The sequence below is a fragment of the Carcharhinus amblyrhynchos genome, chromosome 6 (genome assembly GCF_965287045.1).
Source record: "Carcharhinus amblyrhynchos chromosome 6, sCarAmb.v2.hapA, whole genome shotgun sequence".
Taxonomy (NCBI): domain Eukaryota; kingdom Metazoa; phylum Chordata; class Chondrichthyes; order Carcharhiniformes; family Carcharhinidae; genus Carcharhinus; species Carcharhinus amblyrhynchos.
Genome location: NC_137329.1, coordinates 91,549,952 through 91,694,130, shown reverse-complemented (window position 1 = coordinate 91,694,130; position 144,179 = coordinate 91,549,952). Strand labels below are relative to the sequence as shown.

The 144,179-nt window shown below is 40.3% G+C and overlaps 2 protein-coding genes across 2 annotated transcripts; both read left to right on the top strand.

The window, feature by feature from the left end:
- Positions 1 to 24,836: 24,836 nt before the first annotated feature.
- On the top strand, positions 24,837 to 102,559 carry mkrn1 (makorin, ring finger protein, 1). Its single transcript, XM_080190927.1, has 8 exons — positions 24,837 to 25,012; positions 42,485 to 42,613; positions 56,490 to 56,731; positions 73,622 to 73,848; positions 76,029 to 76,243; positions 97,580 to 97,690; positions 99,217 to 99,361; positions 100,470 to 102,559. Exons 1-8 carry the CDS (start codon positions 24,909 to 24,911, stop codon positions 100,677 to 100,679), a joined length of 1,383 nt encoding a protein of 460 aa, XP_080047053.1. The 5' UTR covers positions 24,837 to 24,908; the 3' UTR covers positions 100,680 to 102,559.
- Positions 102,560 to 133,865: 31,306 nt separating this feature from the next.
- Positions 133,866 to 136,412, top strand: tmem121b (transmembrane protein 121B). The gene has a single exon (XM_080191696.1). The coding sequence runs from the start codon at positions 133,967 to 133,969 to the stop codon at positions 135,131 to 135,133; it is 1,167 nt and encodes a 388-aa protein (XP_080047822.1). The 5' UTR covers positions 133,866 to 133,966; the 3' UTR covers positions 135,134 to 136,412.
- Positions 136,413 to 144,179: the final 7,767 nt, after the last annotated feature.

Genomic DNA, 144,179 nt, shown 5'->3' with positions numbered 1-144,179 from the left:
TTAAAGTGTTTTACTCTTAACTGCTATCTGAAATAGCATAGCAAACCATTTAGTTGAAGGCAATCAAAAATGAGGAACAAATGTTAGCCTTGCCAGTGCCACAGACATCCCTTGAAAGAATAAGGGGAAAGAATGCCACAAAAGTATCCAGCTAGTGCCCAGAATGACTGCAACGTTTAGAGGTTCAAGGCCACACCTTGGGAATGGCAGGCAATGCAATTTGAACTGATCATCCCAGTCAGTAATTCACAATGTGATGTTACAGTCTCTCTCAAGAGATGCAGGGCAGTTTCTTAAGCCTGTGTTTGCTATCATGGTTCTCGCCACTGAGAATGCTGGGGGTTGGGGTGAGGGGAACTGGGGTGGGGAGGGGGTTGCTACGTATTGGCATTGTAAAATTCAGCTCATTGAAGTCTCAGTTGCCAGCTTTAGCACTTGTTCGGTTATTTTACAGAGGAAAGACAGCTGTTGTTTGAGACATTGGGCCCAATTTTACCATTTTGATTCTAAGTGCTAAATCTGGGAGTGTTTCAGATTTGACTTTGAGACCCATTTTCTGACCCCTCACGTACACTCTGCCTGAAAAAAAGCAGTGATTCTGAATCGTGATACAGAAGCTTGTGGATGGGGCTTATCGTGCCCGAAATGCCGCTGCTTCAATTGGAGCCTTCAACTGCCATGTGCAGTTAAAAAAAATAGAAAAATGCTCTCCCGCCACATCGCTCCCAGGCCGGATAATGCCTCCCCCTGGCTCCTGCAGACATTGGCCCACCCCCACAACATAACTGACCCCTTATCCCCCCAACCCCCCGCTACCTAGACTGATTACGACAGTCATGCGCAGTAGCAGTAGACCCCCCTGCCTTCTCCCACAGACAGCCATCTAACTCACCTCCCAACTGTGAGAAGTAGTGTAATTTTTAAGGCTGCAAGAGCTAACAGTACAATCAGCAGTGATGGACGAGTTCAGCAGCATACAGAAAGGGGGAGGCACATGACAGACAGTTAACTAGGTTACACGAAACAGATAACCGCAGTGATGAGATTAAGCGCAAAATGGGAGTTGAGAGAGTGTTAATTGAAGGAATGACACAATACAAGCCATTTACAGTGTTTAAAGTTAACAAGGTTAACAGCCAAATAAGGGGGAATAACACAATACAAGCCATCACAATGTTTGAAAAACAGTATAAAATGTGCTGCAAATCTATGTAAGGTGTGCCTATTTTGACTAGACACCCGGTCTTGCAAGAACGACAAATAAAATCTTGCTCCTTCAGAACTTGACTTGACTAAATTGTTTAACTGTGAGCTGTGGTTCTCACAATTGGGGGCTCGTCCGGGATCCTAACATCCCTGGTAGGGAGGTTGCCGGTGACAACTGGGAAGACGCGTCCCGTTCCAAATTGAATGGTCCCAGGTGTTCATCGGTGGACTTCTCTGCCACTGACTGTTGAGAATCCTAGGAAAGTTGTTCTGAACGAGTAAGTGGGAAACGATAGGCACCGTCGTGTCGGGCAACGCTGCGGACCAAGGTAAGAAAAGTGACTTTTAAGTATTGCCTTGGCGACCGGGTCGTGGTAGGTAAACCATGGGAAGTGGGGGTAGTAGGACAAAGTCCCCCGGGAAAGGTGCTGGGAATCCGCGGAGAAAGGGTGGGGCCCCAGGGAACATCCCTCCAGAAAGTCCTTTGGGACAGATGTTGGAAGAAGGGTGGGGCCCCAGGGAACATCCCTCCAGAAAGTCCGTTGGGAAGGATGTTGGAAGGTTTGGGCACTAGTACTAGGGATAAAAACAAGATGACAATGATGAAATATTGTGTTTTGTTTGGGTGAAGGAACCAATCAGGAGTCCGTCCGTCTTCTGGCCAAAGTACGGTTCGGTTGAGGATTGGGTTTGTCAGATTCTTAATAAATATGTGAGACAGAAGCAGCCGGCGTCCCAGGAAGGAATTGATCATGCAAGTTGCTGGATAATGTTAATTTAGGGGCTGCGGGGGAGGTTATGTGATGAGGGAGCAGAGGAAAGTCGAATAAGGGAGGTGCCCCTAGAGGCACTGGAGTTTGTGGATGGGTCACGAAGTATATAGATGGATCAGCATGAATGGGATGGACCTACAATTGGTCTGAGCAGAAAGAGGTAGAGAGAAGTATGTCAGTGGAACTGGGAACCCTGACATGGGCTTTTACTGAGGTGCGGGGAGAACGCTAATAGTGGTTATGTATTTGGAATTGTGCATGACTATATGACTGTTTGAGAGAGAAAGGGATTTGTCACGACATGAGGCACCCGAATCAAAACATGGTCAAATTTATTAGAGGCCAGTGAGCTCCCATCAGTAAAGGGTTAAAAAGAGACAAGCAGGCTGACTCTGTATGGTACAGAGAGAGAGAGAGAGAGAGTGTAACTGTGTAATTGAGACCCTCATGTGATGTAATAGATATAGCCAATCAAAGTGAATTGCTTTAAGTTTTTAAGTTTACTAAATTATGTAGGGATCGGACAGAAATTTGAATTCTGCCAAGTGGGAAAGGTGGCATTATATTGCATCTTAAAGTTGTGAGGAGAGATAACCATTTAGGCACACAGTAGTTTTGATTTTGTACTTGCCTGTGTTGGTTACAAAGGCAGAGCTGTAGAAATAATTAAACATGTAGATTGCACATTAGAATGCTTTCAGTATTTCTTCGTGCATCTGTGCTCCAAGTGATGTTTTGTTTTATTGTACCAGAATTGTAAGAAGGTGCAAGGGTCTTGATTTAGTGAGGATATTTAATGGTGATAAAAATAAATCTTATTTTGGATTTTCTGAATCAGGCTTTAGTTAATTAAACTGCTGTACTTTGACTCACAATTAGTCTCAGAGGTATCTTTACCTACAAGGATTGGTGCCGAAACCTGGGATCTGTTTACGGGTCCGGTTGAATGGCCACAACTGGAGCTCCGGAACAGATTACCAAATTTAAGGGAGTGAATCAAAGTACAGTAGGTGCTCATCTGTGATGAAAAAGTGTGAGTGTGTGTGAGAGGTCTGAGCTGAGCACGTACAGACAAGGAGGCATCTGTCTTTACACCTAGCCCTAGACCAGTTGTTAAGAGGGGTAGCCCCCTACGCAAAGCTCAGGAGTTTGAAGTGGGTGTAAAGGCTAGAGAAGGATGCCTGGGATGTGGTGTTCAGACGTGAGTAAGAAAGAAAGCTGGCTTAATAGTGTGAGCTTAAAGGTGTAAGCTCACGAGTGTAAGCGGTGGTACGGAGGGGACTGATCACCCCTGATAGGTATCACCGGACTGTGATAAGAGCGACCTAGGGGTGGGATCCATTTCACCCACTAGATCAACAATGGAAATGATTGAAAAAAAAGGACAGAACTAAGAAAATTGGAATTCTCTTAGTTCGAATTAATTGAACAGGTTTAAACCAGATTAATTGAACACATCTCAGTCTTGGGTAAAAAAATATTGGGCTGACGACAAGGAGAAAATTAAAACGTCAGAATCACAGATTAGAGAGTTAGAAAAGAGAAACCAAACAAAGAAAATAGCAGTATTGTTAATACATCAGTTAGCTGGACTAATTGAACAAGTAGTCACTTCCACTAAGAAGTGGAGTGGGGATAAAAAAGATTAAGGAATTAGAATTCAGAGTAAGGGAACTGGAGAAACAAAACCAAGTGTTAGAAGACTACTGCAGAGGGACATCACCTCCCTACCCCGGCAGTATTAACAGACGGACAGGAACAGCAAATAGACCCGATAGTCTGGGCAGGGGAAGGAAACCGAGGGGGATTAGACGCTCCTCCTCTGCAAATAAATTTAAAAGAAGGAGAGACGGTGTGTGTTAAGCAATACCCTATACCTTTGCAAGGAAAAAAAAGGATTACAGCCAGTAATTGAAGGATTGGTTAGAGATGGACTGTTAGAACCCTGCATGTCCCCTTATAATACCCCTATATTGCCTGTAAAGAAGCCTGAGGGAACGTACCGCCTGGTACAGGACCTAAGGGCCCTGAACCAGATAGTGACGATGCGACACCCCGTTGACCCTAATCCTTATATTTTATTAAGCAAGATTCCTCCTGATCACGGATGGTTCAGTGTAGTGGACCTAAAAGATGCATTTTGGACATGCCCACTGGTGGAAGAAAGTCGAGACTTATTTGCTTTTGAGTGGGAAAATCCTATCACAGGACGGAAACAGCAGTTCAGGTGGACAGTGCTCCCACAGGGGTTCACAGAGTCCCCAAATCTTTTCGGTCAAGTCTTAGAGCAGGTGTTAGAAAGATTTAAAAAGCCTGATGAAATCACGTTACTACAATATGTAGATGACCTACTAGTAACAGGAGGAGGAAAGGAAAAGGTAATAGAAGCCACAAATAGCTTATTGAATTATCTGGGACAACAGGGATTCAGGGTGCCAAAGAAAAAGCTGCAGTACGTAGAGAAGGAAGTTAAATACCTTGGACACCTAATCAGTGAGGGAAGGAGAAGAATAGATCCAGAAAGAATACAAGGAATCCTAGATCTAAATATACTATGGACTAAAAAGGAACTTAGGAGGTTCTTGGGATTAGTAGGATACTGTAGATTGTGGATCAAAGGGTACGCACAGAAAACTAAACAACTATATTTGAAACTGTTAGAAGAAGAACCTAATGTTTTAAAGTGGACAGAGGATCTAAGCTGATAATAGAAACGAAACTCCCTTGGACTAAGTGCTTACCAAAAGCACTTTTGCGTATTTGTACAGCTCCTCGAAAGGATTTGGGTTTATCCCCCTATGAAATGCTATTTGGACTACCTTATATGGGAGCAGTCGGGGAGTTACCGGTTCCTGAAATGAATGATCAATTTGTAAAGAAATATATACTGGGCCTGTCCTCCTCGATATCTTCCCTTAGGAAACAAGGATTATTGTCGCAGACTCCAGCCCTCGACTTCACGGTACATACAATTCAACCAGGAGATTGGGTCCTGGTAAAGTCATGGAAAGAAACTAAGCTGCAACCGGAATGGGAGGAACCATGTCAAGCACTCCTAACAACTGAGACAGTAATCAGGACTGCTGAAAAGGGGTGGACACATCATACTATAATCAAGGGACTGGTAAAACCTCCAGATAATTCCAACACGTGGATGGTCAAACCGACTGAAGAACCTTTGAAGCTGAAATTTAAAAGACTCAAAATAATCAATTTTTAGTTGCGGCGTGAGCGCGGGAAAGGAACTGTTTTGAATTAAGTTCTCTCCTAAAAGGTAACGAGAAAGGGATAGAATGGAAGGGGTAACCTGGATAATGCCTTCCTTCCTCTTGTCCAAGAGAGTACTTACAAGTATGGGATATAATTCAGATAAGTTAGAAGAGGACAAAGGAAACACTATGAGCTCAGTTACGGTTCTGGATCTCACTACAACACAGGTAGTAGAGACAGACCTGTGTTCTTTGGTAATATGTGGGGATCTGGTGAGCCAGCAAAAATATTCGGTAGAATCCTTACAATTTTATGCCGACGGAAAGTATCCTTGGGGTAAACTCCCTTCCATAATATCCCTTCATCAGAAACATATGCAGCCAAGATCAGAATGCCTAGATAAGGAATACAATCTTATAGGGACCAAATGGACTGAAAAAAAAAATAAGCAGTCCAGTCTTAGATCCTAAGAACCTCTCCCGGTACTCCATAGCTGGTGGGCCCTTCTTTACAGGTAACTGGACCAGGGACCAACAATTGCACCAGGCAGTATTTGGAATTAGGGTAAAGGAGGGAGGAAAAGATAGCAAATTGAAATGTTGTTTCCAAATCTATGTAGATAAAAATTTGAAAACACCTGACTAGAATGATAAGGTTCCCCAAAACGACCCAAGGGCAGTAAGAGTGGTCGAAGTAAACAACCTAAAACAAATCCTTGAAATAGAGACTGGGTATGAGGAGACTAATGCCTGGGTAGAATGGGTCAAATACACTGTAAAAAGCTTAAATAAAAGCAATTGCTATGCCTGTGCGTCTGGGAAGCCAGTGGCCCAAATAGTACCCTTCCCTCTGGGATGGAAACGCGACAGAAGAGGTATGGAGTGCATGTTAGCCCTGTATCAAGAAAAGGAAGCATGGGGCAACCCGAACTGCACATCCCTATCCCTGATGTTCCCTCCTGTGGAAGCAAAGAACTTAAAAACTCCCCCTCAGTTTCTCACTGCCGTTGTGAATCACACTTCATGTGTGAACCGACAAAGGGCAGAGTTAACTCATAATATGGGGGAGTTAGAATCATGCTCAGAGGTCAGGAGCATTACAGAGAACGGAATGGGAGGGAACTATTCATCATTGAAAGTCCCCAGAGCAGATATATGGTGGTATTGTGGAGGAAGGGTACTGAGGCCAACTCTACCCCCTCAGTGGAAAGGTACATGTGCAATTGTCCAATTGGCTATACCATTTACCCTGGCATTTGAAAAATCAAAAGGATCAGGAAAAACAAGAGATCAGTGATAGGAATTTCTTTTGATGAAAAGATATATCTAGATCCCATAGGAGTGCCTCGGGGAGTTCCAGATGAATTTAAAGCTCGAAATCAGATTACAGCTGGGTTTGAATCCTTGTTTTGGTGGGTAACAATAAATAAGAACGTAGATTGGATAAATTATATAAGATTGGGACGAGCAAGTGAATAGTATGTTAGCCAAACTGGAACAACCTACTCACGCATATCTGGACTAAACCTGGAAAAAGGGATGCTAGTGAAAAATTACAGACAGTAAAAAGAAAAGGGGGGATTGTGAGAAGTAGTGTAATTTTTAAGGCTGCAAGAGCTAACAGTACAATCAGCAGTGATGGACGAGTTCAGCAGCATACAGAAAGGGGGAGGCACATGACAGACAGTTAACTAGGTTACACGAAACAGATAACCGCAGTGATGAGATTAAGCGCAAAATGGGAGTTGAGAGAGTGTTAATTGAAGGAATGACACAATACAAGCCATTTACAGTGTTTAAAGTTAACAAGGTTAACAGCCAAATAAGGGGGAATAACACAATACAAGCCATCACAATGTTTGAAAAACAGTATAAAATGTGCTGCAAATCTATGTAAGGTGTGCCTATTTTGACTAGACACCCGGTCTTGCAAGAACGACAAATAAAATCTTGCTCCTTCAGAACTTGACTTGACTAAATTGTTTAACTGTGAGCTGTGTTTCTCACACAACCCCCAACAGAGAGCTATCTGACCTGCCTCCCTCCTCCTCCTCCCCACAAGAGAGCTATCTGACCTGCCTCCCTCCTCCTCCTCCCCACAAGAGAGCCATCTGACCTGTCTCCCTACCCCCATCAGAGAACCATCTAATCTGCCTCCCTCCCCCTCACCACAGAGCCATTTGACCTGCCTCCACGCACCCCCCCCCACCACACCCCCACCCCTCACCATTGATTTGAGTCAGAGAGCTGCCAGAAGCTCTGAACTTACCTCCTCAGAAACTGAAACACCCGAATCGGACCTTTGTGGACCATGTCAGTTTCGTGCTGAATCTGGACAGGCGGACACGGTGAGAAAGGGGGAAATACTGGTAAGTTTGGGCGTCCAGTCCACTAAGTCGATTTAAATACGTACAAAGTTTACCAAATTTTGCGCCCGAAAACAGGCACAACTTGATGGTAAAATCGGGCCCATTGGAAACAAAGGGCAGGATTTTTCTCCCTCTCTCTAGCACGTTTAGCTACTCACTGGCAGTAGGATCCTATGGTCATGCATTGCCAACGAGATTTCTCATTGAACACACCGGGAAACCTGCAGCAGGGATGCACCATTGGTGGGCCCGCAAGATTCCACTGGAGTAAACAGCAGTAAGATTTTGTTACTGTTCTGTGTTGACAACCAGGTATGTTTAGGTTTTGTTAGGAAGAGAACAGAACAGGTGCTGCTCTTGGGAGTTTTACAGAATGACAAGTTACCAAGATTTACTTTTGTTGCTGATAACTCAAACCGGAAAACTTGGGCTTAATAAAATGATTACCAAAAAACACTTGGAAATTTTAACCTGACATGACAGGGAGAAATGAAAGAGCTGGGAGGGACTGGAAGCTGTGTTCCTATAATGCTACATATTTGCCAGAAGTGAGGAATTGTATAAAAGATTTTCCTAAGACGTATTTCAGTTGTGTTAGTTAATGTGAAAGTACAGTTTATTTATCTGATGTATTAGTTACCTATTAAGTAATGAGCTATCTCTATCAATTTTGTTTCATTAGTAAAAGTCTTAAAATGTGAAATCTTGTTGTTTGGTTCTTTCTGTTAGGCATTGGAAAATTAATTTCTCTTTTATAAAGTATTGCTCTCGATGGGACTCTTAACATATGAAATTTGTACTTATTAAGAGCCCCAAGTTGACCTTGTCTTGCCCTAAGATACTGAGGATACACCTGAGATAGGGTGGAAACTGTTCAGCCTTTTCTAGTGCCTAGTATATGTTACTGTGGAGCGCACAGGGACAAATACTTGGTAGGCTCGCAGTTTGGTGTTCTCAGTCAGTTTGCTGTTCTTCCACAGACTCTTACTCAGCTTGGACAGAACAGCTACAGCTTTTGCTACATGTATTGATTTCAGCATTAAGTGCAAATTGCTAGTGTTGGGATTTACACCCTGCATGAAACCCCAAAATAAGAAAATTTTTGTCAAGGAATAACCATAATGGGAAAAAGGACAATCACCAATTTAGAATGAAAATTAAGTAGGTTTATTGAACAATAAAGATTAATACTTAACATTCCACTAGTTGAGGCATGGCATGATACATAAGTTCAATACATTGGTCTATTTTTCCTTGGATCCCAGGACCTCTAGGGTCTTGGTTCCTTGAAATTGGTCCCTTGACTCATAATGTCCTTCAATATTTTAACCTAAATCAACTTAATTTTAACATTGTTGAGACACTGCGATAAAATGGGAAAAATTGGCTGGGCATGGGAGTCAATATCAGTGGGAAGGAGGAAGATGGAAGCAGGATTGGGCACTGGATGGTGAAACACAGGAGGGAAGGGGTAATGCAGAGGCAGGACTGGGGTGGTGCTAGAACACAGGAAGATAGGGGTAAGGCAGAGGAAAGGCAGGAGGGGGTGGTGAAACACAGGCAGGAAGAGGAAAGGCAGAGGCAGAGCTTGGGCAGGAGGGGGGATGTCAATGAATAGATTAGATTAGTGAACGGCAGTTCTGGGGCAAGAGTTATAAGATTGTCTAAGGAGTCAGAGACTCTCCTGAGGCTGAGGGCATGCTTTCAGGAGCATATTGAAGAGTCTGCCCCAGGCTAAGGCCATGCTGTTACAGCATATTGAATAGACAGTCCTACGGCTGAGACTACCCTGGTGAGGTTTATTGAGGGAGATTATTCTGGGACTGAGGACATGCTTCTGGGTGAATATTGAACAGACTGTAGGGCTTTGCATGGCATGCATGTCTTGGTTGCAGTCTAGGGCGGGGGAAAACCTCTCTGCCAATGATAGTTATGCACAGCATGGTGTGCAGAACATAGTCAGTCACTTAGTTACTGAAGGAATTTGGTCCTGGGGATTAAGCATGATATTTCAAACATTGAAGGGTTCAAGGGAGAGGACAGATATATCAACATAGTTAATTTTGGGTTCAAGGATAACAAGGAGAGGTTGGATGTGCTACAAGGAAGGGAATTAGGGAGGTGGTAAGGATTGAGGAACATGAGAGGGATTTGGTGGGTAATGGGGGAGGTTGGAAACTGGTCTCCCATTTCAAGCTCACCTTGCAATGAAGTAGTTTGAAAATCTTGGTCAGAAAAGGTGTGTGGAAGGAGTTCAGTACAGCAATTTCAGCCAACTGAAGGGGTACCCTACAATTGTCTTGCTCAATCTATGGAGAGCTTGGCACAGCTGAGTGTTGGACTCGAAGGTCTCATGCACAATAAAATAACTTGGCCTGTTTACTAATGGTGCATATTCAGGTGGGAATCTACCTTACACGGTGATGTCAGAATGGATATAGGGTCCAAGAATCAATGTTGTACTGAGGCACCATGGGCCCTCCATCATCCTACTGCATTCAAAACACCATACTTGCGGTCAGGACATAAGTGCAAGGTCTGGGTGTCCAAACTTGTTGTAAAGACCATTGAAAGACAACCAACACTAGATTGACTGTGGAGGTTCCTAGACTCTAATTAGGATCCTTGTTGTCAATGTGCATTCACAGCTTGAGGGGAAGGATCAGCCACCACTTCAGGATGCAGTGAGTGGCCTTGGTATGTGATGTACGGACTAAGGGCTGGAAAATTCTTAGCTGCCTTGTATATGGAGGAAGACAACCCAATGGAAACTACTATTGGTCGCTCAATTGTGTCTATTTACAGAAACAAGCACCAGTGCAGAATGCATGCAGTGATGCCTTATTGACAACTTGGCAGATTTTTTTCCCTAAAGTCCATTCGGGAACCAGATGGATTTTTACAACAATGGTTTTGTCATTGTTAGACTTTCAATTCCAGATTTAATTGCTGGTAGGATTCAAACCCAGGTCCCCAGAGCATTACTCTGGGTCTCTGGATTACTGGTCCAATGGCAGTACCACTAAGCCACTGCCTCCCCTTCTAACTTCTCAAAGACAAAGGGACCCCATAAAGACAAGGCTAATGATGCCCATTCGTCGTCCACAGAGTTCATCTGATGAAAGATATGGTGCACCACATTCAGCCACAAGGTTCCTAATAGAGACTTGGCTTCTTAAAGATATGCTTGAGATTTTTGAACTCAGGAGGGGCTCACCAATATTCACCACAGAGGATGTTCTGGATCACTGCTGTTTGTTGTGCCTGCACCATCTTGTGCTGCAAAGGGTGAATGTTTTGTCACAGTGTGACATGGAGGAGCTACATTTCTCCTCAAATGAATGTTGAAGAAATGAATCTAAAAAGGGCGAGGATTCAAACTAGTCACATGAGGAAGCCATTGTGTGGGCACGATACGGAAGATGTGGCAATGAAAATCTCATAGCTATAAGTTTCCAGGAGATATAAAGTGAAGGTAAATCGATACAAGAGCAATTCCCTTCATGCTTCGATGTAGGGGAGTCAACAATGCCTTCACTTATATCGACTAAATGTCACAAAAGGTCATCAATCATAATGATCATGGAAGAAGCAAAAGTCACCTTCAACCCTAAAGATAGGGTCATCCTTAGAAGGTACAGCAGCCAGGGGACTCTGTTGACTTGCTGACAACCTCTTCCCACATCCTCCTACTGGGTGGACCTTCTGCTCCCTTTCCTTGGGAAGAGGACTCCCTGCCTTTCTTGTATGGTCTGAAGGAGCAGCGCTCTGAAAGCTACCAAATAAACCTGTTGGACTTTAACCTGGTGTTGTAAGACTTCTTACTATGTAAGAAGTCCAACACCGGCGTCTCCACATGTGGAGGAGAATCCCCAGGGAAGCCTCACTGAATCATAGAGAAGAAAATTTGTTCACCTGCAGCATCGTAATGCATTCCTTCAGCTTACACCTGGCCTGCAGTGAGTTAATGTATACATGGATACTATCTAAATATGGCATCAGAACCTTCAACCCCATAAGGTAATGGTGGGGTGACAAATCACTGGCCATCCAGTCATGGGATTCAAAGAGCTCTTCACATGCATAATTAATTAACTGTAAAGTGGAAGATCTGGCGCAAAAATCCATCCTGCTGCACTTTAGGAATCAAGCCAACTTTCCAGCCCACCACAGTACTTAACTTGCAGAATGGAAAACTCAACCCATAGCCCAAAAATGTACTATCTGAGGAACAATAACAATTTTTATTACAAAGAGGAAGAGTCAGCATGGTATTAATAACACAGGCATTATTAGACATATATTCAGAAGGTAATGAGTAGTTTCACTAACTGCAATGAGATAAGCCATCGATTTTGCAAACTGAGTGTACAGATAAATATACATGAACTTGAGGGTACATTCAGGCAATTCTACTGCAAATCCTGTGTGAGAAACTCACAAAATGATCAATATAAGCATCAGGAACTTCTTCAATAGGGACTTAAAGAATTGGATGCTGCTTAAAATCCACTAATGGAAAAGGACACGTGACCATAGTTTTCATACATCAGCATTACAGGAAGAAGGGTAATGCTATCTGGGGTCACATCTAAATCCCAGTGAAGTAATTCTTGTGTTCATCTACTCAATCTGTGATGATACTGAACTGTCCCTGACTTCATCTAAAGTTTAATAAATTAATCTTCAATAAAGTTGAAGGAGTATGAAATGAATGGATGATAACCTTTTTTAAACCCATGGCATAAGTGAGGAAGCATACTGCTCAGTAGAAAGCTAACATGTGCTGTTCACAAATTTAAAAGGACTTCTCTGCCACCTGTAGGATGCAAGGGCGTAAGCTACTGTATGTCTCTGGCTTGCATAGCCCTGCCTCAATATTGCCATTATACTCTCCTTTGTGGAAGTTACATCCAAATGAAATGGATGTTCTAGATCAGGCGCTACTAAACTGGTAGCCTACATAACTGCAAGTTTCAACTTCTCCAATAATGGGCTCCATTATGAATGAAGACAACATTTGATCTTCCAAACTTCACTCCTGAAGAACACGCTTGAAGCTACTCTCAGACAATTCTTTCTCTCAAATGCCTTCACCAACAATCCACACTTCCCCTTTCTGCATTCCTCTGCCCTGAAACACCACATGCATTCAAGCTTCCATACAATCTCTCAGGTACCCAGCCACGTCAACTGAACACCACTGCTTCTCAGGCTGGCAAGGCTGGACAGCAGTCAGTTCTGTTATATAAGTAGACAATGTAGATGAATAGAAGGCATCTGACAATAGCAAGGCGAAGAATATGCTGAATACTGTTGACACCAAAACATAACCTTGTCTGATGCCATTACAGATCTCAAAGGGTTATGATGTGTCCCCATCATTTCTGACCTTATCCTTCATGTTGACATGGAAAGAGGTCACACTGAGTAGCTTCAGCATGCATCCGATTTCCTTCAGTAGCTTAAATATATTGCCTCTGCTCAGATGGTTCAATGCCTTGGTGAGATTGGTAAAGACAATTTATAGCCAGCTCCTTTACTCACAGCATTTCTCTTGTGGCTGCCACACCGAAAATGTCATTCGTGGATCCTCCGGTTTTAAAAGCACTCTAGGATTTGAGACTGATGCACTCATTCAGAATTTTAAAGTCAGTTACAATAAACTGAATAGGCCATTGTCAACTCAACAGGTGGCTCAAATCTTCCCACACTTGTTGAGAAATAAGAGGCAGTTTTGATTTCTAACACTGTTTAAAAAAGTGGACAAGACCAGATTTTTGATCAGTCCTCTTGGAGGACAACACATAGACAACAACTTGTCTGGAATGTGTAATTTGATCCTGTCTGCTGTAGAACAGTTCAGTCTTCCCTGCAGTGTGTAATTTGATCTACTGTCAGAAAAGCAAGGAGACTTCCAAGCTGATAGGGCTGCTGTGTCTGAACAACATGATTGAGGAAGTTGGGAATCATGTGAGAATGTTGAAATGCACAAAATGAAGCTATCGTTAGATTTCTGAAGATTTTGCTAATCTCCTACAAAAACAATAGGAAATAAAACATAAAAGCCGAAAGAAGTAACTAACCAACTAATTAAGAGGGCAAAGTCCTTTAATGCTCCAGTTCAGGACAATTGTAACATATTGAAAAAGATGAGGTAGCAGAAATCAAAACAGAAAATGCTAGAAATACTTAGTAGGTCACAGAGCATCTTGTGGAGAGAGACAGATGCAGATTGGGCCGAAGTTTAACTTACTCAGAATCCATACATTTGCACAAATAAGTCAGATCAATAACCTTTCAGAACTGTGTTTCTGAAGCAAGGTCATCAACCTGAAACCTTCTCTCTCCATGGATCCAATCTGACCTGCTGAGTATTTCCAGTATGTTGTGTTTTGATTTCTGCGATCTTATATTAGCAATTGTGATTATAGTTGTTCTTAGATGATGCAATAAAAGACTTTACACTCTAATTATTGAGTTAGATGCTTCTTTGGGTCTTGTTTTATTTTCTACTAGATGTAGTAATTCTTTAAGTCAGAATAAAAGGGCCAAAGCCAAAGCTACAATTTAAGACAGAAACAGTTGTTAAAATAGAAAATGGAAACAAGTGCAAATACTCAAACGCTTCTAGGTCTCAATGAATGTAGCAGGAAGCTTGTATAGATTTACCATTTAATAAACCCATTGTGAGTGTTTATAGAGTTATGGGGAAAAAGTTGAGGTGTGGGCCTAAATTTGGCCTAATTGTGTGGTGGCCTGATTGCCTCCAACTGTGCAGTTAGTTTTTATGACTCAGCATACATGTAGCTTCGCCAGGCTGGCACCTCATTCTCACATTTGTCTCTTGTGGCATGTAACATTTTCTTTGGTACTAAATGATAATGGTGAAGTGAGTGATGTCAAGCCATGAAATTCCAGATTGTGTTGGATCATGGTTCTGTTGCTGCGGAAGGCCCACAGCATTTCATGAATGCTCAGATTTTGAGCTGTTAAATCAATCCGATTTAGGATTATAATAGTGGCAGACAAAATGAGGAAGGGCATCCTCACTGTAAAGGTGGGACTTTTTATCAACAAGGATTGTGTGGTGCCTATTTCTACCATTATAGTATTATTATGGATAATTGCATCAGTGGGAGGTAGATTGATGAAGATATTATGTTCTGTACTATTGGTACTGCTACAAACAGTTTCATAGAATCCCTATGTTGCAGAAGGATTAGGCCCATCAACCCTCTGATAGAGCATCCCACCCAGGCCCTATCGCCGTAACTCAACGTATTTACTCCGCTAATCACCCTAACTTACACATCTTGAGATAGTAAGGGACAATTTAGCATGGCCAATCCACCTAACGTGCACATCTTTAGACTGTGGGAGGAAACCGGAGCACCCAGCGGAAACCACGCAGACATGGGGAGAATGTGTAAACTCCATTCAGACAGTCACCCAAGGCCAGAATTGAGCCTGGGTCTCTGGTGCTGTGAGGCAGCAGTGCTAACCACTGTGCCACCATGTATCTTAAACAGCACTAATTTCTCCTTAACACCTGTATGTAAACAGAAAAATGTTTTGAGTTACTTCCCTCTTTCTAAGCAGTGGCACATTTTCCCAAAGTTTTGGTTTTAGTGTGATCCAAGTTTCTAACCCCACAACAAACTTGAGATAGGACGACCTCAAAGTGTTAATTTAATTATTCATGCTCAAAACACAGGAAGGAGGGTTTGCAACATCACCTCCATATTCAGAAAGTAAGAAGATGGATAGAGAAAAGAAGGTTTTACAGTACAGAGACCAGAAAGAAAATAAATATTGTTTTTTGTGAGTTTCAGAACCAGAATCAAAGTTCAATAAAGTATTCCTTCACAGAGGTCTGCAGGTTGAAAACTGATGCCGTAGAATTAGCTTTGCCAGGTGTGTTGACTTTACAAGATGAGAAATGAATTAGCCTTTTAGGCAATGGCACAGAATTTCCAATAGAAACAGTGTAGATGAGGCCAGTAGAACTCCTTTTTGTGTGGTTGTGGGTCAGATATTAAACAGTAGACTGGACTATTCAGTTAATGAAGGCAATATTAGCTTGTTTAAAAAACCAAAGACCTAGGTAATATGATCTGCCAGGCCTTCAACAAAGGACATGTATCCATCATTTTGCATTTGTTTGGGTCTCAAAGATTGCTAATCATCCCAGCCATTATGAGTTGAAAGGTATATTTGAGGGGCTTTTAGTCTAGGCTCTGTTTCCTGCAGGAAAGCTTGTGTTATAAATGTAGACGGCCTTTGTAAACTTTGTTTGAAGTTGGTTGTGATTGCTAGTGGCTTGTCAGAGATAATGAGGTGCAAATTTTCCCAAAACAGCAAAGTGGCATCTTCTGTTTTAGGATCACAGATATAGGATCGGCCATTTTAAGGATTACATTCAGCTAAGGACCAATTTTAAAATGTAGAAATAGCAATGAATATATTGTAGAGATATTTTATTAATAAGTTCAGAGATCATAGTCCACACAGTACCTTCCATACTTTTTTCAAGCGGTGTATTGATTAATTTGCCAAGAGAGGATCATACATGGTAATCTGCAGGAAAATTATTTGCCTATGTTTGGCCAGACACCATGAGGTCTCACGGGTGACTCCTACAGAAATGAGTTATCTGCCGCTGTCCCTCCACAGTATACCAAAATGCTACCATTTCTAGTTGCAACAGCTTGCATTTGTATGGAACTTTTATTGTAATAGTCAGGATGCTTGAATGAATGTACATTGAGTCATCTCAATGAGATGAGAGTTTGACTGCTCTTGACATCAAGGCAGCATTTGACCAAGTGTGGCATCAATGAGAATTGGGGGAAAACTCCCTGCTGCTTGGAGTCATAACTAGAACAAAGGAAGATGCATATGGTTGTTGGAAGTCATTCAGTTAAGCTCCACGACTTTGCTATGTGAGTTTCTCAGGTAGTGTCCTAGGTCCAACCATCTTTAGCTGCTTCACCAATGATCTTCCTTCCATCACAAGGTCAAAAGTAGGGATATTTGCTGATAATTGAACAATATTCAGCACAATTCGTGACTTTTCAGATACTAAAGCATTCCATGTTGAAATGCAGCAATACCGAGACAATAATCAGACTTGGATTGAGAAAGGGAGTGACAAGTAACATTTGCGCCAAACAACTGCCAGGCAATGACCATCTCCAACAAGAGAGAATCTAACCACCGCCTTTGATATTCAATGGTATTACCATTGTTCTCCACCAAGTTACCCACCATCCTGAATCGGAAATATATTGCTGTTCCTTCACTGTCACTGGTTAAAATCTTCGAATTCTCTCCCTTACAGCACTGTGGGTGTACCATGATTTACAGCGGTTCAAGAAAACAGCACCACCACTTTCTGAAGGACAATAAGCGATGGGCAATAAATGCTGGCCTAGCCAGCAAAGCCTACATCTCTTGAATGAATAAAGGCATAATAGACAACAATGCCAATAAGATTTATAAGATTAATATGCACAAACGAACTAGACTCATTATGCTGTGGGAAGCTTGGATGATTTGCTAAAGTGCTGTTAATTACAGCTGATTGTGGATATGTCTTTTCAGCTGAAATTGGGCTTCATAATCTATTATTTCAGACTCACCTTCATTCCTTCTCTGTCAACAGTTGTGGCAGAACTTGCTCATTCTCTTGCTGAACTCAATGTGTGTGGAAATTGCACACTGTTCAATACACTACTCCAATTTTGAATGCTCTATCCAATCTTTTAGTTATTCTTCAGATGTGGGTGTTGTTGGCAAAGTGGTGGCTGTTGCCTTCCTGAACTGCTGCAGGACCTCTCTAATATCTATACATTAAAATTTCAAATTTTTAATGTTGATTTTTAAGTACTTTGGTATAAATATGTGTCATATTGAGTCTGCAGAGTTTGTGGCTGTGTTGAGGGATTAAACAAGTCTTTGGAAGACATCTTGCGTCCCTAAAAAGCCTATCGTCAAATCTCCGTCCTCTTTCAAATAAACATGGCGAGAAATGAAACCGATTTGGCAGCCCACATCCCCTCCCTATCCACCCAAAATGATCAAGCAGTATTTTGCATTATTTGATGTATGTGGTCAAAGACAACCCGTATATTAGTTGAATAAATCCTGTTTCTGGTCATGCATAGCACAGGGTTGACCGTGAGAGCCAATTGTATGCAATCTCTAATTCTGTGCTGCTTTGGAAAAATCTGTCACCCAGTACAAATGCTACACCCATTTGTGGTTCTGCCAAGTCTTTTACTATTCGACTGTCTTGCCACTGATTTCTTTGTCGCATCTGGATTCCTTATAATGGAGCATTAAAGGGATGGAAAAGACATGAGTCACAGCAGAGAGGAGAAAATGGTGATCAGAAGAGCAGCAAGTATGGGGCTGTCTGTGGCTTGGTTTGGGGGATGCGGGGTAAGTTGGCGAGGCTATGACAGGAATGTCAGCGAGCAAAGTGGAGGAGATGACATTGTGATTAGACGGTTAGGATGAGGGCGTAGGGTGGGGAATAGTAATTAAAAAGTTCCAGAGCTCCGTATTTACATGTTGAAATTTTGGGAACTCAAGAGATGGTTGCCCATATTAGCTTCCTCTGAGGGACTATCGGTGGACAGATTAAACTGTTTCACACTGATTTTTTTCAGAGCTTCAAAGTTTCAGGATTTGTCTGGAGGATTCTTCAAGCAATCCTAATGCACATTGCATAATTGTTAAAAGCTAAATCCACCATCAGGCTGCTCAAGCTGGTAACACCCAGTGAGAGACGGTAGCTCACAACATAAATTATAAGCATATTGTCATAACAATCTAGTTTCATGGTTTACATTAATATTTGAGAGGTAAGTTTTAGATTTGGGAAGATTGAAGTTGTAAGGGTAAGTAGTTAAAATGTTGGACTTTAAAAATTGTCAGAGTATCTCAAAAAATGGTAGTTCAAAAGTTTCCATGTCTACTTCTGAAGTCAGAGTTAGGAGGGTAAAAACCATTTAAAAAAACAGACAGCTTTCATTTAGCTGGGGAACTGCAGACAGAGGCAGTGCTTTCCTGTCCTGCCCGCAATGGGAATTGCAGCAGGCGGGACACGGGCCACCCTGCCACTGATCTCAGGCAGGACTTTCCAGTCTTGGGGCGAGTGTGGCTGGAAAATAACACAGTAAAAAGTCTGACAACACCAGGTTTAAGTCCAACCGAATTATCTGATAGTAAACTCAATAGCTTTTTACTGTGTTTATCCCAGTCCAACGCCGGCATATCCACATCATGAAAAATAACACCCAGTAAGTCTGATGAGAGTGATACAGACTGGAAACACTAGCTCTGTTCTCCATAGATACAGCAAGAAAGCTCACAACACCAGGTTAAAGCCCACAGGTTTATTTGGCAGCACAAGCTTTTGGAGTTTCGCTCCTTCATCAGGTCAGTGAGGACTTCTGATCACAAACAGGGCATATACAGACACAAGTCAATTTACAAGATAATCATTGGAATGCAAGTCTTTACAGGTAATCAAATCTTAAAGGTACAGACAATGTGAGTGGAGAGAGGGCCAAGCACAAGTTAAAGAGGTGTGTATTGTCTCCAGCCAGGACAGTTACTGAGATTTTGCGAGTCCAGGCAAGTTGTGGGGGTTACAGATAGTGTGACACAAACCCAAGATGCCAGTTGAGGCCATCCTTATGTGTACAGAATTTGGCTGTCAGCTTCTGCTCAGCGATTCTGCGTTGTCATCTGTCGTGAATGCCGCCTTGGAGAATACTTACCCGAAGATCAAAGGCTGAATGCCCGTGACTGCTGAAGTATTCTTACAATGTGTTACGTTTGTGAGTTTACTATCAAATAAATTGGTTGGACTTAAACCTGGTGTTGTCAGACTTCTTACTGAAGTATTCTTACCCCAGTCCATGCTGGCATCTCCACAGATACAGTCAGACCTGCTGAGATTTCCCAGCATTTTCTGTTTTTGTTTGAAATCCAACATCTGCAGTAATTTGCTTTTCTCTGGTAAGAATTGCCCTGGCTTCATTTGAAATTTAAATTAGTCAGGATCTTGATGAGAGCAGTTTGTTACACTAACATCACAGAATGAAAAGGTGTTATTTTGAAGCTAAAAGTTAATTAATCTAGAAATCTATCAGGCATTTTAACTAACTTCTGTTGCCATAGAGATGTGTAATTCAGTGTGGAGCCCTGGTTGGAATTCTGAGTAGTCTGTGGGGTTTTTGCAAGATAGTCTTTGGGGATGGAGCTGAAAGTACTGGGGTTAGTGGTCGTAAACCCCGAGTTCAGCAAGCTGAAATAATTTGATAAGAATTTGATAAGAGCTGAAAAGCAGCTGTAGACCCGAGGTAAAAGGGCAATCAGAAATCCAGGGTATTTTTGATGTAAAGGCACTAAGAAGTTAGTTTGGAGAATGTAGTGAAGCTGAGAAGTCCACAGTAGTGAGACTTTGAACAGAAATTGAAAAATCATTTACTCAAAAGCTGATGGAAGGATTCCCATTAAATGTCATATCTCAGAGAATAGCTCGAACATAGAAGAAATCAAAGTGAATTCCTGTGAGCTGTGGCACTTTGGTTTGGTCCCTCAGAGTGAAAGAACCATCAGCAGCCTGTTAAGTAGCCAAAGTCTTCCAGGGTAAAAACAAATTATTGTGGATGCTGGAATCTGAAACCAAAAGAAAAATTGCTGGAAAATCTCAGCACGTCTGGCAGCATTTGTTGGGAGAGAAAACAGCTGACATTTCGAGTCCAGATATCTTCATCATACCCTCAGACCTTCTTGTCTCTGAGGCTGAGCGTGCTGTTCTCAACAAAGGACTCAGCTTTATATCCTTACGTTCCCACCTCAATGAATTCTGGGCTCAACATGATGTTGAACTCTTCTTTCGTTGCCTTTGTCTCTGTGCCCGCTTCTTTGGGCAAGAGTCCTCCCCCCGTTCCACAGATCCTTTGACATGCCTCCAATATCCTGCCCCCAATTGGGCATCCGGCCGGGACAATTACTTGCTATCGATTTTTTCATTGGGATCTGTCGATTGGCCGTCTTAATTTTTCTGCACCCCTCACCCATTCCAACCTCTTTCCTTTCGAACCTTCCGCTCTTCGCTACCTCAGGTCCAACCCTGACATTGTTATCAAACCTGCCGACAAAGGGGATGCTGTCGTCATCTCACATACTGACCTCTACCTTACAGAGGCTGAGCACCAACTCTTAGATGAATGGGATGGATAGGATAGAGGTGGAGAGGCTCTTCCCGCTCAGAAAGGACAGTAGGACTAGAGGGCACTGCCTCAAGATAAAGGGGGGACAGTTTAGAACAGAGTTGAGGGGGAACTTCTTCACTCAAAGGGTGGTGAATCGCTGGAATTCTCTGCCCGTTGAAGTGGTGGAGGCTGCCTCGCTCAATATTTTTAAGACGCGGGTTGATAGGTTTTTGATAGGCAAGGGGATTAAGGGTTATGGGGAGAGGGTGGGTATGTGGAACTGAGCCACGACAGATCAGCCATGATCTTATTGAATGGAGGGGCAGGCTCGAGGGGCGAGATGGCCTACTCCTGCTCCTATTTCTTATGTTCTTATACTTCCTCCTATTTTTCCTTGGACCATGACCACACCACTGAACATCAAGCCATTATCTCCAACACTGTAACAGACCTCATTTCTTCCAGATGCCTTCCCCCACATTTCCCAACTCCAGACAGCCTGCTTCTACTTAATCCCCAAATCCACATAAAGGACCATACTGCTAGGCCCATTGTGTCAGCTCTTACCCCACTGAACTTATTTCCTCCTGACTCCATCCTCACTCATCTGGTCTATTCCCTCCCCACCTACATCCGGGATTCCTCTGACGCCCTGCATCATATTGACAGCTTTCAGGTCGCAGGCCCTAACTGCCTCCTATTCACCTTGGATGTGCAATCTCTCTACATCTCCATCCCATACCAGGATGGCCTGAGAGCTCTTCACTTCGTTCTTAAAAAGAAGCCTGAACAATTCCCATCCATGACCACTCTCCTCTACCTGGCTGAACTCGTTCTATCTTTCAACAACTTTTCCTTTAACTCATCCCACTTTCTCCAAATCAAAGGTGTAGCAATGGGTACCCGCATGGGTGTAGCTACGCTTGTCTTTTTATGGGGTGTGTGGAACATTCCTTGTTCCAAGCACACCCAGGTCTCCTCACACAACTCCTTTACTGGTATATCAATGACTATTTTGGTGCCACTATATGTTCTTGCTCAGACCTCGAAAAATTCATCAACTTCGCTTCCAGTTTCCACCACTCAAGTGCCTTCACCTAGTCCATCTCAGACACTTCCCTTCTCTTCCTTAACCTTTGTGTCTTTCCGGCAATAGACTATCTACCAATATCCATTACAAGCTCATTGATTCCTACAGCTCCAAGACTACAGCTCTTTGCACCATACATCCTGTAAGGACTCCATCCCTTTCTCTCAGCTTTTTCACCTCTGTCGCATTTGTTCCGATAATGCCACTTTCCAAAGTGATGCTTCTAATATGTGCACCTTTTTCCTCAACCGTGGATTTCCACCTACAGTTGTTGATAGGGCCCTCAACAACGCGCAGTCCATTTCCCATGTTACTACCCTCATCCCCTCCCCCCCTCTCAGAACAAAGATAGAGTCCCCCTTGTTCTCACATTTCACCCCACCAGCCTCCATATGCAAAACATAATCCTCCGCCATTTTCGCCAAGCCCAGCGTGATTCCACCACTACACACATCTTCCCTTCACGCCCTCTGTCAGCATTCCGCAGAGACCGTTCCCTCCTAGTTCACTGGTCCGCTATACCCAACACCTCTTCCATTGCTCATGGCACTGTCGATGCAATTGCAGAAGGTGTAATACCTGCTCCTTTATCTCTTCCATGCTTACTATCCAAAGTCCAAAACACTCATTCCAGGTTAAGCAGCATTTCACTTGCACCTCTTTCAATTTGGTCTATTGCATTTATTGCTCGCAATGTGATTTCCCCTATATTGGAGAGACCAACTGTAGACTAGGGGAATGCTTTGCTAAGCACCTTTGGTCTGTGCGCAATCCCCGACCTTCCCATTGCCTGCCATTTTAACACATGATCTTGCTCCCATGCACTCGTCTGTCCTTGACCAGCTGCAATGTTCCCAGTGAAGCTCAATGCGAACTGGAGGAACACCATCTCATCTGCCGGTTAGGAACAATTACAGCCTTCCGGTCTCATCATCGAATTCAACAACTCCAGATGATTAGCTCTACCCTACCTCGACCCCTTTGTTTTCATTTTAATTTTTTTACTGTTCTCTACTTTTTATTTCTTTATTGTCTTTCTTCATTTTTCTTTCTCCCCACTCTTTCCCTCTACTTCAGCCCCCTTTCCTTCCCCTGTCCCCCTTTTTCTAAATTTTACCTCTCCTCCACTCATTCACCTCCTTCCACATCTTCATCTGTTACAATTTACCCTCTGAGTTCAGCTTCTCTGTCGTTTAGTCATTCACACCCTTTATTCTCTCTATGAACTGCCATATGCAGCCTTTTCCCCTGGTTTTCTGGGCTATGACTCATTTTTCATTCCCTCACCCTGCAGTATAAATACCTCCCAATTTCCAGGTCTTTTAGCTTTGACAAAGGGTCATCTGGACTCGAAACGTCAGCTCTTTTCTCTCCCTACAGCTGCTGTCAGACTTGCTGAAAGCCTTCCAGATATTGGCTGTGCAAAGTCACAAGAGAAAAGAGGAGAATTTTCATCTAATGTGATTGTATTTTATTAGGCTTCTTGATAAAATATAAGTATTCACCTAAGACAAGTGCTTGGTGTTTTTGAAATCAGTATAATTGTCTGGATGGTGCTCTAAAAATCCAATGGGATTTTTCCAGTGAAATCAACAATAATACATCTGCCTATTAAAATAAATTATACTATCTGGATTGTTTAACAGTTGTGGTGGGATCATCTATAGACTGCGCACAAACTAACACAATATTACAACATGTCCTTAATATTAATGGCCTATGCTTTATATATATTGAATGATATTTGTAACCAGATGTCACCAGTCTCGGACCTTTCTACGATTCTTTGGTGAATTGATCAGTGAACCTTGAAAGGGGAAAACTGCATGATTGACGAGGTTTAACAACAGGGTGGGGAACAAGAGGGGGAAGCACCGTGTTCTCATGGTTTACTTTCCAGTTCTGAAGCCACACATAATACTTTTAAAATCCTTTGTGATGTTATTGAAACAAGTTGGCTTTCAGCAAAACCCTGAATTACACAGAATTGTTCCAGGGCAGGAGACTAGGGAAATTAAATATTGTTCTCTAATGTCCCCAGAATCCAGCAAGAGGTAAACAATCTACTAATAGTCACCAGAAGATGCTGACCTGAGATGATTATTTACTCATAGATCGCACCTTTGGTCCAGATTGAGAAACTTCTGGCGTGACAACAAACATGATGGGTTAAATAACGTTGGAATTTGGACTCGCCTAATGATTTTTATCCGTCTTTTTATTCAGTAAATATACTGGCGACGAGAAAACATATATCCCCTCATAGCCCCTTAATACAACTGCCATTATGTAGTGTGGGTTGTGATGATAAATGACATCGGATTTACGTTACTACCTGCGGCCTGGTGAAAGTGGGGAAATGATGTGACAGCTTCACTCCGCCACCCTCTGGCCGCTCCATCTCCAGCACTCTCACTCCCATGCGCATGCGCTCGTATGCTCCGGAAATTACCGAGGGCAGCGAGCCCCTCTTCTCCGGAAATTACCGAGGGCAGCGAGCCCCTCTTCTCCGGAAATTACCGAGGGCAGCGAGCCCCTCTTCTTCGGAAATTACCGAGGGCAGCGAGTCCCGCTTCTCCGGAAATTATCGAAAGCAGCGAGCCCCTCTTCTCCGGAAATTACCGATTCCCCTTTCGGGGCGAATCAAAGTCACGGTTGCCATAGAGATCTTGGATCCTCTATGATTTGTTCCCATTTTCATCCTGTATCTCTTCCTTGATTCATTCGGACGGACCTGACTTTAAAAGAAAATATATATATTATTTAACCTCTGTTACTGTTAACCGGGCCGGCAGGCGGGCAGTCACTGATCTGATCGGTATTCGGGAACGAAACGTGGCACTTATCCTTTCTTCTCCGAGATCAGTGTGCTCCAGAGACGGCGTGCGCGAGCGTGGGGTCGGCGTGCGCGGCCCCGGTGGCCTCCAGAGCGAGCTCGAGCTCGAGAACGAGTCCTTTCCCCGGAAGTGGTGGCGCAGGGGCCGGTGGAAGGCCCGGCTGTAGCCGCGCTGTGACAGGGCTGGATAATGGCGGAGGCAGCGGCATCCATGGGGACGACGGCGGCAGCGGCGGCGGCAGCAGCAGCAGGAGGCGGCGGCGGCGTTGGCTGGACTAAACAGGTTACTTGCAGGTAAACAACAAAGATAATGTGATACATGGCACACAGCTCTCGTATGCGCTCGCATGTAGTCAGGGACAGAACGGTAAAAGGCCTATTAGGGGCGATCTGTTTAGAGACAGCGACAATAACAGAGAATGCGATTTGAACAGTCCCCAGTTGGGCGAAAGCTCGCGCTGCCCCCATATGGGTTTGTAGGTAAGGTTTGTATCTGATGCAATTCTTTTCTACGACGTATCGGTTGAACTCCCTCTTGATTTCTGAATTTCTCAAATGTTCAGAGAACAGTTGATCTTCATAGGATCCTGAACATCTTACTGTAATTTACTTGTTTTTTGAAAGGGTGTTTTTGTTGACTGTGATGTAACTTTGAAAGTTGCTGAGAAACTTTTGGGTCATGTCGTCAATCAAACACTGCTATGAGTTGAAGTTTCCTCCATTTTTGTAATTTAAATGATTTAAAACTAAATGTGCCCTTGTTTTAAACTATGTATACTCATTGTTTGTGAACACGGTGTATAATTTTCAGTAAAGATCGGGTCGAGAGCTCATCGCTTCTGCTTAACTAGATTTCAGAGAGAAAACTGGTCTATAGAAAACTTTTTTTTCATGCACCTCCGCCCAGAAAGTGCAAGCCTCTTTTTTATAATTGCACGTGGTTTTGTAGATTGTAAACTTGTAGATTGATGCTGTAACTCGGCACTTGAAGCAACAGTGGGGAATGGTACACTGATCTAGCATTAATACTTTCGTTTTGGAGATGGAATGTGAACGTGATATAGATAAGAGTCACAACGCACGTTGCTACATTCTGAGGGGACAAAACTGGCAGATGGAGTTCAATGTAAGGAAGTATGAGGAAGTTATTTGAATCTAAGAAATGTCATTTTCTAAATGGCAAGAAGCTACCTACTGGATGAGGAGGGAGAATTATGAGTCTACCTACAGAAATAACTAAAAGTTAGTGGATTATGTAAAATATCATTTTAGAAAAGGCATAGGGAGTGTTGTCTTTTACTTTGGATAGGCTGGAATACAAAGTAGTGAAAGTTATGTCTTCCCTGATAGTGCTCTGGTTAGACTCCATCTAGAGTACTGCATTCTGTTCTGGCCTCTGCGTCTCAGGAGCATATCTTGATTTTTGAAGTGGGTGGTGTGCCGATTTTGCAAAATTATACTAGGGCCAAAATGGTTGAATTACTGATATCAGGGCAATTAGAGGACAGTGTATTCCTTTAAATATCAAAGGTTAAAGGGTGATCCGATGAGGTGTTTGCGATGATCGCAAAAGTTTATGGCCCCTCTCTCTATCCAATTTCGTCTGGAGGAGAAGTCCATAAACATAAATTTAAAATTAGAACTCAGCTGTCCAGCATGATGTCAGAAAACACTTCAAACACAATGGAAATTTGAAATTCTCTCCCTCCAAAAAAAAGTTGTTGAGGCTTGAATTGAAAATTTTCAGAACTTCAATGGATAAATTTTTCTGAGATAATTTTTGAGAAATTATTTATTCATGAGATGGAGCATCACTGGCAATGCCAGCATTATCACCCATTTCTAATTGCCTTTGATGGTGAGGTACTTTGGCTGGAGTCATCTTGTACTTTTGGGTATGGAGTTCTAGGATTGTGACCCAACAAAAGTGATGGAAAGGAGATATTTTTCCAAGTCAAGATTTTGTGTGACTTAGAAGAGAACTTGCAAATGGTGATGTTGCCATTCTTCTGCCTTTGTTCTTTACAGTGGTAGAGTTTGTGGGTTTGGAAGATATTGTTGAAGAAGCTTTGACAAATCGCAGTAGCAAGATGGTGCGCCTTGCAGTCACAATGTGCTGTTGGTGGGCAGAATGAATATTTAATATGGTGGAAGGATTACTGATCAAATAGCTGATTTGTCCTGGATGATGTTGAGCTTGTGTGTTGGAGCTGCATGCCTTTACGGAAGAACATTTCATCACACTTCCAACATGCCTTCTGGATAGCAGACAGACTTTGAAGAGCATAAGAAATAGGAGTGGACCACATGGCCCATTGAGTCTGGTCTGATTTCAATACAACTGTGGCTGATCTTTGGCTTTGTCTCCATTTTCTGCTCCCATATCCATTAATTCCCTGAAAGACCAAAGTCAGGAGATGCCACAGGATACCAGCCTCTGACCTGTTCTTGTCTGAGGTCACAATATTTAAATAACTGTAGTTGAATTCTTGTCAGTGGTAACCAGGATGTTGATGGCAAATGGTTTAGACATGGTAATGCCTTTGAATGCCATGGGGACCGGGAGTAGGTAAAATCTCTTTTTCTGGGGATGGTTACGCCTGGCACTTGTGTGGTCTTTGCCGATTATTTGTGCAAACTTGAATGTTGATCAGATTTTGCTGCAGGTGGATAAGGACCGAGTTGAGAATGGAGCAGAACACTGCAATCATCACAGACCCACTGTTGACAGTATGGTGAGAAGGTCATTGGTGCAGGTAATAAGGTTGGACCTCGAATACTGGCCGGAGAAATCCCATGCAGCAATGTCCTGAGGCTGAGATGATTGACCATCAACAAACACAATCATCTTCCTTTGTGCTCAGTACGTCTCAACCTGTGAACAGTTTTCCCATTGGCCCTCAGTTGACTTGAATTTTACTAGGGCTTTTTAATGCTACATTGTCAAATGCTGCCTTAATGTCAATCGGGCAGTCACAGTTGCTTCACTTTCTGAATTGAGCTCTTTTGTCCATGTTTGGACCAAGGCTACAATAAGCTCTTGAGCCTCGTGCTGTTGAGCAAGCTGTCCTGCTGGAATCCAAACTGAGCATCAGTGTGCAGGTTATTGTTGAGTAAGGCCACTGTCTGTGAACGAGCCATAATTGGCCAGATTGGATTTGTGCTATTTTTTGGGGACAGGACAATTTCCACATTGTTGAGTAAATGCCGAATGTTGAAACTGCGATGTAGCAAGCTCTTGTGCCCATTTTTGATGTTTATAGAACCAAGGTGGGTAGTTGGAGTATCGATCCAGATAAGCTATGATCTAACTGAATGCTGGATCAGTTTGGGCTGAATGACCTGTTCCTGTGTCGGAGTTAATAGAGTCATAGAAATGGAAGTACAAGAAAGAGAAAATTTATGCCGTGCAAGTTTATTTTTATATTCACTTTTTTAAAAACTTACTTTGTAAAGGTTCAGTCTTGAATAGCAAATTGGTTGTGAATATTAAAACAGTTCTCACCAGACCCAAATTTGTTTCTATTATAATAGTTTTATGTCAAGCCTGAGTTAAAATTCAATCATAAAATAAAAATATTTTTAGGAATAATAAATACTGCTTTATTGCTTTAGTAAATTGAATGTTTTAAACTTAATATTGTCTGTGCAAAATATTTTTCAAGAGGTGACTGCATTGTTTTGAAAATGTTATTGTTGGTGTGGAGAGTACCAGTAGGACCTGTCCAAAATTGGCATTAATATTATTTGTAGTTAAATTTTATGTTTTCACTAGCTGCGGAACACAGTTGAAACAGCCTGATTGTGATGCAAATTCAGTCATGCCCTTATCATTTGTGAGTTACCATCATTTACTTGTGTGAATTTGTCATCATATGTCATCTTGACGCTTTGTTACAGATGCAGAATGGTTTTTGAAATGGTCTACACCTCTGAGGTGAAATCTGAAACCGACAAGCACTTTCAAAATCACAAAATTCTATATCCAAGTGGCAATCTGAGTAATCTGAAGCTCTGTTTACTTAACAGTTTGTGTGGCCTTAATCTGTGTTACATTATAGAATTCCTATACTGCAGAAGGAGGCCACCTGGCCCATTGAATGTGCACCCTCCCACCTCCAAAACAGCATCCCACCTAGCCTCATCCCCGCAACCTTGCATGTGTACGATAGTTAATCCACATATTCTTGGATTAAAAGCGACAATTTAACATGGCCAGCCTACCTAATTTACACATCTTTGGGCTGTGGGAGGAAACAGAAACACCCAGAGGTAACCCACGCAGAGAACACGCAAACTTCAAGCCACAATCAATAACCCAATGCAGGAATTGAACCTGGCAAGCCATTCAGTTCGTCACTTTAAGACCTGAATGCCTTACTTGTGTGTCAGTAACTAGGACAATGTTATTACCATCACTGAATCCCAACTGTCAACATTCTGGGGATTATTACTGAATAGACACTGGACTTCATCAACCTATAAATATTGTGGTAACGAGAACAGATCAGACAATGGGAATTCCGCAGAGCATAATTCACCCCCTGATTCTTCAGAGCCTGTCCCACATCTACAAGGTACAAGCCATGAGTGTGATGGAATATTCTTCACTTGCTTGGATGCGTGCAGTTCCAGCAACATTCAAGAAGCTCAACATTACCCAGGATAAAGCAGCCTGCTAGATTGGCACTCCATCTACCACCATAAAAATTCACTCCCTCCGTCACTGCCTCATAGTAGCAACATTGTGTACCATCTACAAGATGCACTGCAACAATTCGCCAACAGGCCAATCAACCTAATCAGCACATCTTTGGACTGTGAAACTGGAGTACCTGAACGAAACCCGTGCAGACTCTAGAAAGGCAGTCACCTGAGGCCGGAATTGAACCTGGCTCCGTGGCACTGTGAGGCAGCATTGCTAACCACTGTGTCACCGTGTTGCCATGCGGGTGTTCCCACTACATGTGGACTGCAAGGGGACACCTCATCACCAACTTCTCAAGGGTAGTTAGGAGTGGGTAGACAATAAATGATGGCCTAGCCTGTGATGCTCACATCCCATGATCAGATTTTTAAAAAGTGGATCTTTTTCATTTTTATTCCTTGCTATTTTGCTTGCCAGTTATGGAGTACTTTTGTCACCCTTTTTTCTTCCTACAGGAAGGATTCCTATCTTTAAAACATTTTATGTAGCATACCATGAATGCCGTCATACAAATTTTCACATACTCTGGAAATTACTCTCTAGAAATGACACTGAAGCACTTTCAAATTGTAAAATTCATTGATCAAACAAAAATGTACCTTGAAATCTATTCATCCTGTGTTGGCTTAAGTTATACTTTATGCTTTTATAGAGACTTAATTCCATCAAAGCTGAGGAATAATTGTACTGCTTTTTATAGTATAACAACTGTTAATATATTACACCAATACACCCTTTTGATTTAGCGTAAACAGTGGTGTGAGTTGATCTTTCCATTTCAGCTTTGCTCATTTGATAGCAATGTTGATTCTGAATGAGAAAATGAATGATTTAAGCCCCACTCCAGAATTTATGTACGTAAATAGGCTTATATTTCAATGGAGTAAATAATAAGGACCTATTGCATTAACACATTAAACTGAGGCACTGTCTGCTTGTTCTGTTAATAAAGATTATCTTACACTATTGAAAGGAGAGTAGTTGGTTTCCTCGTGCTCTGATTAACATTACTGTCACAAAAATAAGACCAGATTATTTGGTCACTTATGCTATGAGCGAATTTCTGCAAAATGCCATCTGTGATTACCCATGAGCAATTACAAAGCCTTAATTCATTCTGGTTGAACTGCTTCATGGTATTTTGAAAGGTGAAATGTTGCACTTATTTTTGTTCACTTTCTTGTGTTTGATGTGGATTCATCAAATTCCAAGTGTTCCGGATGCAGAACATTATCTGACTTGGAGTCTGATGTTTGCAGTAAGTTTAATCTGTGATTGATCTGAGAAATTTACTATACAGGCAGCTTCTATTACCTAGATTCCTACACTGAGTACTCCAATAAAACACCAGGTTAGCTGCGAATTGTCAGAGTTGTTCTCCTGAAGTTCAAGTGGCTTGAGAATAACATTAAGCCAATTTACTAGTAGGTTATAAACCTATAAAACATTATTCCATGGTAAATCACTTATTCGGCTTGAATGTTTCTACTTATTCTCCCTCACTTTCAGTTGTGTGCAGTTATTAAAGGATAATAGGAATTTAATTTTTTTAAACTATTTATCTCCCTTGACATCACTCATAATAAGTCAAACTGTACTTTTTTAAAAGAGCAGGAATGTATTATTCTCCTGTAAGATTAAATAGTCTCCTTTTAAGGTCACAAAGTCAAATTTTATGTATATAAAGTGCTTGAGGTCATTCAGAGTTTAATTGTTTGATGAGGCAAATATGCAGATTGGAAATGCTTGCAATTTTAAAAATCCAAGTTAGAATCATCACTTTTTTCAGCTTATTTTTGTATCTGTAATTTTGATCCAAGTTTGAATAAAATTCAGATTGCAAAAGCACATAGCCTTCATTTTTGGTAAGCGAGAGGTGCAATGGCTGAAACTGTATTTGAATAATGTATAAGATATGAAGAAACAAAAATTGGAACTTCTGGAGACAATCAGCAGGCCAGGCAGCACCCATAGCGAGAGAAATAGCCCGAGGTCATGAAGCTTCATCAGAACTGGAAAAAAAAGCAGAAATGTCAGCGGTTCTAAGTAAGTACAGGGAAGTGAGGGATAAGAACAAACATGGAGGTCTGTGATAGTGTGGAAGGAATAAGAGATTTCCAACATCAGCGGTGTTTTGGTTTTAGCAAAATATAAGAACCTGTTCTGAATCCTTATATAGAATTATCGAATAATTAGTTGTCAATATACATATGGCATTTAAATTTGAATATGTTTGAAGAGTAATTTTATAGAACATTTAAGACAGGAACAAATTCCGATTATGTTCACTAGTACTGAAAATAATTTTGTTGTGGTTTTTCCTTTTTCAGTACTTTGTCATTATGTAAGTTCTCAAAATTTTTGTAAGTCGCCATAAAATCAATGGTAACAGTTCTGGGTGTAGAACAGGTGCATTTTAGAAATTGTACCAGTCTAGCTTGAGTTTCTTCAGCTAAAATTGATATCTGATCAGCTGTATGTCCCTGAGCTGCAGGCTGCTCCTTCAAATGTACACATTGTTATTGTTTAGATAAGTTTTAATCATTTTCTTAAATTAAAATCATTTAATTTTTTCTCTCAGCAAGAACTCAAAACAAAATCAAAGGTTTTTACAATTGGCTTTTACTTATTGATATTTATGAGCAACACTATATTTGTTACTGATTTGTAGTTCATTTAAACTTCATGATCAGTAATTTTCATTTGTGTTTGCTATTGATAATGCTATTTATTCAGTTCTTGACTCAATGGTATTAAACAGTTACACAAACCAGCTTCAGAAACGTTACTTACATTCCCAAAAGATACAACCTTGATAACAAGCGTTCCAGATTTACATAAATATAACAGATCTTTAGTGATATTCATCACTATGGGTCACTGTTGAGGCCTTACTTTGTAACCATGAATTTGGTTGTAGGTTTACAGATTTCATTTTGCCACCACGACAAGCACCTGTTGCAGGGTGATGTGAATGTTAACTTTAACTTCTTTCAGCGATGAGATGGAATCTGGCACTTTTACTACTGTACACCAGCAAATCCCAGGCAGTGTTGCTCACATTGAGCCAGAAAACAGATTTGCTGTTTTCTGACAAGGCTATTATGCCTTGTAGAGCATAATGCCAAGTTCACTGATTTGTAGCAGCTGAGGTCAGATGATTGATCTGGCATTTTCCAATTCGAATTCCTCCATAATCATTTGGTATTAGTGAAATGTTGATCGAAACGTGGATGCAAGTGCTGAATGTCAGTGGAGAGGTGAGTGTAGTTGCACTTGGCACCAAAGTGTAGTATTCAACAGTGGAGGCCAAATGAAAATTCTGTAGTAACTAGGGTCACATCTGACTAAAAGGCTTTGATCTTTCTGGTACTAAGCTACAGGAAATTGCAACTAATTCAACACTGAACATTTAACTACCAATCTGAGAGGAGACGCTTCACTCAAGTTTAGAAATGAGAATTCGCTAGAGATTGTGGAGGTGGTGTCATCAGCATAATGTGGCAGTGACTCCTTATCTGTGGATGATGTTATGGTGCAATACAAGAAAATGTCAAAGAGTAGAAGCTTGCAAAAATCTAGATGTCATGCTGATACTTTGGCTACACTGTCCTTGTTTGGTTCAAAATTTATTTAAGCTGGACATAAAATGGAGGTTTTAAGGTGAATGACTGGTTGACAATGTCAGAGGTTGCTGATGTCACGAAGATGTGCTTTCTGACAAATAATGATTTTTAATCCATTGGTTAAAACCTGAATCGAGCTTTTGAAAACACAGAGATTAAAGTAACTTGAAACTGCATCCCAAAATGCCTAACACAGCTTGCATTCCTATACATTCCACATGTTTTTAAAATAATTTGTGAGATCTGGCTAGGTCAGCAGTTATTGTCCTTCAGCCCTTGGAGTGAAGTCATGACTTGAGGCAAGTATGAAGGACTTGCAGCTCTGTCTCAATAGCAAGTTACCTATGACAATCGTCTGAGGTATTCAACTGTTGGAGACCAACATTTAAGACTAATTGCTTGGATGATGGGATCCTGATTAAGTTAACTACCAGACATAAGCTATCAAGTCACCTTTGGAGTACAAGGATATTGTCATTTTTTAAAATCTCCCTGGCAATTGGAGAAAGAAGGTCACGTGACAAGCCAATCCTTTATATGTTTTAAGCATATGTTTTCTCAGAAGAACTTTAGGGAAGCAGCTTAGGGAGAGGACTAAAGTGGGACCTCTTTTTCAATCCACCTGGTAAACCTTGAGCAATGTTTGCTGATTGTGATCATCCCTTTCTGCTATAGACAGAGATTTCTCAAAGAAGCTAACTCAGCAGTACCAGCTCCTGAAGAGTAACCAACTTATTTGTCTACATCTTTAAATCAGAAGCATCAAGACAATCAAATTCATCTGAAGCCAGCCAAGTCACCAAATGGCAAATTATACTCTTTTACTTTTTTTTGAACTCGAATTTGGACAACTTGTCCCCACTTTTTAAGCTACATTTGTGGATGTGATTTTCAAGTGTGTGTGCGCAATAAAGCTAACCTCTTTGTTGAACTCAGTTCTGTTTGTTCCTTCATAATCACAGCGTGTAAACAGTTAAGGATTCACTGACTCACAGTCCGCACTTTGGTGACTTGGCTGGCTTCAGACTGAGTTTGATTTTCTTGATGTTTCTGATTTAAAGTTGTGGTCAAATGAAGCGAGGGCAACAAGGGGATGCAGTCAACTCCTTACCTGGTTGTAACTCAGAGGACCGAAGAAATGACGAAGAAACTCCATTTTTGTCTCCACTTTTACCCCTCACACCACAGCTAAAACATGTTAATCAATGGCTTCTCTTTATACTCCACACTCTTATCTCTGCGAGGATCTATTCTTGGCATCTTGTACTGCATCTTGACACAGACATGAATTGATACTCCACGTAAAAGGACATTGGTGAGGAGGCGGGGGGATGAAACATCATGCTAGTAGGCAATGAGAATTTTAAATGAGGTGAGAGGGGGTGGAACAAAGCAAGGAGCTGAAAGCTTGGAGTTGATGCCATAAGATTTGTAATTATATAATTTGTTGTCATTTGTACTTTTCATTAAAAATGTTTTTTCAAACCTTGTTGCAGAAAGGATTTATACTATTTATTATGGAATAGTCAGCACCACCGTTTGTTATTGTAAAGAACAAATAGTCTTTGCTAGCAAACTGCATTTTAATCATACTAATGGTCGTTTTTTTCACCACTCTTCTCTCCTAAAGACATTTGTAGGGAAACCATTTTACATATGCCGTCAGGAGGACGTTTTCCACCGATGGTAGAGACTAGAGCTAGTGTGCACAATTTAAGAATAAGAGGTCTCACTTTTAGAGAGTAAATGAGAAGAAGTGTTGGGTGAAATCTCTCCAAAAAATTCTAAGCGTTGAATTTGTGCAAAAACTGGAGTAATTCGCGCTGGTTTTTTCAGTGGAAGTTCAGAGAAGAATGCCCCATACCGCAAAGGCCACCAGCGTGAATATTATTACATTTCAGGGGGCGGGACCTATTTCTGCTGGAGAGGCTGAAATTGGCATGCTGAGCGGGCCACATCTGCACTGATGGCCTCTTGATTGACGACCATCAACTACCACACGCCAGCCCTCCGCACACCCATTGCCCAGTCACTGGCCCCCGACTATTCCTGGGCCTAGCCTCGATTTCCCCCCCCCGCCCCCCCCCAGCCTCAAGCCCTTGGCCGTCCCCATATGCTCTGTCACCTTGGTGCTCCCTCATGCCTGGTAAGCAGTGCCCAGGTGCCTCTTGGGCAGTGGCACTTTTTCCTCAGGGTCAGGGGGCACTGCAGGGTGCTGATGCCTGGGTAGGGAGGGGAATGTTCCCCACCACCCGACCCTCGGGGGGGGGCAGCAATTGCTCTCTTTTCACTCCAGTAAGGTTGGGCTGCTAGCTCTTAGAAAGTGGGGAGCTACTGTAATTCCCAGTGGAGTGAACCACTTGGACGGTGACAGCAGCAGGGGGTGGGGAGAGCGGGGCAGGGGGGGACTCCACAAATAGTGGAGCAAACTCCACAAATCGCCCAATGTAACAGTCTCTCAGCCCTGGAAATCTTAAGTACAATACGTCCATAGGTTTCCCTTTTTCTGTGTTGCCTGTTGCTTCCTCAGTAGATTAATGAAACAGCATTTCCCCTTCACAAAACAATGTTGACTGCCTGCTTGCGTTGAGATTTTCGAAGTCCTCCCACCATAACCTCTGTGGTTAGCACTGCTGCCTCACAGCGCCAAGGATCAGGCTTTGATTCGTAGCTTGGATCGTTGTCTGTGTGGAGTTTGCACATTCTCCTCATGTTTACATGCATTTCCTCTCAATGCTCCGGTTTCCTCCCACAGTCCGAAAGACGTGTTGGTTAGGTGCATTGGCCATGCTAAATTCTCCCTCAGTGTACCTGAGCAGTTGCTGGAGTGTGGCGACTAGGGGATTTTCACAGTAACTTCACCAATATAGTACTCCACAGAATGACCATAAGCTCAGCAGGAGTTGCATGCTTCGGCTCTTGACTCAGCTTTGAGTGCTTTCAGGTAAACATAGACCTCTGTGAAGAAGTTACTATTTACAGTAAAGCAGTTTTGAAACTAATGTGGTATTTACTTCCCACTGATAATATCATTGAATAGCCCAGCAGGAAGAACGAATCGAGATGGCCTCCTTTGATCTCAGAAAATTGATGTTTTTGTTTATTAATTGCTCTAATGTTCAAAGAAAGTTGTCACTTAAATTTTGTGGTTGAACCAAAAGGATCTTTTGAATAAAAACAGGTTCACTTGTTCTTGCTGCCTCGGTCCAGTTGCTTTAATGTTTTCCAGTGTGTTTGTAATATTCTTTCTTCAGCCCCTGAGGTTTTTCCTGCCACAACCACCATTGACAAGTCTGCAATTACTCATACTTAACCTTATCGTTACACAGCTTAAAATAGAAGCCATGTTAGGAAAGACGATGTCTGTAATTGGATGTTTTCAATGTTCAAGTGGGATTGTTTGAAAAGTTCGTACCCCCTGTTGTGTATGATGGAAATCTGAGTGACTTGCCAAAATCTTGGATCATTCTCTTTCCTTTGCCTTAAGATACTTTTTTTATTGGAGCAACGATCTTCAGCTGCATCATGATATCACCTTCCTTCCATTATAAGGTTGGAAGTAGGAATATTTGCTGGGGTGTGATTGAACACCATGTTCAACACCACTCGCAACTCCTCAGGTACTGAAGTAGTTCATGTCCAAATGTACAAGACCTGGTCAATATCTGGGTTTAGATTGACAAGTGGCAAGTAAAGTTCACACCCACAAGTGCCAAGCAATGACCATCTTCAACAAGAGAGAATATCTAACCATCTCCCTTTGACATTCAACAGCATTACTATTGCTGAATCCCTCATTATCAACATTCTGGGGGTAACCATTGACCAGAAACTGGACTGCACTAGCTATATTTATAAGAGCAGGTTAGAGGCTAGGAATCCTGCAGTAAGCAACTTGCCACTTGATTCATAGAAACATAGAAGATAGGAGCAGGTGGAGACTATTTGGCCCTTCGAGCCTGCTCCAACATTTATTGCGATCGTGGCTGATCATCTAACTCAGTAGCCTAATCCAGCTTTCTCCCCATAACCTTTGATCCCATTTGTCCCAAGGGCTATATCCAGTAACCTCTTGAATACATTCAATGTTTTGGCAACAAATACTTCCTTTGGCAATGAATTCCACAGGCTCACTATTCTTTGGGTGAAGAAATGTCTCCTCACCTCCATCCTAAATGGACTACCCTGAATCGTCAGACTGTGACCCCTGGTTCTGAACTCTCCCATCATTGGGAATATCCTCCCTGCATCTACTCTGTCTGGTCCTGTTAGAATTTTATCAGTCTCTGAGATCCTCCCTCATTTGTCTGAACTCCAGCGAAAACAATCCTAACCTCATATGTCAGTCCTGCCATCCCCGGAATCAGCCTGGTAAACTTTCACTGCATTTCCTCGAGAGCAAGAACATCCTTCCTCAGAGAAGGAGACCAAAACTGCACACAAAACTCTACGTATGGCCTCACCAAGGTCCTGTATAATTCAACAACACATCCCTGCTCCTGTACTCAAAATCTTTCGCAATGAAGGCCAACATGCCATTTGCTTTCTTTATTGCATGCTACACCTGCGTGCTTGCCTTCAGTGACTAGATTCCCCAAAGCCTGTCCACCATCCATAAGATACAAGCCAGGAGTGAGATGTAAACTTGACTGGATGAGTGAAGCTCCAACAACACTCAAGCTTGACGTTGATGCCATCCTGCACAAAACAGCCCACTTGATTGACACTCCATTCACTATTTCCATTAATGTCGAACAGTGGTAGCAGTGTGTCCCATCTACAAGATGCAATGCAGAAGTTCTCCAATGTTCCTTAGGTAGCACGTTCCAAACCCACAACTTCTACCATCTAGAAGAACAAGGGCAGAGACACATGGACCACCTGGACGTTCACTTCCAAGCTACTCACCAACCTGACTTGGGAACATATTGCTGTTCCTTCAGTGTCGCTGGGTCAAAACCTGGAACTTCTTCCCTAACAGCACTGTGGATGTACCTGTGGTATAAGAAGGTAGCTCGTCACCAACTTCTCCAAGGCAATTAGGGAAGAGCAATAAATGCTGGCCTAGCAAACGATGCCCACACCCCATAGATGAATTATAAAAGAAAACTTCAGTACTGTCAGAATCTGTTCTTAGAGCTTACTTATAACTTGTGCAATCACATTTGGTGCTGTTTTCTGAAATTTTCTGTACACAATGCCCTTATTAGAATGTGGATTTTTCCCAATGCTACTTTAGTGCCCGATATCCGAGTCAGCTCCCATAGAAAAGCTTGCACATCCTGTTAGACCTCTGCTCAAAATAATTTGTTATACTCTGAAAAATAAGATCCACAGTCGACCTAGTTATTTCTAGTTATGGACTTTTCACTACATATCTATGTCACTTCAGATGAATTAACATCCAAGATGATAGACATTTTGCAACAGACAGATATTGTCACAAATTAGCGTAAAATGTCAGTTTGAATAATACAGGCAGTTCTTGACTTCACATTGTTTGAGTTGTAATGAATACCATTTATGTTTTGAAAAATTGCCACCCACTTTCAAGTTGCTGATGTTGATTTTGACTTTACGATGGATGCCATACCTACCCATCTTTTACATTTGATTTATAAATTTTATATGTTTTGAACAAGTGTGGGGAAGTTGAGAAACCACCCACAGAAACGCTGATCTCCTGTACTCTTCTTTCACTGGGTCATTGGATTGCTAAAAAGAACGGTTGCTGTGGCCTATCAGCAACATATTGCCTGACAGCGCTACACTCAGATACTGAAGGACTGTTTTGGGAAATAATGCTACAGTTTGTCGGAAAAACATAGTTTTCTCCCATTGAAGCTTTTTCATAAGTTCATAAGATATAGGAGACATTAGATATTAGGCCATTTAGCCCAGCAAGTCTGCTCCACCATTTGGTTATGGCTGATATGTTACTCATTCCCATTTTCCAGCCTTCTCCCCATAACCCTTCAACCCATTACCAATTAAAAGTCTAACTACTCGTTAAATTTACTCACTGTTGCAGCATCCACTTTGGGGTAGTGAATTCCACAGATTCACAATCCTTTGGGAGAAGTAGTTTCTCCTCAACTCTGTTTTAAATTTGCTATCCCTTGTCCTAAGACTATGACCTCTAGTCCTAGAATGCTCCACAACAGGAAACATCCACTCCACTTCTACTTTATCCATACCTTTTTATCATTTTATATACCTCAATTTGATCTCCCCTCATTCCTCTAAATTCCAGAGAGTATAGGCCTGTCAATCTCTCTAAATACCACAATCCCTCATCTCTGGAATCAATCTAGTGAACCTCCTCTGAACTGCCTCTAATGCCGCTAACGCTTTCCTCAAATAAAGGAACCAAAACTGTGCACAATACTCCAGGTGCGGTCTCACCAATGCTTTGTATAGTTGCAACATTACTTCCTTAGCTTTATATTCTATTTCTTTAGCTAGAAATGCTAACATTCCATTTGCTTTCTTTATTATCTGCTGTACCTGCATGCTGGTTTTCGGTGACTCATGAATGAACATACCCAGATCCCACTGCACTGGAGCACTTTGAAGTCTTGTCCCACTTAGGTAATAAGTCACCTTCCCATTTTTCCAACCAAAATGCATGACCTCACACATTAAACTCCATCTGCCGTCTTTTGACCCACTCTCCTGACCTATCAACATCCAGTGTAGAGTTCTTATTTCCTCATTGTAACTTGCCGTCCCGCCTGTTTGGCTCAGCCAAGCTGAAGACAACAGTTACTGTGGCCTGCTGGCAGAGGTCCGAATGCATCAGGATGGTTGCTGTTGCCTGCTGGCAGTGGTCTGAATGTATTGACACAGTCGCTTTTGCTCACTGGCAGGGGGTCTGAATATATTGGGAAGGTTGCTGTTGCCCACTGGCAGAGGTCTGAATGCATTTAGATGAATGTCTAAAACCTGCGGAAAATGACGCTACAATTTGTAGTGAAAGTGCTGCCTTGCCCCACTGATGGAACTGATCCATTGTTCCTTTGGGGAAATTGGTTCCAACTTGCAACACAGTTTCCAGGAACCAATTGTGTCTGTGGTCCGAGGACTGCCTGTACAAACAGCACTTTTGAGCCATTTGATCAAATTGCTGAATACACAAATAAGTAAGTTGTACTTTGTTTTTGAAGGACCTACAAGCTATATATAGACTGTGAAATCTGCTAGATAGATACACACTACTTTAGTACTCTTGCAGTCATTTCCATAGTATGTATGCAAAGACATATCGGCGACCGACTGGCTGTCGAGCCAATGCTGTCTCTGTTGTGACTATGCTAATGATACTAGCTGGGTGACACGCTAATTGTTTGGTTATCTTTCCAGACATGTAGTTTGTTATCAGCAAATCTGAGAAATAACGGCGCACAGTAATTTCTGAGGCATGTATATAGTTTTAAGGTTTGAAATGTTATGACTGTAATTTGTATAGAACTGTAAAAAGTTTTAATCCTGCACTGTTTGCAATTCAAAGACATGTAGATTTGCAGTGGTTTATTTGAGATTGTTATGAATAAAGTATATTTTTGGGGAAAAAGTTTTGTTTTGGCTCACTTTTTTCAGATATGCTTGAAGCACAATGGACAGAATAGATGATTCTAAGCATGCAGCAAATGAAGTCATTTCAAGGGTTGTATCTTCTTGAAATTTTTTTTAAGAAAGGTTACATGAAATAGAGAATTCATTCATTTCAGATAAGCTACACAGGACATCCTTTAGCCTGGGTATGCCATTGCACATCAGACATGAGGTCCTTGCCAGAGGATAACTCCAGTGGCAAGGGAGTCTCAACGGCTGGGTATCTGCCTACTACTGCAGACTTCATCCACCATCATAGTCGTTGATATTATACGAGTATTAAAAAAATACTCAGTGTAATACTCAGTGACAAATACTTGGTCAGTGCTTTTGAAAGGAATGTGAGAAAATTGCACAAGTCCGAATATTACTTAAAACAGCGATGGCTGCATAGTTAAATAAATTAACGTAACCTGATGCACTGAGTAGTCAAATTTTGATGACCAGTGGATCTTAATCATAGATGATACTGAAGAATTACAGAACTTGATCAGGGAGGATTGGAACTGAAATGTGAAGCATTTATTTTGCAGAGACGAGCCATACTTACCTTTTTGTTTTCTTTTTGTGTCTAATAATGCATGTCTGGTTTTCCGAATAATTATTGTGTGCATGGTTTGAATCCATTCAATGCTAAATTTATAAAATGACAGGAATTACAACACACTGATGCATTTTATCCAATTCCACTGTTCAGGTTTAACTCCAATCCTATTTCCCAGCATTTTCTCAGAATCCTTTTTAAATTATTCTTTGTGAAATACTTAGCAAATTTCTTTTTTAAATTATGCTGTTTTATTTCACTGCCGTTTGTTTTAATAACTTTCATTAGGGAAAATAAGTTCTTCTGACTTCTATTTTCAGTGATAATTATCCATTTGTGCAACTTGCCAATGATTCACCAATCAATGAAGACATTGGTTCACTCCTCTTCCTCTTGAAACTGTAGTTTAAAAAAATTTTTGTCCTTAACCATCTCACTTTCAGTGAAAAGTCCAATTATTTGAGCTTTTATTCAGAAATATAATGTTGCTTTTATAATGTAATTTCATTGACTATTATCATCTATATCACAACTAATGGGGGAGCACCTAGAACCTGAAATAATTCTACAATTGTGGCATGAACAATATATTATATAAACTCTGCATGCAAATATGTACAAAACATGAATTTTTTTAACGTTGTTGTTTCCAAGTGTACTCCACCTTTTAGAGACTGGGATATTTACAATTCTGAATCCAATTTTTCTTCCATTCAATTAAGAAAACCTCTCACTGCTCTCATTTATTTCTGAAATTTATAATAACCTTGTTCATTCAACACCTCTTGTTTAAGGTGACGTTCAGTGCTTACAAAATTTGAAGCTAGAAACTTTTGTAAAATTGGAATATTGGCTTAAACTACTAAAGATTAAAGTGTGGTTACTTTATTTCAGACTATTTACATGTTGTGACATTTTGTAGCTTTACTTGGAGATTCTTTAACTTTGAAAGCTTCTCAAAGAACATAAGAGGACTTCATCCTATCTATGATATCTACAATAGTGTCACTTTGATATATATTTATCATATTTTTATATTGAAAAGCAAAGAGTAATTCTTTCACTTTCAAGTGTACCATTATAACAAATGTTAAGTGAGGAGACTAAAATTTACAGGTGATACTAAAATACAAAATTTGATTTACTGAAGTAAATAATTTTTAATAAATGCAGAAAGTTCTGGCAGTATCTGTGGTGAGAGAACAGAATTAGACTTTCAGGTCTGTGACCTTTTATGTAATGCATTGACTAATACCAACTGTAAAACTCCATAGGTACTTCATGCATGGTGTTTGCAAAGAAGGAAACAACTGCCGTTATTCTCACGATCTTACAACTAGCAAACCTTCACTGATCTGCAAATACTTCCAGAAAGGATCCTGTTCCTATGGAGACCGCTGCAGGTAAGGACCACCTATTGTGGCAATGCTAATCCTTTTTAGTTCTGAACAAAATCTAAAGTTTTTCAGAAACCCCTAAAAGTGAAGTGTTTGTGGTAGTTCATGGTGAAATGTGATGGTGCTCCATACTATGTTGTGGAATGGCATAATGTCACATGTATCTCTTCTCATTTGTAAGTTATGTCTTATGCTTTTTACCATTTACTTAATTATTTCTCTTGTGCTCAGTGCCAAAGGCCACTTCCATAAGCAAATCCTTGCTATCTCCAAACCAGATTGTGCCAATAATATGCCAGAGTTGGGTCAGATGACATTGCTTATGACTGAACAGCAACTCTTTTTTATTGTAATAACGTTTTGAATTGATTCAAACAGCAAGCTGAAGAATAAATACTCATTGAAATCGTAATGTAGCTATAAACTATAAATCTCATTTGTTATAAATAATATTATGTTGGAAAATCTAATCTGCAGTTTTCAGTTGATTACAGAACATTTAACTTGCACCTCCTTGGCTGTATGTTATCCACAAAATTGCTGACAACGCGTAATGCAAAATCTTTCTTGGCATTTCACCTTAACAGCAATGAGATCTTTGTCTGTATTTTGACAAACCTAGAGAACTCTCAAGTTGACAGCACACTTTATGCCTCTTCAAACTATTAAATTTTAAAATAACATGGTTTCAATACAAGAACCAAGCTTATCTAATTAAAACATTTGATCTCCAATAAGAGATGATAGCCTGTTTCATTATCAAGCATTTGTCTTTAAGTTATTTATTTCAAGTTGAAGAAAACAGCTTGTGCTCTTTTTTTTGCCTTGCGCTGAATTAATTGCATTGAGAATTAGCGTTTAAAAGTAGTATTTTGAATACCATAGAATAATACATATTCTGTCTAACTACAAAAAGATAGATTGTAGTAGTCACAATTAAGGTGACCAAATACATATGATAATTAAATATTTTTAAAAAGTACTTGTACATGTAGGTTTCGATTTGAAATCTGACGGTGTTTGTTGTAATATTTTCTTACTAATGAATGCACTTTGGAATGTCTGGAATTATCTGTTAAGCCAACCATATTTAGAGGCTTAATATACAAAAATAATTATCAGTACGTTGTGTAGCATTTTCTTACCCTGACTCCCTTTTTTAATTTTCTTTGTCTGGGTACTTGATGTAGTTTGCGAATCTGGGGCCTTAGGTCAATTTTTAAAATTTCTGGTAACTGATTTATGGTAGAATTTGGGAGCAGTTGCTTCCTAAATCGCTTCAATTTATCTGTCAATGATCCTTGGGTTGCCCATCTGAAATGTTCATGTCTTTGTGGTATTACAAGTATAAATAATAAACTTCATAGATTTACTCTGGATTAAAAAATGTGCAAAATTTCAAAGTATGCAATCAAATAGAAAAGTTAATTGTTAATATATAATCACTTATAGGCACTGAGCATGTTGTGTTATGCCATATGTAGAATAAGAATAGCTGTTGATGGCTTTTCTCAAGTTGAATACTGGTGTAGATGCTTTATTGTATTTTATGTATGTTGATTATATGGACAATAATATTTGGCTACACCATAACTGATCATGGACAACCTGTGTTCTGTTCAATTTCAATTACATCTAATTTGTAAAATAATTTTGTCTGATTTATGGAGCTTGGCAAGCTGATTAGAATGACTGTTATGGTCATAAAAGACTTAATGGTTTAAGTTTCACAGTCATTTAAAAGCAACCAATCAAAAAAGGCATCTCAAACATGCACACTGGACATCAGTAGTTCTTGAATAATTTCATAAAAAGTGACCTTTTTAAAAGGAGGTCATTAGTAATGAGAAAGCCATCAGATGCAGTTTTCCATTTTAGAGCTGCCACAATGCATTCCCCAACCAGTCCTATTGCCTCTTATACCTTGCATATCCTAACTAGTGGCTTTTTCACTTTCAGCAGCTTAAGCTTTACATTTTGTTCCCCATCCTAGCTATTGACTTGTGTTACTTCAGAATGCTTTTGAAGCCACTCTGCATGAGTGTTCTTTGAACCATAAAGTTTGCAATGGAACAGCAGAAGCTTGTGTGGTATGTTGCATTGCCTTTTGATCCACAGCAAGGTGTTCAACATTTCCATTGATATGCTAAAGGTGAGTGAAATGATAAAATAAAGTGCAAAAAAAACTATGAGAAGTTGCAAATGAGAGCACACTGTTTAAGAAGGAAAACAGTAAATAGTAAGAGAAAATTCAGAATAAGTTTGGAGATTCTAAAATCATAGAATCCCTACAGTGCGGAAGAGACCGTTCTGCCCATCATGCCTGCACCGACGACAATCCCACCCGGGCCCTATCCTTGCAACCTCAGACCTGTTCCCTGTAACCTCAAGTATTTACCCTGCTAATCCCCCTAATCTACACATCTTGGGATACTAAGGGGCAATTTAGCATGGCCTATCCACTTAATCGGCACATCTTTGGATTGTGGGAGGAAACTGGAGCACCTGGAGGAAACGTATGCAGACACAGGGAAAATGTACAAACTCCATGCAGTCACCCAAGGCTGGAATTGAACCCAGGTCCCTAATGCTGTGAGGCAGCAGTGCGAACCACCGTGCCGTCCTAAAGAAGTAATAATGAAAACAAAAGGATAAGTTTAAATACACAGTCAGAAAGCAGTTAAGAAAAGCAGTGAGGAAAATTGTGCAGTAGAATATAAGGCTGCATTTACACTACCACATTTATATTGATGCAAAATGGTTTTGGATACCAAGACTGTTTACAACTTGAAACACCATTTATACTGCTAATAATAAGGTGGCCTTAGGAAGAAAAGAACAGTTTTTATGGACTGAGATCCATGTACCAAGCATGCGTAGAGACAGAGAAGTTACCTTTCTTTGGAATTGAATTTAATTTCTTCTGTTGCAATGTGCTGAGTGAAGACATCAAATTTATATACTGCTGGCTCTGTGGTATGGGGATAGGAAGTAAAGAGGATTAATGAAGAGAATTGGAAGCCCTGAAAATGCTTGGGGTTGTCCATGGAGCGCTGAAATCACTAGCGGCTCTAGAGAATTGCAGGAAGAGGGAAATTGGGGATTGGGAATTGAGTGGTACATGAGATGGAAAAGGAGATTAGGAAATATGGCAGGATGGCAGAAATGGAGAGGAATTGAGAGAATGTCCTCCCTCAGCTCAGAGATGACCTCCGGAATAACAGCTATTCTGGTAAATGCATTGGAGGTAGTTCAGAGAAGGTTATCTAGATTGATACTTGCAATGAGTGGGCTGTCTTATGGAGAAAGGTGAAGTATTCATGATCCTGAATGGTATGGACAGGGTTACATGGAAAGGATGTTTCCTGTTGTGAGTGAGCCCAGTTCAAGGGGGCACTTCTTTAAAATTAGGGGTCGCTCTTAGAACAGAGATAAGGAGACGTTTCTTCTCGAGGTTTGTGTGACTTTGGAACACTTGGGGTGGAATTTTTCTTTTCCTCCTGCCATGGGAATTATAGCAGTTGGGGGTGGACCATGCAAATATTTGTTGATCTCAGGTGGGAATTTCCGGCCTTGGGGCAAGCGCTGCTGGAAAATCCCGCTCTCTGCTTCAGAAGTCAGTGGAAGCAGGTTTATTTAACATTTTTCAGTCAGAGATAGATTCTTGTTAGGCAATGGAGTTGTAGATCATCGGGGGTAGATTGGAGTGTGGGACTCCATGATCTTACTGAATGGTAGAGCAGGCTTGAGGGGCCAAATGGCTTACTTCTCCTATTTTGTATGTTTGTATCCTTTCCAAACCCCCAAAATTCTCAGCTGCTGATTACCTTGAAAAAAATATTATTTCACAGACGTGAGCTTTGCTAGCTAGCTCATCATGTATTGTCCATCATTGTTTGTCCTTGAGAAGGTGGTGGTAAGCTGCTACTTGAGTCCATAACTTGTAGGCATATCCATAGTGCTGTTAGGAAGAAAGTTCCAGCATTTTGACTTAGTGACAATGATGGAGTGACAGTATAGTTCCAGGTTAGGCTAATATGAGTTATGGGTAATTTGCAGGTGATGGTGTTCCCATGCTTCTGCTCTGTCCTTCAAGATGTTAGCGGTCGCTGTTTTGAAAGCAGTTTGTCTAAGGAGCCTAGATGAATTGCTGCAGTACGTCTTGTACATGATGCACACTGCTGTAACTGTGTGTCAGTGGTGGATTAAGTGCCAGTCAAGTTGGCTGCCTTATCCAAGTTGGTGTCAAACTTCTTGTGTTGGAGCTACACTTGTCCAGGCAAGTGGAGAGTGCTCCTTCACTTTATTGACCTTTGCCTTGTGAGTAGTGGACAGGCTTTGAGGAGTCAGGAGGTGAGTTACTTGCCACAAAAGTCCCAGCCTCTGACTTACTCTTATAGCCACAGTATTTGTATGGTTGGTTCAGTTGAGTTTGTAGTTAATGGTAACATCTAGGATGTTGCTGGTGGGGCATTTAGCAATGGTAATGCCATTATATATCACGGGGAGATGATTGGATTCTCTGTTTGTGATTGTCATTGCCTGGCATGATGCGAACGTTAAACCAAAAGAGAAAATGCTGGAAAATCTCAGCAGGTCTGGCATCATCTGTAAGGAGCGAAAAGAACTAACGTTTCAAGTCAAAAGGTCACTGGGACTTAACGTCAGTTTTTTTCTCTCCTTACAGATGCCTCCAGACCTGCTGAGATTTTCCAGCATTTTCTCTTTTGATTTCAGATTCCAGCATCTGCAGTAATTTGCTTTTATATTTATTATTATTATGTGATGCAAATGTTACTTGCCACTTATTAATCCAGGCCTTCCTGCATATGGACATGGACTGCTTCAGTATCTGAGGAGTTGTGCGTGGTGCTGAATGTTATGCATTCATCAGTGAGCAATGGTCACTGCTGAAGATGGTTATGCCTAGATCACTATGCTGAGGAAGTTCTGCAGCAATGTCCTGAGACGAAGGCCACCATCTTCCTTTGTGCTAGGTATGATGCCAAACAGTGGAAGGTTTTCCCTCCTGGTTTGTGGGTATTGCTCATGAGACCAGTATTTGTTGTCCATCCCTAATTGTCCTTGAAGTGAATGGCTTGCTGTGTCAGAGGGCAATTAAGAGTCAACCACATTGTATGGGTCTGGAGTCACATATAGGCCAGACCAGGTTGGGACATCAGTGAACAACAAATTCCAGATTTTATTAGTTGAATTTAAATTCCACTATCTGCTGTTGTGGGAATTAAACCCATCTCCCCAGAGCATTAGCTTGGGCATTTGGGTTACTAGTCCAGTGATGTTACCATCACACCACTGTTTTGCTTGGACTCCTTGATGCCACATTTAATCAAATGCTGTCTTGATGTTAAAAGCAATCACTTTCACCCAGCTATTAAATTCAATTCTTTTGTCTATATTTGGACCTAGATTGTAATTAGATCAGGAGCTGTGTGGCCCTGGCAGAACCCAAGCTGAGCCTCAGTGAGTATGTTATTGCCGAGTAAGTGCCGCTTGATAAGCACTGCCATTTCATCACTTGCTGATATTTTTGAGTGGATTGATGGTGAAAAAATTGACTGGGTTGGAAATGCCCTAATTGTGGGCAGGACATACCCGTACAATTTTCCACATTGCCGGATAGATACCAGTGTGATATCTGCATTGGAACTGCTTGGCTAAGTTTGTAGCAAGTTTTGGAGTAACAAGTCTTCAGTGCAATTGCCAGAATGTTGTCAGGCCCCATAGTCTTTGCAGTTACCAGTGTCTACAGCACTTTTTGACCTCCTGAGGAGTCAGTTGAATTGGCTGAATACTGGCATCTCTGATGCTGGAGACCTCTGGTGAAGACTATCATGGGTCATGCAGTTGGCACTCCTGGCTCAGAATTGTTGCAAATGTTTCAGTCTTATCTTTTGCCTTCTCATGGTTTATGTGGTTATTCCAATAATATCTTAGTAGAATCAAACCTCCAAGAATGCCTGCATCCAGAGTTGATAAATAAATTTTGCCAATATTGCCAGATACTGATTTAGCTGCCAATTTCCACCCTCCCCCAACCACCACCACTGCCATCACCCAGCCACCACCATCTTCACCAGCTGCAACAGGGATGGAGTTTGTCCTGCACAGAGTTCTGCAACATATTAATCCATTTCAATTTGGCTGGGATCTCCAAGCACTTTTGCCCTACAGCAGTCACATTGCTCTGCACATTTTTACTGCAGTAGATCCCAATCTGATGAGCAAGAAAGGGATAAAAATCACAATCCCCTGGACAGGGACCAGAATTGGTCATGATCTCAGATGATGAAGAAATACTACTATATAGACAGGCATTGTTGCAATACATACAAATGAAAGAAACTTGATGCAAGTCCCCTAATACTGAGTTTGCAGGCTTCATGGTCATTAGAATTGTTGGTTCATAATCATGCCTTGTTTCATTAGTGCTTTTCAGCCTGTTTTCTCTAAAGACAGATGCACACACGTGGTAGCATGTGGAAGATCTTAAGAGTCTGATAGACATGCGGTCATTGGGCTACACCATAGTTTAAGTAAATATTGTACAGTTATTGGTTATACTATTGGTTGCTGGGGTCTCTTTACGGGACTGAGCACCAATGTTGAACCAGAAGATGCATGAAATTTGTAATGGCTGTCCACAAGCTAAGCCATGAAAGATCAATTAATGTATATACGTTAAATCTTTTCTGATTCAATGCCTCTTGACACAATCAATCCAAGACATTGATGGGAGTGATGACTAAAATGATCAAATGTGTATAATGGAAATTGCATCCAAAATTGTTGGGTGTCTTCCCACTGGAGATCAGAGATTGAGTCTGCATTTGTTTGCTATTCAGACTTAAGTTTCCAGTATTTTCAAGAAAGATTGATGCTAATAGCTTTGCTGGTTGAAAAGCATTTCAAATTGGAGAAAAAAACAATTAGCTTGAATTTTCAGAGTCTCAGACAATTAAAAATCATTGCATCATCTATGTACTTTTGTTCAAAAATGGAAGCTTCCTTGTTTCCCCAGTACGTTGTCAAACCAAAACAATTCTCTCTGATCTTTGATGTTGATTCTCTAGCCACCCCTCCCCAATAAGATCTAGGCTGTATGGAGTTCAGATGGAGTGAGTGGGGTGGAGGGGGAAGAGCTGGTGTCTGGCAGCTGCAGAATGCAATCAAACTGGGTAGGTATAAAGGACCATGAATCTTTGACTAGTGTGCCATTTGCTACTAGACCATTGAACCTCCTTGCTTGTTCTCGTTGCCAGATGCTGGGATGATGATCCCATCCCTACCCCAGTCTTTCCTGTGCTGCTAGAAACATCATCTAGTGCTGCTCAACCCCAGAACATGTTAGCATCTGCAGACCTTGCTTGTTCATTTTGCTACTATCTTGAACTGCATAACTCCCCTGTATGCCCTTGGTATTACAGTGCCTACAGTTTAACACAAGTGCAGTGATTGTTTATCTGATTTTTCCTTTGCAGCAACTGGAGGGCTGTTGGCCATTCCTTTCTGTTTTTGCAATTTGTATGGAATATGCATTGTTAACTGATCAATTTTTCACCTCAGGAATGGGTAGAGATTTGTATAGTTCAGTTAAATAAAAGCGACTTATTACGGATGCTGGAATCTGAAACAAAAACAGATAATGCTGGAAGATCTCAGCAAATCTCTCCACAAATGCTGTCAGGCCTGCTGAGATTTTCCAGCATTTTCTGTTTTTGTTTAATTCAGAAAGACCTTGGTCTGCATATTTTTGTTTTTGTCATTGTATTTGAATGGAAATCCCTATCAGATCATTCAGAGTGTATAGATCAGTGAAGTAAGCAGGTGGTTGAGTATAATGAGATGGTGCAGTGTCTTTGAACTTTACTATAAATGGCCATGTGAGGTAATTGACAACCTGCACGTTATTTGAGTCTAGAGTAATTCTGAGAAATAGGACTGTTAATGTCTTTTGTTTTCAAAATCTATCTTCAGATTAAGAACATGAGAAATAAGAGTAGGGTCTCTTGAACAGCCATTCAGTACAATCATGGCTGGTCTTCCAGACTTTGGACCCTGCCAATTGATTTCAAAAGTACCCAGTTGAGCCGAACTCCACATTTTAAACCTCCGATTTGTCAAAGGTTAGATTATGTTTTACAGTGTTGTTGAGCTCCAGGACTTCACTGCATCTCCTTCCCCTGACATGATATTGGCACCATGGCAGCCCTCTGGTACAAAGCCTCAACACCTCAACTCTGGCTAATCAGAGAATCATTTCCCTGAGCTTTGACAAATTGCAAAAGTATTCCCATAACCATGCAGTACTAAAGTTATGCCCTTTTCCCCAAGGCCAGTTGCTGAATGCTGGGAACCTATCTCCAATCTAGTATATCTTGCCTAACATCTTTTGTATGCTAAGATAAAAATTCAAAACTTGGGTAAGATGGCATTTTGATCTGAACAACTTTATAGGATATCCATTCTTTGTATAATTAGTGCATTTTTTTGTGGCTTATATGCTGTTTAACGGGAGAAGAGTTAAACAGTACATTGTCTCAAATCCAGCTGTTCAAAAACTGGACTTTTACTAGAATATGCTGTGCATCAATTTTAATTAAGTAAAAATAAATAAAAACTAGACCTAGCATTGGCATGACCTTGTGCCTGACTGGTTATCCTTTACTTAATTGTGTGTGAGTCTATTCCCATGCTTTGAGCAACTCTTGACCATCTCACCCATCCTGACCCAAACTGCCTAATCTGACATTCAGCATGGTCTCTGAGTTGAGATTTCTAGTTTTGGGGCATTACCTGTTCCATGCATGCACAATGTATTATTATCCTTATAATGTTGATTACTCTGAAGACCACAACATCTCACTCATAATTAGAGTCACCAGTTCGTCAGAGTGTAATTGTTGTTTAGCAAGGGAACTTTGTCTTGTTATTGTCACATTGCATTTGTGGGAGCTTGTGCGCAACTTGGCAGTTATGTTTCTTAAATTCAATAGTGATTACATTTCAAAAGTACTTTTTTAGGAATTCCTGAAGTTGTGAAAAGTGTAAATTGAGTGCCTAGCTAGGCCACTTTAAAACTGTACTGTATAAAGGGTTTGCAGATTTCTGAAGTTAGTCGGTTTGGTTTTGGGACAGTCCCAACAGATTTAGCTTTGGTTTTATTTCTGCTGCCAGCCTGTAAATGACTAGATTTATTGATTTTCATTTTAACATTGCACAGCCACAATGTTTGAACTCATCACCTCTCAATTCCTGTTCCATAACCACTACGTTCCTGCATCCGTTCTTTCTCTCAATGTTATTGTAATTCTAGTACTTAGAAAAGGTTAAAGGTACAACTGAGGCAGGTAAAATGAAATGTTACAGTAAACAAGGCCACTGATTTACAGTTTATTCAAAAACAGGACAGTCTCAGCATTTAATCTTCCGAATACTACAATTATAAAAGCTGCTGATTTCAATCACTGTGAATCAGTAGCATTGATAATGTGATGTGAATGAAATGGTATGTCGCCATCATTGTATCATCTGATTCATGATAAACACTCATTAACTATTGATTTGTGCATATTTCTTTTAAGTTCGGTACTCAGATGCATGTTTAATTGAAAACTTAACTATCTTAGCACATATTATTTCTGTAGATGATTTTGTGATGATGTCAGTGACACACAATTGCTGCTATTTTATAGTGAGTACATTTGCCCTAATTATGCATTCTGATGATTTGTTTCCCAAAAAAAACTCAGAATGCTGTTTGAAATTTTTTTAGCTATATTATCCCCTGTGTAACTGAGAGTCCTTTGAGTGTATCCACAATAAAGGTTCTTAAAACATGATTCCGTTTATCCATTTAAAAACACAAGAACATAGGAAATAGGAGCAGGAGTAGGCCATCTAGCCCTTCGAGCCTGCCCCGCCATTTAATAAGATCACGGCTGATCTGAAGTGGATCAGTTCCACTTTCCCGCTTTCTCCCCATAACCCTTAATTCCCTTGTCTATCAAAAACCTATCTACCCATGACTTAAATATATTTAGCGAGGTAGCCTCCACCACTTCAACGGGCAGAGAAATCCAGAGATTCACCACCCTTTGAGTGAAGAAGTTCCTCCTCAACTCTGATCTAAACTGCCCCCACCCCCGTTATCTTGAGGCTGTGCCCTCTCGTCCTGCTATCCTTTCTCAGCAGGAAGAATTTCTCTACCTTTACCCTATCCATCCCCTTCATTATCTTATACGTCTCTATAAGATCCCTCCTCATCCTTCTACACTCCAATGACTATAGACCTAGTCTATTTAGTCTCTCTTCATAGTCCAACCCCCTCATCTCCGGTATCAGCGTAGTGAACCTCCACTGCACTTCCTCCAAGGCCAATATATCCTTGCACAAGTGCGGCGACCAAAACTACACACAGTACTCCAGCTGCGGCCTCACCAGTGCCCTGTACAGTTGCAGCAATACCTCCCTACTTTTATATTCTATCCTCCTTGCTATAAAGGCCAACATGCCATTCGCCTTCTTGATCACCTGTTGCACCTGAAGACTGGGTTTTTGCGACTCGTGCACAAGGACCCCCAGGTCCCTCTGCACCGTAGCATGCTGCAGCTTTTTGCCTTTTAAATAATAATCCCTCCTACTATTATTTCTACCAAATGGTCTTTTGTGTAGTTTAAGTCTTTAAAATTAAATACAAAACCTAACTTTGTCAGTTTAATGTACAAGTAATGTGAAAATACAGCAAATTCTTTTTTTTAAAAAAAAGAGTAGTTTGAGAGTGAGCTGTTGCAAGAGGCAAACACAGTAAGAAGTCTCACAACACCAGGTTAAAGTCCAACAAGTTTATTTGATAGAAGACCCCCCCAGAGGCAAAGGTGGGGTGGCATAAATTGAATATCAAATAATGGAAATTCTCAAAACAGAGTTTCCCTTCTCAACTTGCTGGTTAGTTTCTGCATTAATGATGTATGCAGTGTAGACTGACAGCTTTATTCTGTTTTGCCAGTTAGCTGTATAACAATGCTTTTGCTTACCAAACCAGCCTGAATTTCTGTCTGGAGCAGACTGATCTTCGGGATTGGTTTGGGACATGGATTCCACCCATTATCCTAAACCAACTCATGATTCTAAAGTGACAGAATAAATTGTTGGGTGGTCTGGTGGCGGTGTGTCACACAGTAAGCTGTGAAACAGCAAAATTCACCAAGCGCAAGTGTTAGAAAGGAATGTCAATTCTAAGAGGCAGAAGCACCTAAATATTTCTGATTATAGTTGAAATGAAGGCTTCTGAAAGAGCCAAAATAATTTTTGTAAAGGCACATGGGCAGGAGAGGAAGATTCAGCATTGGTCGGGCCCTCACTCCAATAATGGACTTCTGCCATTATTCACCCTCTCCCAATTGTTCCTCAGAGAAATTGCTGGTGCCTGGGGATACAGTATACTTACTGGTTTGTTCCTAAATGTCATAGGTAGGCTTACTTCATAAAGCTGTTGCTTGTAACATAATTATGTGATTGAAATATGTCCCCTGCTCTACATAAAAATTGCTACAAACCACTTTTCCTTGATTAAATTGATTGTCTTGCTTATTCAGGCAACAGCTTTACATGCCTCATTCAATTTGAACAATAAGGCAGGACAAGAATAAATATTAACTTGAAATGGGACATTTATCATTAGGATGTCTTTCAAACCAGCTGGTCACTGACAATTGTGATTGTTCAGCCCTTGTTTTAATCTCTCATCCTTTCTATGCTACAAAGTTAATTGTAAGTGCAAAAGTAACATTTGAGGTAATCTCCTAGTATCAATGACCTGTTAGAAAGTATTCCTAAAGTCTAATTAGAAAGTATACCATGGCTACAATGTTAGTAACATTTAGTTTTGAATCTGCAATTTTTAGCTTTGCAGTTTGATTTAATTGCATTTTTTGAAAAAATGGTTGAATTGCATTAGATAAGATCTGTAGCCAAGGCACATTTGCAAACGTTGTACAGGTTCCTAATGATGAGCTTCTTTATACTTCAGGAAGGACTCAGGAATAGAGTAAAGTTCCAAATTGTTTTAGTACCTCCTCATGGCACATTATGTATGCTTGCAATAATGCTTGAATTCTGCCCACAATTAAATGCAGGGATCAAAAACCAACAGGAATGGATACAGTTACAGATAACAGTTCAACATTATTAAAAGAGGGTTGGGAACTTTGAGCTGTTGAGCCCGATAGGTCTGTATTAGATTTGGGGAGAAAGAAACAGTTAATGTTTCTGATTGAACTGGAAAAGGAAGACTTGTTAAATGTATTATAGGAAATGAAGAACGTTAAATAATAGGTGTTATAAGGGAATCTAAGAATAGTAAAGAAAAGGAGAAAATATAGATCAAGTAATTAGAATGAATCTCCAGGATTTGATGATTCCCAGTCTAGGACGTTAGAAAATGGGCAGAGAAATTGCAGATGCATTAGTCAAAATTTTGTCAAGATTCAGGAATCATGTTATTTTTTGAGGTATGGAAAATTGCACGTCAGTCATTATTTAGGAAGGAAGGGAGAAACTGGCTAATAGAGGATCTGTCAGTGTAATGTCAGTTGTGAAGATGTTATTAGTCGTCAGAGGCAGTTGTCCAAGTGCCCAGTCATTGCATCATCATCTGATCAGAGTCAACATGAACTTACAAAAGATAGGGCATGTCTAATAAATCTAGTTGAAAATGTTGTCACTGTGATGATATATAAAGGAACATTTATTGATGTTGTCTGTATGGATGTCCAGGAGGCAGATTCCATACAAGAGATTATTAACAGAAATGGGACCTTGTAACATAGGCTTAACATAGGTTGAGAGTAAAATACATAAAAGCTGTTGTGATTCGTAAGGACATAACAATTTGTGTTCCTTCAGGATATTTGCTGAATTCTGAGCTTTTCACTATATAATGAACTGGAAAAAGTAATTTCCTACTTTCCATGTTTTATTACTCCAGTTGCAGGTAACACTAACTTAGCAGATGCAGTAAATTGTGTGGATTGAAATTGGGGCATAGATTAATGTGTGGGTAGAACTGGTAAATGGAGTTTGACGTGGAAATCTGAGAGATTGTCCACTTTGCATTTGAGAAATATTTTGCATATTTTTTAATGATAAGATTAGGTGCTATGGATGAATGAAGGGATTCAGATGTTCGTCTGCACAAGTGCACAGGCATATGAAATAATCAAAAAAACCCAATGGAATATTGGCCTTTATCTTAGTGATTCGAATTCTAAATTGAAAACATGATATTTCATGTGTTTGGCAGGCCCTAACTGACTAAATGCATTCAGCCCTGAGCATTGAGGAAAGTCTCAGGAAAGATGTCTACTAAATATACTCCACTTTGGAAGGGGCACAAGACAGATTTACCAAAATTATTACAGATTATAGATTAAATTATGAGGACAAGTTGACTTGTATTTCCTTAGTTTAGGAGGTTGCTGGGTGATCATGTATTTAATTTGTTCATTACACTGAAGTGGGTTATCTGGATTATAAAGGAGTAATGAAGTTAGAACTAGGCTATTTAGAAGTGAGATCAGGAAGCACTTAGCATGGAAACAGTAGTGGGTATATTTCCCAAGATAGTTGAAAATTTCAAGACTAGGATCAGTAGAATTTTGTATTGTAGGTGGCTGGTGAGAAATGTGCAACAAAAGCAGATAGTGAATTTGAAGTGTAGATCAGTCACGATCTAATTGAATAGCACAGCAGGCTTGAGGGACTGAATGGCCTACTTCTATATTCATATTCCTAAGAAAAAGGGTTGTTGTAACAGGTTTATGATGTTGCATTAATTGTAACATCCCTAATTGATATACAGGTATGACCACGTGAAGCCGTCAAACCAAGGATTGTCGGAGGTTCAGAGTGGTCCTACGCCATTGATCCCGAAGGATTCTGCCACCGCATCAGCTACTAAACTTACTCCACTTACCAAATTAAATGGTGAAATGAGCACAAAAACAGTGATTGAGGAATCCAACCCTGCAACATCAAGCTCAAACCTGGAGGACTGGGTTAATGCAGCAGAGTTTATACCTGGACAGCCATACTGTGGACGAAGTAAGCTGATTCGACATGTTTACGTGCTTGATACTTAACAAAATAAACAAAAAAAATCACAAAACAATCTACTGTAGTATTTTTCAGTTTACTTTATAGAACCTCCAATGTTCGGAATTATTTACAATAACTTGTACCAAGCAGTTCCGTCTGTAACCTTACAAAATGAACAAGGGCTACCTGTATAGGAATGGGTAAATGATTCAGATTTGATTTCCTTTTCAAAAGAGCTTTTAGTTTTATGCCTTGCTCAAATTTTGTGAAAATGGAGGTTACAATGTCGCAACTAAAACAGCACAATTTGATCTATGTTAGATTTATGAAGGTAAGTTGTGTTTCCTTGCCCCTTTATTTCTGCTGCCTCTCTCCTTTTCTGGTAAGACACATGTTTGTTTTTTTTTGAGGAGCTGGTTTTACAATGATCTTGGAATGACCGCTTGCTTTTTTCCTACCACTTACTGGTTCTGCTGTTTTCGTTCCTCCGAAAAGTCACATTTATGCAAAATAATGTAACTTTGATATAAAGTCAAAGACACCCTTAGCCTCAGGGCACAAAATAACATTAAACTTTTTAAGGATTAAACTATAAATCGTGACTTTTCCCAAAGTCCATATTTGGTGGAAGTTGCTAAGCAATGCTCAATTATTTGAGGAAGGAGAAATGCTTTAAGTATAGTGTTTACTTCCTGGTATCTTTCCCTGAATTGTTTCATATTTTAATTGATTTTCTGTAAGAATGTAGAAGGAAGACAACACCAGAAACCATGACAGCTTACAATAATTGCAGAATATAGCATGTTATAACCAGGATAGGGAATTGCTGCAAGTCAGATATCTTTAGGTTCATAGAATTGCTTTACCATGTTAAGTAGAACCTATGGAACAACACGCTCTGGCATATTTGTGGAAGTATGAAAAATGAGGGAGGCACAAGGACGTCAGTCACTTTAACCACCTGTATGCTACTGGGTGCTGTGCTGAATAAATGTATTTTGGGTTTTTGTTGAAAACAGGAATTATTGTTTCTGATTTTATGAACCACGCTACATTTTGCTTAATCAGCTTAGAAGGAGACATGTTTGCCAATGTCAATAGAAGTAATATTTATGGAATATATGTTTTAGCTACCAATGCGTGTCATATAGTCATTTGTATAAAGTGGCTGATGAATCATATTAAATTTTAGTTCTGTTCCCCAAAGGACTTTTCTTTATTCAACTATTTGGTGAGAATGCTGCAAAGTCTGGACTTGCTGTTCTTTTTTAAGGGATGAGGTGGCTGTTAAGTGTGGATGTCTCAAATGATGAAAGGAGGAACTTTATTCATGTGTAATTTTTAAAATGTAACTTATCCAGTGGTTCTTATATACTGCGAATGTTTAGAGCTTCTCCCATTTAGTAGAGTTGCTGTATTTCTGGTTCTAAATAGTTAACATACCAAAATCTGCTCTGGTCACTATATGTGGGACAGCTTAATTTAGCTTTTAACAGCTCACTTACAGTTCCACCCTCCTAGTGTGTCATGCAGCAGATTGAAACTTAATATTAATAAGTTATTCTTTCAAACCACCTGTCTTGTTGCTGAAATTTAGCAGTAACTGCATAATTATTGAGAATATATTGACCTCTCATTAAATTTAGATCCACAATTGTGATAGCAAAGCCTTTTGTTCAATCAAGTATAAAAATTATTACAAAAGCTTTCCAAAGTGATTAATTTAAGAACAGTGCATCCAAAATTATATCTACTTTTTAAAGTGAAAGTGCTTAAGAAAAATGGTTGCAACTTAAAGAACTTTATTTATATAATTTCAGTTATGTATCATCAAAACACATTCTTTGTGTCTGGAGATCTCTTTATTGAAAACCCATCAACATCTGAAAGTCACCTCAAATTTTGTCCAGGAGTTTTAATGTTAATGAACATTAATGAGCAGTTCAAATATAATTTCTTAAAATTCCTCATCAGATGATAGATAAATTAAACAATATTTCCTTTCTCCCAAAAGGATTCTCAAGTGCCTGATCCTGTGTGACTGCTTATGGATGGTCAGGTACTGAAGTAAACCTGGTTGTAAACATGTGCTGCTGTTGAAATCTGGAGGGGAAACTGCAGCTCCATCTTTCCATTGTTGACCTAGTTTCAAGATGGCAGAGTTACCACAGCACTGTTCTGTGATTTTTTTTCTCTACGTACATACATTTTTACAACATCTTTAACAATAGAATTGTGATTTCAACAATTCTTAACCAAATGATTTTGGCAGAGCAATTTTATTTTCTTTAAAAAATGCACTCTTTTTATTTTTGGGGAGTCTTTTGTATATTACACCCTTGCCCCAAACAAGAGGTAGCCAACTTCTTGAAATGCCACTTAGAAACTGGTAACCTGGATATGTAGTTATTCATAGCCTGATTTTTGTGTGAGTGTATACATAAATTAAATCTTGATATTAAAAATAATTGTATTAGCTTATATTTCCATGTTATTTACTGCAGCATCCTTATGATAGGTTTTATGAAGTATATGTGACCTTATAGAATTAGAATGCTAATATGAAGAGATAGATACGTATGGTTACTTTCAATGAATAAACTTAAGATATTTTTGTTCATTTTGATTACATATTCTAATCTTGTATGAACTATACACATGAGAAGGGAGCAGTATATTTGCAATTGAAGTACTTCTCCATTTTAATTTAAATTTTCACTCTAAATATTGAAGGACTGAAGTAAGATCAACCAAACTTCAGACGATTTAGTCAGATTTAACCATAAAAACCACCGAGGAAATCTAAAAGGTAGTCATCTTTGAAATATAAAAAATCACATGGGAATAAATCAAAATCTACATATTTTTGATATTTTAAACTTTTTCATAGAGCTGTATTGCTTTTAATTAATTGCTGGTTATGCAATTCTGAGTAGGATCATTTTCAGTTTGGTATGACTTTTAAGGAGTCAGTATAAAATGAATTTACTCATTTAATGGCCAGTTGTGACTTGTTGAGGTGTTAACATTTAATTTGACGAGATAGGATACTTGTTATGGAAACAAATTTATTTTCAAAATTATATAATACATAAACACGCAAACACGTATGGTTACATATATTTAGCAGCTGGCATTTGGAGCATTGATTCACAAGCAGGATTGCAGCAAGCTGTAAATAAGGACACACAGCTGGACTGAAATGGAGGACTGCAATCAAGCCACCATCAGTTGTAATCGTGTGCTATTGTTGTTTGGTGACACTTCATCCCACTTAGCCCCTTCTCTCAGTTATTTCACTTTACTGATTTCTCTGTGTATGGGTAAGTCACAGAGTTTCTTTGCCTTCGAGCTGTAGTTGAACCCTATGGTATTTTGTAGTGTGGAATGCTTCTCTTTGCTTTCGAACTTACTGTTGTGATATATATTATTTTGCTGTACCTAATTATTATTGTCTGTCTAATTTAAAGTAATGTTATATCTACTAAAATTATAATGTATCAACATTTAAGATAACATGTATTTTATGTAAGAGATTCATATCTTAAGAATTAAAAGTCATGCATCAACTCAGTCACAACTGCACAAAAATGCACTTAATCATATTTTGTCATTTAATTGATTTTTGCACGTTTTTATGTACTCCCTTTCCCTGTCTTCCCCCCTCCTATTGCCTTGTGGACAAGTGAAACAAAATAGCTTGTAGTTGGTTTATGACCTCTTGCCTGCACTGCTGACCAATCAGGACTGAATGAAGTCCCTTGCCTGATGTGACCGTAAAATTCATTTATAGAAAGCAGCCAAATCCAGTCTATATTTAAATGTATCCCTTTTGTTTTATGGAGTCGATACTTTGGTTCTTTTGGCATTTTCTTTACATTATTCAAAATTCTTTTGTTTAATGCATTTTTAAAAATCTTAAATTACTTCAAATTATGTTCTCCTGATGGTTTCATTTTATTTTAAATGGTTCTCCTCATAGTCCATCAGTAGAAAGGAATGGCATTTGTAATCAGTTACAAGTACAGGTGATTTTGGATAAGTTCAACACACAGGGCAAGAGAGAAGTTGCAGATTCATTGTACTGGTTTTGGCACAATTCAGGTGAACAGGTCTGGGATCCTATCACATGCAAATGGTTTGATACTAACTAAAGAAAAGAATGTTTACAAGTGGGATTGGGGCATTGCAGCCAAACTTACAGGGGAAAGGTTAAAGATCGTTCAATAAGTGTTTGAGATTTTTGCATTTTTTTCTTGTAAATGCTATTGTATTTAATCTGTAATGTGATTGAATCCAGTCTGGTGACATGAAGATACAATTTTGAATTACCATTATTTTATATAAATGTACGACTGCAATAAAGAGTGTAATGATCCACAGTATGGATTTTATTTACCACAGGAAATTGTAGTCCAGGATTTCCTCATCTTGTCTCTGTAAATACAGCTAAATCACTTCAATAAAACAAACAATAACTAAAACAGGAACTGTTAAAGTTCTGCTTCTCAAAATCTGCTCCCTATAAACAGTATTTTAGCTAGGTCCAGAGAACTTGGAGAGCTTTTATTTATGAATATGATGCAGTGAAGTTCTATTTTTGTTTTACCAGAGCTACTGTTTGGGTTATTGTGAATCCAACGTCAGTCTAATATAAATACTGTCTGTATTTTTCAATACTGACAGTTAATCCAGTAACAAGTTATATGCCATTGACATGAACATTTGGGAGAGTTGCTACAGGGAAGCCAGAAACGGAATTAAAACACCACATTAAGTTACATTTGTATATTCAATAATGAATCATTTTCAGACAAATTGTTTTCCAAGTTTCCGTGTCACTTTTATACCTTTCCATTGTTATTTTTCAGTTATAGTTTTTTTTTGGATCCTTTTCAGATTAGAATCTTGTATTATTAGTGGAAAGTGTTTAAATTAATACTTTGATTTTTATTATTGCATTGTAATTGATCCTGGATGTCCCATTGTTCTCCATTTATTCATGGATAACTATTGTGATCAACTGACTTCTCGGAAAAAAACTGTCCGTTAGAAAATATAAAATTGATAAATAGTTGTATATTTTAGAATCATTTCTACATTTTGATGAATTAACTGTACACATTTTTGTAGATCTTGAGCTGTTTTATATGGGTATCAGAACAGCGGCAAACAGTCATTTATACAAAAGACATGATAAGTCATATCAACTCCTTATTTTGTGTATGTGAGCCCTCAACAATAATGACTTGTACTAACACTAATTATTTGCTTTAACATTTAAATAATTCCACTCTCAACTTTCCTTCAAGGTTTCAATCTGCATTATTCTACTTCCCTAGCAGCTGATAAAATGAGTGGATGCAGCTGCTTGGTTTACTAGGTTTAAAACTTTTGAGGTGTAACTTACATACCTTCTGGGCTGTTCATAGGAATCTAAAATAATGAGTTCAGTGAACTTTTCTTCATTGTTCAATGCCAAGCCAAAAGAAGACTTTGTCTGAACAAACAATGTATGATCAGTTCAGATGAGATCGCTACAATAGCAGAAGAAGTAAATCACTATTACTCTAATTCTTTTCTGAAAACTCTGACTTTTGTGTCCACTGACAAATGCCTATCATTAATCCAAGCTGGGTAAAGTCCAAAATGTAGTAGAGTCGACACCCTTAAAACAGTGAGGTGATGGAGATACACATATCTGATCAGAAACTCACGAGTGCACCAGAAACTAGAGTTCAAATTGGCAAGATGTATGAAAGACTTCTGATGAATCATGCCATTGTTGGGTGAAATGATTGTGCCATGGTCTTTCCTATCTTATGTCCTGAGCTTCGGAGTTTACTTCATATACAGGATGCTTCAAATTCATGAATCAATGTTCTTGCATACTTTTGATAGCAAAGTTCTAGAAAGGCAGTATACAATTTAGTAGGATAATAACATTAAACAAATTCCCATCCAAGATGGACTTTGCAAAGAAGCAATAAGCCCATATGCTGAAATAAAGCTGCCTAGTCTTTGGATTGAAATCTGACAAAGCTTCTTTGGCCTTGACCTGAAGGCCTTGGAATACCTTGAAGACAACTTTTGTTGAGTCACTGGCTGATATTGGGAGAGGAATGGAATCATAGAAATTTACAATACAGAAGGCGGCCATTATTTATGCATCACAACAATTGTTATCAACGCGCTGAATAATTCCATATACAGCTGACTACAGTTCATGAATGACAACATCACATAGTTTGCCGCGTAGGCATTTGAAGAAGAATCATATTAGATTATTCACATTGGTGTTCAAAAGAGAATTCTATTATAGCTTTCCTATGTATCAAAAACAAAAAGAACAGGTTCAATAATGACAGAATAATACTGGCACTAATGTACTATCACTTAGCATATTTTTAGATAAACATGTATTGTGTATGATTAAAAACAAAATACTGCGGATGCTGGCGATCTGAAATAAAAGCAAAATGCTGGAAAAACTCAGGTCTGGGAGCATCTGTGGGTTTTAACTTATCACGTTCCTACCTGCATTCAGTTCTGAAGAAGAATCATTTGGGATTGGAAACGTTAACTCTGTTTCTCTCCTCTCAGATGCTGTCAGACCTGCTGAATTTTTCCACTACTTTCTATATTGTTATGACAGTAATTAGAACTCAATAGATCTGTTTGTAACATTTGCTTTGCTTCAATCTCTGATAATCCCATTTTGTTTTTGATTCCTTAACCAGCAGAAAAAGTACAGTAATTCTTTGTTTCATATGCTAAACAATATTAATTGGTCAGGTGTCAAAAGATATTTTGTGTCTGTCTAACTTGATCAGTTTTCAGTTCCAAAGCTATGTTCCAGTTTCCTAGATGTAAAATTGCTCTAGCTAAATTGGATTGCTTTATAGAAAAAGGTTGAAAAATTCAGAAGTTGTTTTTGAATATCTGAGAGCGTAACTGGATAACTCGGTAAATGTGATAATTAACAGGTCTGCAATAATTGTCTGCATCCATGTAATAAATTATTGAATTAATTTCTTCTGTGTATGTTTCTGCATTTGGAAATTTGTACTGCATTGTAGTAAATACTGAAATACCTAAGAATACTATAGAAAAGAATGTCTTGTTGATGGCTGCTCCAATCAGTTGGAATACTTTAAAGATTGAAAAATTGCAGTTGCATATTTAGAGATGAAATGGGTTATCAGATCAGATATGCTAATATGCATTTAGCATTAACATAATTGAACTGATCAATACAATTTATTTTTACGTGAAAGAAACACGGCCTTAATTTGCTTACATGCTAAAATTTCACAATGCTTATGCATAGCATTTTGAATCAGGAGGAAACATTAAACTTGTCATTTTGAATGTGCATGTCAGGTAACAGGAGGGACAATTTCAATCCCCTGTATCACTGAGTTACTTATCACAGTAACAGAGAGTAAAAAAAACAAGCAGGAGTTTGACATCTCCTTGCAAGAAGCATCATTTGAAATAAGAGTTTCTGTTGGGCAGTTTTTATGTGCAAGTCTAACTTATTAAAAAGTATACAATCGCAGAAGCCAGCCACTCACCCTGCCCTTTAGCAACATTAGTTGGAAGGCCCAGGGAGAACATATCTGAGCTTTTTTAAAAAGGTATGCTTTCATAGGCGTTAGATACTGTTGGCAGTGAAAAACTGAAATCCTTCTGACTTATATCTTCATATTTTTTCATAAAATAAGTTAACTTCAAAAGTTTAGACAAGTGTCAGTTAATTGTTTAATATAAAATACGTTATTAATTTCAAGGTACTTTTGGTGATCAAAGTTATTAAATTGATTATTTGGCACAACATACATTTCAAGCATGTCATGGATCACCTCCCATCTTTAGTTTGCAAGTTATTTAAATGTATAAGATATAATATAGCATGTATTAAGTGATATAACATATTACAATTTACAGAGCATAAATTGTGTTTTGATTTTCAATGCATTGCTTAAAGGGACTAACATATATACTTAGCAGAGGGACAATAGATAGCTATCTGCTGGTACAAAAATAAATTGATAGCCATGGTTGGTTTTAACTTTATTGGTTTCAGGTGAAATCAAAGGACACATTTTCTTCTACGTTACCCTCCCATGACCATTTAGCGTGATACTGAGTATTCAGGATTGTAGGAACAGGAGAAGACCATTCAGCTGCTCAAGCCTGTCCTGTCATTCAGTTAGACTTTGGATGATTCATACTTGAACTCCATTTACTCAACCCTGTTCCATATCACTTGTTATCCTTGCCATATAAAATCCATCAGTTTTGACTATCAAAATTCTGATGGCCTTAATGCCTATCACCTCCAGGGGAGCAAATTCCAGTTTTCGAGTTCCACTACCTTTTGTATGGAAAAGATACTTTGAGAGTCAACGTAGTTTTGTGAAAGGAAAATTATGTTTCACCAATTTACTGGAGTTCTTTGAAGGAGCTCTGAATAAAAGGGAATTAGTGGGTGTACTGTAATTAAATTTCCAGAAGGCATTTCATAAGATGCCACATCAAAGGTTATTGCAGAAAATAAAAGCTGATTGTGTAGGGGGTAACATATTGTCATTGTTATAAGATTGGCTAACTAACAGGAAAAAGTTGACATAAGTGAGTCTTTTTCTGGTTGGCAGGATGTAATGAATGGTGTGCCACAGGGGGCAGTGCTGGGGCCTCAAGTTTTCCACAATTTATATAAATGACTTGGCTGAAGAGACTGGAGGTACGGTAGGAAAGCAAGTTGTGAAGAGGACGTATGCAAGTTACAAAAGGACAGGTTAAGTGAGTGAACAATGAACAAATAGAGTATCATGTTGACAAACGTGAAATTCTCCATTTTGACAGGAAAAATAAAAAAGAAGCTTATTATTTAAATGGTGAGAGATAGCTGAGCTGTGAGGTACAGAGGGATCTGGGTGTCCTACTGCATGAATTACAAAAAGCAAATACTGGTACAGCAAGTAATTAGGAAAATTAATAGAATGTTACTGTTTATTATGAGGAGATTTGATTACAAAAGTAAGGAGGTTATGGCTCAGTTGTACAGAACATTGGTGAAACCATATTTGGAATATTGTGTCCTCATTTAAGGAAAAATGTAAATGCATTTGAAACAGTTTAGAGAATGTTTACGAGACTAATATCAGGATTGGGCAGGTTATCTTATGAGTAAAGTTTGAACAGATTAGGCTAGTATTCTTTGGAGTTTGAGGCAACTTGATTGGAACCTTTAAGATCCTGAGTGGTCTTTGACAGGTTGTATGTAAATAGGATGTTTCCTCCATATGGGAGAATCTAGAATTAATGGTTGCTCATTTAATAAAGTGATGAAGTGATTTTTTTCTCTCGGGTTGTGTCTATTTGAAAATCTCTTCCTCCAAAAAGGCAGTGGAATTAAATTTTTTAAAGTATTTTTAAGGCAGAGCTAGATAGATTCTGGATGAATAAATGCATGGAAGATTATGGGGATAAGCATTAATGTAAGTTTGAGGTTACAATCAAATCAGCCGTAATCTATTTGAATAATGGGGTGGAACAGACTCAAAGGCCTATGTGGCCTACCTGCTCCTAAATTGTATGTTTCATGTTGTTAGAGCTTTAGAAAATTAAATTATGAAGACTGGTTGATAAACATAACTTGTATAGAAGATTGAGGCCAATGTGGGTGAAGTATTTAAAATGTTTAAAGGACTCTGTGGAAGACATACAGTGGCCAGAATTTAACCAGCATGCCACCCCAGTTTTGGGGGTGGGCAAGGCTCGGAGAACGACATTCTCCGTTGGCCTTGGACGGGTTCGTATGAACCTCAGGCAGACGTGCTGGTAAAATTCCGCCCAGCGTTTCTGCTGGTTGTGGGCAATGGAGAATCAAGAGCGAGGGGTTATAATCCTGTCCCAGGCCATTTAGCAGGGGATAATAGAAATCTGAATTTCTCTTCCTCCAAAATATTGTAGCTATTGAGATGGAGGCTTTAAGACTGAAATTTTTGTTGTATAAGGCTATCTATCTGGGAATATGGAGCTAAATCGGATAAGTGTATTTCCGATTCAGACCAACTAGGACTTAATTAAATGGTGTACCAGGCTTCTGGGATTGAATGGGCTACTCCGGTTCCTTTGTACTTTGTCCCCTAGCTTCCTCCACTCTCTAACTCTGTTCAAGTGCAGGTTTCCTGTTGTTGTATCTTTTTCCCAGATTTCCCATGACTTTTTGATGGTCAACTGTGTTTGAGTCCAAGTTTATTATTTCTATACTACTTTTCCACTGTTAAAAATGTAATTTTGAAACAAGTTTCATATACGCCTTTAGTATAGATGCATCTCAGAATCATGAAATGGCAAATCAGTCAAAAATTGACAAGGAGCCAAACAAGTGGATACCAGGAGGGTTAAACCAAAAGCTTGGACAAAGAGCTAGGTTTTTAGCAAGGTCTTAAACAAAGAGAAATATAGACTGGTAGAGATATAGGGAGAGAATTTCAGAGCTTGGGACCAATGAGCTGAAGAGTGATGGTTGTGTAAGAAGCTAGCTTTGACGGAATGCAGAGTTCTTTTGTATGGTTGGAGGAAGTTACAGATATAGGGAAATGTGAGGCTATGGAGGGAATGGAACATGCGAATAAACTTTTAAAATAGCTGCATTGGTTGATCTGGAGTTGGTTCATAAGTGAGTGCAATTTTGTGGGGTTGGTATAAAGGATAGCAGAGTTTTGATGAGCTCAAGGTTTTGAAAGGTGAGGGTGAGTCAGAATAGCATTGGATATATATAAACAGGCTGATGATTTAAAGGCACTGGAGAGGCCAAGAGTGGTGGTGTTAAGATATGGGTGTCATCAGCATACGTGTGGAACCTGACACAATGCCACTCGGGACCAGCATATAGATGTAGGATGTGAGGCACTATTGACAAGATCCTGGGGACACTCCATGTGTAATGATGAAGAGAAACTAGAGCTTGATTTTTTTGACAAACGAGATGGGTCTAAGTGGAGCCAAATGATGTCAATTACACTCAGCTGGATAATTAATGGGAGGCATTAAAGAATTATGTGATTGGCTGTCAAAAGCTGCAGAGAGGTCAAGAAGTGTGTGAAGAGTTACACCAGTTACCGAGCATGTCTTTTGTGGCATTGATAACAGCTATTTCTGTGCAATGCAGGGACAGAAACCTGATCAGAAAGGTTCAGACATGGATTGGTGGGAAAGGTGGGCACAGATTTGGGGGAAAACCATTTAATACTTTGGCGAGGAATGAAATACTGCAGATGAGTCAGTAGTTTGCAAGGACAGAGGATTTGAGGGTGTGTATTTTGTGGAGGTGTATGGTATTGGTAGTTTTAAAAGAGAGCAGGATATAATTGAGGAAAAGGAATTGTTTACATTGTCAGCTAATATGGAGGCCCAGAGAGGAAGTTGGTCAGCAGTTTAGTTGGAATAGGATTGAGAGCAAAGGAGGTGGGTCTCATGTGCTTGGAGAGGACATAACAGGTGTAAAAAGTAGACACACAGGTTCAGGACCACTAAAAGGAAACCTTAGGAGATGTCTGACTTGACGAAGAATGATACAGCTGAATGAATAGTCCTGGTATCAGTTCCAGAAAAAATCCATGACATCCTTGCACTTCCAAGGTCAGGGGAGCAAGGTTAAAAGAGACAGTGGTGGAGAAAATAACCTGGGGCTATCTTTGCATTCAACATGATACTGGAAAAATGGGCAGTCTTGGCAGAAGGGTGAGGCCAGATAGAACTAGATGCATGATGCAGCTGGATCTGGCTCTGAATGATGTCTAAAACAGTTGAGATGAATTATTTGGACTTGAATTAAAGATGCAGGGAGTGACAGATGTGTGGTGAATAAGGGACTTACTGATGGAAAAGGCATCAGTGGTTGAGGGAGTGTTTGAGCAAATCAACAGTACAGATGATGACCAACGGTAAAACAGTTCAGAGCTTGAAAGAGCCCTTGTAAGTGATTGGACAATATTTATTTAGGGTGACACAGAAGGAATAGGACTGAGAGTGTTGGGCAATATAACGTAATGATCAGAGATGGCTATCCTTGTGATAAAGCTGATGACAAGATTGAGATGATACTTGGGTTCCTGCATTTAACCAATTTTCTTGAATGTTTTTAAAGAAGAAATGCTGATATATTTATATAAATCCCAAAGTAGTCAGAATAAACACAAAATCATCAAAAGTTAACACTGAAAATTTTACTGATAATTGAGGCTGCAGTCATCATCAATGTTTTAACATTGGTTTCAGTGTTCTGGATATCATTAAATACCTGAGATTCAAGGAGGACTGGAGGCTAGTGACTTGAACTTGGCAGGAATAATTTGACACAACATTCAGCATGTGGTTCCATTAAAAGCAAAAATGTTGCAGTTGTGTCCAACAGCAGTTGAACTGCACTGTGCACCACACCAGAACTGGAATTTCCTTGGCATTTGCATGGAAAGGGACATGCAACCTGTGTGCAAACAACTTATGAAACTTATGTATAACTGAGATTGTGCTTGTGGGAGGAAGCTCTAATTTCAGACTGCACTCTTGAAGTAAGTTGGGCATTTTTGTATTATTGAATCCTGCCTGCTGTATGTGAATTGAACTGAAATACAGGCTGTATTTTGCAGTCAGCAGTGAAACATGTGCTTTCTGTGGCCCACAAATATAGTGTGATCTCTGTGAAATGATTTTACCCTTTCCCAATCTGGTTAAATCTGTGCCAAGTCAACAGGATGTCTTAGTGTGCATCAACAAACAGGTAAGCAACCAGTCACATTGAAGTATTTGCATGCAGCAAACCAAGAAGTTAAAAGCACGTAATACTCAATTTTAATTACGTTTTCAGGTACCAAAATTAATTGATTAGATTGAAATAGCTAAAATGCCATTATAAATACTTTTTAAAAAGTATAATTTTAATGTGGAATATTTTAGTTTAGAGAAATTTGACATTTCACAAATATGATAGTTTTCAGGGCCAGTGAGGACGTTTAGAAGTGAATATGAAGATAGTACATTAGTTATTTATTTAATAAGATGTGTCTCAGAATCATAGAAACCCTACAGTTCAGAAAGAGGCTGTCTGGCCCATGGAGTCTGCACCAACCACATCCCTACACATTTACCCACTAATCCCTCTAACCAATGCATTTCAGGACACTAAGGGGCAATTTTAGCATGGCCAGAGGGAGGAAACCACAGTCTCCTTTAAGAGGCTTTACAGTGAGACAGATAACATAAGTGGAACTTCTTAGCAATTAAATGGTCATAACTTCTTACTGTAGGTTTTCCTTTTTGTTCTCATTATTAGTGGTAGATGGTTATGAATGGGCTGCAATCAAATATCCAATCTTAACTGTTGCTTCTTTAATGCCAACATGATAACTGGAAGTTAAAAGTAGCTTGTTAACAGAAAAGAGAAGAATTCTGCTGGAGTCTTGCCCAGAATGTGGGATTCACACAAAAAAAAATGCATATGTTTAGTGAAATTTATTAGTTGGACCAAAGGGTAGTTAAATTTCAAGCATAAGGCGATCCAAATGAATTAATTGGGTGGATAGATTCATCTATTAATGCAGATTTAACAATCAAAATGAATTATGTGTGCAAGAAAGGATTTAATTGAAGGAGGTTTAGGCAGGCATGGCACTGTTTTTTTCACATACTGCATGTGTGTCTTTTAGCGATCAACGGTAACTTGGAATTGATTAACTCTTAAGTAAGGATGTGAAAATGTGTGAGATACCTTGGTTTTTTCAGAAGAAAAAGACAGGAATATTAATCAGAATCAACTTCAAGGGACATCTGTTCTGATCATAATTACCATCCAATAAATACACAGCATGTTACTATATTTTAAAAAAGGATTTTCCTGATGCTGCCAGCCCCTGCAAAGCATCTCCATATGGTTCTGTTACTGTGGCGGACTTGGAGAGTAGCTTTAGCCACACTGTTAGCTACCTCAGCAAATATCTGTTTTAATAAGAATGTAATAACCGTGAAACAGCTGCACAGGATTTCATAGTGATTAGTGCCTTTCACTGCCCAAAGAATTCCCCAACCTGATGTCAAGGAGCAGACGACAATGCTCTTTGGAGGAACCATTCAACTGCTCATTATTCCTCAAAGGTAAATGGTGTATTTGCAACTTGCATATGGGCCATGTGAGGTAAGAAATTAACATCCAACTATACAATAAGGTTTACCTTTCATGATTTAATATTACTCTTTGAGAAGTCAGCTATCATTAAATAAAATATACATATTAACTTGCGATACACTGATTACATTCAATAGTCAATGTTCAAACCTTTCGAGTTCCATGTATTCTATTAACTTCAGGTTGTATGAAATGATGGTTTTCTGAATGTAGTGACTATATTTGTATTATGAATGTTGGTGTGCAAGTTTGGAATTCATAATTCCATTTTAACTGAATTTTAATATCTGGTCTGCCTTATATCCAAAAACCTGTAGAAAACTTTCATGAACAACTGGATTGCACTTACCTCAGACTTTCACCAATCTAGATTATGTAAATTGGTTGTTTTTTTAAGACAAAGGTATTAAAAGCTAAACATAATATTTTATGTAGAGCCAAAGTGTTAGTTATAAACGCACAGTAGAGGCAGAGTGACTGCGAGTGGTATTGAAGTTCACTTTTAGCAATGAAACGGTAAGTTTTTGTTTCTCTTGGTTTGTAAACTAGTTCCTGAAATTATGGTACAGAAGTTTGGATTCTTCCTAAAAATGTTAAAAGCATCTTAATGCAGCCAATTTCTTTGAATTAAAAAGGTTTTAGAAATAAAATCAATTAGATTGTTGATTTTTATAAAGGAAATGAGAATATGTAATCAACATCCTATGACCAATGCTGCTTGGATGGATATTATTTCAAGCACTCCCAAGTACAATTAAAATTTGAAGGGCCCAGGAAACTTGGCATATCCCTTGAAACCTTTCCTTACAAAATCTTCAATCTGGAGAACTACTGAGCTGTCTGAGTGAAACAAATTCTATGAAGGACGGTAAAACCATCTGATGGCACACTTTGTAAAGGCAACATTGGGAAAGCTTGTGTTTTCATTTGTGATGCCTTATAAATTGAATATCAGCTCCTCCATCATCAGTGCAGATTGTTCTGCTCTGAGTTACTTGCGTTTTGAGTGTGGTGGCTTTACAGCAAGCTTACTTTGCAGCATTCATCTATCCTAGAATAAGTGTTTGACTCTGCACTTAATCATATAGAATTTTTTTTTTCTAAATCTCCTAAAACAATATTTCATTCAAATATTTCTGCTTGAATTTCAAGCAGAGCAGATGAACCCACAGAAAATATTACACGGTGTTATTATAGATGGGAGCTGAGTGGCAGAGGAACTGCAACAGGCTATTTAGGATCTGATCCAGCAAAAAATTGTTAAAGGACTCAAGCTGAGGGATTAGTGAGGTATCTGCCAGTTTTTCTCGAGCTGTAAAACAAGTGGCTCGCCTCCAGCTAGTTGTGATGAAATTTTCCAACTCTGGTACAAGTGGAAAGGAGTAATATATACACCAGACCTGATTGAATCCCCACCTTTATGCCTGCTGTGTACTTATATAGAGGATTTGAGAGTGAAACCTATCTGACTCATACAAAACCAGATGTGAGTGAATTGTTACCTTTTTACCTGGCCTATACTTGATTTGCATGTACTTTGGGAATTAATGGTTATAAATAGATAAATCTCATTGCTTTTGCACTACAGACCATTTAGGTTGGCACAGTGTTAAGCTCATACAGTGCAATTGCACACATGGGACTCATCTGCAGTTTATGGCTTATTAAAATTCGACCTTAAAACAGTTCTGACACCGATCCAAATAATGATTTACTGATTTCCTTACTTCTATGTAAGAAGGTTTGATATTCAGTATCATAATTTCTCCTATTTTCCTTGTGCTCCTACTTTCCCCTCACACAGAAAGTAAGTCTGCTAAGAAATTTCTTATTTGCCTACTTCAGTGTTGCTCATTAACTGTCCAGGAGATTTTGAGTAGCGTAAAGTGACCTGCCCTCCTTATCTCCCTCTAGAAAGTTCCTTTCCATGGTGGTCTAAAATGGAGGAATGTGAAAGAGTGTTTGTAACAACTGTGCTAGACCATCAGCAGGCTCGAAGGGCTAGATGGCCTACTCCTGCTCCTATTTCTTATGTTCTTATTTTCTTATTTATACAGAGAAGACAGTGGCATACAAGTACTATTGGAGAAAGGGCCTACCCACAATCTAAAGTATTAATTGTCTGTGCTTCTTACCCATTCCGTAGCCGCTACTAATAAAACGTTCACATTCTTTAGAGGAAGAATACAACAGTTTGTAATTGGACAAATATTTTTGCTTTTTTAAAATTTGAAGACTTGCTCAAGCAACTTTTGCAATGGGTCCATCTTGTTTAGATTGAAATTTTTCTCATTGTATTGGTGTGCGTGAATTAACATGCAGCAATGAGTAGGATTCCAATCCTTAATTATGAGAGCTGCCTGATGGTGCAGATACAGCATAATTTACCTGAGCGAGTGTTTTTTTTCTTTCCCAGTAGGTAACCTGATATGACAGGTCTCGTGTAGACTTTTTCAATCTTTCAATTAGGAGAAGCTGTAAATAACGTTTATTGAATTTGGGGATAAAGTTTCAGAATGAAAACCCCCCAGCTTCATCTAAAGGACATCACTGCCCTTTCAATTTCTGCCATATTTTATTTTGGACTATCTTATAATGTAGCCTGGGTAACAATCAAAATTATAACTGTTTATATTTGTGACATACAGATGTAGAATGTGGTAATTAGTTATCGGACCATTTTAAAATTCTCGTTACAGCTGTTCCAATTTGTCATGAAACAAGAATGGAAGATTTAATAATAGAAGAAAGCTTTGAGGCCCCACGGACTGGTGAAGATGTGAAGAAGCAGATGTGTCCATATGCTGCCTTAGGAGAATGTCGATATGGTGTTAACTGTGTGTACCTCCATGGAGATGTGTGTGATATGTGTGGCTTACAGGTTCTTCATCCAACTGATGCCTCTCAGAGATCAGACCACATAAAGGCAAGTGTCTGAACTGAAAAGAAGGCTATTACGTTGAGCTTAAAATATTTGGATTGATGAAATTTGTGGTGTTGCAGAATTGAGAGATTTGAAGTGTATTTTATCAATGTCAGCCTTAAGCTGTTACATTTTTTTTAACTGTAGTTGCTCGGTACAGTGATTCCCATGCAGCACATCAACTTTCAGATTTGTGAATTTATTTTGTGGCTGTTTTGCCACTACTTATTCATGCTTAATACTTCATGGCATTAGTAAATGAACCATTTCAGTCTGTATTTAAACTTGTTGTTGGTTTGTTTTTATGGAATATATCCATATATAGTAATTATGATCATAAATTACCAAAGTCCGTATTTGAGTTTAAGTTTACTATCTCGGACATTCCGCAAGTTGTAGGTTTCCTCTCCACACGCCAACCATCTGCCTCCGCCCGTAACTTGTGAAAAAAAAACACCTGTAATGCACAGACTGTAATAACTCTAAATCATTACTTTTTGGGAGCTGCTGCAACTTTGTGCCACACATCATCAAATATCAATACTGTAGTCTCTAATTATATTAAAGAATGTTTAAGAAAGTAGGTTTATTTAGAGAAAGAGGATTGTTTTGAATTACATGCCATTCTTCATCTTTATTTTCCATAAATTACATGAGCTAATAGCAGGAATAGCCATGAACAAAAGCCCCTTAGGAGTACTTTGGGTATTAAGACATTCCTTTCTCATGTTTCACAAAGGGTTGATGTGGTGGTCCTTGTCTGGGACAAGCATAGCCCGTGTGAAATAGCATTTGTTTTTGATTTTTGCTTTTTTTGTGTTTTTCAGCTCGGAGAGCAGTTTGTCTTTGATGAAATTTCTTGAACAATCATGTAGTCAAAGTAAAGCATCCCCTCCATCTGGGCTTCAGTTGTGTCAGGCATTCATTTTGCTATCATTGTGTCTTATTTTCTGGAGGCTTCTCTCCTTATCTCCCAGGGATTCAGTGAAATCCCAGTTGCTTGGATGAGTTTCTAACAGAATTAAGATATTCAGTCATTTGATTTAAAATGACTTGAGAAATCTTTCCAGAAGATTATTTTGCATACACACGTCACAGGTGTCATTTGTTTCATTTTGTAGAAAATCATTGGGTTTTGTAGTCAAAAATAAGAAATTGTCCAGTTTCACACTCCAACCATTCATTCAGTTATTGTCAGTGGTCCTACTTCATCTTGCTAACTGTTAAGTTATCCTGATTTTAGTCATCATCAGAACTTTCCCTCTTTTCCTCTGTGTGAGTTAAAACAGGAATCCATGCTGCAAGTTCCAGCTGTGTCTGAATATCTCCCCTTTCTTGTTAACTTCAGAGAAGATACCTTAAACATGAGGTTCTTTGAAATTTCTTATCTTTCAATTGCTGCCTTTCCAGTGGACAGATTCCTCACAAGATAGCGACCAGAAATCTGAGGGTATTAACAGATCATAACTTGTAGTCTGATATTAGCCCTGTATACCAAGAATAAAGGAAGCTTCCACTTTGATTTGGCGTGCCCAGTATGAGTGTTCTCTCATATTCAAATGTGCAGTTCAAATTACAACGTTCATCACTATATCTGACATTGGTAATGAATATATCCCTGTAGATTTAGGGCCATATACAGAGTACACGGATCCAATATACTAAATTCCACTGGAGACCTGGTCTCACCAACCTGTTTGGTGCTTTGTCCCGAACAGTTAGTCTTGTTCAACCACGGTTAAATATTTAGTTCAATATGGCTGTTGCACGACATAAGAGATACAACGGAGCTTGTTTGCAAGCCTTGAGGAAGACAGTTTGATTAAAATATGTTGAATAAATTGAAGTTCCATACATTTGGTACAGCACATGCTATGATTCCCTTCCAAGAGTCAGTGATATGAATGACGTACAAGGAAAATTGAGCAAATTTGATTATTACTGGTTTTGGCTATTTCATCTCTTACAACCGTAATCTTTTCAATTTTTGAAATCATTGTATTGTTTTTAATACTTTTAATAGGGAGAGTCATTTGACAATATTTGAATAATGAAAGTTTTCTGTTCTAATAATGTGATTTACAATATTTTAATTTGACTTGGCAAATTTGAGAAGTGCAAATCCAACTGAACTAATTAAATTGCAACATTAGTACATTTTTCTGCTGCGTTCTTTATTACAGGCTTGCATTGAGGCTCATGAAAAAGACATGGAGCTATCTTTTGCCATTCAACGTAGTAAGGATATCATATGTGGCATCTGCATGGAAGTAATATATGAGAAAACGAATGCAAGTGAGCGACGTTTTGGAATCCTGTCCAATTGCAGTCATACCTACTGTCTCAATTGCATTCGAAAGTGGAGGAGTGCCAAGCAGTTTGAAAACAAGATTGTAAAGTAAGTCATTAAAACCAAAATGCTGTGGAAGCTGGAAATTTAAAATCCACAGGTCTGGCAGCATCTGTGGAGAGAGATGTTTTGAGTTGAATATGACTTCTATTACTCGTCTATCTCTTTGGGTCTGAAGAAGTGTCCTATTTGACTCAAAACATTAACTCTATCTCTCTACAGATGCTGCCAGACCTGCTGAGGATTTCCAACACTTTGTTTTATTTCTGTGGAGTATGTCTTTTGACCCTAGTTTGTAGAAATGTGTATTCGTTTTGCTGTTTACAATCCATAAAATACATTTTAGTTCCTTTATTTTAGGGTTAAATTTATTAGAAGATTGTTGTGCTATTTAAGAACATTTTTCATTCATTTTGGAATTGGGATAACATCCCTTTGCTAAAGCTTAATACTGAAAGAAAATAAATTGTCTCCCAATACCAGAACAATAACTGCATTTTTTACTTCATTAATATAATAAATACTCTTAGCTGTGCCAATATAATGTTACTGAATTGAGGTCAGTTGCAAAGTTTGTTTTGGGAGTTTATGAATCCATAATCTGATGTTGATGGTAAATTGCTTCTGAATATCTAGTGATGCCCAGATTCATGAAAGGCATCTGACAACCTTTTGAGAGCAACATCTTCACCCACAGAGGACTTGGATCTTGTTTCACATGGGGTTGCATTAGGTCCAACAGTTTTTTGCAGTCTTGAAATAAATTGTTTTTCCTTTTTTCTTTCTTCTGGTGTTAGAGAGCTCTATACTTTGGTGGTCGCCTTAACTTTTTTATTTTGACGTGCAGTTGGGATAATTATAAATCGACAGGTTGAATGGCAGCCTTCTGTGTTGTAGCATTCTATAATTCTATGAAATCTGTTCCTAAAACTTTTGTGTTGACTTTTGGCACAAAATATTTAGATCCGAAGTTGTCTTCAACATCAAACAGTTCCCGTAGAAGTTAGAATTATTTAATTATTGCTTACAGCCATTAAATGCTATGTGGTTAGGACAGAGGACATCTGCCGGTCTATTGCAGATGTGTCAGTGATAATGTAGCCCCTCAATGCCTTTGTGCTCTATGCTTTAAATTCACTCCTACAATAAGTCACAACAGAATCTCTTTCTCCCCTCTCTTTTTACATGATAATTTATTTTAGGATGCTGAATGAACAAAGATCATATTTATATGCCTGATGTGTGTAGAGACTTTGCTCTTTGATTTTTATATGTGACCTGACACAAATTTGACTCTTCCGTTTGGTTGGTGTTCAACTTCAAAATCCATAGAGTTTTACAGCACAGGAAGAGGCCCCCTGGCCCATCCTGTCTGTGTCGGTTTTCCAACACCAATCTATTCTAATCCCATTTTCCTACACTTGGTTTGTAGCCTTGTAAGATATGGTGTTTCAAGTGCTCATCTAAATGTTGAGAGAGTTTCTGTCTCTACCAGGTTCCAGATTCACCCGCTGGGTAAAAAGATTTTTCCTCAAATCCTGCTCCTTACTTTAAAGCCATACCCCCTGGTTATTGACTCCTCTAAGGGAAAATGTTTTTTCCTATCTATGTTCCTCATTTTGTACACTTCCATGAGATCCCTCTTCAGCTTTCTGTGCTCTAAGGAAAACAACCCCAGCCTAACCAGCCTCACTTCATAGCTGAAACACTCCAGCCCTGGCAACATCCTGGTGCATCCTTACACATTCTTTTCAGTGCAATCACATCCTTCCTATATGCAGTGACCAGAACTGCACACACTACTCTAGCTGTGGCTTTTTAATGAGCATTTTATGCAGCTCCACTGTAACCTCCCTGTTCTTGTATTCTATGCCTCTGCAAATAAAGCAAGTATCCCATATGTTTTCTTAACTACCTTATCTACCTGTCCTATCACAGTCTTGCTATAGCTCTCTATCAAAGGAATATGACCTTGCCTGGAGAACTTGTAATGTATTTCCTTATAACAGTATATGTGTTATGACCTTATTTTCAGGTTTAAAAGACATAAATTTACGTCTTCTGTGAGAACAATCTGATTTCTCGTATAACCATACAATGTCTTTTTAATTCACATAATCATTGCTAACAAGCAAAATTGCTAACTGCATGTTTGCCGGTATCTACTGAAAAATATAATGCAGTTAGTCCTTTGGTAGGCGGATGATTGCATTTTTGCAGCTAGAATCACAGTTTCATCCTGACTTCTCATATCAGCATTAAATTAAGCTGCAGTAAAAATAATTATTTCAGCTAGATAGGGTATAGATCATTGTATAGAGGTGAGAATTGTTTTACATTGAGAAATAATTTGTTGCAACAACGTTTTGGGGAAAGAACATAAGAAATAGGAGCAGGAGTAGGCCATTTAGCCCTTCGAGCCTGCCATGTTTCAATGTTACTCATTTCCTTTGGCATTAAATAATGGCTATCCCTAATACATAAGCTTGTCTGCAAATTACTTTTAAAAGTAACATTTCAAAGGTCAAAGCTTATATGTAAAACTGACTAGAAATTATCATAATACTTCCTGCCTATCTTTCTGGATACTCCATTATAAATCCCTCCAATCAGGTTTATGTCCATGCCAAGTATCAAAGAGCTCTTTTCAAAATCACAAATGGTTACCTATGTATCTGACCAACGTAAACTACCCCTTCTCATCCTCCTCGATCTCCCTGAAATCTTTAGCACAATTGGTCACAGTATCCTCCTCCAGCTCACCGCGGCATTTGCCAGCCTCATTCATTTGTCTAATTGTGGCATCGCAATCAGTTGGTTCTCTTGTCATTCACATGCAGACATCTCTGTTGTCTGCCGAGGACCTATCCATAGAACCATAATTTAAAGTATTTATTTACACAATGCAAAGGGAGGCTAATTGGCCCATTGACGCTGCAAGCCATTCCCCATCCTATCCCTGTGCACTACCTAACCTACACATCTTTGGTCACTAAAGTGAACCATTAGCATGACCAATCCACCTGACCTGCATATCTTTGGACTTGACCCTCTCCTATTTCTCATCTACATGCTGCTTCTTGGCAACATCATCCAAAAATGTCAGTATGATGGTGGCATCCAGTTAGAGTTCAGCTCCTCTTCTCTAATCCTTCGTTGTCTCTAAATCATTAGACTGCTTGTCTGACATCCAGTAATAGATGCGTAGAAATTTTCTTAAGCTAAATTCAGGGAAGACTGAAGCCACAGTCTCAGGTCCCTTCCAAAAACTGTACTCTCTTTCCCTACAACTGTTGCCTAACCAGACTTTTTATTCATGGGATGTGGGTGTCACTGGCTAGGCCAGCACTTACTGCCTATTCCTAATTGCCCTTGACTGTTTGCAACCTTTTTTCATATTTGACCCTGAGATAAGCTTTCGACCATGTATCTGCATCCTTGCTAAGACCGCCTGTTTCCACCTCAGGAACATCGGGCACAGCCCCTGCCTCAGTTCATCAGTGCTGAAACCCTCATCCCTCTAAATCTGACAAATCTAACACACTCCTCCCACATTTAGCCCTCTGAGGTGGAAACAGAGATGAGTTCTAAAGTAATTGATAATCAGATGAACAATATTATGATTGATTAACAATGATAACTTGGGAAAATTTGCTAGATTAAAAGAAAAAAGTGCCAAATCCCGCTAAGGTATGTCCTGGAATGTTGATGAGGAAGAGAATTGCTGAACTGCTAGAAATTATATTTCCAGATGCTATTGAGTTTGGATGCCAGAAGACTGGCCATTATAATACATTTTTTTAAAAGAGAAACACAACCAATCTGAAGAATTATAGGCTAGTTATTTATCTTAATATCTATGCTAGGGAAATTTTACAGTCTTTAAGGTTGAAATGATCAGATATCTCAATAAAGAAAATAGTTGGTGGCCAGTTCAGATTTTAAAAGAAGCAATTGCACTTTGTCAAACCTCATGAGGTCATTGGAGGAAATATCAGATTTAGTAGATGGAGGCAATATGAAACACCTAAATTTGAGGGAAAACGCTCACAAAGTACCATGTGACTTGGAAAAATAAATAAGTGACATAGGATTAGAAGAGGGAGGATAACAGACTTTAAATTTGATTTGAAGTGTGAAAATCTAAAGTAGGAATTAGGGGCAATTTATAAGAGTGCTTAGAAGTGGGTAATGCCATTCCATAGCACCTGGAGAAGCTTTTGCTCATGATGATATCAGTGGTTTTTATAAAAGCCCACCCAGGTAGAGTGGTGCTGTGATTTTTAGATGAAATCAAAATAGCAAGAAACTGCAGAGGGCTAAACATTTACAAATAAATTCAATACCAATAAGCGCTAGGTAAAATATTTTGGTTTTTCTATGAGCATTGGGATTTGAGGGTAAAGGACAGGACTTGAAAGGTAGCACCTTGGGTAAATAAGGCTCTGGGTGGGAAAAACTAATGCAATTCTAGGTTTTATTACAGAGGTATAGAATGTAAAAGTTAAGAGATAATAATAAGCCAATATAAACCTTTAAGACCTATATTCCATTGGGTGACCTATATTCTGATTAGGTGCATGGGCAGTGCTAAATTCTCTCTCCCTCAGTGTACCCGCACAGGCATTGGACTGGCGATTAGGGGATTTTCACAGTAACTTCGCTTCAGTAAGCCTACTTGTGATACTAATAAATAAACTTCAAGAAAACAGCTATTGGCTTCATACTACAGGAAAGATGTTGAGGTTTTTGGGCAGGGTTCAATGCAGATTTACTGGGATGCTATCTGGCATGAGGAAAAACAAATATAGAGGAAAACTTTTTAAAAAGAAGAGTTTTATTTTATTAATTGATTTTAAAAAAAAGAGTTGCTTAAAATTAGTAAAGGATGGGACAGCATGGATAAAAATAAAACATTTCCAGTTGTCGAGCAGTTTTGGACGTAGCACAAGAGTTTTCTTCACCTAGAGTTCTGAACTTAGAATTTACTTTCAGGGTTAATGGTTGATGAAAAAACTGTGTCAACGTTCCAGATTAGATTGAGTAGGTGGATACCTGGATATGGATAATGGGGCAATTAATGTGATAAAGCCTGCGTATTCACATGAATGACAGTGAATGCTGGCATTGACTGTTCGGGCTGAATAGCTTGTTTGTGTTGCACGTTCTATGTATTTTTGTTTTTGTGGGTGAGATACAGGGAGCTGCAGTTGCTTGAGAACTATATCCAAGCATCATTTAAAAGTATTACAATCCCAGGGATGAAATTGTAAACCAAATTTACTGAATGACTTCCAAATTAAGAAATTACCAGCAAGATTCTACTTTTTGTAGTTTTTATATTAATACAAATTGGGACCAACACAAATTGCGTATGAATGAACAAGCAAATTAATATGGTAATTTTCACTTTACAGCAAAGGTATGTCTTAACAATCACAGGCATTCACATCACTCCTTGCACAAATGTGGTACTAGATAGCTGCACAGTTCCATAATATGTTGTCCTTTATCTGTTAACTGCTTTCACTTTCGAGTTTTATAGGTATGATTATCATCAGCAAGACGCATTTCTACAAACCCATTCTCCATCAGATTAGCTTTCCTGAATTCCTTTCCCACTGACTAACCCGTAACATCCTGCTCCATAGTTTGGCCTCGGCTGGGGAAATCACCCAGCTCTCAGCATCTCCAAGCTATTCTCACAGATTTCCAGATTTTTAGCAAAGCTTGGACAGTACTCCCAAGAGCCCCAGTCTCCCTTTCTGCTAAACAGAAAAAAGCCCCCTGACTGATTTGCTTTTCCTCCTTACAATAATTCTGTGTTCCTGTTTCTGTTTCTGGCTGGTATTTTTTGCGTCTGCCTCCTGTGTATTGAATACCTTCACCCTCCAGCTCCTCTGCTTTTAGTATTTAGTTCTCCTTTTAGTATGCCTGCTACACAGCTTCTTCCTTAGCTTATTTCTTGTTGACACTGTTTCCGAGTCAAGGGTCACCAGATCAAATGGACCAGTATTTTTCATTATCCAAGAAAATTAAAGTTGATCTTCTTACAGCACAAGGGCTACAGACACTTGGAAACATCACCACTTAGAAGTTCCCATCCAAGCCACTTGCCACCCTGACTTGGAAATATATTGCTGTTCCTTCACTGTCATTGGATCAAAATACTGGAGCTCCTTCCTAACAGCACTGTGGGTGTATCTACACCACATGGATTGCAGCAATTCGAGAAGGCAGCTCAGCATCACCTTCTCAAGGGCAATTGGAGATAAGCAATAAATGCTCGTAGCTAGTGACGTCCCCATCCCGTAAATTGATGTAAACTAAAAGTCTTTTTGAAGCACTCTTAAAAACAATTACGGATCTACTGAGCTTTTTAAGAAAAAATTGAAATTTCTTTCTGTATGTTTCTAGGTCAAATTCTCCACTATATTTAGCATTATTTAATATGTTCAGCAGTAGATGAGAGAAAAATCAAACAAAGTTAGATGAGGGTGTAAAATCTTCCAGCAGAAAATACAAAGGGAAGAAGCTTTCTCACACAGCAGTGCTCCTCGCTGTATAGACTATGTCAATTCCCCAAAGGTAGACAACACGGCAGGATGTTAGCTGTGTGGTCTGCATAGATATCTTCAATTATAGCAATGAAGAACATTGCTGTTTGACCCAGGGGATTCACTGGAAGTTTGTGTAGAATAGCTTGGAGCAGTGCTATATCAACAATTTCTTTCCCAACATCTCTACAGGTAAACTGTTCTACAAACTAAGATGTTTTAATGGCAGTTTCTTTTTTATTGCATAATTTCAGAAGTGGATTTACAGTGTGGGACCCCATGCTAACCTTCATTTCTGCCCCCCCTTACCACCCATTCGAACCATCGATACCATGTTTTTCCCGCTATCCTCGGCTTTTCCATGTCACAGTGTCCTCCTCATGGCCGACTGCTGCGCTTCTCCCTCACTTCATGATCTCGTGCCCGCTCTTTGGTTCTTTTCCAATCCGAGTCTGATTTTGCTCTGCATTTGCTGCTGATAGGTTTACTAAATTACAGGAATTAATTGATTGGATGTCCTACTAACTGTCTAACCATGTTGATGTGATGTGCACTCCAGTTGAGCTAACTCTGAGTCTTCCAGTACCGGATCCGGCAGTAGAACACGGCAGCCAGTGCTGGGGACCCTCCTAGGCACAGTGTGTTTTATTGTAAATCGGCCCCTGCATAACTCTCAAAATAGTTATGAGTCTCAAAGCTTGAGACTCATACTTGACTTTGCTTGAGACCCAGCTCATAAATCAAGACTATTTGGATTAGTTGGTATGGTTGTAATTACAATATTAAACTAAGTGAACCCTGCAAACAGATTAATCCCTTAGTGTCAGCTTACAGAATCACGAACATTAATATGATACCGTGTTGAAAGTTGTCCCATTCAACATATTGTCACATCACTGATGAGGGAACTTCATGACTGGAGATGAACCTTGATAAGATTGCAGCATGGCATTGTTACTGAAATTCTGCCTCTCTGGTGAAACTGTTAATGAGGTGTGATTTATGATGAGAACATAAGAACATAAGAAATAGGAGCAGGAGTAGGCCATCTAGCCCTTCAAGCCTGCCCCGCCATTCAATAAGATCATGGCTGATCTGTTGTGGCTCAGTTCCACTTTCCCGCCCTCTCCCCATAACCCTTAATCCCCTCTCTTATCAAGAACCCATCAACCCGCTTCTTAAAAATATTTAGCGAGGCAGCCTCCACCACTTCAACGGGCAGAGAATTCCAGAGATTCACCACCCTTTGAGTGAAGAAGTTCCTCCTCAACTCCGTTCTAAACCGCCTCCCCTTTATCTTGAGGCTGTGCCCCCTAGTCCTACTGTCTTTTTTGAGCGGGAAGAGTCTCTCCACCTCTATCCTATCCATCCCATTCATCATCTTATACGTCTCAATGAGATCTCCCCTCATTCTTCTAAACTCTAACGAGTACAAGCCTAGTTTATTCAGCCTCTCCTCATAGCTCAATCCCCTCAACTCCGGTATCAGCCTAGTAAACCTCCTCTGCACTCCCTCCAGGGCCAAAATATCCTTGCGCAGGTGCGGCGCCCAAAACTGCACACAGTACTCCAGCTGCGGCCTCACCAATGCCCTATACAGCTGCAGCAAGACCTCCCTACTTTTATATTCAATCCCCCTCGCTATGAAGGCCAGCATCCCATTCGCCTTCCTGACCACCTGCTGCACCTGCAAGCTGGGTTTTTGCGACTCATGCACAAGGACCCCGAGGTCCCTCTGCACCGTCGCCTGCTGCAGTTTTTCGCCACGTAAGTAATAGTCCTTCCTACCATTCTTCCTACCAAAGTGGACCACCTCACACTTGCCAACATTAAATTCCATTTGCCATTTCCTGGCCCATTCGCCCAGCCTATCTAGATCCTTCTGCAGGAGGCTGGTGGTAATGCACTCAAGATTTGTGATCAATTGTACAAATTACTATGTTGCTAGGGAGGATTGCCTGGTATCTTTTGTGGTGAGTGAAGTTTAAATCCATGTTTGTTGATTGTCTGACTAATCAGTGATTCGGCTTCTCGATTGAAGGGAAACAAGTGGGATTTATTTTTAGAGTTGGAGACAATAGCAACACTTTAGATGAAACATACTGCATAAATATAATGAAATGTTCCAAGCTGTTTCATGAGAATGAGTAACCTTCTATCTTGTAAGACAGTTTGTGCCACTGTGGTCAACTCTGTTAACAATCAACTGATGTGACCCAGGAGCCTTACTCTGGCATGGCAGTCTCTGCTGCATTTGTTGTACAGGAAGACAATGGGCTGAGAAAGTGCATAATTCTCTGGCCTCTGCTTTCTCTGGGCCCTCTGGTCAGCTAAAGTTTCCAGTTTGCTTGCCTCTTCCAATGTCCTTCCAAACAGTCAGTTCTTAGAGGCACGGTCCACTGGGGCATGGTGAACAAAACATGACAGCCAGCCACATGAGGAGTTATTAGGCAAATGACCAAAAGTTGTTCAAAAAGTTAGCTTTTCATAAGTGTTTTCAAAGAGAAAAAAAGTAGAGAGAATTTCCAATCTTGGGGCCTAAGCAACTGAAAGTCCCAGAGCAATTAAGGTAGAGGCCAGAATTAACACAGCAAAGCCATGGAGGCATTTGAAATCAAGGATGAGAATTTTAAAATCAAGATATTACTTGAGCAGGAGCCAATATAGGTCAGTGAGCACAGGGGTGATAGGGTAATGGAACTTTGATGCGAGTTACGATAGCAGCAGAGTTTTGGAAGGCCTCAACTTTGAGTGTTAGAATATGGAAGATCACCAGGAGTGTGTTGGAATAGTCAAATCTAAAGGTGAGGAAGGAATGAATGAGGGGTTCAGCAGCAGATGAGCTGAGACTGCTATTGCGATATCACTTTGAGAATATACAAATAGAGTACAAGTGCCTTCGAGAAACCAGGATGTTAAATCAGCATGTGACTGGCAAGGTGGTGTTGTGTCTGTCTGTTAAATCTACTGGTTACACCTGTAGATTTTATATATTAGTTGTAGTCTTTAAAATAATCTATTTATAGTTGACCAATCTGTGCGTGTGTGATTGGAGAGTTTATGTGAAGAAAACAAATAACTCAATAACAGAGGTGAAGTTAGGCGATGTTATGCCCAAAGCATTTTACAGCCAATTACGTATTTTTGAAGTGCAGTCACTGTTGTAAAGTGGGTTTGATTTCAAACAATGATGAGACAGAGTGAAGAAATGAGATAGAGAATCTGGTGAACTGGTGCAGCAACAATAATCTCTCCCTCAATGTCAACAAAACAAAGGAGATTGTCATCAACTTCAGGAAGTGTGAAGGAGAACATGCCCCTGTCTACAGCAATGGGGATGAAGTAGAAAAAGGTTGAGAACTTCAAGTTTTTAGGTGTCCAGATCACCAACAACCTGTTCTGGTTCCCCCATACCAACACTATAGTTAAGAAAGCCCACCAATGCCTCTACTTTCTCAGAAGACTAAGGAAATTTGGCATGTCAGCTGTGACTGTCACCAACTTTTACAGAAGCACCATAGAAAGCATTTTTTTTGGTTGTATCGTAGCTTGGTATGATTCCTGCTCTGCCCAAGACTGCAAGGAACTACAGAAGATTGTAAATGTAGCCCAATCCATCACGCAAACTAGCCTCCCATCCATTGACTCTGTCTACACTTCAGCAAAGCAGCCATCATAATAAGTACGCCACACAACCCGGACATTCTCTCTTCCACCTTTCTTCGGGAAAAAGATACAAAAGTCTGAGATCACGTACCATCCGACTCAAGAACAGCTTCTTCCTTGCTGCTGTCAGAACATAAGAAATAGGAGCAGGAGTAGGCCATTTACCCTTCGAGCCTGCCCCGCCATTCAACAAGATCATGGCTGATCTGAAGTGGATCAGTTCCACTTTCCCGCTTTCTCCCCATAACCCTTAATTCCCTTGTCTATCAGAAACCTACCTACCTGTGATTTAAATATATTCAGTGAGGTAGCCTCCACCATTTCAATGGGCAGAGAATTCCAGAGACTCACCACCCTTTGAGTGAAGAAGTTCCTCCTCAACTCCGATCAAAACTGCCCTCCCTTATTTTGAGGCTGTGCCCCCTAGTTCTGCTATCCTTCCTAAGCGGGAAGAATCTCTCTACCTCTACCCTATCTCGCCCCTTCATTATCTTGTATGTCTCTATAAGATCACCCCTCAGCCTTCTAAACTCCAATGAGTACAGACCCAGTCTATTCAATCTCTCCTCATAGGCTAGCCCCCTCATCTTCGCTATCAGCCTAGTGAACCTTCTCTGCACTCCCTCCAAGGCCAATATATTCTTTCGCAAATGCGGCGACCAAAACTGCACACAGTACTCCAGTTGCGGCCTCATCTGTCCCTGTACAGTTGCAGCAAGACCCCCTTGCTTTTATATTCTATCCCCCTCGCTATAAAGGCCAACATTCCATTCGTCTTCTTGATCACCTGCTGCACTCGCAGTCTAGGTTTTTGTGATTCGTGCACAAGGACCCCCAGGTCCCTCTGCACTGTAGCATGCTGCAGCTTTTCGCCCTTTAAATAATAATCCCCCCTACTATTATTTCTACCAAAGTGGATAACCTCACATTTGATAACATTATACTCCATCTGCCAGGTCCTCGCCCACTCATTCAGCCTATCAAAATCTCTCTGCAGACTTTCCGCACCTTCCACGCAATTTGCTTTTCCATTCATCTTCGTGTCATCAGCAAATTTCATTACCCTACACTCAGCCCCCTCCTCCAGATCGTCTATGTAAATGGTAAACAGTTGAGGCCCCAGCACCGATCCCTGCGGCACTCCACTAGTCACCAACTGCCAACCAGAATAGCACCCGTTGATTCCAACTCTCTGCTTCCTATTAGACAACTAATCCTCTATCCACGCTAGCACCTTACCCCCAACTCCGTGCACCCTAACCTTTTGCAGCAATCTTTTGTGAGGCACCTTATCAACCGCCTTCTGGAAATCTAAAAACACCACATCCACCAGTTCCCCTCTGTCTACCACTTTTTGAATGAACTTATCATGCATTAAGTTGATCTTTCTGTACACCCTAGCTATGACTGTAACACTAAATTGTATACACTCTCGTTTCCTTCTCTATGAATGGTATGTTTTCTCTGTACAGCGTGCAAGAAACAATACTTTTATTATATGTGATAATAATAAATTAAATTAAATCAAATCTCTGAAGATACATTAATGGCCCTGTGTGTACTGCAGAAACCAATTATATTTCCTAAGCCAGAACTGACCAACAGAGAATAATAGGATAAAGGACTCTGCAAACTAAAATCCCTTTTAAAATTTGTAATAGTTGAAACATTAACAAATCCAACAATCCAAACCACCACCACCACCTCCCACCACCCCCACCATCCCCCCCCCCCCGGCCGGAGGAACCTGTAGAACTGCCAAGCAATCAGCTGATTTCCATTTAGCAAGCAACAGCTCAAGGGCTCAATCCAGGTGAATGCCTGGATTCCATCTACACTGTTTCTGCTGGAACTTCTGTACCCGCAGCTATAAGACTAATACATTTCTACATGCCTATTCCATTGTGAAAGTCATCTTTCACAATGGGGGCAGTTCAGATCAGAGTTGAGGAGGAGCTTCTTCACACAAAGGGTGGTGAATCTCTGGAATTCTCTGCCCATTGAAGTGGTGGAGGCTACTTCGCTGAATATATTTAAGTCACGGGTAGATAGGTTTCTGATAGGCAGGGGAATTAAGGGTTATGGGGAGAAAGCGAGAAAGTGGAACTGATCCACTTCAGATCAGCCATGATCTTGTTGAATGGCGGGGCTGGCTCCTGCTCCTATTTCTAATGTTCTTATGTTATGTTCTACTGGAAGAGTGAGTTATCCACCATCAGTCTTCAGCTTGCCAACCTCTGGAAGAATACATTGTTCAACTTTGATTCTGGACTTGCGTGAGATAATAATTCCTTTCTCTGTGGTCTTTTTCCTTTAAACTCTTTCTCTATCCTACCTTTATTGTATGAATGAAAAGGTGGTCATGTTGCTACACTTCTCTCACATTTGAGTATGTGCAAATAAACTAATCCTTTTTGGTCATCCTACATCAAGTTTGATGCACGGTTATTAATAGAGAAGTGTGTCACACCAAAACTGAGGGGTTGGGGAATGCATCACTGCCTATAAGGGGGGAAATCAAAATTAAACACCTTCCTGTTTATAGATGGGTAGTGAGAGGAGAAATCAGGACTATTTAAATCCCCTTCTGTCCATAACAAGACATTCAGTCCCGTCATCCAAATAATTTAAATAGGTTGTAAATAGTTCAGGCACTGATCCCTGTAGGATGCTGCTCATTACATCTTGCCAACCCGAAAATGACCCATTTATGCCCACAGTCTGTTTCCTGTTAGCTAACCAATCTCTGTCCATGTTAATATATTATCTCCTGTACCATGAACTCCTACTATGTGTAACTGCTTTTATTGTTACATCTTGTCAAATGCCTTGTGGAAATTTAAGTGCACCACATCTGCAGTTTATCTACATTGTCAATTTCTCAAAGAACTCGAATAAATTTTCCTTCTGTAAAACCATGTCAACTTTGCCTGATTGCATTGAGATTTCTTAAGAAACTTGCTAAAACTTCCATCATAGATTTTAGCATTTTCCCTTCGGCAGATTTAAAACTAATTGGCCTGTAGTTTCCCGCTTTGTTTCCCCCCTTATCTTGAATGGAAGAGTTCTATTCTGGGACCTTTCCAAACTCTAGAGGAGTTTGAAAAATTAAAATCAATGCATTTACAATCTTAGCAGCTACATCCTTTTAAGACTGTAGGGTGAGGTCCATCAGGACCTGCGGACTTGTCAGCTTTTAGCTCTAATAATTTTCTCAGTACTTGTTCCCTGGCGATTATAATTGTTTCAATTCCTTCCTTTCACCTCCTGATGCACATTAATTTCAAGGATGTTATTTGTATCCTGTACACTGAAGACAGATGCAAAATACCTGTTCAGCTTTTTTTTATTCATTTGTGGGACATGGGCATTGCTGGCTGGCCAGCATTTATTGCCCATCCCTAGTTGCCCTTGAGAAGGGGCTGGTGAGCTGCCTTCTTGAATCGTTGCAGTCCATGTTCTGTGAGTTGACCCACAATGCCATTCGGGAGAGAATTCCAGGATGGTGAATGGCTTGGAGGGGAACTTGCAGGTGGTGAAGTCCTTGTCCTCCTGGATGGAAGTGGTTATGAGTTTGGAAGGTGCTGTCTAAGGATCTTTGGTGAATTGCTGCAGTGCATCTTGTAGATAGTACACGCTGATACTGAGTGTTGGTGGTGAAGGAATTAAATGTTTGTGGATGTGCTGCCAATCAAGTGGGCTGCTTTCTCCTGGATGGTGTCAAGCTTCTTGAGTGTTGTTGGAGCTGTCCCCATCCAGTCAAGTGAGGAGCATTCCATCACATTCCTGACTTCTGCCTTGTAGATGGTGGATAGGCTTTGGGGAATCAGGAGATGAGTTACTTGCCCAGTATTCCTAGCCTCTCACCTGCTCTTGTAGCCACTGTGTTTATGTGGTTAATCCAGTTAAGTTTCTGGTCAATGGTAACCCCAAGGATGTTGACAGTAAAGGATTCAGTCATGGTAACACCATTGAATGTCAAGGGGCGGTGGTTAGAGTGTCTCTTATTGGTGATGGTCATTGCCTAGCATTTGTGTGGCACCACTGTTACTTGCCGCTTGTCAGTCCAAGCCTGGATATTGTCCAGATGTTGTTGCGTTTGAACATGGACTCCTCAGTATCTGAGGAGTCACGAATGGTGCTGAACATTGTGCACTCGTCAGAGAACATGCCCACTTCTGACCTTTTGATGGAGGGAAGGTGATTGATGAAGCAGCTAAAGATTGTTGGGCTGAGGACACTACCCTGTGGGACTCCTCCTGAGATGTTCTGGAGCTGAGATGACTGACCCTCCACAACACGGCCATCTTCCTATGTACCAGGATGACTCCAACCAGCGGAGAGTTTGCCCCGATACCCATTGATTCCAGTTTCGCTAGAACTCCTTGATGCCACACCTGGTTAAATGCGGGCTTGATATCAAGGGCTGTCACTCCCACCTCGCCTCTGGAATTCAGCTGTTTTGTCCATGTTTGAACCAACGCTGTAATGAGGTCAGGAGCTGAGTGACCCTGGCAAAACCCAACCTGGCATCACTGAGTAGGTTATTGCTGAGCAGGTGCTGCTTGATAGCACTTTGATGACCCCTTCCATCATTTTACTGATGATCAAGAGTACACTAGTAGCTCTCCGTAGTTATTTGATTTTCCATTATTAATTCCTCAGAGTCACACTGTGTTTTACTGGTAGTTGTAATACTGACTTAGAACTGGGAGTTGTCAGTGTAGAGTTAAAACTAATGCTCTGCTTTCAGATGTTATTGAGAGGCAGCATGTAGATGAATAATAGGAGAAACCAATGATAGAACCTTGAAAACATCACAGGCAATGATGCAAAAGCAGGAGAGAAGCTATTGAAAGTGATTCTCTGGCTTTGATTAGATGGATAGGAATAGAACTATGTGAGGACACTCCAACCCAGCTGGACAACAGTTGAGGGATGTTGGAGGATGGTGTGTGTGGTCAACCATGTTGAAAAGGAAGAGGAGGGAAATTTTACCTTTGTCCATGGGAATGGATTTGGGAAGTGACGACAAGTTCAAGGATTTAGGAGAGGAAAGGGAGATTGGAGATGGCATAGTAGTTTGCAAGGATATTGGAATTATGAATTGGTTCCTTTGAGAAGAGATGTCATGTCATCAGATTTAATTGATTGAGTTTTTTGCATAAGTAACAAAGCTGGTTGAAGGCAAGGCAGTGGATGTTGCTACATGGACTTCAGCACTGTCTTTGACAAGGCCTGTCGTGACAGGCTGATACAGAAGGTGAAGTCACATGGGATCCCTGGTGAGCTCGTACGGTGGATACAGAACTGGCTTGGTCATAGAAGACAGAGAGTAGCGGTGAAAGGGTGTTTTTCTGATTGGAGATCTATGACCAGTACTGGATCCCCTCTTGTTTGGAATATATGTAGGCGATTTGGAGGAGAATATATGTAGTCTCATTAGTTAGTTTGTGAATTTTAGTTGTGTATAGAATTTTGATTAGGCCACATTTGGAATGTTGTGTACAGTTCTGGTTGCCACAGTACCAGAAGGATGTGGCGGCTTTGGGAAGGTACAGAAAAGGTTTACCAGGATGTTGCCTGGTCTGGAGGGTATTATCTGTGAGGAGAGATTGAACAAACTTCGTTTGTTTTCCCTTGAATGTCGGAGGATGAGAGACTGCCGTAAAAGTTTACAAAATTATGAGAGGATGGATAGAATGGATAATTGGAGCCTTTTTCCCGAAGTAGAAATGTCAAATACTTGGCAACTTACGTTCAAGGTAAAAGGGGATTCATTTACCGGAGATTTGAAAGGCAAGTTTTATTTACACAGAGGGTGGTAAGTGCCTGGAATGCACTGTCAGAGGATGTGTTAGAAGCAGATACAATAGCAACGTTTAAGAGGCATCTTGACAGATACATGAGTAGGCAGGGAGTAGAGGGATACAGACTGCAGAGAGGCAAAAAGATCTTTAGGAAGGCGTCATTTGTTGGCATAGGCTTGGTGGGTAGAAAGGCTTGTTTCTGTGCTGTACTGTTTTTGTTCTTTGTTAAAGGAGAAAGGGACAACACCCGAAAGAGAAAATATATATACAATATCAACTAACATGGGGACCAGGAGAAATTGTTGGGTGGTCAGCAATTTCCTGGGAATAGGATTGAGGGAGACAGGAGATCAGTCTCATAGACAAGAAGAGCTTGGAGAGGACATGACTTCAGGTCAATACGTCTGACAATGACAGACAAACCAAGTTGATCCTTTGTGGCAGATGCGGTAAGATAATATCTGAACCAATAGGTTTGTAATCTGGCTCAGAAGTAGTCTTTTTAAAGGACTTGGAATCTTTCCATTCAGCCTGTTAACCTCGAAAGCCGTTGCTGGTGAGCTGTTCAATTTTAATTAGTTAAATCTATCACTAACTGTGCATAGTGGAGGTCTTTAAGCCTTTACTCTTGTCAGCTGTGTTCTGTAGGTATATGTGAATGGAGTGTATCCCTGTGGGTGAGAAACTATGCCCTCCTTATTAGGCAAGCAGAAATTCTAGTCGTTTGCCTTGGACACCGTTAAGCAAGACAGTGATTTTTATGCATCTTGAGACTCTTGGCTAACCAAAAGTTACATCCAAGTATATCTTTTTTACCTTTTTGTAAAATTGCAGCTTTCTCTTTTAATATACAGGGGGTACTTAAGTTTCGATTGGTGAAACTTGAGATATCGTAGGATGACCTATATAAATCAAAATGTAATATTGAGGCTAATTTGTATTATATATAGAAAAGTAATTATGTGAAATTGGTCATTGTAATTAGGTTGTATTTCACATGATTTTAAACAGTATCATTGAATCAATATCACAGAATTGTTACAGTGCAGAAAAGAAGGCCATTCAATCCATCATGTTTGCACTGCTCAGATTGAACAGTTCACTTAATGTTGCCTTCCCACTCTGTAACCCTGCACATTATTCCTCTTCAGATATTACTTTCAAAATTTCTTTTTGAATGTTTCAATTGAATCTACTCCACTTTCATAACGTGTGGGACCCAGAACTACGTACATACAATATTCCCAACTGAGGAATAACTAATATTTTCTGCAACTTCAACAAAACTGCCTTACTCTTGTTCTCTATAATCCTATTAATAAAGCTTAAGATACTGTATGCTTAATTAACCGTGCTCTCAACCTGTCCTGTCACCTTCAATGACTCATGCATGTGTGCACCCATGTCCTTTTGCTCCTGCACTCCTTTTAGATTTGTACCCTTTATTTTATATCGTCTCTCCATGTTCTTCCTACTAAAATGAATGCCTTCATATTTCTCCACATTGAACTTTATCTGCCATTTGCCTGCCCATTCCACCAACTTGTCCACGTCCTTTTGAAGTTCTACGCTGTCCTCCTCACAGTTCACAATGCTCCCAAGTTTCCTAACATCCCCAACTTTGAAATTGTGCCCAGTACACCAAGGTCTAGGTTACTAACATATATATCAGAAAAAGAAGCAAGGACTGAAACTTGGGAACTCCACTAAAATTCTTGCTCTAGCCCAAAAACATTCATCAATCACTTTACTCTGTTTACTGTAAGTCAGTCAATTCTGCATCTGTGTTGCTACTATCCCTTTCGTTCTTTGAGCTATAACTTTGTTTACAAGTCTGTTATGTGGCACTGTATCCAACCCTTTTGAAAATCAATGCATGTCATATCAACTGTATTGCCCTCATCAAGCTTCCCTGTTGCCTCTTCAAAAACTCCAGGAAGTTGGTGGGTCGGAATTGCAGATGGTGTGATGTGGGCCCGGGATCCTGGTTGGGGCCATCCTCGTGTGCAGAACTTGGCTGTCAGTCTCCGCTCAGCGACTCTGCGCTGTCCTGTGTTGTGGGGGCCGCATTGGAGAACACTTGCCCGGGGATCGGAGGCCGGGTGCCTGTCGCTGCTGGGGTGTTCCCCGGCAGGGGGAGAGCACTTCTGCATGATGATTGTCGAGCGGTGTTCAGTCGTCCGTTGGTGTGGCGTCTGCGTGGTCTCCCAGATGTGCCATGCCTCGGGGCATCCTTTCCTGCAATGTTTCAGGTGGACAACGTTGGCCGAGTCGCAAGAGTATGTGCCATGTACCTGGTGGATGGTGTTCTCGCATGAGATGGTGGTATCCGTGTTGATGATCCAGCATGTCTTGCAGAGATTGCTGTGGTAGTGTTGTGTGTTGTCGTGGTCACTGGCCTCCTAAAGGCTGGGTAGTTTGCTGTGGACAATGGTCTGTTTTAAGGATGTGCAGTTGTTTGAAGGCAAGAAGTGAGGGTGTGGTGATGGCCTTGGCAAGATGTTCGTCTTCATCAATGACATGTCGGAGGCTCCAGAGAAGATGTCGTATCTTCTCCGCTCCAGGGAGAACCTACTCTTGCAACTCAGCCAACATTGCTTGCCTGATATGGTGCAGAAAAGGATATCATGAGGCATGGTACATTCGGGAGATCACGCAGACACTACGACAACGGATGAATGAATACCGCTCGACAGATACCAGGCAAAAGTGTTCTCTTCCTGTTGGGGAATACTTCAGTGGCGACGGGCATTCGGCCTCTGATCATTGGGTAAGCATTCTCCAAAGCAACCTTCTTGGAGAACTCTTACCTAAAGATCAGATGCCAGAGTCGCTGAGCAGAGACTGATAACCAAGTTCCACGCACATGGTGGATGTGGTCTTTCTGGATTTTCAGAAGGCGTTTGACAAGGTACCTCACAAGAGGTTATTGCAGAAGGTCAGGGGACATGGAGTTGGGGGTAGGGTGTTAGCGTGGATAGAGGATTGGTTGTCAAATAGGAGACAGAGAGTGGGGGTCAATGGGTGCTATTCGGATTGGCGGTTGGTGACTAGTGGGGTGCCCCAGGGGTCGGTGCTGGGGCCTCAGCTATTTACCATTTATATAGATGATCTGGAGGAGGGAACCGAGTGTAGGGTGTCGAAATTTGCTGATGACACCAAGACTGGAGGAAAGGCAAATTGTGCGGAGGGTGTGGAGAGTCTGCAGAAGGATCTAGATAGGCTGGGCGAATGGGCCAGGAAATGGCAAATGGAATTTAATGTTGGCAAGTGTGAGGTGGTCCACTTTGGTAGGAAGAATGGTAGGAAGGACTATTACTTACGTGGCGAAAAACTGCAGCAGGCGACGGTGCAGAGGGACCTCGGGGTCCTTGTGCATGAGGGTGGTGAATCTCTGGAATTCTCTGCCCGTTGAAGTGGTGGAGGCTGCCTCGCTAAATATTTTTAAGAAGCTGGTTGATGGGTTTTTGATAAGAGAGGGGATTAAGGGTTATGGGGAGAGGGCGGGAAAGTGGAACTGAGCCACGACAGATCAGCCATGATCTTATTGAATGGCGGGGCAGGCTCGAAGGGCTAGATGGCCTACTTCTGCTCCTATTTCTTATGTTCTTATGTTCTTAAAATCCATGTGGGCTTTCTGTAATTTAACCCACATTTGTCCATGACTATTTAATTATTGTTGCTAGGAGATTCCCGGTCACTGAAATTAAACTGTCATACATTTAAAAGGATTGCAAGACTGATCACGTGATTTGATAGTGACGCTATTAAGGTCTTGCAGAGGTTTCTGTTTTGCTTAACAGTTTTATATTCTACATTGCAAAGAGAGCAGCTCTTCAATAAAACCTCCTAGGTATTTTAGATCATAGAACCCTACAGTGCAGAAGGAGGCCCTTCGGCCCATCGTGTCTGCACTGAACGCAATCCCACCCAGGTCCTACCCCTATATCCCTACATACTAATCCCCTCTAACCTACGCATCCCTGGACACTAAGGGGCAATTTCTTAGCATGGCCAATCAACCTGACCCGCACATCTTTGGACCGTGGGAGGAAACTGGTGTACCCGGAGGAAACCCACGCAGACACGAGGAGAACGTGCAAACTCCACACAGTGACCCAAGCCGGGAATCGAACCCAGGACCCTGGAGCTGTGAAGCGGCAGGGCTAACCACTGTGCTACTGTGTCGCCCATTTTCTTTCTGTTAAAACCTACAACCCATAACACAGGACATTACAAACTGACTGACTTGTAGTTGCTTGGCTTAGCTTTATGACCTTTTTTGAACAAGACTACAACAATCACAATTCTCCTGTCCTTGCAAGTCCAAGAAAGATTGAAAAATTATGGTCAAAAGGTCTAATTTACGTTTTCTGTTTATTGCTCCTGCTTAGCAGTATTTTTTTTTAAATATTCCATATAGTTTGGAGAAATAGCAATAATATGTATCAAATGTCCAGTATAAATGAAGAGTTGAATTTTTCAGAAGTTTCAAAGCATACCTCTGAACTAACAGCATAGTTTACAAGAATAAAAGTAACTCATTGAATTCTTTCTGGGCAATGACTTATCAAATTTTAGGTTAACTGGACTGTTTCACTGGTTAACGTAAAGCATGTTGAGCTTGTGTTAGTTGCATATCACATAAAATCGGAATTATCATAAAAAGAATATTGGCATGTAATCTAAGATATATTTGATTATTTTAAACTGTGTGATATCATTGTTTGCAATTATGTTTATTTAATGCATGTTATTTAATTTGCTTGCCCCTTTCCCCAATCCCAGCATTCCTTTTGCCTAAATGTTAGAGAGATAACCAACTTCCTGACCACCTTTGCTGCTGAGTTGTTTAGAATATGCAAGTAATGCAGGTTAACCTCACTTAATTTACTGTTGTTTGGAGATGCATTTCGTATAATCTTTGAATACATTGTGTCTTTTTGGAATAAGAAATAGAAGAGCTTTGTTGGAAGGTAGTGGTCCTGCTCAAAATCAGTAAGCTTTTACATCATTATCTATCAAAAATAATTCAAATGTATTTTTCAGAGAGAAGATACATGTTAAATTTAGCTTTCCTTGGTGTTAGTTCACTATTGGCATTTGGAACTACATGAAAAGGAAATTGTCGTATTCTGGTTTATATTGAGAATTTCATTACAGTGTGATGCATTTTTTAATTAGCTAATGGAATTCATTTTCCAGTTGAGACATGAATCAGTATGTTCTATTTAACAATTTTCTGTTTGTGAAAAGAAATTGGAACCTTTTCCTTTAACCTATCTTTTGGCCATTTAAGATGGTTTTGATGATATTGCCTATACCAATTATCACTGAATTTAATTTTACAGATCCTGTCCTGAGTGTCGAATTACATCAAATTTTGTCATTCCAAGTGAATACTGGGTAGAAGACAAGGAAGAAAAACAAAAACTCATCAAAAAATACAAAGAGGCAATGAGGTAAAATGACACTTCTCCAGAGTAACATTTGCTATCATTACAGCTTCCCTTTCTCGCTTTTATATTTTCAGTGTTGCTATATTTTTGGTAAGAAATCTCACAACACCAACATGTTTATTTGGTAGCACAGGCTTTCAGAGTGACACTCCAAAAACTTGTGCTACCAAATAAACCTGTTGAACTTTAACCTGGTGCTGTGAGACTTCTTACTGTGCCCACCCCAGTCCAACACCAGCATCTCCACATCATGGCTATGTTTTTGGTCAGATTTAATTTTTCTGTATTTCAGCAAAACTGTTTTTTGAAGAGTGAATAAAAATTGATGGCTTTGACACTGAAAGAATATCAGTGCGTATGAGTTTCAGTTATAGGGAGCTGTACAGTTTTTGCAGACTTTTTGTCTTAAATTATAATGCTGATAATGACTTCAGTGACTAAGACCCAGGCAGGAATTTTCTCAAACTGATTGTTGATTTCTATACCAACCTTTCTGACAATATCTCGTCATGCCTGTAGAAAATCAGCCAAAACATTTGGGACCTGAGTAAAGTCTGGAATAATAGCTTTTCTTTAATTTTATTGATCTGAAAATTAAAGTTTGAAGCCATCAAATGATTATTTATTTCATTAAGCAAAGCATGTTTTAAAAATTCAGCATTTTAATTAAGCGTTTTCTGTTTTTATTAATGCTCTGGTGACATAGTTTTAAATCCAACACAGCAGTTAGTGAAATTTAAATTCAGTTATTAAATCTGTAAATAAAACTAGTTTCGTTCATCAAAATATTTTTTACTCTGAATATATTTATGAAGGAAATAGATTTCTCGACACGAAAAGCCATCAAGGGATATGGGGAGGAAGAGTGGGAGTATGGCATTGAAATAGAGGATCGGCCATAATCGTATTGAATGGTGGAGCAAGCTTGAGGGGCAGAATGAAAGAATCCTCCTATTTGTCTACATGCTAACTCTGTCCATTATTTGTTATTGCAATCATGCTACAATTCTGGTAGAGTTTGGCTCGCACCTATGACTATCTTCTCAGTATTTTTGCCAACTGAGTGTACATCATCAAGGAAGCTATTCTGAGTTGTACTCTCACATTTCAAGTTAATTGGCTGACGGCCAGCATTGGGCTACTTGGGAGTGAGTTATTAGCTGACACTAGAGGGTAATTTATGATGGAGCGTAATCAAAAATGACTGGCAAATACAAATTTGAACATAAAATGAAAAGGAGAATACTTTGCTTCAAATAACAATATAAATAGCAAATGCTGGAAATACTAAGAAGCATCATCAGTTAGATCATTGATTTGAAATGTTAACTCCGTTTCTCTCTTCATAGTTTCTACTTGATCTGTTGAATATTTTTTAGAAATTTCTGCTTTTATTACACATTTAACCATGTTGGATTATAAATGTACTTGTTAATGATAGGATTGACCTAATATTGTTTTACTGGCTGCTGTCACCAGAGAAAGTGAGAGTTTTCAGTATTCAAAATTATTTTTTGTTTGCTCTGCAGCAACAAGGCATGTCGATACTTTGATCAAGGACGTGGCTCTTGTCCCTTTGGGGGAAACTGTTTCTACAAACATGCATACCCTGACGGTCGTCTGGAAGAATCTCAACCACAGAGGAAGCCAATTGGCTCAATGGGTAGATATCGGGTAAGTATTTTACTATATGGTAAAAAATTGAATTTTGATTAACAATGTCACCTTAATGCAAATACTTTCATTGAAAAGCTGTGTTGAATAAATCATAGGGAGATTTGGTGGAACACACCAGAACATTTTTAATATGCCGTAGGTTCAGTTCTGATGAAAGGTCACAACTCGAAACATTAACTCTGTTTCTTTCCAAACCACAATGCCAGACCTCCTCAGTATTTCCAGCGTTTCCTGGTTTAATATCTGATTTCCAGCATCTGCAGTATTTTGCTTCTGGAAGTTTTTTTTGATGAGTGATGTCATTTTATGTTTTGCATTGTTTCCTTCTAACTAAATTACATTGGGTCAAACTAAGAAAGAACCGGCAAAGATTGCCTTAGGGTGGAACTTTATCAGCATGTTTGCTCAAGGTTTGTACAAATCCCACCCAGGGCCAATGGAGAATGCTGTTCCCCAGGGGCGGGCATGCCAGTAAAATTCTGGCCTTTGTGTTTGCTACTGCTGGTGTCATTTGACACTTTTCACAGGCATTAATTGTTTACAATTAGTCAGTTAGTATGGTATAGAATCCCAGAATTTAGAAGCTGAGGCCTTTAATCATAAAGTGGTAATAGAATTCTACTCTTTTGGAGATCTGATTGGATTGGAAGTCAATTGAAGTGCAGTATTTAATGTTCATTGGTATAGCTAAATTGATCTGGTTTACACCAGAAGCACCTGATTGGTTTTTAAGCCATTATTTTGTGCCAGTATAACCTGAAGACAAAATTGAGATTCATTTCTTTCCATGGGTCATCTCTGTGCCATCTCTTAATTTCTTGTCTTTAAACTGTGTGCACGTACAAACCAAAATTTCACATAACGTCGCTTCGTTGAGAGTGAATAGTCAGTCCTAATGTCTGTCCGTTCAGTCTGGATAACACTAAGTCTGAATCAATCCTCTAGTTTGTTTTCAGCTGTTGTATAGCATGGAAGGGAATCATTTGCCTTCGAACAGACCTTTTAACAGCTAATGATATCCTTTTGAGGCCAATACAATATTACTGAGACGTTGTTCATTTAAAAGTTTTTTCATTTGTTTACAATTACATATGTTTTCTCACAGAATCAACGGAGGACACATTTTTGGGATTTCATTGAAGAAAGAGAAAATGCTGATTCCTATGAAGATGATGAAATGGTTACCTTTGAGCTTGGTGAAGTTCTGCTAATGCTTTTGGCTGATGGTCATGATGATGACTTCTCAGAATCTGATGATGAGTGGGACTTGTTCCATGATGAAATTGATGTTGATTATTATGAATTTGACCTATAGCACCCGCTGTGGATTTTGAATTGTCTTGTTCGTTGTTTTTTAGACAGTAGCTTTTCCTGTGTTGTGGCAGTGCCATATGTCTTAGGCAGGCCAGGCATTCTGGGTGCAGTTTCACTTTGGACATTGTGCAGAGTTTTGTCAGTAGTGCATCAAAAAAGAAACCTGTTCCTTACTAAATATAAGTTAAATTAACTTGCTTTACTAAGGGTGATAACCTTGAGGATAAATATAGCAACTGGCTTTATTTATTCATGTGGAAAAGAGTTGAGTTTAGGTACTTGACCTAATATAGGTGTGTGCCCTTGGTGGCTATGAAAGCGATATGACCACTTGCATGCACAAAAGCCTGAAACCAACAAGGGACCACATACACCATAACTCATTTTACAACTTGTATTATTCTATCTCCAATACCCTCTCCGCATAGCTACATTTGTTTTAAAGAGGATGTCATGCAGTCAGTGCCCTTTTTAAAAGTCAAAGTATAAAATAATTATGATTAACAACCTTGGTTTTTTTCCTGTCTTTCTATTTTTTTAATTTTATATGGTATGCTAATACAGCTCAGGAGAACGTGGCTTTGGGGAGCAACTGAGCCCAGCTTGTGAGGGAGCTGAATTACTCGTACACTGTTGAGATGATCGGACTGCTTTGTGTTAGGAATTATTTATTCCCTCATACTGTATGGCTCAGCAACTCCCAACCAATTCTCAACAATAACATCATCAGCACTCAGTTTATACAAAAATATTTTTAAAATAAACTCAAATAGATCAGAAAGAAAAGGGATGTTAATCAGAATTATTTTCAGTTGTTCAATTTTGAAAAGGAATCCTACTGTTAAGATTCTCTCTTTAAGTATGTACCCTGTGTGAAAAAGACTGTATGCCATGGTGAAGTGAATTAATGGCATTAATTCAAGTAAAACAACTTGTTGTAGCACTATCAGATTCCATATGAAATGTGAGGTTAACTGTTCCATGTCTTACTGTTGTTTTTTATTTATTAACTATTGGCTGTTCTGACTGATTTCCTAGTTAGTTAGCTTATTTAAATCCTTCATCTAATCTAGATAAAAAAAGACACATAATTATGGGAATTACCAAAGTCTTGTTATTTATCCTTTTTCATATAGATCTCATTTTATATCTTGTAACAAGTTTATCTGAATGATTTCAGTTCAGATTTCATTTGGATTCCTAACATTAAAAATAGGGTCATCTTGTGATACTGACTCAATCTGATGTTTGGGAATGGTCAGGGTGAATCTTTTGTAAAGTAGCAAATTCATCAACTGCAGGTTATAAATGTGTAAATTTACAGATTTAGGCAGATTAACTACCACCATTCTCTCCTTTACTAAAGCTCACCTGTTAATTAATTAAGATGCATTAGTTGAATATGCCGAGAGTCATAAATTAATGAAATGCAGTCAAATGTACCGATTTCTGCCATCTTGTATTATAATAATTAAACTCCACATTCTCAGTTCTGGCTTCATGGGTATCTGCGCAATTTGAACTCAATGCAGACTGAAAACTAGGATACATGTTCCTATTTTCCTTCACAGGACATTAGGATTCAGTGAATATTTTTAATGGAAGCATGAGAATCTGAGTAATTGTGGCATGACTTGGATATGTGACAATGCATATTAACCCTGTTTTCCTCTTTGTGGAACTGCACGCGAGATCTGAATTTGAAAGGAGGTTTTGCTGTTGTGAGCCTAATGATCTTGGCAATGTTAGTGGGAGGGAATGTAGATTCTCAAAGTTTGAGACCAGTTACTTCTGGAAATGTAACTGGAACAAATACCCTTTAAACTGTCATATTACAAGTATAAAACAGCATTTTTCTAAATAAATACTTGTTGCTCCAAACCATGTTGTAAATGTCCTGTGTATATCCTGGGTAAAAAAAATAGTCAAAGTGCTCATATAGTTTATAGAGATGATCAATAACATGCATTCAATGATGAGTGGACTATCTTAATGAATGAACAGGCAGATTTGTCACTAAAACAGTTAAGTAACAGTGTCAAATGAATAGTATATTTAAATGTCTATATGTGTTGTTATGTCTAAAACTCAGGGATGATACATTATTGATTGTTTAGTATGCTACTTATATACTGTGTAGCAGCAATTTATGCTTAATTTAATAGTTCCATCAATTTAGAACCTTGGTTTATGTTTTTAAAATTAAGGTTGCACTTGAGCAAGCACAATCCTTTCATCTATAGGCCCTAGATTTAAATCTTAGCTGGACTGAAAACAAGGAAGTTTTCCCCCTCCCCATTTACCAACTGGAACAGTCCTATGTGAAATGCATTCTAAAAGAGCGATATTGAATTGTACATATTCTGCTGTCGTTTACTTCCAGAAACTACATTTATATTGAAAATCAGTTTGACTAATATTGGTTCAAGAAGAAACATTGGCACCAGTTAAATCTTGGCTAACTCAGTTAGTTCATAATGCCACTGGGTTCCACCAAATACATGATTGGATCTGTTCAGCACATAACCCAATCCAAGCTGAAACCAACTTCTGCCTGGAATCATTCATAAATAATACTGGCCTTTGCTCTAGAAAATCCGTTAACTCTTAGCCTGTCATGAATGTCTATCAATATCCAAAGAATATCGATAGCCCATGGGATCATTCTCTGCTAGCCAAGTTTGTTGTGTATTTTTGTACAATAATTGCAGCAGCTTCCTCTCCAGGTGCAGTTTAGTAGAAAGCCCACTTTAGTGGGAAAATCAAAAAACTATTTAACAGGCCTAGGCTGCCACCAATTCAGCCTTTGAGCTTTTCCCAGATCAACACTCGGTTTCAAAATCTTCCAATATTGAGACAGGTGTTCCTGTCCAGGAGCTTTATCAGAACTACAACAGTCATTCTGTGTTTTCAAACAGGGCTGTATACATTCAGCATGTTCTTTTTGATCTGAATGTTGCACTTGGCTGTAGTATGGAGGGCACAGTATTCCAACTGTGGTCTAACCAAGGTTCTGAATAAATACATTAGCTCCCTGCTTATGTATTGTCTTCCTCTAGAAATGCACTTTATACTCTTGATGGCACTATCAACTTGTGTTGCTAGTTTTACTGTTTTATTTCCATTTTTCTGGGTGAGTGCAGCTCAAACACAGCATTCAAGAAGCTCAGTACCATTCAGCACTGCACTTGATTCACCCCCTTAAATATTTCACTGTCCCCACCACAAGCGCACTGTGGCAACAAGATGCGCTGGAACAACTCAGCAAGTCTCCTTCGAGAACTGCTTCCAAACGAGCGACCTATACCATCTAGAAGAACAAGGGCAGCAGACACATCAGCACCTGTAAACTCAGTCCAGGCCACACATTATCTTGATTTGAAATTATATTACACTTCCTTCACTGTCACTAGGTCAAAATCCTAGAACTCCCTCATTACATTCAATATACCATATGGACAGCAGTGATTATGAAGCTGGTTCAGTACCACCACCTTAAGAGCAATTGGGAATGGGCACTAAATGCTTACCTTGCCAGCAATGTTCAATACCCAGGAATGAACTTTTTACAATGTGTCAGTACCCCCAGATGTCTGCTCCTCTACCCCTTTCAGTTTTTTTTACCTTCCAAAGAGTACTGTTTTCCTTATTCCTCCTACCAAAATGACTGACATTTAACTCGCTATTATTAAATATAGGTTGTTACTGTTTTACTCATTCTGAAAGAAAATATGTACCATAGTCAAATCTGACTGGAACCATTCCATTCTTTTCTAGTTTTAAGTTCCATTAAGGCTAAGATTAATACAGCATTGGCACTTTAACAGTATTTTTGACTCAACACAGTTCAACAATTTCAGATCATGAAAAAAGTCATCCTTTCTGGACAGCAGCTGTTGGTATTGATTCTGCATTTACACCACCTCCACCGCTTGCTGCTTGTTCCATTACGACCCACTTTCGCCATGCACTATTATTTCTTTGTCCTTTAATTTTTCATGCCTCCCATCCTATCACAGACATCCATGTGTTCTTTTCCTCCCCTTGCTCCTTTCCCTGCCTCTGGTACTTCCTTTTAAATTGTTACTTCTCAATAGATTCAAAATCATGGGAGGCCTAGACAGAGAAAGGGAGAGACTATTCCCATTTGCAGAAGGACTGAAAACCAGAGAGCATCAATTTAAGAAGCAAAGGTGAAGAGGAAAAACTTTTATACAGTGAGTGTTTGGGATCTGGAATGCATTGTCTTAAGAGTGGAGTGGAGGCAGGTTGAATTGTGACTTTCAAAAGAGAATTGGGTCATTATCTGAAGAGGAAAGGCAGGAGAATGGCATCAGATGAATTACTCCTATAAATAGGCAGCATGTATTTGACAGCTGACTGGCTGTCCCCTGTGCTGTAGCCATTTTATGATATCTATTTTTGTGTATCTGGTAACCTGTTTCTCTCTAGGCAGATGCTATCCGACCTGCTGAGTGTTTTCAGCATTTTCTGGTTTTATTTGAGACTTCCAGTTTCTACACTATTTGTTTTTCATAATGCAGCCTTACCAGAATTTGCTCTAAGCATCTACCGCAGACAATATGTCAACACAGACTTGACTCATCAAGAGAAAAATTTCTGAATGGAAATGTGCCCATATTTACACTATTTAGAACATATTCATAGATTCATTAAACTAACACAGAAAAATATCTAAATTTACTCAGTGAACCAATAAATAATGTTACACTTGGATTTAATTTACTATTTGCTGGTACAGCAAATATATGGAATGGTTTTCTCAACACTTTCATGCATGAGTTTAAGCATCGAGTATCATGCAACCATTAAGTGGTATCATAGTTTAAGTAGCTGACTATTCAGACTTCCTTTATTGAAAGGTCTGTCGGCCTCCCTGTAGGCACATGGTATATTCCAAGAACTCTGCATTTTTGTCAAGGGCAAGGAAATGTACTTAGAGACAAAATAAAGTAAATCTTCATAACATTATATGACCAAAAGATTCTTATCCGCTAATTATTTTGCAATCATTCAAAGATCTGTTTCTCTTTGTGAAACAATAATTATTGGAAAGCAGCATCTTTGTATTTTCTCCAAATTCTCAACTTTTGTGCGATCACTCCAGTCAAACCTACATTGGTAGTAATCTTCCACACAGGTCTGTCTTGTTCAAATTGCAACTGGTTTATTTGGTAGCACGAGCTTTCAGAATGCTGCTGATGAAGGGGCAGTGTTTAGAAAGCTCATGCTACCAAATAAACCCGATGGACTTTAACCTGGAGTTGTGAGACTTCTTATTGTGCCCACCCCAGTCCAATGCTGACATCTCCACGTCTTGTTTAAATTGATGATAAATAGAACAGCCTTGGATCCGGATCAGTAAGAATGACCTTGAAAGAAAAAAAGTCCTTGGGTCTTGCTGTAGCCATCATTTCCAAATTGATGCTGGTGATATTTCCCAGTACCACTAGTGGATGAAGAATATTGCAGGATAAAATAAATAATTCAGGAGACTGAAAATGAGCCCAGTTGGGGCATTAATGAACTTTGAACTGGAACGTCTGCTTGTAGCTTTGAATATTTTTCATTTGGTGTATATCTGAATAGACAACATTAGCAATTTTCTGGTACATTAGCTCCATCTCTGTTCACTTGGTGATGGAACATTGCTTGCCCAAAGGTGTTTGAACCACAGGGTGACAATCCTGGTGCAACATTGGTCCAGACTGGACAAGATTGAAGCCAAGACCCTTAATCGACCTTTTGAACAACCACATGACTGAGGATTGATTTAGTCCAGACATATCCAGAATGTCTATCAGCAACAACAGAAAAAACTATCAGTTCCCTTGATCCTATTCAAAAAAGCTTTCAAAACTGGCATCTCCTTTTTCTTGGAAGTCAATATTGCTATTGTACATAAATCTGGCCACATCTGGATGTGGTCTTTCTAGATTTTCAGAAGGCGTTTGACAAAGTACCTCACAAGAGGTTATTGCAGAAGGTCGAGGGACATGGAGTTGGGGGTAGGGTGTTAGCGTGGATAGAGGATTGGTTGTCAAATAGGAGGCAGAGAGTGGGGGTCAACGGGTGCTATTCGGATTGGCAGATGGTGACTAGTGGAGTGCCCCAGGGGTCGGTGCTGGGGCCTCAGCTTTTTACCATTTATATAGATGATCTGGAGGAGGGAACCGAGTGTAGGGTGTCGAAATTTGCTGATGACACCAAGATTGGTGGAACGGCAAATTGTGCGGAGGGTGTGGAGAGTCTGCAGAAGGATCTAGATAGGCTGGGCGAATGGGCCAGGAAATGGCAAATGGAATTTAATGTTGGCAAGTGTGAGGTGATCCACTTTGGTAGGAATAATGGTAGGAAGGATTATTACTTATGTGGCGAAAAACTGCAGCAGGCGACGGTGCAGAGGGACCTCGGGGTCCTTGTGCATGAGTCGCAAAAACCCAGCTTGCAGGTGCAGCAGGTGGTCAGGAAGGCGAATGGGATGCTGACCTTCATAGCGAGGGGGATTGAATATAAAAGTAGGGAGGTCTTGCTGCGGCTGTATAGGGCATTGGTGAGGCCGCAGCTGGAGTACTGTGTGCAGTTTTGGGCGCCGCACCTGCGCAAAGATATTTTGGCCTTGGAGGGAGTGCAGAGGAGGTTTACTAGGCTGATACCGGAGTTGAGGGGGTTGAGCTATGAGGAGAGGCTGAATAAACTAGGCTTGTACTCGTTAGAGTTTAGAAGAATGAGAGGAGATCTCATTGAGAGGTATAAGATGATGAATGGGATGTCTAGGATAGAGGTGGAGAGACTCTTCCCGCTCAAAAAAGACAGTAGGACTAGGGGGCACAGCCTCAAGAAAAAGGGGGTGCGGTTTAGAATGGAGTTGAGGAGGAACTTCTTCACTCAAAGGGTGGTGAATCTCTGGAATTCTCTGCCCGTTGAAGTGGTGGAGGTTGCCTCGCTAAATATTTTTAAGAAGCTGGTTGATGGGTTCTTGATAAGAGAGGGGATTAAGGGTTATGGGGAGAGGGCGGGAAAGTGGAACTGAGCCACGACAGATCAGCCATGATCTTATTGAATGGCGGGGCAGGTTCGAAGGGCTAGATGGCCTACTCCTGCTCCTATTTCTTATGTTCTTATCCTCAGGTGTTACAGGGAGTTTCTTATCATTTTTCTTTCTGGGTTGACGTGCTGAATCCACATGTCCTGGACATGTCAGCCTGCCGAGCTGTGCAGGAAGTACTGAAAATCCCAATGAACTGATGGCAAAAATATCTTAAATGATGTTGTTCTGTCCATTAATATTTTTCATGTAAACATGGCCAACTTGTTCCAGGAATGTGTGAAAAATGCCAAAGCATGAGTTAAGTTATCACTTTTAATCTGTGTCTTTGAAACTGAAAAGTTATATATTTGCTCTTTTGTAAAATCAATTTTTATTTCACTTATGTATACAAAATGGTTCAACATTCACGGACAATGCACTTCACCAGCCTTTTATAGAGACAAAATGAATGGGGTCTGTCTTTGTGTGCTGAAATAATTAAATGTTTTTAAATAAATCTTTGAAAAATTGAATTACCTTATTCTCGTCTCTTCAGCCATAACTGCTATTTCTGTTAATATTTTGAACTTGTGCTTTATTACAATCTAAGTGATTAATGAGTGGTAAAATGTTGAAAGCTCAATGCAGAGAGTTTGATGAGCTTTTTAAGTGAATGTCTGCTTTATGAGCTTGTATTCATTGTTCACATAATCTCTGCTGGTGTACATATAGACAAACAATTCAGTATGGCTCAGTGTTTGGCATGTTATGAGAAAACATGACCAAATTTCCCATCCTTGAAGATTGGCTTCAAGTTTATAGTCTCACTGAAATTCATTGTTGAGATTTCCTACAAAACAGTAATTCAGGAAAACTTTCTTTAAATATTGGTTTTAATGTGTTCTATGTGTTTTCGAAAGTGATGGGAAAAAGCATTTTAAAATCGCTTAATTTATGTTTGGCTGGTATCAGATGTCAAAATGTTGTTGAAAACTGGCTGATAGGGTTATAATCATAAATGTTGACAAGTCGTATGCTAACATTGCTGTTTGTAATAAACAGTCACTTGTGGGATTTATTAGTGATTTCCTACTGAAAATGCAACAAAGCTGTTAGTCTAGGCATAAATTTCAAATAAAAATGCTAGTTGTAAGAACAATCCAGAACATTATAATGGCCTTTGAAATCAAGCAAGTCATTGTAAATCTATAATTGATCCCACTGTCAAAAAGTAAAACTGATAACTTTTACTCCTTCAACTGGTTCATCAAATCCACATGATCATCCTTATAACTGAGCACTTGAGAGCAATCACTTTCGTAATCAAAGGTCATTGACTTGAATAGTGTAGTTGGCTCCAGATGTTTAATTTGTAATCAAGATGACTTGTATTTAAATTTATGTTCAAATGGCCTATTGATTGAAATTTAATTTTCACACCATTTGTACAATTTAATAATTTAAAGTGTAATAAATTTAACATGATTACAGAAAAGAAAAATCTCTGGACTTCTTTTTCCTGACGGGTTTATTCATGATTTTATTTTTGTTACATTTTAAATTAGCAACATTGTGCAGAACAAAGAAGATGGTTAATGTATCTACTCACTTTGGTGAAGACTATGTGCTACTTGAATGTAAAGTAACATTTAGCAAAAACTATGCATGAGATGTCTTGGTGAAAGTTGGTACCTACGCTGCAGAATGATAATGCATGAGGCTAAATGTTCAATTCCTCAAAATTGCAAGACCTGTTTCCAATAGATCTTCTGAGGAAAATACCAAAAGAATTCTTCTGGGGGCCTGGACAAGGAGAAGAAGAAATGTGAAATTATGTCAAGCTGTGGTGCTTACAAGCACTATCCAACTATCAATTGAGAATGGCAGGGACCTGACAGCACATAATCTCATTCCTTTTCTGAACATAGTACTTTGTAAGGAGGCCAAAATTAAAATGTCCGTGGGTAGTTGTGATTAAAAAACTGAAATATTAGAAACTAAACCAAGAATATCAGTGTTCAGATTGTAACTTAAATAGTTTTATAACAGTAAATTTAAGATGACTGAAGTCATTCATTATTTATTAATACTGAAATTTTCTTGATGTACATTCAGCTTCCATTTACTAGAATTCTGAAATAAAGACGTATCATTTTGTGATCAGATTATTGAAAGTCCAAAGGTTCCATTTTCCTGAATCACATTAACTGGGCTAATGCTAACGCTTTTAGTATTTAAGTAATCCACTTAAGGTAAAACCCCTACTGTAATTCATTTGTTTTGTCTGCACTGGAGTACACTTTTGGACTGTAATCAAGGGTTTGGTGATTGAAGGAATTTAAAGGTTAAATTGAGCATTAGGTTCTAATCTGAAGTCTTGTCTTTCTTTAATTTAACAATTACCTTTGAAGAAGGTAAATTTTAGTTCAGTTTTAAAATGGGGCTGATACAGGTTCTGCTTGCAGCTTCAACAAGTTAATTAGATTACTGGTTTCAACAGGTTTTGCAGAGGCTAGATAAAAGTGCTATTTTAAAGTACTGCCTTTGGACTGCATTAGAGTATGAAAGTTGCAGTTTGGTGACTGAGGGAGTTCGGTGAGGAGAGAGCCAGGTGATCATTTCATTGGAAAGAAGGCAACAGCCTTGGTAAGTAGCACCTGGTGAGTATTTCTACTGTCCTTAGTATACCCTAAACTAGAAGAAGCAAAAGTAAAGGGAGTAATTTAATGGTGAATCATGGCAGGGCAACTCGACCAGCTACTTGAAATCTTTGTATCGGAGCTGGAGCTGAGACTGGAGTGCCAGAAAAACATGAGATCTTTATGGATAGCACATATAATGAAGTGGTGTCACACTGCAGGTAAAAGAATACAGAGGCAGAAAGGGAATGGGTGATTGCCAGACAGAACAAAAGCACTTAGGCAGGTAATGCAGGAGTCCCCTGGGTCCATCTCCCTTTCTAACAGGTTTTCCATTTTGGATACTGTTGAGGTTTCTTAGGAGAATGCAGCAGGAGCCAAATCTGTGGTACTTTGAGTAGCTCAACTGCATGGGGCGAAGAGATTGCGGGAGCAATATTGATAGAGGACTCTACTGTAAGGGGAACAGATAGACATTTCTGCAGCTGCAGACCTGACACCAGGGTCAAGGATGTCACTGACTGGCTGCAGGGGGAGGGTGAACAGCCAGAAGTTGTGGTCCGTGTTGGTATCAATGACATAGGTAAAAAAGAGGGATGAAGTCCTGAACAGCCCCTCCCCCAATGATGTCTCAATTTTTCCCTACTTAGATGTTCGACTCCCCCCTCACTACGCCCAACTCTACCTCAATGTCTGAGTGCTCCCACCCCCACATCCCATTCACTTAGAAATTTCTCCCTTCCAATGGAACGTTTGAACTCACCTGCTTTATGGCAGTTAATGCTGTAAAAGGGAGGCATGGCCTCTTCACTCCATTTCTGCATTTCACTGTGGGATCTGGGGACACACTTGGCTTCTTCAATCTCACCCAGTCTGAATCAGGAAGACTGAGCGTGATGCGCAATTTCCATTTTAAACGCAGTTAGATTGGTACAGAATGGCAATTCATGCAGATTGCTGCTCCAAGGAAGTTACGGGTCTTGTGTAAAAATGTTAACAAGACAAGTCTAAAAGGCAAACCAAATTAGCAACAGTACCGTGTAAGATGAATTCCTGGAGGGTGTACAAGAGGTTTTTTTTGGATCAGTATGTTGAGGAACTAACTAGGGAACATGCTATCCTAAATCTGATATTCTGCAATGAGAAAGGGTTAATTAATAATCTTGTGCAGGATCCTTTAGGGAACAATAATCATAACATTCATTATGATGGAAAGTAAATAAGTCCAATTTGAAACTAGGACCCTAAACAAAAAGAAACTATGAAGGTGTGAGTTGGCTAAGATAGATTGGGGAACTTCATTAAAAGCCTAGGCAATGACTGATATTTAAGAAATAAATGTATGCATTGCAACAGATATTCATTCCTTTCTGGCACAAAAGCATCAACAAGTAAAACGGCCTAACCATGGATTACAAAATAAATTAATAGAACACAGTACATTACAGTGCAGTACAGGCCTTTTGGTCCTTGATGGTTTCACAGGTCAGTGCAACAATCTAAAGCCCATCTAACCAACCTATTCCAATATCATCCATATGTTTATCCAATGACCATTTAAATGGCCTTAATGTTGGCAAATCCACTGCTGTTGCAGGTAGGGCATTCCATGTTCTTACTACTTTCTGAGTAAAGAACCTACCTCTCACATCTGTCCTATATCTGTCACTCCTCAATTTAAAGCTATGTCCCCTCGTGCTAGCCATCTCCATCTGAGGAAAAAGGTTCACACTGCCCACCCTATCTAATCCCCTGATCATCTTATATGCCTCTATTAAGTTCACTTCTTAACCTTCTCCTCTCTAATGAAAACAGCCTCAAGTCTCTCAGCCTTTCCTCATTAGACCTTCCCACCATACCAGGCAACATCCTGGTAAATGTCCTCTGCACCCTTTCCAATGCTTCCACATCCTTCCTATAATGCAGCGACCACAACTGTATGCAATATTCCAAGTGCAGCTGCACCAGAGTTTTGTACAGCTGCACCATGACCTCATGGCTCCTAAATTCAATCCTTCTACCAATAAAAACTAACACACCATACGCCTTCTTAACAACTCTATCAACCTGGGTGCCAACTTTCAGGGATCTATGCATGTGGACACTGAAATCTCTCTGCTCAACTACACTACCAAGTAACTTACCATTAGCCCAGTACTTTGTGTTCCTGTTACTCCTTCCAAAGTGAATCACTTCACATTTTTAAGCATAGTATTTGATCCAAAGAGGAGTCATATAAAATTGCTAGAAAAGGTAGCAAGCCTGAGGGTTGGGAGCAGTTCAGAATTCAGCAAAACAGGACAAAGAGATTGTTTGAGAGCAGAAAAATAGAGTACCAGAGTAAACTTGCAAGTAATATAAAAGTGGAACATAAAAGCTTCTATAAGTATATAAAAATAAAAATATTAGTGTCTCTTATAGCCTAATATTGGAAGGATTTATGATAGAGGAGGGAGGCAATGGCCGAATGGTATTATTGCTAGACTATTAAACCAGAAACTCAGCCAATGTTCTAAGGATCTAGGTTCAAATCCCACTATGGCAAATGGTGGAATTTGAATTCAATAAAAAATATAGAATCATAGAAACCCTACAGTGCAGAAGGAGGCCATTCGGCCCATCGAGTCTGCACCAACCACAATCCCACCCAGGCCCTATCCCCGTATCCCTACATATTTACCTGTTAATCCATCTAACCTATGCATCTCAGGACTCTAAGGGGCAATTTTTTTTTGCATAGCCAATCAACCTAACCCACACATCTTTGGACTGTTGGAGGAAACTGGAGCATCCGGAGGAAACTCATGCAGACACGAGGAGAATGTGCAAACTTCACACAGATAGTGTCCTAAGCCGGGAATTGAACATGGGTCCCTGGAGCTGTGAAGCAACAGTGCTAATGAGGAATTATATCTGGAATTATGAATCTGCTGATGACCATGAAACCATTATCGATTGTCATAAAAACCCATTTGATCATAGAACCCTACAGTGCAGAAAGAGGCCCTTCGGCCCATCGAGTCTGCACCGACCACAATCCCACCCAGGCCCTACCCCCCATATCTCTACATATTTTACCTTCTAATCCCTCTAACCTAAGCATCTCAGGATACTAAGGGGTAATTTTTAATATGGCCAATCAACCTAACCTGCACATCTTTGGACTGTGGGAGGAAACCGGAGCACCCAGAGGAAACCCACACAGACACGAGGAGAATGTGCAAATTCCTCACAGACAGTGACCCAAGCTGTGAATCGAACCCAGGTCCCTGGAGAAGTGAAGCAGCAGTGCTAACCACTGTGCTACTGTGCCGCCCTTTCGTTCACTAATGCCCTTGAGGGAAGGAAATCTGCCATCCTTACCTGGTCTGGCCTACATATGACTCCAGAGCCACATCAATGTGGTTGAATCTCAACTGCCCTCTGAAATAGCCTATCAAGTCACTCAGTTGTCACCACCATTTTCTCAAGGGCAACAAGGGATGGACAATAAATGCTGGCCAGCCAGTGACGCCCATGTCCCATAAATGAATCAAAAAAAATTATAATAGAGAATAAGGAAATGGCAGAGCAATAAAACAATTACTTTAGTTCTGTCTTCATATAAGAGGACAAAAATTATTTCCTAAAAATGCTAAGGGACCAAGGATTGAATGAAAAGAAATTGAAGGAAATTATTACCAAATAAAAAGAGCTTGAGAAATTAATGGGATTGCAAGCTGATAAATCCCCAGGGTCTGATAATCTACCACCCAATGTACTAAAGGAGTGGCCATGGAAATAGTGGATATGATAATTCTGTAGATTCTGAAACAGTCCTGGCAGATTGGAGGGTGGCAAATGTAACCCTGGTATTTAAAAAATGAGTGAGAAAACAGGGAATTACAGATTGGTTAACCTAACACGAGGAACAGGGAAAATTCTAGAGTCTTTTATCAAGGATGTGATAACAGGACACTGAGAAAATATCACATATTTGTATTTGTAAATATTTATGTCAGTCAACATGGATTTGTGAAAGGGAAATCACGTTCAATAAACTTACTGGAAGTTTTTTGAGTAGAATAGATAACAGAACATAGAACATTACAGTGCAGAACAGGCCCTTCAGCCCACGATGTTGCACCGACCAGTTAAAAAGCAATGACCCTCTAACCTAAACCAAACCTTTTCCATCCATAAACCTATCCACGGATCTCTTAAATGCCCCCAAACTAGGCGCATTTACAACTGCAGCAGGCAGGGCATTCCAATCCCTCACCACCCTCTGGGTAAAGAACCTACCCCTGATATCCGTCCTATAACTACCACCCCTTAATCTAAAGCTATGCCCCCTCGTGCTAGCTTTCTCCATCCGAGGAAAAAGGCTATCACTGTCCACCCTATCTAAACCTCTAATCATCTCATATGTTTCAATAAGGTCCCCTCTTAGCTGCCTTCTTTCTAACGAAAACAACCTCAAATCCCTCAGTCTCTCCTCATAGGACCTCCCCTCCATACCAGGCAACATCCTGGTAAACCTCCTCTGCACCCTCTCCAAAGCCTCCACATCCTTCCTATAATGTGGGGACCAGAACTGCACACAATACTCCAAGTGCGGCCGCACCAGAGTTTTGTACAGTTGCAACATGACGCTGCGACTCCTAAATTCAATCCCCCTACCAATAAACGCCAAGACGCCGTATGCCTTCCTAACAACCCTATCTACTTGATTCCCAACTAAGGAAGTGAATGTGGTGTATTTGAAGTTTCAGAAAGCTTTTGACAAAGCTTTTCCCCTATAAGAGGTTAGTGTGCAGAATGAAAATGCATTGGACTGGGGGTAATATATTGGCATGGATTGAGAATTGGTTGGTAGGCAGGAAACAGTAGGAATAAATGGGTCTTTTTCAAAAGTGGTAGGCAATGACTACTGGAGTCCCACAGGAATCAGTGCTTGGGCCCCAGACATTCAAAATATACATTAATGATTTGGATGAGAGAACCTAAATGAATATTTCCAGTTTGCTAATGACACGAAGCATGGTAGGGATGTGAGTGGTGAGGGGGATGTTAAGAGGCTTCAGAGTGATTTAGACAAATTGAGTGAGTGAGCAAATATACAGTAAATGCAGTATAATGTAGATAAATGTACATTTTGGCTGGAAAAACAGAATGGCAGAGCACAGATTGGGAAATATACAAAGGGACCTGGATGTCCTTATTAACCAGTCACTGAAAGTAAGCATGCAGAGGAAAGCAAATGGTATTCTGGCCTTCATTGGAACAGGACTTGAGTACAGGAGCAAGAATGTCTTGCTGCAGCTGTTCAGGGCTTTGGTTAGACCACGCCTGATGTACTGTGTGCTTTTTTTGTCCCCTTACTTAAGAGAGGATAATCTTGCCATAGAGCGAGTGCAGCGAAGGTTCACCAGATTAATTCATGGGATGGCAGGAATGTCATATATGAGGAGAGATTGGATCGACTGTGCCTGTATTCACTACAATTGAGAAGAATGAGTGGGTGTCTAATTGAAACGTATAGAATTCTGGCAGGGATGGACAGACTGGTTGCAGGATGCTGTTTCCTTTGGCTGAGGGTGTCCAGAACAAAAGGTCACAGTCTCGGGATAAAGAGTAGATCATTTAGGACTGAAATGAGGAGAAATTTTTTCACTCCGAGGGTGGTGAACCTGTGGAATTTTAAGAACAAAACTGCAGCAGGCGACGGTGCAGAGGGACCATGGGGTCCTTGTGCATGAGTCGCAAAAACCCAGCTTGCAGGTGCAGCAGGTGGTCAGGAAGGCGAATGGGATGCTGGCTTTCATAGTGAGGGGGATTGAATATAAAAGTAGGGAGGTCTTGCTGCGGCTGTATAGGGCATTGGTGAGGCCGCAGCTGGAGTACTGTGTGCAGTTTTGGTCACCGTACTTACGCAAGGATATTTTGGCCTTGGAGGGAGTGCAGAGGAGGTTTACTAGGCTGATGCCGGAGTTGAGGGGGTTGAGCTATGAGGAGAGGCTGAATAAACTGGGCTTGTACTCGTTAGAGTTTAGAAGAATGAGGGGAGATCTCATTGAGACGTATAAGATGATGAATGGGATGGATAGGATAGAGGTGGAGAGACTCTTCCCGCTCAGAAAGGACAGTAGGACTAGGGGGCACAGCCTCAAGATAAAGGGGGGGGCGGTTTAGAACGGAGTTGAGGAAGAATTTCTTCACTCAAAGGGTGGTGAATCTCTGGAATTCTCTGCCCGTTGAAGTGGTGGAGGCTACCTCGCTAAATATTTTTAAGAAGCGGGTTGATGGGTTTTTGATAAGAGAGAGGATTAAGGGTTATGGGGAGAGGGCGGGAATGTGGAACTGAGCCATGACAGATCAGCCATGATCTTATTGAATGGCGGGGCAGGCTCGAAGGGCTAGATGGCCTACTCCTGCTCCTATTTCATATGTTCATGGAAGGCTGTGGAGGCCAAGTCACTGAATGTATTTAAGAAGGAAATAGATTTCTAAACTCTAAAGGTGTTGAGAGGTCTGGGGAGTATGGTGCTGAGGTAGAGGATCAGCCATGATCATACTTAATGGTATAATAGGGTTGAAGAACTGAATGGCCTACTCCTGCTTCTATTCTCTATGTTTCTTGTGCCTCAGAATTTACACTAACATCGTCCTTAGTTCAATAGCTCTATGCAGTTCGAAACTGATAGTTGAGTGAACTAGAGGAATGTATGAACAAGAGCAGGCCAATTAGCCCATGAGGCTGTTCTGACATTCAAATAGATATTGGTTAATCCGTCTCTTAACTCCATCCATCTGCCTCTGTAGCTTCTCATAATTGAAAGATGTTTGAATTTTTTAATTGATCTAACCTGAACAGGATTTTGGGGAAAGTATTATGGATTTCCACTATTCTTTGTGTGAAGAAGCGCTATCTGACATTAACGTTAAACAGCCAAACCTAACTTTAAGGACATGTCTCTTTGTCCTAGAGTCTTCCTCCAGAAAAAAATGGTTTATTTTCATTTAACTTATTATTCTATAATTATCTTAAATACTTTAATTGATTCCCCTGCTCCTGATTTTCTACACTCAAGGGAATACAACCCTAGTCATATATTACGAGGGCTTCATAATGTAACCTTTTTAGCTCTATTATTCTAGTGAATCTACACAGCATCCTCTCCAAAGCCAGTGTATCCTTCCTGAGGTACAGTGCCGAGAATTGAATGCAGAGTTGAGGTGGAATCTCACCAGTTTTTATACAGCTGTAACATAACTTCCATCCCTTTCTACTCCAGCTTTCTTGAGGGTATTTTTTTAACCTGTCAACTAATTGATTTTGGTAGCTCTTCAAATTGCTCTGCTTATCAACGGTTCCTAGCTTCTTGCTATTCAGAACGTATTCTGCTCTATCTTGCTTTCCACACTGAGCTCTATCTTGACAATGTTTTCTTTCCCACTCAGTTAATCAATGTCCTTTCCAATTTACTGCTCCCATCTACATGATTTACTGAGTTACTTAACTTACAGTCAGCTAACTTAGATGTACTCTCTTCATTCAAGTCATTTATAAATATAGTAAAAAGATCCTATCTTGTAATCAATTATTCATGTTACAATTTAAATTAACTATTCTTGTTAATACTCTAATGTGGAACTGAATGTCTTCTAGAATTCCATATAAATAATGTCCATGAATATTTCCCAGTTATCACGTTACCTGCCTTCTCAAAAATTTCAATTAGGTTTGTTAAACATGACTTTCCCCTATAATCTATACTGCCTTTCTCTGAGCAGATCATTTGTTAAAATAGCTTTGAAAGTCTTTTTGCTAAATCTTTTAAGTATCTCAAACTGACTTCCAACAGCAAGACCCATTCTGATGACTCCTTCATCTTTCTGAATATTCTCCTCAGTGAAACCACTCTCCTCAGTGACTAACACAAAACAGTCTGTTCCACTGCTTTTTCCACAGCAGCAGCCTCTTTGGGTCTCTGAGTGTGAAGAGTCTATCCAGAAACCTAAGATGCCCCTCTTTTGTGTTAAGGTGTGAAAACTGGCACTGGGTTTTCTAAAGATTTCAACCTGGACCTCTTTCCCCATGACAACCAAATCACATGGGTCTGTCACTGGGCAGAGTTTAGTATTTCATCATCTCCATTCCAGCACATTCTGCTTAACTTCAAATCAAAGGTTTAAAGTTTACAAGTCTTCTTTACATAATATAATCTAATTATTTCCCCTCAAGTTTATTTTCTAATCTTTGTAACTGTGGTATATTATCGTCAGTAAGAAGTCTCACAACACCAGGTTTAAGTCCAACCAGTTTATTTGATAGTAATCCCACAAGCTTTTGGAAATGGTGTTCCTTCGTCAAGTGTGACGAAGGAACACCGTTTCCAAAAGCTTGTGGGATTTCTATCAAATAAATTGGTTGGACTTAATCCTGGTCTTGCGAGACTTCTTACTGTGTTTACCCCAGTCCAACACCAGCATCTCTACATCACATTATCCTCTTCCTATGCTAGTCAAGCTGGTTAATGTTGAACTGCTCTCTGAATCGTTCTAGCAAGTCACTCACTTGTATTTAAGATGGCTCACCATTACTTTGAGACCAATTAGAGATAGGCAAGACATGCAACTACAAAATCCATTAAACAATATATATATAAAATCCTCTCCTGTGAATACCAACAGAAAGTTGCTACTCTAAGTCTACCTTATATAAGTATCTTCGCTTATAATCACAATATCAACTGCAGCCCACACTCATTTTAGCTATCCTCTTTTTTTTCAATATGTTTGTAAATACCTGGAGTGTTTTCTTGATGTTCCTCAAGCTTTCTTCTGTATTCTCTTTTTGTGGCTCTTATCACTTTTTAAAGTGGTTAGACCACTTCTGCTGGTCAGTCAGATTTTTGCTATTCTTTGCCTTTATACTAGCCCTTATAGTTTTATACTTATACTCACAACTCTCTCCTGTCGGAGGAATGTGGCATCGGATTGATGTTTCACATAGTCCAGCTAAAATTGTAAATGCCACCACAAAATTTGAAAGATTGAAGGTTGAGGAAAAGAGACCACATGGAAATGGCAACCTAGTTCTGTGCCACTGAGCAGCAATGGACAAAGATTCTGGTCCCATTCAGCTTACTTCATGATTTCTATTTCATTGAACAGACAAGTACTGAATGGAACTCAAACTGCCTTTAGATGTTGGAGAAGGTTAAATTGGAGGTGAGAGTTATGACTGAGGGATCTTTAGGTACTTCTTGCAACTGATTATTAGAAATATTTTGGTATTTCAAAGCAGGTTGTACAATCAGTAGTGTAAATCAACTCAGGCAGATAATGAATGGGGGATGAAAGGTAAAACGTTGTGGTGAGTTAGCTGACTGACCAGTCTTTCCTCCAACCACCCAGCCAATTAAAAATATTGTGCAGGCTAAAGTAGCTCCGATTTCACTATCACTGAATAACATGACACAGAATGGAGCATAGGATTTCAGATATAATGAAAAGGAAATGACAGGTATCAGCATAACATTTGCTTAAGGGAGAGTGATGGAAACAGAGAAAGATACTCACTATTTGGCTGTTTCATTTTGTGATCACAATGAAATTTGCATATTGTCTCTCATTCTGGAAGCAATATGAACACTCCTTCAGAGTTCTGTGTAGTGGAAGAATTAATATTAATGTACTCAGCCTTTAAAATCTACTGGTTCCTGGTTGCCAGTTTGGGTCTGGTATAGATGTATTCTCAGGATCAGTGGTATCAGTTGCCCCACAAGTGATCCAAATTCTTTAACCAGTATGGCTTAACTCCCATATTTACTTGTGTATTGGTATACCCAGTGATTCAGCAACAGTATCCCTTTGTGGTGTGGAACAGACACTTGTGCCTTTCATGCATGTTTGTCTTAATTTCTCTAAAGGTAAAATGAGTGAGCAGTTGGCGAGAGAACATTTGGTAAGAATTTAATTCCAATCGGATGAACATATAGAACACCAATTATGATTAATGCACTAATTTCCATCAGTGTTTTTTTTGTCTTTGTGCAATATTCATATCAGTGAGTTGCCCTGCTTGATTTATAACTAATTTTCTAATTTTCTTCTATGCCATCTTTCTCTTTGCTGCCTAGCTCTAGCTTTCTGTGTTTCTAAAGCCTAACTCCAATGATAACCTATTGCCAAAAGGACTGTCTTCCCCTTGTACATTTGCTACAAGGTTAATGTAGCAACGATCTTGCCGTGTTCAAATGAATCATATTTCCCAGCAGCAGTATGAGCAATCACTGGATAGATTCTATCTTTCTTTGGCTTCAATCTTTAGTATCCTGAAGACAATCTGTACCTGCCACCCCTGTTGTACTATAAATGTTATCCAGAGTGAGTTATGTTTCACTCAGTCACAGTATTTATTTTAAATTTAAAATAATAATGACTACTTGTGACTACTTATCTGAAATCCCAAATTAATATTCCCAGATTGTTCTTATCTAATTCAATTGCCAAAGCTACTGACACCAGCATTATTCATCATTTTACATGTGTCTTTGTCTTGGTTGGTGTCATGAACTCTTGGGTTGATATCGGGTTGTAAAAGATTTATGTTGTTTTGTTATCGAGAAAAATGAATGGATGTCTGCATATTCTTTTGTTAGTTTATCGTACACCAAGTTTTTCAAACATTTCTAGGAAGGATTAAAGATAGTAACATTATTAAATACAATTGGTCTCAAAAAAAGTGTATGTTCCTCTCACTGAAAGTGAATACGAAGCACTTTCAGAGAGTATACAGAAACATGGAATCTTTACAGAACAGAAGGAGGCCACTTAGCTCATTGTGCCAGCACTAGCTCTCTGAAAGAGCATTCTAACCAGTTCCACTCCTCTGCTTTATCCCTGTAATCTTGCATTCTTTCATTTCAGATAGCAATCCAATTCCCCTTTGAATATCTTGACCAAACCACCCTCTCACGAAGTTCATTCCAGACTCCAGCCACCCTCCATTTAAAAAAAATTCCTCACATCATGTTTACTCCTTTTGCCAATTATTTTGAATCTGCACCCTCTAGCTTTTGATACTGTCTTGACTGGGAACAGTTTTTCACTATTTACGCTATCCATATCCCTCTGGATCTTGAATACCTCTATCAAGTCACAATGGGTAGCACTGCTGCCTCACAGCGCCAAGGACCCGGTTCAATTCCTGGCTTGGGTCACTGTCTGTGCGGAGTCTGCACATTCTCCCCACATCTGTGTGTGTTTCCTCCAGGTGCTCCAGTTTCCTCCCACAATCTGTAAGATGTGCTGGTTAGGTGCATTTGGCCATGCTAAATTCTCCCTCAGTGAACCTGAACAGGCACCGAAATATGGCGACTAGGGGATTTTCACAATAACCTCATTGCAGTGTTAATGGAAGCCTACTTGTGACACTAATAAATAAACTTAAACTCTAGTACGGTGCCCAGAACTGGACACAGTACTCCCTCCAGATGAGGCCTAACTAGTGTCTTATATAAGTTCAACATGACCTCCTTGCTCTTGTATTTTTGTGCTCAATGCCCATATTAATAAGCCTAAGATACTATATGCTTTATTAACTGCTCTCTCAATGTGTCCTGTCATCTTCAATGACTTAACGTACATGTACAACAATACCCGTCAGTTCCTGTCCCTCCTTTAGATTTTCTCCCTTTATTCTGTGACGCCTCTCCATATTCCTTCTGCCAAAGTGCATCATCTCACACTTCTCTGCATTGAACTTCATCTGCCACTTGTCTGTACTAACATGTCTGAAGTTCAAGATGATCCTCATCACAGTAACAATGTGAAAATATAAAGCTAATGAAAGGTATTTGCTTTTCATTGAAGTTCAGCATCCAGACGGTTGATAAAACACTTAATCAAAATCAGTTTCCTTTACTGAGTGCCAGAATTTTCATAATGGTCTCACAATGGAAGTGTCCCATTTCACGGATTCCCTAGAAATCTTGATTATCATCAAAATTGAATGAGCAAGAACAATCCTTCTTTTAGGAACAAGCAGGGACGTAGTCCCTAAATTGAGTGCTTTTAGTAAACTCAATCCGTGCATTCTCTTTTCAGTTCTAATTCTGATAATATAAACTCCATTTTCTGTGTGAGATGCTTATTTCCAAGAAGCCTGAATACTGGTATATAAATTACATGAAGCTTATCTGTTGGCTGGCTCACATTTCAAACTTAAAGTGTCAAATCCCCTCACTCCCATCTATTCAATCAACATCACTAAATAGGTGAGACTATTTGCATCCAGACATATTTTAATTCTGGTATTGATGTTGCCAAAAAAATCATTCTAGGAACTTCCAGAAATCTTGTAAAATATGCACTAATATGGTCCTATATTTTGATCCTGATCACCTTTATATTCAATGGAGTTGTCCAGAAACAGACACTTTTCAAGTTGAATGGTTTTTTGGGTCCCAAGTTTGCTGTCCTTCTTTTGTCCTCCTGGTAAATAATGCATTTTTTGTTATCTCTCTGATTCTAAGAATTCAATAGATGGGTGTGAACAAAGACACCGCTGCTTAATATTTGAGGCTGATATCCTCCAGCTCCTGCATCAAAGTCCTAACATATCAAATAACTGGATAAATCTGATATCATCCAAAGCTTCAAGTTCTTAAATGCTACCTAGAAAACCTTCCACTCTTGAGAGCAGCATTTAATTCAGATGTCTTTCCTGTGGCTGGATTGGACAGCAATGAGTCTTCCCCTGTAGTAAGGAGTCCAGGCACTGAAGTCTTGCCACTGAGGGCTGATTATTTAGATGTTGGTAATCCTGCATTGCTCAGCAGCATCACGGGGGAGTAGGCGTCTGCTGACAGTACTATACCTACCCGAGGCCCAGGATTGCATGGAACCAGACAAAGATGAGTTGGGGGGTTGGGGTGAGGAGGGGAGGTAGGTGGTGAGGGGTATAAATTGGTCAGCAGCAAGAGAAGGCTTTCAGTGGGCCCTATGCCCTTTCCCAATGCCAGGTACTCCAATCAGGTGCTGAGTGCCTGCAACAAGGGACCTCTCTGGAAGTCCTCAAGCTATCACACCAAAATTTACCTTTTGACCTTTCTGCATGGTGAGTTCCCCATTTGGGGGAATACCAGTGATGGAAGAATGAGGCCTTTAAGTGGACCAACTTAATTAGCAATAGGCAGGATGACTGTCCAATCTCCTTCCATCACAGACCTAATTGAAATAGGTCTCTCTCCCACACGATTAAATGACCCTTGCCACCAAATTCACCAGCTGGAGGGGTGTTAAATTCTGTAATTTGACATTTTTCTAGTATTGTTCCAACTACTTTGACTTTCAAAACTATCCTTACAGTCAAGTTCTATTTATAATGCTCAGTCAAATTTCCTATGCTTGCTGTTAACTTAGGTGAAGAAGAACTTACCGCTGTTACTTAGAATTTCTAGTGCTATGTTTCACTTTCCTAATGGCTGTTCAGCATAGTCAAAAGGTAAAAAAGATAATTACTGTCAATGTTACATTCTGCCATTTTGTAATCATGCAAATGCTAAACTATCTTCCTCCAAAATATTTGGAGCTAAAACTTAATTTTGATGCATGTGTTAAACATCTATTTTCCACCAGCTACCTACCTTGAAAAATACAAGCAACTTATAATGATGATCTGAGAATTCCACTTATGCTTTCTAGGCCTTGGCACAATTCAAAGTCTTATGAAATAAATTTTTGAAACTGGTTTCAAGAAAGTTCATATGGCAGTCACTGCAAATGTTTTGTTGTGAAAGTGCCATTTTATATCTATTATGTCCCTCGTCAGAATGTGTGAAAAATCAACCTCTTAAGGCCATAAATTTGGAAGCTGCATCTCAGTTTAAATAATTTCATTGTCACTCTGTTATAATAATTTGAGTTAATTTTTTGATAGAAGCATAGAAGATAGGAGTAGGCCGTTCGGCCCTTTGGATCTGCTCTACCATTCAATACGATCCTTTATCTCAAAGCCTTGCCCCAGCCCATGCTCTCCCCATATCTCTCGACACCCTTAAGAATCTAGAAATCTATTTCCTCTTTAAATATATTTAGTGACTTGGCCTCCATAGCCTTCTGTGGAAGAGAATTTCTCAGGTTTCCCTTCTTTTGCGTGAAGATATTTCTCCTCATCTTCTAAATGGCCTACTCCATATCCTGAGACTCTGACCTCTTGTTCTAGAGCCCCCTAGTCAGAGGAAACAACATCCCTGCATCCGGTCTGTTCAGCCCTGTCAGAATTTTCTATGTTTCAATTAGATCCCCTCTCATTCTTCTAAATTCCAGTGAATACAACCAAGGTTCCCAAATTGGCAAATAAACATTTTATCTAGCTTCAGCTTTTCTGTAAAAGTCTTGTTACAAGACTATCAATAGCTAACTACCTAGACTACTCATCTGAAAAAGAGACACAAAATTATGTACTTGCCTCGTGTCTTGTCTGTTTAGTTATGGCAAAGGTGAGAATTCTCCCAATTTCAATCCCGGCTGCATGCAAATTATAAACTGAGTGCAAGACGAGTTGCAATGGTGAAGGTAATTCTGTGCTAGTACATTGATTGAATACAGAGCACTGGTAATTCTAAGCAAATGTTCAGGTTTATCTGCATCATGCTTGAAAAATAAAGGTTGCCAACCAGCTAAATAAAGAAATCTTCCATGGAAGTAAATGATCATTTAAAAGGAACAATGTGTTGACACAGGCTGAAGTACATTCCACCCTTACACATTTCATATAATAGTGCAGAAAATTACAAATTTGAAATGTCTTTGGGGCAGATTGCAAAATATCACGCTCACTAACAGTCGCCTGACCAGAATTATTTTGCTGATGTATGTTTGGTGTCTTTTTAATCACAAATGATCATCAATGTGCTGATCTTTGATATGCAACTTCTAGTCTCTAATGCCATTAAATATTTCAGTACAATGAAATGTTCATCAATGTCTTTATCAATTCCAGGCTTGAATACCCCAATGCTCCCATGTCCCGCTGACTGTAAGCCTTAGTTTATCCAAAACAACATAATCTACTGTGATACATTAGATTAGAAGCATTGTTAGGTTTCTTTTTGCTGTGGTTGCATTTTACTTTGAAGGACTTGCTTCTGTTATGGCTACTGTTGTAACAGTGGTATTGTCAACAAGGTTGGGATTAGCACAAATCTTGTTTACGTGAGCAAGTCTTGTCTCTTAACAGATTCCAAGGTTAAGGTCATTGTTGATACCCAGTAAACTTTTTAATATTTCCTAAGTGCAGTCATTCAAGCTGAGTTGAAATGAAAGTCATATTTTTCAAATTTTAATAACACTTGACAATAAAATGTCACTGTAAAGAATTCCTGGCATTCAATCAGCCAGTTGGACTGCACTAATTTGCCGTTGAAGCCTGAAAATTACATGAGGTCACTTGCAGCCCATATTAGCTAGAGCTAAAATCTGCCCGTTTCAGATTTCAGGGAGGCCACTTGTATCACATTAATTGGGATCCACTGATTTGCATAATAGATACACAATTACAGTTTTGAGGTACAAATGGAGAGAGAGATCATGCGCTGAAGATGCTTCACACATTTATCCCTGAGAGGTGTGCCTTAACTGACTAGTTTAAAGGAACCACTGATGGCTGCTCAAAAAGCTCCCAAGAATTATTTTTCAGTTTTGTAGGTCTGCTGGGCAGGGCTCTGGAGAGGGGGAAGGGGGGACGGTGACCGTCCCCTCTCTCAAGATGATAAAGCAGGTCAGAGAGGCCAAGGTAAGTGGCGTTTTTGCAACAGCAAGATCTGGGGCAAATACTGTGATTGACCGAGTCAAGGGGAAGCATTTCTTGCCACATTCATGGCTGTCCTGTAAGTCACCTCGGTGAGAATTTCCAAAGTTTCCAGGCTCAGAAACAGCTGGGATACAGTGTGTGCAGGTCTGACTACCCTCATGTAGAAAGAATATCAAAGTGAAAGAAAATTAGATATTGTCAGGTTCACCAGGGTGTTCTGAAAGATAAGGAGGCAGAGAAACTTGAGAAGTTTGGGCTTTCTCACTAAAGCTACAAATAGAGAAAGTCTGTGTGTGACAGACATGGAGCCTCGTCTTGTCTCTCTTTAGCTCTGTTTCTTAATCCACTGTGACATATTCAACATAAAATTTGGGTGAAAAGTTTTATGATGTAATGAAATTAATGATACATTTGTCTGTCCCTCTTTTCAATTTGGGTAGGATGTTGAAATCAATGTGAAATAGTACATGATAACCAAGTGTTATAAATACAAAATGCTGCAATTCCCCTTAGGTTTACAAATGTAGGAATTCTAATGGAAATTTGATCAGTAATTTATTTTGCTGGTTACTTTCCAATATTGTGACAATTATAGAGAGAAAACAGATTGAATACTCCTTGGATCCCTGCCAATTGCTTCTTGCTTTGCTACCATATTTTGAAGTGTTCCTTTTTTTTCCAGATAATACCCATGAGATACTTGATATAAAATCTACAATTTATGATTTTTAGTAAAAGTTTTGAGGAAGTACTTGCTCCTGAAAAGCCTATTACAGTATTTACACTACTGTATTCTATATTGGTGATCACAGATTTGGAAGATGCTATCAAAGAAGCCTTGTTGAGTTGTTGCAGTGCATCTTGTAGATGGTACACACTGTTGCCACTATGCATCACTGGTGGAGGGAGTGGGTGCCAATCAAGTGGGCTGCTTTGTCTTGGATGATGGCAGGTTTCTTGAGTTTTGTTGGAGCTGTACTTATCCAGGCAAGTGGAGAATATTCTGTCAAATTCTTGACTTGTGCCTTGTGGATGCTGGACAAGCTTTGAGGAGTCAGAAGATGAGTTACCCTCTAAGATTTCCCAGCCCTTAATCTGCTGCAGCATTTATATGGCTTTTCTATTTTAGTTTCTAATCATTGATAATCCCAGGACATTCATAGTCAGCGATTCAGTGATGACAATGCTATTGAATGTCAAGTGGAGACAGTTGGATTCTCTCTTGTTGAAGATGGTCATTGCCTTGCACTTTTGTGGTGTGCACATTACTTGCCATTTATCAGCCCGGGTGTAAATGTTGTCTAGATTTTACATATGGGTACAACTGTTTCAGTATCTGAAGAATTGTGATTGGTGCATTGTGCAATTATTGGTGAACATCCCCATTTCTGACCTTGTGATGGAAGGAAGGTCATTGATGAAGCAGCTGGCGTTCATTTGGGCCTAGGTCACTATCCTGTGGAACACATGCAATGATTTCTTGGGATTGAAATGATTGACTTCCAACCACCATAGCCATCTTTCTTTGTGCTAGCAACCAGTGGAAAGTTTTCCTCTTAATCCCCATTGACTTTGGCTTGGGTTCCTTAATGCCATACTTGGTTAATGCTGCCTTGATGTCACAGCAGTCACTCTCACCATGCCTCTTAGGGACAGAGTGAATAAGGAGTAGCTGTTTCCCTTATTGAAGGATAAGTCACGAGGGGACATAGGTTCAAGGTGAGGGGCAGGAGGTTTAGGGGGGATGTGAGGAAAAACTTTTATCCAGACAGTGGAGATGGTCTGGACTGCTGTCTGCAAGGGTGGTAGAGGCAGGTTGCAACACATCTTTTAAAAAGTATCTGGATGAGCACTTGGCACACTATAACATTCAGGACTATGGACCAAAGTGCTGGCAAATGGGATTAGGTGGGAGTTCAGATGTTTCTAATGTGTTGGTGCGGACTTGATGGGATGAAGGACCTCTTCTGTGCTGTATGATTCTATGATAGATTATGGTTTGCATGTTATCAATTTATTAACAGGACTGAAAATAAAAGGGATATGTGCATTGAAAATTTTAGAATCACATTGTGTGTAATGTACCCGTCTTAGTCTTTAATTTTTTAAAAAAGGATTTTTAAGTGACCTGCCCATTTTTCGTCTATTAGTCCATATGTGAAATATTCCAGCACAAATGACACATGAAATACACATCACTGGGATACTATAGGAAGTAATTAATATCATGGAGAATTTTATCAACTGTTAGGAAGCAGAAGAATGTGTTAGTTTCATGACAAATCCCACTACACACTACAATATTTATTAATATTTCATCTTGTTGCATTTTAGGCTCTGTCATAAGCTATCATAGAGATTTCAGAAGAGCCGATGAGACGTACTGATTTCACAAAACCCATACTGCCTGTGAAAGACACATCCAAATAATCCCACTCCCCTATCCCTTTCACCATAGCTCTGCATCTTTTCTCTCCATCAAGTATTCATCCCATTCCCCTTGGAAAGTTTCTATTGAATTATCTTCCCCAGTCTTTGGGGCAGTGTATTCCAGATCATAAGAAGTCTGTTTTTTTTTATTCTTATCTCTTTTTACCAATTATCTAAAATTTTGTCATCTGGGTATTGATCTTTCTGGTGTTGGAAATAATTTATCCTCACTGACTCTATTAAAAAAAATAATGATTTCAAAAGCCTCCATTAAATCTCCCTTTGACATTCTCATTTTTAAAAAAGAATAAACCCAGCTTTGCTAGTTTCCCCACATTTCTCACAAAGTGCATCAATTTACACTTAGCCACATTAAAATGTATTTGTCATGTGTCTAACAATTTCACTTATCTTTGTCCTCCGGAAGTCTGATACTATCCTGCTCACTATTTACTATGTTGCAAAGTTATCCTAGATCTGGTCCTGTGTGATGAGATGGGACTAACTAATAATCTTGCAGTTAGGGATCCTCTTGGAAGAAGCGACCATAGTATGGTTGAATTTAAAATACAGATGGAGCGTGAGAAGGTAAAATCCAATACCAGTGTCCAGTGCTTAAACAAAGGAGACTACAAAGGGATGAGGGAGGAGTTGGCTAAGGTAGACTGGGAGCAGAAACTTTAGGGTGGGACAATTGAGGAGCAGTGGAAGACTTTCAAAGCGATCTTTCACAGTGCTCAGCATGAGTATATACCAATGGTAAGGAAGGACTGTAGAAAAAGAGATAATCAGCCATGGTTATCTAAGGAAATAAAAGAGGGTATCAAATTGAAAGAAAATGCATAGAAAGTGGCAAAGATTAGTGGAAACTTAGAGGACTGGGAAATCTTTAAAGGTCAGCAGAAAGCCATGAAAAAAGCTATAAAGAAAAGTAAGATGGATTATGAGAGTAAACAAGCTCAAAATATAAAAACAGATAGCAAAAGTTTCTTTAAATATAAAATGAAAAAAAGTAGCTAAAGTAAACATTGATCCTTTGGAGAATGAGAAGGGGGATATAATAACTGGAAATGAAAAAATGGCTGAGGCATTGAACAGATATTTTGTGTTGGTCTTCACAGTGGAAGACACAAATAACATGCCAAAATTAATGACAGGAAGGCTGTGGCAGGTGAGAACCTAGAAACTATCATTATCATGAAAGAGGTAGTGTTGGGCAAGTTAATGCACCTAAAGCTAGACAAGTCTCCTGGTCCTGATGGTATGCATCCCAGGGTACTAAAAAAGATGGTGGGAAAAATAGCAAATGCACTAGTGGTAATTTACCAAAATGCATTGGACTCTGGGGTAGTTCCCACAGATTGGAAAACAGCAAATGTGACACCATTGTTTAAGAAAGGAGGTAGACAAAGGCAGGTAACTATAGGCCGGTTAGCTTAACTTCTGTAGTAGGGTAAATGCTTGAATCTATCATCAAGGAAGAAATAGTGAGACATCTGGATATAAATTGTCCCATCGGTAAGATGCAGCATGGGTTCATGAAGGAAAGGTCATGTTTGACTAATTGGAATGATGGGATTCTTTGAGAACATTATATGTGTAGTGGACAAAAGGAAACTTGTGGATATGGTATATCTGGATTTCCAGAAGGTATTTGACAAGCGCCGCACCAAAGACTGCCACATATGATAAAGGTGCACAATGTTACAGGTAATGCATTAGCATGGATAGAGGATTAGTTAACTAACAGAAAGCAAAGAGTGGGGATAAATGGGTGTTTTTCTGGTTGGCAATCAGTGATTAGTGGTGTGCCTCAGGGATCAGTGTTGGGACCACAATTGTTTACAATTTACATAGATGATTTGGAGTTGGGGACCAAGTGTAGTGTGTCAAAATTTGCAGACGACACAGATGAAGGGTGGCAGAGCAAAGTGTGCACAGAATGCTGAAAGTCTGCAAAGGGATGTAGATAATCTAAATGAGTGGGGGAGGGTCTGGCAGATGGTGTACGATGTTGGTAAATGTGAGGTCATCCATTTTGGGAGGAATAACCGCAAAATGGATTATTACTTAAATGGTAAAAAATTGCAGCATGCTGCTGTGCAGAGGGACCTGGGTGTCCTTGTGCAGGAATCTCAAGGAGTTGGTTTGCAGATGCCGCAGGTAATTAAGAAGGCAAATGGAATGTTATCCTTCATTGCTAGAGGAATGGAGTTTAAAAACAGTGAGGTTATGTTGCAGCTGTATAAGGTGCTGGTGATGCCACACCTGGAGTACTGTGAACAGATTTGATCTCCTTACTTGAGAAAGGATATCCTGGCACTGGAGGGGGTGCAGAGGAGATTCACGAGGTTGATTCCAGAGTTGAAAGGGTTGGCTTATGAGGAGAGACTGAGTAGACTGGGGCTATACTCATTGGAATTCAGAAGAATGAGGGGAGATCTTATAGAAACATAAGATTATGAAGGGAATAGATAAGATAGAAGCAGGGAAGTTGTTTCCACTGGTGGGTGAAATTGGAACTAGGGGGCATAGCCTCAAAATAAGGGGAAGCAGATTTAGGACTGAGTTGAGAAGGAACTTCTTCACATAAAGGGTTGTGAATCTGTGGAATTCCCTGCCCAGTGAAGCAGTTGAGGCTACCTTATTGAATGTTTTTAAGGCAAGAATAGATAAATTTTTGAACAGCAAAGGAATTAATGGTTATGGTGAGCGGGCGGGTAAGTGGAGCTAAGTCCACAAAAAGATCAGCCATGTTGTTATTGAATGGCGGAGCAGGTTCGAGAGGCCAGATGGCCCACTCCTGCTCCTAGTTCTTATATTCTCATGCTAACCTTTCAGCTGCAAACTTTTCAGTCCAGGTCATTTCCAGGGCCAGTACAACCGCAAAGCAAACTTGGCAGTTGCTTTAAGCAACAAAATGTGTGGGGCAGCAAAAAAACCAAACAAGTTATTCATGAAACTCGTAAATAAACCAACAGGTATCACCAGTGCGAATAAAAGTACCAAATCAGCTGATATACATCCACATATAGATTTCCATGTATTTACATTACCTTTTCCAAAATTTCATATTGGCCTATACTCCTAAGTGATGCATTTAGGGTGTATCCCAATGATGCGCTGGGAAATCTCTATTGGATGTTCCCACACAAGGGTTTGCCCTGCAATTGCCCAGAAGCATGAATTCCCTCTAAACAATTGTGCTGGACTGGGAATCATCTGGCAAAGCTATTTAAATTGCTAACTTCGGATGGTTCTGCCAGTTTTACATAGTTAGCAGGAAAAAATGCACTTCCAACTTCAGAGTAACTACCCTAAAAACCCCCAACCCACCCTGTGCAGGACAACCTGCACACAAAGGACCCTCCAGACCACCCAATCCCCCTAACATCTCCCCCTTCCACTGGAAACCCACAACATTCTAACCAAGTGGACACTCTGGCCTGAGCCAATACTGGACACCCCCTCCCTACCAGTGCAACTGGCCTGACCCCACATCCTACCCTTATTTATTTCTCCTGGTCTGACGACCCCTTCCACATTTTATTCCAAGTCCTCCTCGCTTCCTCACCCTGCACAAAATGTGCAAAGCTTTCTTCTCTGTGCCCCAGTTATTCTGTGCTGATGCAGCTGGGGGTGCGCTTTGTGGTTCCTGTCTAACCAATCTGAGGTAGGAAAGTTGACAGAGATGGGATGGGGGATCAGGGTGGAATCTTACCAGAAGAATTCCAAGTCCAGGATAGGCATGAAAACAGGACAGTTCCAGATCTGTTTTTTGGGTGAGTTCAAATCTGCTATCTTATGTATTCAGTGCATGAAATAAATAACAGGAATGATTTCTTGCCTATAGAGGAGGGGGTGGGGCTTAAATCGCCCAAACGCTGGCTCAGAGCAGCAGAATATGCCATTGCGCAGGTGCAGGTCTCTAGCAGCAGCCACCTGCCACTCAGCCTCTGCTGTTCTCATCTTGTCTCCGCAAAGCACCCCCCAACTACCGCGGGAGCCTGTCACAATGCCCCCATCCACTAGGCCCAACCCCCCCACTGCGATTGGCCACCCAACCCTGCCCCTCCCTGTGATCGGCCACCACCCGACCCCTACCCATGGCCAGCCCTGATCATCCCTCTCCCTCACCCTAGTGCAAAGTGGCAGTGGGCCCTCCCCACCACCAGTCTGTCCCTGGTCTGGCCCCACCCCTTGGCACTGTCAGGTGCCTGGTGGGCAGTCCCAGGCTGACACTGCCAGGATCCCAGGCTGGCACTTTCTAAAGGACACTATCCTTGCCCCAAACTCACGGGATGGGGTTGCCTCAATGGCCTCCGGTTCAACCAACGAGGCCATCACAACTGGTCCCAGTTTCTGGGGGCTAACTGTGATTATTGTCGGAGAGAACCTCTCACTGTGAGGTCACGCAGGCAAGTGAGTTCAGACAATTCAGTCCCGGGCTCAGTAAATCTATGCAAAATATGTTTTAAATATATTTGAATAAATTATTCAGCCTTGCACTGGAAATGGGTGCCAGGCTGATAGTGCAGGATATCTGGTGCTGGTAAAATCATGAGAGGTGAGAAGTCGGGAATGAACCTGATTTCTTGGCTCTCCCATGATCTTACCAGCTCACCCCACACATTGGCCTTTGAGGCACAATGGTCAGGTTGTTCCCAGGGCTTTGGTGTTTGGAATGTGAGCAAGTCCATCTAGAGTGTCAAGGGGTTGCCACTCCTGAGGAAATTATAGGCCATTAATTATATTCTTCACGTGACAGGATTTTACAGATTTGTCTATTCCAAAACTGTGAACTGGTAAATAAGATCAAATCATCTAATTTAGTCTAGTCGGCTCTGTTGTCATGATTAACCCTTCTAAAGTTGTAACTGTGCTGTTTATTTTGTAAGCAATGTCACTACTCCTCAGCTTTGCAAATAGTCTCTGAGCAATATGAAAGCCAAAGTGGTGAGAATGGCATGTTTTATTGGTGATAAAGGAGGTACAGGTTTTACTCAATGAAGGATTTATGTTCAATGTATTTATTAATTGATTACCCAAGGCTGCCTGCAACTGCCCTCAGCTTACAACTGTTCAGGCACTGAGAGGTGCTGTGTAAGAGTCAGTGTCTAAATGATCAGTCAGGTTTCTACAATCAGCGTCTAGCTGAAACCTGACAGGGTGTACTCTGCTCTCACTCTGACTGTGGGAGTTCGCTCCCTTTAGGTTATCTTGCTCCCCTCCCCTGAGTGGGTGATTTAAGCAGCAGTCCCTTCCTTCCTTCCCAGCTACTCCATGCCTGTGCTTGGGCTCCGCCCGCCTCTGCCTGAGCTGCAGCCGCTCCGCCCGGCGACAGGAGGCTGAGAGCGGAGACAATGAGCGCCGCCGCTAACGAGAGCTGCCGGCCGGCCGGCCCAGCAGCCGGCGGAGCCGAGGCCAACCTGCGGGCGGCAGAGAACGATTCTCTCTTCATCCGGAACAGCTCGTTCAGGCGGAACTCTCAGACCTCCACCGCCAGCCTGGGCCGGGAGCTGGGCGCCGCTGCCAGCATCAAAGCCCGGCCAGCCTTCATCATCACCTCGGGAGAGTTCCTGCAGCAGAGCTCGGACTGTACCAGCAGCCCCGGGCCAGCCCCCAGCGGCAGGAGCATCTTCTATAAGGGCTTGTGCCTGCTGCTGCTGCTGTGCCAGGGGGGGCTGCTGGATTTCTACCTGATCATCTTCACCGACCTGTACTGGTGCTCCTGGATCGCCACCGACCTGGTGGTGATGGCCGGCTGGCTCATCTTCTTCATCAAGCACTCGCGGCGGAGAGGAGCCGGCGACAAGGCGGCGCCCCCCGGGGCGGCCCACAGCGGCCAGTTCGCCTTCGCTTACCTGGCCTGGCTCATTTATGTCATCGCCTGCACGCCCAAAATCGTGCTGATCCTGGAGACCTCCATCCTGGACCTGATCGAGCTGAAGGTTCCCCTGGGCACCACCGGCTTTAAGATGGTGCTCATGTCCTCCGTGCCCTTGCTCTACACCCTCATCAACTCGGTGACTGAGGAGCTGAGCTGCCCGAGCAGCCACCGGGCTCAGCATTACTACAGCCGGACCTGCCTGGACCTCCTGGACACCTTCACGCTCATGGAGCTGATGTTGTCCGGTCACATTCCCAGCATCTACCTCAAGTACACGGTCACCGCCGTCTACTTTGTGGCGTTTTTCATCCCGGTTCTCTGGCTCTATGAACTCAACTCATTGCAGCTCCATTACAAATGTGTCGTGTTCCGTTTCCTGTCCAGTTCCGCGGTCAATGCCCCTCTCCTGGCGGTCAGGTGCTTTCTTGTCTTGCTCTATGACCAACAGGTCTCGGTTTTCCTGTTGAAGAATGTCTTTTGGCTGTTCTGTGATTGTGCCGAGGTTCTGGAGAGATGTTGCAGCGTGAGACGTGTCCGTAAGTATTCGAGTCCTCCCGTGCAGTTCACACACTGCGTTTCAGATAATGAAATGTGTGCACATGGGTACATGAATACCCTGGCAGTGACAGCCCAGTCCTAGCAGCAGCAGCTGGCCTTGCAACCCAGCTGGTAGGATTTATTGTTACTTTACTTTTTTTTGGTAAACTCTTTTGTACTGGTAATTGGGGATGCTTTTTGAGTGTTTGTGTATCGATTCGTATTGGTGCTAGTATTCGATTTGCACAAGGAGTTTTCTGACCAGCTGTGCATCCTGTCAGGCTTGAACCCTGTTCCCTTTATTTACGCTTGCAGTTTCATTGGTTTTGTGAATTGCCTGCCTCGAGTTATTCACTTTCACGGCTGGAGTATGCGGTCTATGTCAAGTGGACATGCTCATTCTAATAAATGTGGAAGGTTAACTTTGGAAGTGTCTCCCTACCCAGCCACCAGGTTTTGATTTTAACCAGCTCCCTATTGAGCCTCTTATCGTGAACTTGATCGCGATACTCAAAAGGCAACTTAACGTTTGCTGCGGTATCAGTTTAATTTTGAAGTCCAGGAAAGAGTATTTCGATACGGCCAAGTTCCTGCTTCGTCCGAATTCATTTAGACTTTGTGAATGCAATCGTCAACATAATACACTAAATAAGTAGGGCTCTGGAACAAACGGGGAAATCACAGGGATAATGAAAAATGAGTTCCATTTAAGAAATCCAGTGTCAGTTGTGTTTGTTTTGTAAATTATCAACTCAGCCAGAATGATACCGTGAAACTATCAAATCATTTGCACTGATGAGTTCTATAGAATACAAAATAAGATTAACCCAGAGGGTTCAATGAATGCATTTGAGAATATTTACACCAGTGTCAATTATATTGTAATACAAAGAGCACAGTTACACATAAGGTCATCAACTATTCATTTATGGAGCTAGTTACGAAATGTTGAAGCATGTTTGTAACAGGGTCAACTGTATTTACCAAAATGGAATTGCTTCAACTTCACAGTGTAACACAAGATCAGTATTTACATGTCATCAATTTTGCATTTTACCAAAAGCAGCATTAATGGTAATAAGTTGAAAAAGCCTTATATAATTTGGATGCTTATTTTAACCAATCTTATTGTATTTTTCATCTGTGATTGTAGAGTTTTTGTATTGAAGTCAGATTAATATGTTCCGAAAAAAGCCTTTTTATATTTGTAAAGTGTTTTGCACAGTTAGTATTGAATGTTCACAAAATAAAATTGTGTATAAAATCCTTTTAAATTGTAACTAAATTTGTTCTGCTTTTAAGTTTGTTCAGTTGATGTAATGGAAAATATGTTATTTGGAATTTTACTTATTCGTGTCTGACACAACAGTTCAGCTTTGGGACCTCTCAATCCAAATATGTTGGAAGTATATGGACCTGAAATGTTGGCTCTCTTTCTCTTTCCATAGATGATGTCTGACCTACGGAGCATCTCCAGCATTTTCTGTTTTTATTTCAGATTTCCAGCACCTCCAGTATTTTGCTTTTGTATAAAAATCACGTTTTTATTTACAGCTATTCTATTTCTGGAATGGAGTGGGAAACCAAAATGTGGAGATGCCGGCGTTGGACTGGGGTAAACACAGTAAGAAGCCTCACAACACCAGGTTAAAGCCCAACAGATTTATTTGGAAAACCAAAGCTAGGAACTTGATTTCAAAGCCAGTATGTCACAGTGGTTTCAGCAGGATTACTTACTGCACCTGCAAACAGGACCTAAATATTTGATAGTCATAACGTGTCTGGAAAAGTTATTTCTATACCATATTTGAGATCCTTGTAGGTGTTTGGGAAACTGGGTAATAATACGTGCTTTTTACCTTTGGCATGTGTGTTTGAATCTTAGTCAGTTTTTAAAATCCTGCCTACCTTTAACAAATGATATTGGGATCAACCTATAGCCTGGTGGCACTGCTCCGATCAGGGGATAGATACCCTGCACCTATTTAATTTCCTGCCACAGGGATGTCTGCCCCCTTCCATGGTACCACAGATAGCTCAGAAATGATGTGGGGTGGGGCAAAGGACTGATATGACATGTGGAGGGAGGGAAAGAAATGGAACACAAGGTAGAAGGAAAAAGAGCTGGAGGTGACAGCTGAAATGAAGAGAGAAACATGAGTGAAGATAGGAATTGGGTTAGATTGGGTACTGGTGGACAGGGTTTAAGGCATTGTGATCCAGAGCAGATATTGGGGGTGGAGGGGTGGGGAGGCAGGGAGGACATGCAAGGTAAGAGGATGAGAGGGGAGGGATTGGAGAAACTTGGAGGAGGGGAGGTGGAATGTTGAGTAGGGGAGTAGACAAGGTGAATGAAGGGGAGATGGTTTGGAGGTCAAAGTGTTAGAGGGTAAAAGAGTGAATAGAGGTAGGGAGTGACTGGGGAAAAAGGATAGTTGAGGAAAGGAGAGAGAGTGAGAGCAGAGTCAGGATAAAGGAAGGGGTGAGAGAGTGGAACTGGGAGGGTGAAAGAGCAAGATTAACAGTGGAGTCAGGAGGATAAAGGAATGTGAGAGGGCGGAGCTGGGAGGGTGGAAGAATGAGACTGAGGTGCAAACTGGGAGGATAAAAGAGTGCGAGAAAAAACTAGGCTGAAAGTGAGCGAACCTGGGAGCGGAGTCAGGAGGATAAAGGAGCATGAGAAAGGACGAAACCGAGTGGGAGGCTGCGAGGGAAGCCAGTTCATCCCTTTTCACCTGGTCATAACACAACTTCCACCGATCTCTCTGCTGTCTGACACCTGAATCCACAGCTGACGCCAAACCCAACTGCAAACTTTTTAACACGGCAACTTCAGAGATGAATTTTGGACTGTTTTAGCTATTTTCCTGTCCTCTGTTTATGGAAAAAGCATGGCTGTGCCTTTAATTTCTGTCATGCCCATGTAACCTGAATTCCATTTGTGCTCATTTCCATACATATTCTAGCATTCATTCCAGACCAGAAACCAACAGTCCTATAGCTTGCATATGTTTTTAAAACTGAAAAACGTGGAGTGAGCTGTTCCATGAATAGATACATTATTTAGGATTTGTGACAATCTTTTACTGTTAAAAATAATTAGGGCAATGATTTGAAAAACCTGTAAAGTGAGAAAAGATTAGATCTATAAGATGTTCATAGTATAGCGTACAGCCATATACATATTGCAGGTGGCTAAATATGGAATCTTTATGGATAGCATGCTTTTAGAAAAAAAAGTTTGTTCATTTTTAAATTGCTAAGATAAAAGACACAATGTTTTTGGAAAATGATACCCAATGTATCAAAAAGTTTCAAGTCAGAGGAGTCCCATCTCTCTAATTCTTCAGCCTAGCTCTGACAGTAAAACATGAAGGGAATTATGAAACAAATGGAAAATATGGTATGGATCTCCATTCAGAAGACACGTAAGAACGAACGACAGGAACACGTTCTTCGGCTGCTAACACAGATGCTTCTCTAATCTAATATTTTCTTGCCTCCATGTGGTTCCTATCGCTCTATTCCCTGCTCTTGAAAGTTATAGAATCTGCTTTCATCATCTCCTTTGACAGTGCCATTTCAGGCATTCACCACTCTATGAAAAATTTGCCCGTGACATCTCTTTTAAACTTTCCCCTTCTCACTTTCAAACTATGACCCCAGTAATTGATCTTTCGACCCTGGGAAACTCCACACAGACAGTGACCCAAGGCCAAAAAAGAACCTGGGTCCCTGGAGCAGTGTGGCAGCAGTACTAACCACTGTGCCACCATGCTGTAGAGTGAAAATATGATACAAGCCATTTGTAGAGGCTCAAACAGGGAATTCAGGAACACTGAGTACTTCTCACTCTCTAACCACCATTCAGTTCTGAATGTTGGCCAGATTGGTCGTTTCACTGGGGACTGCAGCCAAAGCCAAGTGCATGGCACAGGTAGTTCAGCCCTGCACAGAGGCAAGAGGAAAATTGGGAAAACAATAATAATGAGGATCTATGGAGGGGACCAGGTGGGAATTTCACATGGTCTCCCTGGTGCCAGGGTCTCAAACATCACTGAATGGCTGCGAAGCACTCAACGGGGACAGTGACTAACCAGAAGTCGTAGTGCATATTGGCAGAAAGATAGAAAGAGGAATGCAGTCATGCAGGCAGATTTAAAGGGCTAGGAAATGGACTAGCAATCAGGACTGCAAAGGTAGTAATTACTACCAGTACCACACACAACTGAGTACAGAAATAGGAGGGTAGCTCAGATGAATGAATGCCATGCATTCATCTGAGCTGAGGGTAGGCTTTTGATTCTTGGGAAGTTGGGACCAGTTCTGGAGAGCTGGAACCTATGCAGGTCAGATTGCACCTCAACAGAACAGGGAGCAATATTACAGTCATTACAGCACAGGAGGCAGCCATTTGGCTCTGAGTCATGCCAGCTGTCTGTACAGCAGTGTCCTGCGAGTTTATTTCCAGTATAAATCATAGATCATTCCTGCTTCCACTATCTTCATAGGCAGCAATTCCAGGTGATTACCACTCATTTTTCCTCAGATTCATTCTGCATCTCTTGCCCAAAACCTTTAATCTATGTCCCCTAGTGCTTGTATAATTAGTTAATGGGAGCAGCTTCTTTGTTTACCTCAATCTGTCATAATTGCGAGTACCTCTATCAGATTTCCCCTCAATTTTCCTTACTCCAAAGAGAACAACCCTCAGCTTTTCCAGCCTAACTTTGTAGCTAAATTCCTTGGAACTGTTCTGGTAAAATTCCTCTCAAGGAGCCTCACATCCATTGTAAATACGGTGGTGGAACTGGACAGAATGTGCTAGTTGTGATGCAGCCAGAGCTTTATAAAGATTCAACATAACTTTCCTGCTTTTCTACCCAATTCCTCAATTTATAAAGTGGTTATGAACCAATCTCTTAAATCACCTTCAAGATTTATGCACATTAACCCCATGGTCTCTTTGGCACTGCATGTCTCATCAGAAGTAACTCTTTTGAATAATTACAGAAATAATAGGAGGAGGGATTACTATTTAAAGGGCGAAAAGCCGCAGCATGCTACGGTGCAGAGGGACCTGGGGGTCCTTGTGCATGAGTTGCAAAAACCCAGTCTGCAGGTGCAGCAGGTGATCAAGAAGGCGAATGGAATGCTGGCCTTTATAGCGAGGGGGTTAGAATATAAAAGTAGGGAGGTCTTGCTGCAACTGTACAGGGTACTGGTGAGGCCGCAGCTGGAGTAGTGTGTGCGGTTCTGGTCGCCGCACTTGCGCAAGGATATATTGGTCTTGGAGGGAGTGCAGAGGAGGTTCACTAGGCTGATACCGGAGATGAGGGGGTTGGCCTATGAAAAGAGACTAAATAGACTGGGTCTATACTCATTGGAGTTTAGAAGGATGAGGGGGGAAATCTTAGAGAGATAATGAAAGGGATGGATAGGGAGAGAGATTCTTCCCGTTTAGAAAGGATAGCAGGACTAGAGGGCAGTTCAGATCAGAATTGAGGAGGAACTTCTTCACTCAAAGGGTGGTGAATCTCTGGAATTCTCTGCCCATTGAAGTGGTGGAGGCTACCTCACTAAATATATTTAAGTCACGGGTAGATAGGTTTTTGATAGACAAGGGAATTAAGGGTTATGGGGAGAAAGCGGGATCCACTTCAGGTCAGCCATGATCTTATTGAATGGCGGGGCAGGCTCAAAACGGCTAGATGGCCTACTCCTGCTCCTATTTCTTATGTGCTTACGTTCAAATGCAGACAACAAAAATAGAACAAAACTTACTCCAACTTATAAATCAAAGAAAGGATTTAATGAAGAAACATCATTATTCCAAACTTGGGGCCACTCCAACTTCTTTACAATTCCACACAGGTTCTTATTTATAGTGAATCAGTTGGTCAGTTGACTATTACATCATTCTGTAACTGGGTCAACTGATCCTTACATCTTGCTACCATTGGTCAGATTATATCCAATACAACGTTGTCACCAGTTCCATTCTAAGAGATTCCTATTTTTTTTCCAAAATAATTTAAGACAACCATTCTCCAGTATTCTTAATAACTTTCCAGTACCTCTAATATCTCATCGGAAGTAACTCTTCAAATGGAGACAACAAAAATAGAACAAAACTTATTCCAACTTATAAATCAAAGAAAGGGTTTAATAAAGGGCAGCACAGTAGTTAGCACTGCTGCTTCACAGCTCCAGGGATCTGGGTTCAATTCCCAGCTCTGGTCACTGTCTGTGTGGAGTTTGCACACTCTCCTTGTGTCTGGGTAGGTTTCCTCTGGGTGCTCTGGTTTCCTTCCACAGTCCAAAAATGTGCAGGTTAGGTTGATTGGCCATGCTAAAATTGGCCTTAGTGTCCTAAGATGTATAGGTTAGAGGGATTATTGGGTAAATATGTAGGGATATGGGGGTAGCACCTGGGTGGGATTATGGTTGGTGCAGGCTTGATGGGCCAAATGGTCTCTTTCTGTATTGTAGAGATTCTAAGTCAAAGAAACTTCATTACTCCTAACTTGAGGCTACGCTCTGGGGCACTCCAAGCTCTCCACAATTCCACACAAGTTCTTATTTATAGTGAGTCAGCTGACTATATCATTCTGTAATTGGTTCTATAGTTTACTGGGTCAGCTGACTTTTACATCTTGTTACCGTTGGTCACATTACAAGTTGTCACTGGTTCCATTCTAACACTGCCCACTCTTTAGAACTGTACCATTAAATCCATTTAGCTCTGTCAGAATGCACTCACACTTTTCTGTATTAAATTCCAATTGCAACTTGTCAACCCATTCTGTTACCCTTTCAATGTCCTGTTGCAGTAATTTAAGAACATAAAAAATAAGAACAGTAGATTATATGCATTCTTAAGCTCACTTGGCCATTCAATACAATCATTTAATCAATCACTGGTGCAATCTGCTTGGTTAGAGAATTCCAAAGCTTCACAACCCTTTGAGTGATGAAATTTCTTATCTCAAAGCTAAAAGTTCTCCCTAATTCTCCCTAGTTCTAGATGCCCAGACACGGGAAACAAACTTTTGTGTTAGATTAGTAATATCTTTTTTGCAGGGTGGTTTATGAGTATTGTTCAGAGATGGGCTGGAATGCAACAATAGAAAGGAGAAACAAGTTGCACAATGGATAAGAGAGACAGATCAGCGATAGTTAAGAAATAACATCATTGGATAACAGAGTCAGAACATGCAAGGAAGTCTACAGTGTACGCATATAAAATACATGGTGTGGTAAATAAGGTGGGTGAACTGCAGGTACAGATAATCATATGGAGATAACAGAAACCTGACTCAAAAAAGGCAACACAGGGGTACTAAATATTCCTGCATATGGTATTCAGGAAAGAAAGGAGTAGTTGCAGCATCTCTTATTTCTGTTGTGCTTTTGTGATATTACTCATACTTTCTTTGTTGTCCACTACCATTTCCTCCTCTACTTTCTTAATGTTATCCACAATTGGAAATCCTACTGATTCCTTAACGCAGAAGTAAAACAAAGGGCATCTGTATTTAGATAATTTGGGGATTGCAGCTTTTAAATTGATACGTGGTCTAATTAAACATTTTTCTTAATTAGCAACAACAGAATATATCAGAGATCTCCCAGATATCCTATCACAAAATAAGAGAACCACACTGTCAAAGGTACAATCTTTCAGAGGAGGTATTAAACTGAAGATCCACCTGTCTCAGTTCAGGTAATCACTCATCTATCCAACCATACTACCAAAATATATGAAGGTGTGTTTCGGCCCATCAGTTTTTTACCGTGACCAGCAGCCTAGGCCTTTCCAATCTCTCTCCTCCATGTTCCTGACCCCATCCTCTGACCTCCCTTATATCCTTGTTCCACTCCACCATGACCCTTCATGCCCCAAACTGATTTACTCTGGCTGGTCCTGAGTCTCCATGCAAGGTTGTATTCTCCTGCTACCTTCCTTGTGCCGGGGAGTTCAAAAAGGACATTTGCTGACCTCAGGCATAATTACTCAAAGCCTGACCCACTAGAACATGCTGCTGTGTTTATCTAAATTTGAACCCACTGCTAGCAAAGCAAAATTTCAGCTCCCACCTAATTAACTCACCTTGTCTGCCTCATTTCCTGTTCTTGCAAGTCCTGTTAAAATGCTCCCCTCCTGCTGCATATTTTTCACTTTGATTTACGCCTGCTTTTCAAGACAGAGTTCACTGATGTCAGACATGTTAATTGCTCTGCCTTACTGGTAATGATAACCTGCTTTACATTTGTTTAATAATAAAATCCTTTTTTAAAGTCAGGTCCTACAATAGAATATAGAACATAGAACACTACAGCACAAACAGGCCCTTCGGCCCACGAGTTGCACCGATCACATCAACACCTACCAATCTATAGACCTATCTATAACCCCCAATCCCATTAAACCCCATATACTCATCCAGAAGTCTTTTAAAAGACCCCAGCGAGTTCGCCTCCACCACCACTGACGGCAGCTGATTCCATTCACTCACCACCCTCAGTGAAAAACTTACCCCTAACATCACTTCTGTACTTTCCTCCCCGCACCTTAAATCTGTGTCCTCTCGTAGCGACCATTTCAACCCGGGGAAATAGCCTCTGAGAATCCACCCTATCTATTCCTCTCAACATTTTATAAACTTCTATCAGGTCGCCTCTCAACCTTCGTCTCTCCAGGGAAAAGAGTCCCAGCTCCCTCAACCTAACTTCATAAGACATGCCTCCCAGTCCAGGCAACATCCTTGTCAATCTCCTCTGCACCCTTTCAATAGCTTCTACGTCTTTCCTATAGTGAGGCGACCAGAACTGCGCACAGTACTCCAAATGAGGCCTGACAAGGGTCTTATAAAGTTGCAGCATTACCTCCCGACACCTAAATTCAATCCCTCGATTAATGAAGGCCAGTACACCATACGCCTTCTTGACCACCTCCTCCACCTGCGAGGCCGATTTAAGAGTCCTGTGGACCCTGGCCCCAAGATCCTTCTGCTCTTCAACACTACTAATGGACTAAGTTTAGTTTTCAGAAAAGTAGAAAAGCCCTCAATCACACTACTGACAGTGACTTTTTATAATGAGGCGGTTTAGGAAGCATTAGCTTCTAAGTTTTCCAGTAGAGGAAA

Bases quoted from the DNA above. Each gene is read 5' to 3' on its own strand.
- mkrn1 (XM_080190927.1), top strand. From the start codon at position 24,909: ATGGCGGAGGCAGCGGCATCCATGGGGACGACGGCGGCAGCGGCGGCG. The intron at 25,013-42,484 runs GTAAACAACAAA...AAAACTCCATAG, and splicing joins ACTAAACAGGTTACTTGCAG to GTACTTCATGCATGGTGTTT. The intron at 42,614-56,489 runs GTAAGGACCACC...ATTGATATACAG, and splicing joins TCCTATGGAGACCGCTGCAG to GTATGACCACGTGAAGCCGT.
- tmem121b (XM_080191696.1), top strand. From the start codon at position 133,967: ATGAGCGCCGCCGCTAACGAGAGCTGCCGGCCGGCCGGCCCAGCAGCC.